Source organism: Betta splendens, chromosome 9 (genome assembly GCF_900634795.4).
Source record: "Betta splendens chromosome 9, fBetSpl5.4, whole genome shotgun sequence".
Classification (NCBI taxonomy): Eukaryota; Metazoa; Chordata; class Actinopteri; order Anabantiformes; family Osphronemidae; genus Betta; species Betta splendens.
Window position 1 is genome coordinate 14295402 of NC_040889.2, and position 119619 is coordinate 14415020.

General features: G+C 42.5%; 10 protein-coding genes and 1 long non-coding RNA gene across 28 annotated transcripts; 3 read left to right on the forward strand and 8 right to left on the reverse strand.

Annotated features, from left to right (window-relative positions):
- The first annotated feature begins 6403 nt into the window (after positions 1-6403).
- erlin2 (ER lipid raft associated 2) lies at positions 6404-18259 on the forward strand. Of its 2 annotated transcripts, XM_029164088.3 has the most exons (13): positions 6405-6560; positions 7595-7702; positions 8220-8301; positions 8770-8816; positions 9003-9064; positions 9705-9830; positions 10922-10995; positions 11457-11515; positions 12906-12997; positions 13100-13189; positions 13494-13573; positions 13650-13803; positions 18046-18259. In XM_029164088.3, the coding sequence occupies exons 2-13, from the start codon at positions 7596-7598 to the stop codon at positions 18108-18110; spliced, it is 1038 nt and encodes a 345-aa protein (XP_029019921.3). In that variant the 5' UTR covers positions 6405-6560; position 7595; the 3' UTR covers positions 18111-18259. The 2 variants fall into 2 exon arrangements, with proteins under 2 accessions (XP_029019922.1, XP_029019921.3); XM_029164089.2 differs by lacking the exons at positions 12906-12997; positions 13100-13189; positions 13494-13573; positions 13650-13803; positions 18046-18259 and adding an exon at positions 11605-11934 and having other exon boundaries at positions 6404-6560.
- A 2927-nt stretch (positions 18260-21186) lies between these two features.
- On the reverse strand, positions 21187-24873 carry bmp10 (bone morphogenetic protein 10). Its single transcript, XM_029164086.3, has 2 exons — positions 23757-24873; positions 21187-23405 (listed from the first exon to the last, which is right to left on the reverse strand). The coding sequence occupies exons 1-2, from the start codon at positions 24160-24162 to the stop codon at positions 22336-22338; spliced, it is 1476 nt and encodes a 491-aa protein (XP_029019919.1). The 5' UTR covers positions 24163-24873; the 3' UTR covers positions 21187-22335.
- Positions 24874-26357: 1484 nt separating this feature from the next.
- arhgap25 (Rho GTPase activating protein 25) lies at positions 26358-33905 on the reverse strand. 2 transcript variants are annotated; one of them, XM_029164084.3, is made up of 11 exons: positions 33540-33905; positions 31242-31444; positions 30282-30369; positions 29995-30108; positions 29155-29359; positions 28548-28680; positions 28374-28447; positions 28146-28267; positions 27767-27921; positions 27052-27581; positions 26358-26980 (listed from the first exon to the last, which is right to left on the reverse strand). In XM_029164084.3, the coding sequence occupies exons 1-11, from the start codon at positions 33601-33603 to the stop codon at positions 26779-26781; spliced, it is 1890 nt and encodes a 629-aa protein (XP_029019917.1). In that variant the 5' UTR covers positions 33604-33905; the 3' UTR covers positions 26358-26778. The 2 variants fall into 2 exon arrangements, with proteins under 2 accessions (XP_029019917.1, XP_029019916.1); XM_029164083.3 differs by lacking the exon at positions 33540-33905 and having other exon boundaries at positions 31242-33504.
- Positions 30179-31816, forward strand: LOC129604544 (uncharacterized). The gene is made up of 2 exons (XR_008695531.1): positions 30179-30411; positions 30514-31816. It is a non-coding gene; the product is annotated as an uncharacterized LOC129604544 (long non-coding RNA).
- A 275-nt stretch (positions 33906-34180) lies between the features above and the next one.
- Positions 34181-45174, reverse strand: cds2 (CDP-diacylglycerol synthase (phosphatidate cytidylyltransferase) 2). Of its 2 annotated transcripts, none has more exons than XM_029164087.3 (13): positions 44889-45174; positions 42583-42725; positions 42157-42253; positions 41706-41803; positions 40642-40781; positions 39862-39920; positions 39467-39549; positions 39178-39265; positions 39020-39088; positions 38606-38758; positions 37899-38018; positions 37539-37642; positions 34181-37387 (listed from the first exon to the last, which is right to left on the reverse strand). In XM_029164087.3, the coding sequence occupies exons 1-13, from the start codon at positions 44958-44960 to the stop codon at positions 37252-37254; spliced, it is 1362 nt and encodes a 453-aa protein (XP_029019920.1). In that variant the 5' UTR covers positions 44961-45174; the 3' UTR covers positions 34181-37251. The 2 variants fall into 2 exon arrangements, with proteins under 2 accessions (XP_029019920.1, XP_040928471.1); XM_041072537.2 differs by having other exon boundaries at positions 44808-44931.
- A 5362-nt stretch (positions 45175-50536) lies between these two features.
- Positions 50537-56066, reverse strand: zgc:65851 (uncharacterized protein LOC321113 homolog). The gene is made up of 4 exons (XM_029164085.3): positions 55134-56066; positions 53506-53823; positions 52847-52971; positions 50537-52464 (listed from the first exon to the last, which is right to left on the reverse strand). Exons 1-4 carry the CDS (start codon positions 55875-55877, stop codon positions 52065-52067), a joined length of 1587 nt encoding a protein of 528 aa, XP_029019918.1. The 5' UTR covers positions 55878-56066; the 3' UTR covers positions 50537-52064.
- A 5785-nt stretch (positions 56067-61851) lies between these two features.
- On the reverse strand, positions 61852-77092 carry mxd1 (MAX dimerization protein 1). Its single transcript, XM_029160965.3, has 6 exons — positions 76072-77092; positions 75327-75426; positions 70541-70570; positions 65917-66031; positions 65544-65703; positions 61852-65368 (listed from the first exon to the last, which is right to left on the reverse strand). Exons 1-6 carry the CDS (start codon positions 76136-76138, stop codon positions 65172-65174), a joined length of 669 nt encoding a protein of 222 aa, XP_029016798.1. The 5' UTR covers positions 76139-77092; the 3' UTR covers positions 61852-65171.
- A 750-nt stretch (positions 77093-77842) lies between these two features.
- On the reverse strand, positions 77843-80918 carry snrnp27 (small nuclear ribonucleoprotein 27 (U4/U6.U5)). Its single transcript, XM_029160966.3, has 6 exons — positions 80694-80918; positions 79900-80032; positions 79230-79345; positions 79008-79087; positions 78521-78585; positions 77843-78149 (listed from the first exon to the last, which is right to left on the reverse strand). The coding sequence occupies exons 1-6, from the start codon at positions 80728-80730 to the stop codon at positions 78095-78097; spliced, it is 486 nt and encodes a 161-aa protein (XP_029016799.1). The 5' UTR covers positions 80731-80918; the 3' UTR covers positions 77843-78094.
- A 605-nt stretch (positions 80919-81523) lies between these two features.
- On the reverse strand, positions 81524-92897 carry add2 (adducin 2 (beta)). Of its 10 annotated transcripts, none has more exons than XM_055511452.1 (17): positions 92539-92897; positions 89849-89902; positions 89680-89753; positions 88802-88986; positions 88279-88420; positions 87636-87787; positions 86787-86867; positions 86531-86680; positions 86217-86360; positions 85935-86033; positions 85053-85229; positions 84548-84796; positions 83726-83842; positions 83555-83641; positions 83341-83467; positions 82836-82907; positions 81524-82112 (listed from the first exon to the last, which is right to left on the reverse strand). In XM_055511452.1, exons 4-17 carry the CDS (start codon positions 88946-88948, stop codon positions 81856-81858), a joined length of 2001 nt encoding a protein of 666 aa, XP_055367427.1. In that variant the 5' UTR covers positions 88949-88986; positions 89680-89753; positions 89849-89902; positions 92539-92897; the 3' UTR covers positions 81524-81855. The 10 variants fall into 10 exon arrangements, with proteins under 10 accessions (XP_055367427.1, XP_055367431.1, XP_055367426.1 ...); XM_055511456.1 differs by lacking the exon at positions 92539-92897 and adding an exon at positions 90015-92521; XM_055511451.1 differs by lacking the exon at positions 89680-89753.
- Positions 92898-93517: 620 nt separating this feature from the next.
- figla (folliculogenesis specific bHLH transcription factor) lies at positions 93518-97644 on the reverse strand. 3 transcript variants are annotated; one of them, XM_055511459.1, is made up of 6 exons: positions 97243-97644; positions 96498-96644; positions 96290-96376; positions 95534-95698; positions 94092-94236; positions 93518-93699 (listed from the first exon to the last, which is right to left on the reverse strand). In XM_055511459.1, exons 1-6 carry the CDS (start codon positions 97441-97443, stop codon positions 93623-93625), a joined length of 822 nt encoding a protein of 273 aa, XP_055367434.1. In that variant the 5' UTR covers positions 97444-97644; the 3' UTR covers positions 93518-93622. The 3 variants fall into 3 exon arrangements, with proteins under 3 accessions (XP_055367434.1, XP_029019980.1, XP_029019981.1); XM_029164147.3 differs by having other exon boundaries at positions 94092-94156; positions 95525-95698; positions 97243-97632; XM_029164148.3 differs by having other exon boundaries at positions 94092-94156; positions 97243-97627.
- A 5533-nt stretch (positions 97645-103177) lies between these two features.
- Positions 103178-118230, forward strand: hk2 (hexokinase 2). Of its 4 annotated transcripts, none has more exons than XM_029163088.3 (20): positions 103178-103269; positions 103356-103493; positions 103851-103901; positions 105685-105847; positions 106300-106448; positions 106854-106973; positions 107349-107444; positions 107581-107680; positions 108834-109017; positions 109857-110018; positions 110233-110466; positions 111506-111810; positions 112688-112836; positions 113914-114033; positions 114151-114246; positions 114823-114922; positions 115078-115261; positions 116372-116527; positions 117198-117434; positions 117539-118230. In XM_029163088.3, the coding sequence occupies exons 2-20, from the start codon at positions 103431-103433 to the stop codon at positions 117681-117683; spliced, it is 2814 nt and encodes a 937-aa protein (XP_029018921.1). In that variant the 5' UTR covers positions 103178-103269; positions 103356-103430; the 3' UTR covers positions 117684-118230. The 4 variants fall into 4 exon arrangements, with proteins under 4 accessions (XP_029018921.1, XP_040928307.1, XP_029018923.1 ...); XM_029163089.3 differs by having other exon boundaries at positions 103250-103265; XM_041072373.2 differs by having other exon boundaries at positions 103226-103493.
- Positions 118231-119619: the final 1389 nt, after the last annotated feature.

Sequence of the window (119619 nt, forward strand, 5' to 3'; positions counted from 1 at the left end):
GTGTGAACCCGTGTGCACGTGAGCCGCGGTGTGGAGTCAGAAAGTGGAGCGTTTGTACGCATGACCAGAGGAACCGAGCAGGGATCGCATCACAGCGGAGAGCGCTGAGTAAACTCTCCTCGTCGCCTTTCACCCACCGCTCTGACAAATCAGCAGAACGAGCCGGAGGAGGTTGGCGAGGCCCTTTTTTAGCTTCACGGCTCCGCGGTCGCACATCAACAGCGCGATCGATGCTGCTCCCATAGTGAATCACACAGCTGTCCAGATGTGCTCAGGCTTTCATCTGTCACTCGCCACTATCCCTCGTCACAGATGAAATTGGAGCCCAATGGCTGATATTTCTCTCATTGCTTATCTGGCCGCGTCGTAGATAACTTTGTCCAACGACACCTCTCGGCAGTACACGAGATTTAATGAACAGCGCTGTGTCATGACATGTTTTTAAATGAAGGTGATGTCCTAAAGCAAAAACATGACCTTTTAGTTTGTGACGCTGCTGAGAGGTAGATTAGAGCACACGAGTGCGGCTATTACTGTGTCAAAGCGCTGCCTGTTTGAAATAAAGGTGCAGGAATGAACAAGAATGGAGGTTATTGAGATTTATACAACAAATTCTGTCTGATGTGAAGAAGATGACTTCAGCTTAGCATGAAAACAGGAAACTGGGAAATAGCTATATTTTGTTTTCAGTTATTAAGTATTGTATGTGTAGAGTCACTGCTCTGGTTGTATGTGAATTTGTATAAATTAAACTGAGATGTGCCATTTACCCTGTTAGTTTGACTGTGTTAATAGGTGGATTTTCTTCTGCTTAGCTTTAGATTCCAAAGCTTGGGAGTCTATTCCTGTGACAGTGACGTCTGTTTGTCGGTGGGTTGTGTTTCCACTTATCTTAAGCCTAACACATGCACAGACCCCAGCCGGTGTTCAAGCACCTGCACTTTTGATCTTGTTCTTGTTGCAGGAGCAGCTTTTATCAATTATTTATCCAGTTTTTATATTGTCTCATGCGCATAAACGAAACTAAACTAAAAGAATGTTAACCTGATTGTCTATCAACAAAGAAAAGCTGTAGCTATTACCTCAGACCTTCAGAATCTGACTCGCTCACTATAGTGACCACATGGAGCAACAGGCCCAACCACAAACCAGCACGTAGCAGGAAGGCTTGTTTTGTAGTTCTGTGAAGGATCAGGATCAGGTCACAGTACTTCCCACTCACTTCACTATGGCACTTTGGTACCGGTACCTGGCTACAGGCTGTATGCAGACACAGAGAACTCAGTTACACAGAACAAGACAGAAAATATGTCAAACTCAGAAACGCCTCGTTGAGTAAGTGTCAATCAGACCAAGTCCCTCCCCCGGCTGTACATGTCAGCCTCAGTTCCCGCGCTTTGACAGCGTTCGGTCCGCTGATTCCTCCAATGCTGGGGTTTCCGCACATTGGAGGTTGAAGGTGGGGTTAATTCCAACTAACATGTGGTTTACTCCTCAAGCTGTGAGCGTCATTGTTGAACCTCGTGTTTACTGAGATAATTTGATATTTCATCATCATTTTATTCTGGAAAATATGAACATGACTGCCCTCCAACCATTGTATTGTGAGTGTCGTCTTACTGAAGATTCATTTTATTAGCCCAGAATAAATTCGTCCTTCAAGTGTTTTTAAAACAAGGCCCATTTATTTCATGTAAATACTTACTGACCCTGCTGTGATGGGAAGACTCCCCCTCCGGTGGTTGAAGCATCGCTGCAGAGTGGTCCAGTCCAGCTCTGCAGGCTGGTTCAAATAGATGGCTAGCAGCTGGTGGCCCTGCAACCTCTTCGCTCAGCACAACCATTAGGTCTATCTGTCTGCAATTTCCTCGTTCTTCCTCAGTTTCCTCTCAAGACCGCTGCGATCGCTTTCCCACACCCCCACAGCTCACAGCTCAGCGCAGCGCGTATTACGCTACGGCATCGTTTGGCCTGAGAAGACCCAAGCGCAGCACCGATTATGCTGTACACCCACGCACGCACGCGCGCACACACACACACACACACCCACGCACACACACACACACACACACACACACACACACACGCACGCACGCACGCACACCATCATTTAATCCTCCAAGAAATTTCATCCTAAGGGGAAATCAGGCAGACACCCACGAGGAAGATGTTAAAGGGATCCCGTGGAAGATAAATGTCCCTCTGCTTAGAGCCCAGTTGTGTAACTTTGTGTTGGGACGTCCTCTGGGACTGTGCAGCACCGTGAAGGGCAGGACATCTTAAACTTTGGAACAGTAATAACAACAGTCGATGCAGAGAAGGAAGAAAATATTAGATATTCACCTCAATTTTATTTATATATTTAAAATATTATTATATAATACAACATACTTATCTCAAGGGACTTTATAGGCTAAGGGTTAAAAGTTTACACAACTAAGCCCAAGAAAGCAAGCCTTTAATTGTAGTCAATCAGTAAAAATATGTATAGCCCATACACTTAAACACTTTTGTATATATGTCCACAATTTTGCCTCTTTGCGCCTGTTCATTTTCACAACTCTCATTAGCATCAGCCACAGTCCACAGCAGCTCTAGAAGCCAGCTGTTTACTACCTGTCCAACACTAAACAGCCCCCGTAGAGTCTGGCCTCCGAACACGATGGAGTCATTAGCAGCCTAAAGCGCTAAGGACTGAAAGACAGCTTAAACGAAGTGGTGGTCAAAACCCAAAACTGCCCAAACAGATCCTTTAAACAGCTAATAACAGCACTGATGGTGTATTTTGAATAACCCATTTCTGCTTGTCACTATAGAGCATAGAAGGAATCCATCGTGAGCCGACCCAGCTGAGTCCTGCTGGTTCTGGATACGAGGACGCCGCTCTGGAGCGGAGCAGCGGTGTGGGAACGTGGTAGGATCTGAAGCGCCGGCTCTCGGCTGTGAGCTCACTCTCTGCATGTGAGTGTGTGCGTTGTGCCACTTTTTCACTTAATATGTGTCTACATGTTCTGTTGGGTTCACTCCAGCTGCAAGCTCAGCACCGGCGCCCTCCAAGCCTCATAACGATGTGTGTGGAGTCCTATAAATACGCGCCGCGCGCTCGTGTGTCAGCGAACAATGATTAATGACCCACAGCCCGGCTTTCTTTAACTTCCTTCCTCCCCAGTCGTGTTACACACAGCGTCACGCGTCAGTGTAATGGACACAGGCAGGCGGCTGCAGCAGCTCCTGCTCCGTCTCACGGCTGCACTGATACGAACGGGCTCAACACCCTCCACATGCTGTCACATGTTTACGATTCAAGTTTGTCTGTAAACTGTTGTCTCAGTGGGATGTCAGTGAAGCAGTCTACTGTTCAGGGTATAAATATATATATACATACTGTATATACACACACAGTACATCTATATATAAGGAACATTAGAACTGAGTAACCAATAGGAAGGAAAAGGAAACACCTAATTTGTTTTTTTGTATTTTCTAGTATTGATGACTGGTTGGTTTATTCTTTTATGTCAGATTTGCTTTGCTGGTGTGATCATTGTTTTCTTTTATCTTCCTGTTGCCGTATCAAATTATACTTTCAAACCATTCGTCTACTGACTATGTACAATTGAAGAGCCAGCGCTTGTAGAGGTGATGCATTTGTTAAAAGTGGAAAAGTTACTTTATTTGCTTATTATCTGACACTTACTCACTCATGGCAACAGTAGTCTTTTCAGTCTTCAGTCTAATTTGCCACAAATGAATATTAGTTATTGTCTTATGTCCTGTGTGCTTGAAAAAGGTCAGAGTGACCCAGGGAGCGCGTTTGATTCAAAGAACCCCGGACTTCACCAAAACCATCCTGTCAAACACACTCGCAGACGAGACGCCAAAAACAGCAAGCGTGTGCGTGTGTGAGCGCATGTGTTCTGGGCTGTCTGCTGACACGCTGCAGTGGGCTGTGAGTGCGCGTGAGAGACGTGGACGGAGAGAAAGGGAGACACCGAGAAAAGACAGGCACGGGGCAGAAACGGAGATAGAAGAAAGAGGCGATGAAAGGGAGGAGAGCGGGGAGAGCGAAGCGGATCAGCAGAGGCAGAAAGCAGGCGAGCCTCGCATGTGTGCCGGTTCCCAGCCTTGTCAGGGCCCTGTCAGCCTGTGATTTATGGCACTGAGACTGGGAGCAGTCTTCGCTGCCAGCTCAGTATTGTTACAACTGACAGCTAATGAGGCCGGACGGGCTTTCAAGCACGGCACTTAACAGAGGCCTCCATCTTCACGAGTCACGAGCTCCCCTTTCTTTCCTCCCCTCGCTTTCTCGCCGCCATTTATTCCTGCTTCCAGGGTGGCGGCAGCGTGGCCGGCCTCCGCCGGGGGTGCGAGGGGAAAATGAGGCAGGTCCACAGAGATATATGGGCCGCGCTGTTGCCGCCGCACTTCCACTCTTTTCACCCTGCGTGCTAAAGCTAGAGGCCCGGCTCGTATAAATGAGGGAGCGAGGTTGGAGTGAACAAAGGGAGAGACCCCGTCCGGCCGTACGCGCTTCGCCGTAGCTGCGCCGCCATGAATTACTCATTCGAGTCTTCCTGCAGCAAGTTTTTAAAGCCTGGAGCTTCGCGCTCCCTCTGTCCGTCCGCGACCGCGTCCGACGGCACCTGAACTCACCATCCTTGGCTGCGGCGCCGTTTACCTTCAGCACCGCTGGCCCGGGCTGCTTGGACCCCATTCTATAATCACTACCAGAGTCTCTGGCAGATCCCTCCTCCCTTTGCCTCCCCTCCCTCCACCTTCTCCCCCGGCCCCTGGTTTCTTGTCAGTCGTGATTAATGGCACTAGGGCCCCGGCGCGGCTTACGCTGCCAGTTCCAGCAATGTTCCCTTGATACTTAATGAACTCTGACAAACTTCTTTTCCCTTGCTCTGTTGTTCCCGTTCCCCTCCATCACCCCACCCTTCCCTGTTTAAAATGCATGGCACAGCGCTGCCAAGGCAGCACCTAGGGGTTGTGCTCTGGACCACAGGAGGCCAGCAGCTAAATGTGAAGATCCACGGCCATTACAGTGTCAAGCCTCTGATGGTATTTGATTTTTGATGCTGACTGAAGATGATAAGATTACCATTTTTAATTCTTCTTCTTCACCATTTTATTACGCATTTGTATCTAATTGCTTTTAACAAAAGTCAGAACTATCAGATGATGATTTAGTTAATCCTATAATAATAAGATTATTGTAAGCCTGTTAAAAGTCATGGCAGAGTGAAGCCTTTGCTTTCTGCAGCCTTCTGGTCCCACTGAGAACAAGCGGCCCGTGTCACCTGGTCTGTGTCTCCATCTGTTGTTTGCTTTTGGAAATTGAGTACAATCGCATTTGCCCTCGTTTCTAAAGTAGAAGAAATGAATGGAGTTTCAATTAGTTACATCTCTGATATATGTGTATATACCTACAGTATAAACGGTTTTAAGGTTTAAGTTAAACTGAAAACAGGGCGTCTGCATGTATATTACCTGAAGTAAAGGTAAAGGTAAAACTGGAAATATCACCTCATTATCTGCATAATATTAACCACATTAACCCGTAGCCTGTTATTGAGCAACATATATGCAATTTCCTTATCATTATGAAACATTCCATTAAATTGTAACATCACTTCAGTTATCACAGCTGTCTTTAGTTTTTATACACCTTCTACTTTGTACCTGCATTGTTCATGGCTGCAGTGTAGCTTTACTAGTCATTTTTAGGTTTCTAGTCCAGTCGTTGTAAGCATCTGCAGCTGACACTGCAAAGTGTCCCAATCCAGATTGCCTTCACTAAATTTAGTGTTTCCACACAATATTTTTGTTTATTCCCACACACAAATATTATTAGTTATAATTGTAGGAATTGTGATGGATCATGATCTAAAAGATTAAAATTGTATGGGGTTTATTGCTCCCATCTGTCCTCTATTATCCCAAGCAGGGTCAAGTGGTACTAAAGCCAGTCCAAACGAGGGTATTTCTCAAGAGGCGAGGTCCAGGTCACAGTCGATCACAGGGCCACAAATAGAGACACACAACCATTAAACACTTTTAGAATCACAATTAAAGAGCAGTTTAAAGTCACAGAGTAACATAACTGCATGTTTTACAGACTGTGGGAACCCACACATACACAGGGAGAACATGCAAACTCTGGCTGAACCCAGGTCTCATCCTCGGGTACAGTACTACTGGACTGATGCTCCCGATTACGTTTACAAATATGACTGAAAAAACACAGACAAGCCAAGGTTCTCCAGGTTCCCGCAGGAAACCTGGTGTCAGGTAGAGCGCAGGTGAAGCGCTGTTCACAAGCATCCCTCTAGGGGGCGCTAAAGCAACATTCGGGCTACGGAGCGGTAAGAAAGAAGACAAGAGCGTTCAGCTGATTGTTAACCACTAGAGGGCGATAACACGCCAGCTCGCATTTACACTGCCGCAAACCACCAACGAAGAAGAAGAAGGGCCGAGCGGTGGAGGGGGAGGGAGCACAGAAGGAAGCGGTTCCTGCTTCTTAGCTGTTGTTGGTGTCATCTTAGTCGAAATTACAGGTAAGACCTGGCGAGCCGGAGACGCCTGTCCAACGTATTATTTAAACGTTTTGTGCGAATTCCCAAGTATAGTTTAATGAGACAGTAGCATTTTATAGGAAGAACAAGCGTACGACGTGTGGCCTCGAGTTGTGTTTTGACGCTAACCGTAACGTCTGTTACATGGACGTAACTAATATTACGCGTGTAAAAAGGGCCGTGGCTGTAGGTCTTGTTAATGCTGACAGCTCCAAGCAGAGATAGGTTGAAAAGTTTTGACACTTTTGCTCTAACATTATCACAGACCACCAGTGATATTCACGTCTTTCTTTCAGACCGTGTCCACCACCACTTGACCACACACTTTGTGTTCTGTCTGCCGTTTGAATGAATCTGTATTTGTGCTGAACACACCCTTAAGTGTCTATTTCTCTCTGGCCACGCAGGACGCCTTTTACAACGTGTGTCTTTGTTCTCTCCCACTGATAGACGTGCTGTTGACCTAAAGATGAATGAAAACCTACCAACTCATTCAAACATAAAAGTTGGAGGACAGCATTTATTATGGCAACAGTATCGCTGGGCACACAAGAACAACAGAACAGAGATTTATACAGTCACGTTCAGAACTGAAATGAAGAGTGTGGCTTGGTGACAAATAGGATGTTGAGCCAACAGGGTCACCAGATTGTATCCCTGCAAATCCTTACAACCTAAGACACGTGCTTATCCGGCTCTTAAACCCCCTAAGTCAAAATAAACGTATGTCTATTGAGGAATATAAAATATAGTGTTTCAAGATTGTACCTGAGTTATTTATGAAGGGCATGCTTTCACACTTTACAGTCAATCCTTTTTAAGTGTGACAAGGTCAGTGTGTCCCAGCTGATGCCTGGTTAAGCCTGAGCTGAGTAGCAGATAAAGCAGTGAGTAAGACGCCAGCGCCCACTTACTACTGCTGCGCTACACAAGCAGCTGCCGGCGCAGGCCACTCGGCACAAACTCGCCTATAAGCTGTTCATTTCAACTTCCTGTCTCCTGTGTGTCTTTGTCAGGATGGCACAGTGGGGGGCCATATTCTCAATAATTGCTGCGCTTGGAGGAGCGGCACTCTTAACCTCTGTGCACAAGATTGAAGAAGGACACACCGGAGTTTACTATAGGTGAGTACACAGCACACAGGTATTTTATTTTATTTATTTATTTATTCATTTCATGCACTGAAGTGTTAGTGATTAAACTTCTCAGCTGGAAATATGAGAATATAAAGACACTGCAGACACCTGGATATTAAAAAAATTCCTGTTGTGGTTTTGGGATATTTCGTCTTCTTATGTGCAGGGTATTTACATTCTAATCACTTGAGGTGACATGCAGTAGATGGGTGTTGTAAGAGATTACAAGAGATTTTGTAAGAGTTTGAGCCATAAATTGTCTCATAGTGTGTCATTACTTTGTAATGTTGATCTGATGCCTTTGAAGTCCTAATCATGAGAATGTTCTCACGTTTTCAGGATCCCAAGTAAGTGGATCTTTTCAGGCGGAATATCTAATCTAACATCTTCAAAAAGAAAACAATTGTTTTACATTATTACAAGTTAAATTCTCAGTTCCACTTCAAAGCTCTGTCTTGGACACTATCAACTGTGTGTCTTTTGTCTGTTTGATTGTGTAACACAGAGGAGGGGCTCTCCTGACTACCACCAGTGGCCCTGGCTTCCATCTCATGCTTCCGTTCATTACCACATACAAGTCTGTTCAGGTGCGTCTGATAAACCCTTTACAGCAAAAAGCCACAGCTTCCCTACAGCAGCCAAAACAGCCCATAACAGGTAAAGTCTGCTCCAGGCTGAGGATTAGAGTCTTCCAGTTCATGGAGCTGTTCACGCCTGATGATTATTGCTATTACATGCAACTCCAATCTGCCTTTGGGTGAGCAATCGGGGGTCGCATTAAAAATGCAGGATCAGAATTCTCTTGTAAATGGGTAATAAGATAATTTGCGGATCAATTGTGTTGAACCATAATGATCTATCGTGACATGTATTGCATAATGCTCACCTTTTTTTTCCTTTTTTATGATTAACGTACTGAATGATCAGTTTTTTTTTACAGTGTTGGTCGACATACCTTTAATCCATGTGGCTGTTGATCCTTGTGTAGTATCAGAAAGGTAAATATAATATAATAAGTGTCTTAATTTGTGTAATTATTTTTTTCACTCTTGTAGACGACGCTGCAGACAGACGAAGTAAAGAATGTACCGTGTGGCACAAGGTGGGTTTGGTTAACCTAAATGTTATTACTTGTTTGTCTTGTATCAACACTCCCACATGATACATTACGTAGAGTATCACATCACGTCTGAGCCAAGACCATCATTACAAACTAAAAATACAACTTGTTTTCATCCTGTATTAAAGTGGATAAAAGTCGCATTCTTACAGTGTATTTCTCTTACAGCGGGGGAGTTATGATTTACTTCGACCGCATAGAGGTGGTAAACTATCTCATTCCATCAGCAGGTAAGTTCACCAGACCAAAACACTAAGTACTGTTTTCATCACATTCTTATTTTTTGTTAGATTCTGTGACTGAGGGTCATTCTAACATTAGTAGAAACCCCCCCCCCAAAAGTACTGGAACAGTAAGACCAAAATCCTATATTTAGTGACTAAAAACATTTGCTATTGACATCAAAAGGTGTATATGAGCCAAGACCAAACTGCCAAACTGCAGCAGTTAAGCTCCGAAGAGCTCCAAACATCCTAAATCAACTGTGACATCAGCAAGAAGTTGGACTTCATGAACAAAAGTACAGCGGTTGCACCAGAATATTCAAACCCTGTTATAGAAAAGTACAGAGATGAGCTTTAAAACCTTTGGGACAAACTTCAATGGGTTGGTAAAAGAACAATATAACTAAGTAAGTAGGTAAAATTTGGAGAAAGGAAGAGTCTGGTCATGAGCACAACCCTACAAGCTCATCTTAGAAAAACAGTAGTGGCTACATCTGTACTACTTCTGTATCTACTAAAAGATGATATGATGAAAGTCTAAATAAGTGTCATATGCATTATATATATGCATTAAGGGAGAACAATTTACAGCATAGCCAACTATATTGTTCTCTGCATTTCACTGACACTTGTTTTTTCTCTTTAGTCTACGACATAGTGAGGAACTTCACAGCCGACTACGACAAAGCGTTGATATTCAACAAGGTTCACCACGAACTCAACCAGTTCTGCAGCGTTCACTCACTGCAGGAGGTCTACATTGGCTTGTTTGGTGAGGATTGTTGTTGGGTGTAAAACATGTGTTCACTCTGCCTTTAATGAGTTATTCACATACTCAGTGTGTAGTCAGCCTACAGCTGTCGAACATGCGATGCTGGCTGTAATTTTAGCCTTGTGTTTGTTACAACATAACCACAATCCACAGAATGTACATAAAACATGGTGTAAGTATATATTTTCTACATGGAAGATACAAAGGACTAACCATTTGTGATTTTGCTTGAACTTCATAAAGTACACAGTTGTTTTCCTTACGCTCTCTGTTATTAAACCATATGAACTGCAAATTTCTGATCTAAAATACTCTTTTTAAGCTTACAGAGCATTCTCTCCTGATGTTTAACACACTGTTAAAAGGTTCAGAGGTTCCTGGGAAATCTGTGTGTGTGTGTGTGTGTGTGTGTGTGTGTGTGTGTGTGTGTGTGTGTGTGTGTGTGTGTGTGTGTGTGTGTGTGTGTGTGTGTGTGTGTGTGTGTGTGTGTGTGTGTGTGTGTGTGTGTGTGTGTGTGTGTGTGTGTGTGTGTGTAAAGATTAGGGTGCAAATCATTGTTGAATGTCTGCGAGCGTTGCATAATTCTGGTAGAAACAGAGGTGATTTGTCTGGGCCAGTATCAGATGGACTAAAGGATCGAGCAAACATGTTCTGTGTGTTTAGGAGACGTCAAGTCAAGATAGTTTTATTCGTACACTTTTCACACATGGCGCCGACTCAAAGTTCAAGTGACAAGGTGTTAGATTGCAGTGAAGAGCTGTATGGGTTAGGATACTATACTGAATAAAATAACCTAACTGCCTCACATGTTCCCACAATCTATGAGTGTCTTTAGTTTGTGGGTCAGTGTTGGTCACAGGGGAAGAGAAATCCTTTATCTATACTCTATTTATTAGCTGCATGAAATAATAATTGCATCTTCAGCACAGTGCTTTACATATAGCATTAGGGCTTAGCAGGCTTCTATGACAGAAGCATTCCCCACATAAGAAGGTATCACTTCACTATCGGTTTTGAGGGTTACTTTATGTTTATAGGTGATCCATGACTGGAGCAAAGATATTATCCTCCCTTCTGTTTTCTCCCCACAGACCAAATTGATGAAAACCTGAAGTTGACGCTACAAGAGGATCTGACATCCATGGCACCCGGACTCATCATTCAGGTACTAGATGTCAAGATTAGGACTCTTTGCTGAGGAATGTTGGGAAATGTAGTTCTTCACACACCGAACAAGGAGTCAACTGCAGGCAGCAAATAAAACATGACCTTGGCAAAACAAATCCGAGCCCCCCTACCAGAAAAGATCTCCTCGAACCCACAACACCATAAGCTGATACACAAGCATTTTCACGTCATGATGTTGCACTGAAATGAGAGATGGTGCACACTGGTTTTCAGTGTTCTTCACTGAGCTTACGTTTCCTCCACCAGTACCATCTGAAGGAATGTGTTTTATGAGTGATAAACCATTGCAGTCCAGAGGGTCTGTGGCAGCGCCCTTTTGTCCCAGGAATTTCCTCCAGCTTTTAGCATCGTGTTTCTTGTTACACTCCTGCTGTCTTTGTTTTTCAGCTGAGTTAAATGTTTTTTCCCTGTCTTCTGTTTATTCTCTTTGCTCCACAGGCTGTCCGTGTCACAAAACCAAACATCCCAGAGAGCATTCGCAGGAACTATGAGCTCATGTGAGTTTTCTTTTTTGGTAGCAACACCAAGTAAAGCTCCCTGAGCCCCTGAAGCCTGTCTTTATAAATAATTTGTTTCTCATAAACAGTGGGGATCTTCATTCAGATCCTTCTGCTGAGTCGTATAGGGGAAGAAGAACATGTCAGCATCTTGACCATGCTGTCTTCACAGATGCAGTCAGGCAGTGCACTGCAGTTTATGCTGATAATGGACATAGTTCAGAATGATAGATGCAAGTGCCAACTGGTCTATTTTGACACCACGAGATTTGTATTAATTGAACTCGTTCCATGCTTCATTGTGTTTTACATGAACAAGTTCTGTCTTGCATTAATCTTCAAAGTCTAAAGAGAAACGCTGTGCACATTTACCATCTAAATTCTCAGTAACATTCCAAACTGTTGGTACTTGTTCTTGTGCGTATTTCCAAACTATGTTCTCATGAACTATGACTAGTGAAAAGAATGAACAATGAGGGTTTTGGAGAAAAAAAAAACACTGTCCCAAAGTTATGTAGCGTACAGCCTTCACTAACACTCCACAGCGTCCAGGACTGGCTCCCATTGAGTGAGGTAACACTAAACAGATGCACAACACTTTGGTTTGTTCTTTAATGAAGCCTGTGAACCTATAAAGTTACTGTAGTTGGTCAGTTGAATGTGTTTGCAGTAAAGTGAACCTGCCTCTCAAAGCCTGAAACCACTGAGGTTTCTCTGTATTCTACTTGTGATGTCAGATTCCCAGAAAGGCTGTTCAGGATGTAGAGGATTTTGATATTCATTATTTTTTCCCATAAAATAAAGTTTATAAATGTGCTCCGCTGGGCTAGTTTGTCTTGGGATTACTTTTTGGAACTCAACCCTCAACTGGTTTGTGTTCCTGTGGTGTTACTCATCAGTGTAACTCTTCAGTTATGTGAACTGTGGGAAGTTGCTTACTGGAAGCGGAGTCCAGTAAGGCATCACAAATTAGTCCCAGTGTGACACATGCTGTTAACAAATTTACATTTGGGATTTTACAGGATGATCTAAAATTACAATGATTGTAAGAGTTTTAGTCACTTTTAGTTTCACTTGGTTTAAAATTTAGGTTTTGTTACTACAGCCTGTCTGGCAGACTGGGCACTGGCATTGCTGACACTGAAACCCACGGATAGAAATTGGACAAAGCATACGAGAAAATATGATTCACTCGATGGAAAAATACCAGTAGCGGTTTTGGCTCATTGCTCTTGGCGCACAACGTCTACCAAGGTGGCAACATTACAGTCCAGGTTCTTACATAATGCTCACTTTGTTTCCTGGGCTCAGGTCAGACTCTGAAACCTTTGGCAATTTGTTTTCAGCAAATGCTCACCTGTTGGACAAACATGGGTTTTTTTGTTTGCAGGGAGAGTGAGAAGACAAAGCTGCTGATCTCTCAACAGACACAGAAGGTCGTGGAGAAGGAGGCAGAGACAGAAAGGATCAAAGCTGTGATAGGTAAGAGAGAAAACCACAGCAATTAGTCACAGTTCCAGCTGCATGGAGCACATTAAGGTTTTATGGTTTTGTTATGATCTATGATAATTCCTCGGTTTATAGAGGCAGAGAAAGTGGCACAAGTGGCAGAGATCAAGTTTGGACAGAAGGTCATGGAGAAGGAAACTGAAAAGAAGATCTCCGAGATAGAAGGTTTGTATCAAAGTCTGTTTACATGCATTGCTGTACCTTAATGTGGGAGGAGTTCTGTAGAGAATTTGGCTTTTCACATGAGTCTTTACGACATCATATGTCTGGCTTGTCTTAGCTCAAACACTAGAACAACAGTGATGACCACACAATAATAAGGTGTGCTGGTTCCATGCTTGTTGACTTGAGCAGGGGAATCAATAGGTGTCAAATGATCATTCTGACTTGCTGTGACAAGTAAAATTGTGTAATCACGTGGAACCAGACGCAGTCATAACATGTTGACTGTGATGCTTGTAATTCGCAGACAGCGCTTTCCTGGCCCGGCAGAAAGCCAAAGCAGATGCAGAGTTCTACACAGCGCTGAGAACAGCCGAGGCCAATAAGGTGAAGAGGTGAACCCACGTGGGTGCTTAATGTTTCCTAGTGCTGTTTTGTGCTCTGAACTCTCTCCTCTTTGCAGCTAAAGTTAACACCAGAGTACCTGCAGCTAATGAAATACAAGGCCATCGCCGCGAACAGTAAAATCTACTTCGGCAACGACATACCTCAGATGTTTGTTGACTCTGGCTCTGCGGACAGCCCCATCAAGGCCTCTGTAGCCATGGACATTGTTGGTGAGCAAATTCTGGACGTGAACTAGTAACAAGACCCGTTGTGGGCCACACGGGACCACTCAGGCCTGGAGGACTGTCAGCAGGAGGACAGGAGGCAGGCAGGCTCACCAGTTCTCCTTTAGCTCCGGAGAAGCTCTGTGGACCAGGGCCCGTATTTCTCAAACAACTCACAATCACTGCTAGAAATCACAGACACTTTGACTAGAAGAGCTTTTGCGAAGTGTTATTGCTGCTGTGCTCCAATAGAAAATGACCAGATGTAGATTGAGTACTGTGGAATTAGGAGGAGCACAAACTAAGTAGATGTGAGTTTGTGATAAACATCTTTTTCAGACTGACATTATCTTGATGGAACTAGACCTGCTTTTTATGATTTGTGCCTCAACTGCATCCAGTCACAAGAATGAGGATTACAGCTCTTTATATCCATATCCCTTTCCACAACTTGTCTCTAACAGACTGACACTTTAATCAGAGTGGAAAGCTGCATCACTAAACCATTGTTTCTGCAGCGACTGAGCTTTTTTGTCCAAACAGCTGGATTGGTTTTGCAAAAAAAGCTACTATATCTACGGTTATACTATCTGTAGTACTATCTGTTGCTATACTTTTATAAGTAAGGTTAAAGAAAAATACCACTGCTTGTTCCAGCAAACTGCCACTGTAATTATTTATTTGAAAGGCATGATTATCCAATGATTAATTGGAATGACTTGCTATGAAGAGGTAATTTTATCTTATTTATGATAAGATAATTAATGAATTAACAGTAGTCAATAAGATGGAAGATGGAAGTTAGTTGGACAAATTAAAATACAAAATCAATCAAAGCTTATATTACAAAAAGCAAAAAATGTGAATTATAATGAATACACAATTATTATAAAATAAACAAATAAAAAATAATTGTACTCACACTTTAAAAACAGGCAATTTAGTGAAAGGAACAGTAGCTGTCTGATCTGTGCACAGCTTGAAAAATGCGGGTCCAGTCCAGGCGTGTCGCTGTAGATGTTGAGCTGGGATGAAGAATGTGCCGTTTGGTAGCCTTTGGTGCCACTCCGTCACTCCGCTTGTTTGCCCGCTGGTCTTACCTTAAATTTTCTTTTGCGCACAGGGAACCTGTTGAATATTGATATGAAGTTGTACCACATTTTGCTGTGTCTTTGTAGCACTTTGTTTGTCACAGTTTGTTTGTTGCACTGTAAATGTAGGTTTTCATTCATTCCGGTGTCATTTGTTGTCTGGTTTTAAACCAAATTAGAGACTTGCTGCATCCCGATAGTTTTTGCAGGAGTGTGTCTGCAGTACTTGCAGCAGTGAATTGCCTTTGAATCTTTGGCAACGTGATTCACTGACTGGAAGAAGGTTTACAGAAGAAACTGTATTACAAAAGTACATCAAGCCACAGAATGCAGTTACTCGCTGGACACCTCAAAGCATTTCTAGCACTTGACATGACTTCTACCAGGACCAAAAGGCGGTTGCTAAAATGTTTGAGTGTTGTGATACAGAATCCGTATGAGTTAGTGACCATATCACATATGTCATATGGTCATAAGAACCACTTCTGAAGCAGACTTATTATCTGGAATGCTTACAATACCGGATTTGTTGAGACACTGACTCAGTCAATAACAGCACAGCAGAAAAAATATTTAGCTGACCTTCAATGTGTCTTACATTCGACTTCCATTCTTGTCAAGTCATACACTACGTTGCTGTTGTCTGAATTTGGTCCAATTAGTTTTTGGTTGTTAATTTAAGTCAGATTTTCATTGAGATTTGTGACAACATGGACGTTTTGCACTGATTTCATTAATGAATGTGAAAAGACAATATTTGTCATTTGACAATAAAGTACTGTGAGTTTTCCTTTGAGAAGTCATGAGTTTCATTAGGATAATTTATAATGCTGTCCAATGTGATAATAAATAGCATGCTGTTAACTGTTGGACGTGGGTCTGTACAAAAATGTAGTTTGATGTAATAGACGTTCTATAGACGCTTCAGTTACAACACAGGAGCAAAACTTAAACAAACTCTCCAATCATCACATTTCCGTGATGATTCAATCCACGTCTAATTACATTTTTTTGTGTTGCAAGATAATTCCAAGAAAACCCAGTGAGAGTTAAGTCACTTCTTTCAGTTATCTCTATTTCGCCACGACTACACAAACGTCATTGTTCACTGTGTGAAACCAGCCTGCCATTGAAAGCCATTAATGCAACCGTGTCCCAGAAATCCCCTGCGTTTCCAGGGACGGATGGTCTGTAGGTCTCTCTGTTACCGGAAGCTGTAGGATGTCATTGGGGGCTTTACTCAGTTATTGACGCTCACTAAGGCAACAGACGAGGACACTTTTACACCAGGGTCCGGGCTCCTCCTACCACCCAGTGGAGACAGACGGTCTTTCTTTTCCACTGCTAGAAGAACCATAAAGTGTGAGCACCGAGCGCTTTAGTTTGTGCAAAGTGGAGACCGGACTCCCATCAGACGAACCGCTGCACTTCACCAGCGGCTGACGCCGAGCGACGGCTCCACACGCGCGACACCATGTGCGGTAGCGCGAGGAGTGCGCGATGAAAGCGTCCTCCACGGAAGATGGAGACGCGCGTGCGCTCGCGCTCCAGCAGCTGTGGGACGTGGTGAGAGCCGGGCAGGAGCAGGTCCTGCGCTCGCGCTGCCTGCCCGCGCTCTGCGCCTTCCTGACGCACGTCGTGCTGTGCGCGCCGTTCCTCGCGCTGGACGCGCTGGGCAGCGTGTGTCACCGGGTGCGCTCGTGGAGGGTCGACGCGGGCTCGGGCCCGCCGCCGCCGCTCGGCCGATGGTGCGAGTGCTTGTGGAGGGTGCTGCGCCGGTACCTGACCGCCGTCCTGCCCGCCACGGCGCTGCTGCAGAGCGTGCGCGAGCCCGCGTTACCGGAGCAGGCTCCGACCTGTTGGCGGCTGTTTGTGGAGGTCTTCGCGTGTTTTCTCCTTTTTGACACGTTCTTCTTTCTGTGGCATTTGTCCATGCACAGGTGAGGAGGGCCGCATCCGCCCACTGGTGCTGGGTGTTTTCTTTCTACTAAATTCTACTAAAGTTTTATTCTCATATAGGATCCCTAAATATACGTAGGGGATGGAAAGTAAACGGGTAGTCTATATCTTCTGTACTGTACTGAATGAATAGAGCAACCTCCGTTAACGTTTATATAACGTCTATTTAATTAACGGCCAGTAATAAAATAGCATATTGCTGAATAAATTACACACTAAAATTTGATATTTCTTTAATCTGAGGCCTGGTAGCTCAGTAGAAGGTCGCCAGCTCAATCCCCACCTTTGGCACCAGGTGTGTCCTTGAGCAAGACACTCCCCAGGCTGCTACTAATGACCTTGTTCCACAAAATGAAGATTATCCTGATATTTTAATTTAGTAAATGCAAAGTATTCCATGACTTTTACAGCAAGTATTTATTATTGTTAAGACTTATAACAGTGATTTAAATATCACTTTAAGACCTTAGTTTTAAATTTATTAAAGCTAAGTGTAATGGTTCAAATTGTAAAATGAAATGTGAATAAAAGCAGCAGAAAGAGTTCAACACAAAAAAACAAGACTAGAACAAATAAAAAAATGTAACCATTAAAGTAGTAAATATGTTTAACAATAAGGATGATTGTGTAATCCAGCAGTATTCTTCATACTGAAACATCTGTGGTTTATGAGGAACAGATGAAACAGCTTCATAAACTGTGTGGTCCAATAACATATATAACATTGTTGTAATTAGCTTGGCACAGATTTTGACAGTGAATAGAATCTTCAGTACGATGACAAACAGGCAGCTCCTCCCTCAGTAGAGATCAACGTGGTCTAAAATTAGATCCAAACTTATGCTTTGCTCACGCTGAATCAAACTCCGGAAGTTCTGAAACTGTTCCTATAAATTAAGTTCCTGACAACTCGGTGGTTGATGTCTGAAGGTGAACATATAAATAACCCGCTGACCGAATAAATGCAAATGGCAGTTTATTGACTGGCTACAGTTGAAAGCTCTATTCATGTGGGTGTTAGTTGTGAAGGTCTTAAAGTGCCTCGAGACAATGAACTCCCTGTGAGGAAAATTGAACTTTTTTTTTTTTTTCTGGCGGTGCCACATTCTACCATGTTACCATTCCACAACTATTTCCACAATTTCCCATCACAGGAAGAGTGTAACCAGACAGCTGCTTTTCTTCTGTTCCTCGTCAGGGTTCCCAGCCTGTACCGCAGCATCCACCAGCAGCACCACCAGCACCACATCCCCTTCGCCCTGACAGCCCAGGATGCCAGCTGTGCCGAGCTGCTGTCTCTGCTGCTGCTGGCCCTGAGCAGCTCCTGGCTCGTGGGCGCCCACCCCCTGAGCGAGGTCGTCTTCCACCTCCTCAACAGCTGGCTGGCGGTGGAGGACCACTGTGGCTACAACCTGCCCTGGGCGCTGCACAGACTGCTGCCCTGCCTGGGAGGCGCGCCCCACCACCAGGCCCACCACAGCCTGCACAGCGGGAACTACGCCCCTTACTTCACCCACTGGGATCACATCTTTGGAACGTATCGCTCCTGAGCGCTGCAGTCGCATGCACAGACACCTGTGACGGCTGGTTGGGATTGTTCCCGAATCATTTTTTGCATCAGGCTGTTTTTATGGAATGAAGGCTATTCTCTGCGAAAGACATCAAGATAATGAAGGAACCTGTGCCTGATCTAATGTGAGATTTGTGACATTAGTGTGTGATTTATTTTCTTCTTGTAGACATAAAGCAGCTAATATGTTACATGTGTGTTTTTTATTATTTGTTTGAAATTTGACTTGCTGCCTACACTCTGTCAGCTCTGGTGCCATCTGTTCAATGAGCCTGGGTCATAGCACAATCCTATGAATGGAGAAAAGGTACAGATTGTATGTTTGAACACAATGTGAGACAAGTAGCACCGTCATCATTGTTTGTATTGTAAACATCAAATCATGGATGCAATGTAAGAACTGGATACCTGATCAAACATGGCACAGAGTCCTTTAACAGCTGCTCAGGCCCGTATAACTACAACTACAACTACAACTACTACTACTACTACAACTATCAACAACTACAACAACAACTTCATCCAGTATCACCTTAGCGACCTTTGCACATGAATGGGCACAATATGAAAATATTACTTAACTAACGGAATTTAATTTTACAAACTCTCCCCATATTAATGTGTTTTGGGTGATAAAAATTTTAATTTTCTTACAGAGTTAGCAAAGTTTGTGAAAAGATGTTTATGGTTTTATACTGTAGGTGCTTCTCTTGCAGTGATGTTCTTCATGTAAAATGCCTGAACAATCTTTGGCCAGTGAGCCTCAAATTATGTAGAAATAGCATTTTCTTGCTGAATAATATAATACATAAAAGCAGGACATTGGTGTTTTATTGTTCACCTCAGCTTCAAGTTTCTCTTGTTCTGCTGTGGTTTGTGGCTGCCGAGACGGTCGCCCCGAGCACTTTTACCCCCCCGAGTTCCCCTTTCCCGGCAAATCAAAACCACATGTGTGGTTTGTCATCGTTTGGTCATCGTGTTGCAGTGAAACACGCCTTTTTTATGCGTAATCCTTCAGGTTATTTATTTTTAGGATTCAGGGTTGAGCTCTTTTGGGTCCTATTACAAAAAGGCAATGATGATGTAAAGATTCCCTCCTGTGCTCAAAAGTGATGTACTGTATAGTATGTGCATGTAAATGTTCAGGGGCAGTAAGTTCATACGTGATCAATGTTATGTTTTTACTGCATTTATAATACGAGAGGAAAGCGAGGTTCACAGGAAGTAGCTTATGAAATAGTGTGTTTTCCCACGTTCTCTAGAGATTTAAAAGCACCACAAACTAATAAAGAATGAAAGTTGGGTTTTAATCACTTCGACCTGGACTAGAAGAGACAGGACTCGTTTTCTGAGAAATCGCTCTGATGATAATATTACTCTGCCTCAACATCTGCTTCTCATCACTCTCTCTAAATGATTTTTTTTTTTTAAGATTTCGCAAGCGACTTCAACGTAAATTGTTCCAAGGTGCTCGCGCAGTTGTCTGTACCTCTGCATGTGAACACGCCCAGTAACGCTTGCGTTTTCCTGGGAAAATGAAGCGTCTCGAGGAGGAGCGCACGAGCCGAGTGCAGCGAGGCGATGGAGCGATACGCGCCCCCCAAAAACGGAAACAATCAGGCCTTATTACGGGCCCCCGCGTCACAGCCGCGCACGTGAGGACGGCGCACACCAAAGCGAGAGGCACGCCCGCGTCGCGCCGCTGACGTCACGGTGTCAGTGAGGCGTTCAGGGCCTTTGACGCGCGCGCGCTGAGGTGCTGCCGAGCTAATCACGTAGGCCGAGTCCTCCCGCGATCTGCAGCCGTGAGATTAAAATGCTTTCGACAGACGGAGCCGTGTCAAAACAAGAGAGGGAAGAATGGGAAAAACACGCAGATCACGCTGCAGCGGCCGTTATCACTGGAGCCACTACTCAATACTTCCCATTTCACCAGCTTTCCTGGACGCTCGCCATCCCGCGACAAAGGCCAGATTCATATTTCTTTCCCACTATTCTGTAAATATGCAATTAGTGAGCTTTACATAGCAGAGGCTGCCTGTTGCAGTAACTGGCCGAGGCTCTTGACCCCTGTTCTGCAGCCATTTTTAGAAACTCTGTTCTTGTTGTACATGAAAGGTCAGTTTGTTTCCCAAAACATCTCTGCACTCGTCATTAGTGGGCTGTGGCCAAAATTTTTCTTTTTCTTTCATTTAGGAATACATCTATGCATTCTAAATACATCTGTAGTCAATTTGAATGCTCCTGAAAGGTCACACACAAAGTAAAATAACAGATTGACGTAGACGATAACTTCCATAACTGGTGCTGACATGTGATACTTAGGAAAGCAAATTAGCGAAGGTTCCAGAATGTACTTGTCTGGCCTGAATTTGGCTTACAGTAGCTCACTGCTGTTTGTATGTCCAACAAACAGACTGTCATTATGTGTTATTCTAGTGTGATTTCATATATGTGCTGCAGTGTCAGTGCAACTTACCCAGTTAGAGAACCTACAGCTGTCACATCTGGAAAAACAAACGATGTTCAGGTTGATCCGAGTCGTTCTTGCAGGGAGTCTGGAGGCTGGTTCCTCTCTGCAGACCTTTGTGTGTCTTTTCTTCCCGCTGTCTCTCCACAGGCAGGTTTTTTCCGTCCGCTCGTGGGTCACATGTCCCATGGTTCCTTGTTTGTGTGTCCTGTTTGAACTATGACCCGGGAGCTGCTACCGTCACGCTGCACGGCATGAGCGTCACTAATATGGAACGCATGACATCACCGTTCTACCGTTCTAGCAGCGTTTTCTGCTCCGGCCTTTGATTGACAAGCGTAAAAGACCATGTGTCCTATGAAAACAATTTCATCTTCATGCTTATTTTTATGTGAGACGACCAGAAACTAGAGGGATCAGTTAACAAAGACTTTGTCAAATAATTCTTTATTGTTTCAGAAATTATTCACATATTCTTCCCAACAAAATTCGTTTTGTGCTGCAAATGCATTGTCATGGTTATAAAACACTATTTAGGCACTTAACAATAAGCATCTTACACATTTACATACAGTATATATTTATCTATCTGTTGTAGAAATTAATAAATTAAAACAATAAATAGCAGCAGAGGTATCAAAAGGCCGATAACAACAGAAAATAACTAGGTTATAAATATGAACAGTCCATAAAGCCTTTTTTAACCATAAAAGTGATACACAACTCAACTTAAGATTGTTGGGACCCCGAGGTCGACGGGCTGAGACAGTTAGGATTCTTTCTTTCCTAGGAATGCGTGGAACTCCTTACACTTTGCCCAGTCTCACTCCCCCATCCATTCGCCCCTAAGGTCCCCGAGCTCCAGTGGCGGCCGAGCTCCAGTGGCGGCGTACATGTTTCTCAACCCCCGACACCTTACTTATCGCTGCAGCTTGGGGGGAGTGGGAGAGAGGCATCTGAAGTGGGGGGAACAGGGCTGCGGGGAGATAACCCTGCCACTGGAACCCCTGCGCAGCGCCTACGTATCAGGAGGCCGCGGGAGGCAGGAGGTGGGCCTGCAGAGTTCATGTCTTGTCAGGTTGCTTCAGGGAGGTCATTCCACTGTGCACATAAAGTGCTGATTAGTGTTTGCACCGAGCGGGGAGGCCAGAGATAAGCAGAGAGGAAGACAGATGTCAGGGGGGAAGGACGGGGAGGGGGGACGACTGACCCGCTGGTTCCCACCATGCAGCACACACTGTAGGATGTGTTTGCTTTGGTCCTCTGGGAATTCTTGTATCTTCTTGGTTTTGTAGGAAACTGTGTTAACTGTAGATCTGCATTAAACGATGTCCCTCCATTAAATGATGACATCATGAAAAGTCTGACCCTTACAGGGATTCCAGCAGTCGTCCACTTGTTTCGGTCCGTTCTCCATTTCCAGCTGTACGCTCTCGAAAAAGCACGGGCTATCTGCAGCCGCACTCGCCCACCACCATGCCCTCAAACTTGTACTTGTAGGTGACCACACCTGTGTCGTCCAGGTAGAGCAGGGAGATGGGCTCCAGCTTGGTGGGAACGCAACAGGCCCGCGACGCCTTCTGCGGACTGTTGATGCTGACCAGCGTCTGGACGATGGCGTGCTTGGTGGGTGTGACGTGCTTCGTCAGTGGGAAGGAGCAAATCCCAGTGCACTCAAAGGCGTCGTAGCCGGTGGGAGCCAGGATCCAGCTGTCCCAGCCAATGTCCTTGAACTCCACGTACAGAGACTGCTTCTTGCAGTGGTTGCTTTTGGCGTTGCGGCGGATGCGGGAGGCCGTGTCGTAGATCAGGTTCGTGCGCATTTGCATGAGGTCCTCTTCGCCTGGCTCACCCTCCTCGTCCCCCCCGTCCCCGTCTCCCCACAGCCCGTTCTGTCCCCACCCCAAGGTGTTCGTCAGAACCATGTTGGAGGTTTCGTGGTCGATCATCTCATCCAGCTCGCGCTTGTCATCGCGGTGGTCGCTGCTCTGGTCGTCTGAGTAGACGATCAGCAGCGGTTTGTGTTTCTCCTCAGGGCTGGTGTCAATCTCCATGTCCCCATCGGGCCCCTTCCTGCCGTCGCTGTTCTCCTTCGTCCCTTGAGCATTGTCTTCGTTAGCTATGCTGACGATATGCACTTCTAAGCGGTGCGTGGTGCCCTGGTCGGATTTTGACCAGCGGTGCACGGCGGTGGTGATGTCAAAGACCTCCCACCCGTTATCGGTGCTGTAGACCTGACGCGAAGCCAACGCTATGAGATCCAACCGCTCGCCCGCGTCTCTGAGGCTGTCTCCCCTTGCGGCGCCCTCCTCGGTCACGTTGTTGTCGCCGTCTTGGGACGCCAGCTCGTAGACGGTGACCTTGCGGTCGACGCCAGCGTAGAGGTGGCGGTCGGTCTGGACGAGGGTGTAGAGGCGAAGCTCGGCGGCCGTGATGCATTCATGGTGAGGGACTGACACGTTGAAGAGCAGCGGGTGACGCCTCACTCCTCCAGCACCCACAGCACTGGGAGATGAATCTGGGCAGGAAGCATAAATGGTCAAAGTTCAGCGTCTTTTCTTTTTAATATTGACTTCAGGCAAGATTTCTTAAAGTAAGATGGTCTAAACCTGACAAGAACGACGTCAATACTTCCTAAATATTTAACCTATATTTTTATATTCATATTTTTATAAATATAACTATTAATCATGATGGATCAATCTGGTGTTTTGTAAGTTACTCTAATAAAAACCTTAACATATATGACCGTTACTAATTACATTCTAGAGCAAAATGTATCTAAATACACGATTTTCCTCAAGTTAAACATAGCTGCCAATAGAAGAGAGAAAATACATCCACATCAAAAAAACCAGAGGATCTTTACCTTCATTTTTGAAGCTGCGGATGATGTTTGCGTTGGGCATGGTGGTGCGGTCGTTTGCAAAGCGGTTGTAGAGCTCCATCATGTACTCGGGCGGCTCCGCTCGGGCGCTTCCCGGGGGCAGGGGCGGAGGACCTGAGCCGGACAGGTTGAACGCCTGCAGGAACTGCGCCTTCAGGCTCTCCAGGGCGACCTGCACGTCCACGCTGCTGTCCTGCTGCAGCCCCGACAGATCCACCACGCCTCCCAGTCCGTCTCCTAGCCCTGGGTCGGGACGGTGCCTTTGATGAGCATTGGAGATGGGGCTGCTCTCCCCACAGAGAGGCCCCTGGAGCAGCAGCATGGAAAAGAGCAAGAACAAAGTCTTGGAGCTGCAGATGGTTCCCAGTTCCCAGCAAATGCTCGCCATGGGAAAAACAGTCTGCAGCGCTTGGTTTTATGCCTCACCTTTTATAAGTTAACCGGATGTAACACTAAGACAGAGTGATTGTGATTTCTAGAGCCCTTCATCCAAAGGCTCAGTAAAAAGAGTCGGCTGAGTTCATCTGCAGCCCTGGAAGGTTGCGGCTGCCTGCAGGAGTCAGTGGTGGCTGCCTGCTGACCCCCGCGCTGACCGGTGGGAGCTTCTCTGCAGGAGTGTGTGCGCCCTCTGCTCTCCTCCAGAGTCTCACAGCATTTATTCCTATGCACACCTTTTGATGTCCTTTGCGACAAGGGTGCAGTTCCGGTGAAAGGGCGGCCTAGGCTGGTCCTGGTCCGTCCGACTCATCTCTGTTATGTCCTCTCCCCCGTTGGTCTCTCTGGGCTCTGCTCTCCTCGTCCCAGCGCTTTCTCTCTGTGCCTTATCTATGCTATGGTGGGCTCCGCATTGCTCAGTGCTTATGGTCTCCTTGCTGTGTGCGTGTGTGCGTGTGTGTGTGTGTGTGTGTGTGTGTGTGTGTGTGTGTGTGTGTGTGTGTGTGTGTGTGCGGACGTGCGTGCCTTCAACTTTGTGTGATGCACATGAGCGTGTGTTATCTCACAACTTCCTTAATGAGGATTTTGTAAACACTGTCCTGCAGTCTCTTCCTTGTGGAAGTGCTATTTTGTTTGGGTGGATGCTCCAGCGTTGATATTCCTCATTTGTTTATTTGCTTTGTAAATGGTGGAGTTCTGCGGGCTACTGTCTGGGCTTTATTGAGCATTTCTGTTTTGATAAAATACGCCGAGGGTTCGGGGCAGGCTGCGCTCGTCCAGATGAAATTGAAACGCAATGGGGTGTGAGGCCTCGGTGCGGCGGAATGAAAGGCGCTTTCTCACAGCGAGGCTGAGAAGCTTTTCCAGCAGCTCTCGAGGACAAGAATATAGAATCAAAGTGACTCATGTTCACTAAACAAAGCGGCCTTTTATGAAGCTGTCCAAAATGTTCCGTGTGTACTTCCTCTTCTCGGGATAGTGTCCAAAATGGCTTATCTGCACACAAGAGGCTCTGAGAAAAATGCGCGAGCGGGCCGAGCTACAAGATTGGAGCCGGTACAAAGGGCTCCACACAGAGAGGAACTGCAGCGACGGCTACATGGCAGAAGGGGTGACTCACGGTGAAACACTTCCACCATTCATGCGTGCGGTTCTCTCTGCATGGTGAAGCGGGCTGGCACTGGGAGGTCGAGGGGCCGCTCCCTGGTGAGAACATGGATGACGCACACCCACTTCGTCACCTGAGCTGCCGACCGGCTACACAACTGTCCATTCCTGAGCTTCTTTGCGTGACCTGCAGATACACTCCTGATTGTGGTGCGTCACAGAGATGGGAAGGAATGAGCCTTTTCCTGCCCCTGCCACTCGTCTGCCAGGCTGATATTTGACAGACGTGCTGTTATCTGTGACTCTGTCCAACTGCTTTTGCAACACACTGTCACGTCTTCCTGGTGGCTGCAGGAAGGTTTGATAGCGGAGATGTCCTGTGCGCACGCACACACACACACCTCCATATGGTCTCTATTATGGGGCCTCGGGGTGTTGCACATGTGGATTGGTGCAGACCAGACCTGCTATTTTTGGACTGAAACTTGCAGGAGGCGATATTTTGTGTTGACATCTGATAGTTGAATTTTATGGTTTTCATCTGCGCCTGCTTTGCAAAGTTGTGGTTTTTCTACATGGGAAAATGGATTGAATGACTGGGCTCAAAACATGAAAACATGACTGCACTGCTACAACACTGATACATCTGCACAGTAAAAGTCTTCACAGTCCATCAGTCACGGTTCCGTCCAAGTACTAAAGAGGCTAATAAATAAACCAACTCCATAAGTAGCAGTGTTTTGCTGCAACGTTTTAAAATGTTATTACCAAATGCGTGTTTAATGTGTAGAACTGAAGGTCCCTGTAATTGTTCTCTATTAGTATCACATGCACATAATTTGACCCTAAAAAGTTTGATTGATACAAATTGACACTCATAAAGCATTCACAGTGAATATTTATAAACTGTTCCCCCCGGTTAACATTAATATCAAGCACAATACTTGATATTAATTGTGTAAATATGTAATTGCGTGGGTCATTTTAATGACTCTTCTTCTCGTAACAGTAATTATATGTATAAAAAACATGACTCTGAAGTAACGTATGACATTTTTTCTTTTTAATCGATGGGACCCAGCGCATTTTGTTCTGTGCACACACGATGCGCTCTAGTTGTTTCATGAGTTGAGGATGAGATCACATTCAAATGTGGAATCATAAATATTATTCTAAACGTGGAGCTTCCTTTTCCGACATTCGTGCCAGTGACAGCACTTCTCCAGTAGTGAGGAATGATGTTGTTTTTGCAAAAGTCTTTAATTTCAGTTCAAAGCCTACTCGCATCTCTGGTTAACACACTTTCCCCAGAGACAAATGAAAAATAATTTATCTTCATGACTAAACAGGGCGCGAACGGAAACCTGTTGGATTTCACCGGAGGACGGTCGTACAGTATCATTCATACGTAACCATCTCCTGTGGGATCATAACAGCCACATGCTAGTGAGTCTGATGCCTGTTAAGTGGGAGCTTGTGCTCCGGGGGCCAGAAACTGCTGAGCGTCTCTTTTCAGCGCCTCGTTATGTCTCAGAGCCTCGTCCCGGCTGCGCTCTGCATTCCTCAGGCAGGTCTCCAGAGCGGCCACACGGCGGCGCTCTGCCTCCAGAGCAGACTGGACCTCTGCCAGAGTGGCCTTCAGCTGCTGGTTCTCCTGCTGCAGGCTGAAAGGAGCAGACAGGGCGGGTTCAGACTGAGTCAGCAGACTGTGTGGCCGTGCGTGGCTCTCTCTTACCTGTCCAGCTGCTGGGTCTTCTGTTCGGGCCTGCTGTTGACCTGCTGCGCTGCAGGGCTTGGCGTCGGGGCCGGTCTGCTCTGTGCAGGAGACAGCACCAGGGCAGGCCTGGGGCTGCCGTCAGGCTTTTCACTGCCGGCTGCTGAAACGGCCGTGTTGTCGCTCCCTCGGCGAGCGGTGCACCTATCCTCACCCTCCTTCTTATTTGTGTGAGAGCCCCCGGAAAACGAACCCGAGGTGCGAAGGTCCAGGATCCTAAAAATGTCCTCGGACAATGTCCCGCTCTTCTCCTCCGTCTCCTGGATGCGACTCCAGCGGTTGATGGCGTCGGCCTTGGCTGCCATGCCGGTGAGGGGGCAGTTGAAGGTGGGCAGGGTCTGCGTGCGCTTGCGGGGACTTTCGAGCCAGTCGTCGACGGAGGGTGAGAACGGCTCTGAGAGGACTGCGGGGCTACAGTTTCCTCTCAGTGGACCTGGACTGTCAATGTCTTCTTCTTCTTCTGGAGATTCGGACAAAGATGTATCAGCCATCTGAAATAAAGGAACAATGCCACTAAGTATTAAAGCTGAAACATAATGGAATAACTAAGAAAATGATCTGACTTAAATTTCTATTCTGTTACAGTTGCGCTGTGTGCTGATCTGTTGCTGACTTTCTAGTGTTTAATGAACGACACAGAACACACGGGTCAGAACACGAGCGGCGCTGCTCGCACCTCTGCGGACTCCCAGCCCACGAAGCTCCGGGGAGCGTTCTTCTGGCTCTCAGCCTTGTTTGGCGGCGGCGAGGGAAGCACGTCTTTGGAGAGAGGGAACAGAGCCTCGTGCTGTCTGATCATCACGGTCATCAGCTTCTGGATCTGAGGAGTCGCTGCAAAGAAAAGATAAACGCGAGAAGATCAAATCTCACATCTAAGTTTTTAAGTAAAAAAATTCACTGAACTGAGTTAAAGTGAGATTTTTTTTGATCACATTTTAGTTTTTCTGCTGTTTTCCAGACAGTGTTCAATATACTTTTCACAGCTGAAAAAGCCAGATACTTTTGCATCAACCAATCTGATGCTTGAGGATATTATGGGAGAAACGTGCTGTCACCTTTCATCACAGTGATGGGATCTTCAATCTGAGGTTTGAACAGGTTGATCCCCATCACTGTCGCCAGGTTCTCCACATTCATCTTATTCACACTAGAGTGTTGCTGCACCTCAAACAAAAACCTGCAGCACAAAGACAAGCAGTCATGACCGGACCGTGACCTCTCAACGCGCTCGTCTAGAAAATGTCACGTAAATAAGGATCAGAATCATTCTAGTTTCGACTCACCGGCAGACGTAGCTAAGAAGGTTGTAGTTAAATCTGGGGAGAAGAGCGATTTGTTTCTCCAACTTTCCCCAACCCTAAAGCAACACAAGCGAAATATGAAAGGACTAGCACTCAAAATGTGGCCCGACTTGTACTCTCAGATGAAGACCTATGCTTCGGCCATTGAACGCTGACCTCAGAGCTGTTGCTGTCTAACAGGGTGGTGCAGTCCAGGAAGTCTTGGTACTGGGTCCAGGGCACCACGGGCTCCGGCAGTTCTCGCAGGTAGAGCTTGAGCAGCGACGCCACAGTGTGGACATCGGTGTCACTGCAGGCACATTAAGTTGTTATTATTGACATGATACATAAATATACCAAAATAGGCCTCGCCACGGTGAGTCATGACATCTGTATGTCAGGGTCGAGAAGGCAGAAGCTCAGACGTCGTGACTCAACATCTACCGAAGCGTTCCACCGCTTCTACAAATATTGTTTTTTCATTTATAGACTGAAATACGACACAAAAAGTCTCTGGGCGGGTTGAGGTTCGCATCAAATCCCATATGAACATGTTCTGTTGAATAGACGTTTAAATGAAGCGTGCTCTGTCACATGTTGAGTAGCAGAGGCTGACAGAACAGGATGTGGTGTCGCCTTCAGCTCTGAGCAGACAGAAATCGCTCATCTCTCCTTTCCTTCTCAGAAAGCAGCTGATGCTGGTGATTAATGGCGAGGGCATTCTTTCCTTATATAGCAATCAAGTCACCACCATTAACAGTATAAAGCACTATCAGAGCGTCACCTGGGGAAGGAGGGTCTTTCTCCTGCGTCGAAGGCATCTCTGAACTGTTTGACGGCATTGTCCTGTCCGGGCAGGCGGAAGATGCCCTCCTCGTCCAGCCCGTGCTCTTTAATGAACTCCACGCACTTCTGCACCAGGATCGGCACCATGTGAGGCCCGAAACGTTGCTCGTACGTTATTGTGTCAATGAGACTCTTCCCAAACACTGAAGAAACACAGAGGGTCAGTTTAGAAAACATGTCCTTTTGCTTTGTTGCAGGACTTTACTGGACGGTGAATCTGAGGCAGTATCCGGTTGGTGGAGTTCAGCTGGAGTCCAGCTGCTTCTCAGTCCTGCCACCAGGTGCAGAGTCACTGCACCACTGCTCTGAACACATTCATGAGCCTCACAGACGCTGGTTGGTACGTTTCTCTACCAACACACAGGCTGGCTAATTGGGCTATACTAAGCTAGACGTTTCATTGCTATAGCATCATATCTAAAAGAGCAATGTGAGAATTGATAGACGAGCTTTGCAAAATGTTAAACTAAAGTCATTCTTGTTCATTCTTTCATTCTTACTCAACATGGCTCACACATAATGTGAGCACTGACCTTTATGACGCAGCATCAAACCTTCCACATCTGATTTTTGTTACAAAGTCCCATTAATAACTTTGCTTGATGTATGAATACTTTTGTATTCACTGAACTTATAACGTCAAATATATCAAATATAATAGTCACAGTTTCTAACTTCAGTTTCAGTAACAAACACAGGAACATGTAGTTTGCCACAAGAGGAAGAACATGAGAAATGCTAGAAGTCACATTGAGAGCATTTGATGCGTTTACTGAACCTCCACTCGCTGGCACTCCGATGACTCTGCGCAGAGTGCGGACCCACTCCTCCATGTCACTCTGGGAGTTGGCCATGAACACGTACGGATATCGTTCTCTGTCGCCAGTTGAACCTGCGAGTTTGTGAGGGTTATTGAAAAAGGGCTACATAATCAAACATAATGTGGTGTTGAAATGCCAGAAAGCAACATACAGGCTGGCAACAGACCTTAGTCTCTGCTTTTATTATGTATTAAGTATGAGAACATGCTAAAATATGTTTGCATAAAGTCAGATTTGCGCTTACGTGGTATGATCTCAAACAGGTATTTCCCAGGGTCATCTGAAGACAGAGGGAGTTCGTTAACTTTGCTGAATCGCAGCTGGATGACCCCCTGGCGTCAAGAGAAACGCGGACACACAAAGAACAAACACGAGTTAGGAATCAGACGTTCGTTGAAATGGCACCGCCCGATGTCTTTATTTTGACTGACGGTGTTTCTTTTCTTGTGGTTTCACAGATGTACAACCAACTGAAGAAGCAGAGAGTGCTGCTGGTCCAGTGCCTGTGCTCCAGTGCTTCCAGTTTACTTCCCAGTTCACTGTGCAGTATGTGCAGCCCACATCTTCTGACTGTCGCTCTCCATACACTGCGTCTACTGCTTTTTTTAGGTGTTGGTGGTCAGGTCAGGAATTGGCTTTATTACTAAAACCACATTCGCATTCTATTTTCCTGTTTCACTATGAGATAATTTCTTAAGAGCGACAACATGCGCATATTAGTTACACCAAACCTCACTTTTCTGTCCCTTATTGAAGTTACCACCTGCACATGAGGAGATGGTTATTATGGGTTTATCCCACATCAGCGTGATACCATGGTACGATCTTGACTGACTGATTAGCTGTCAGTGTAAGCAAAGTGCATTAGAGCAGGCTGCAGAAGTTTGATTTGCATACAGGAAGTGTGCTGGGCTGAACTGCCGACAGAATGAAGTGAAATATGAAATAATACATTGCTTAATAACTTATGATGACATGAATGCAGCACGATGTGACATCGCTTAATGTTGTGGTTACATTGCAGTTGGTGTTCATTACTAAACGCTACAACTGTGCCAGGAATAATGAGCATCAGAATGAAATGAAGGTTATTCTAATAATGACGATGAATGGCTTGACCATTAAATGAGTTGGTCAGTAATCAGTCTGCACCAGTGAAAGCCAGACATGGTATAACAGAAGGAATCAGGCCCCGGGGTCTCACCTGGACGGTGGTCTCCTTGTCATCCTTGTGGTAGGTCAGTGTGCTGCCTCTCAGCACAAAGTAACGTTGCTGCCAGTTCTTCACTAGGGACCTCTGTTGCTTCTTGAGCCAGCCGGCCTTCAGTGGCCGCTCCATGGACCTGGTGGAGTGCGGCGAGCCCTGGCCGGGGCCTCGTTCTCCTGGCACCACACTTCTGGATCGCGCTGCCCAACACAAGGCGGGTGAGTGGAACCTTAGAGAACACCAGCCGCCAGCGCGCCGTGTCACAGCCGGAGCTGCGAGACGCGACCAAAACATCGGCGCTGCTCAACTGCAGCAGAGCACTTCCTCTTTTTGATATGGATGTGCATCAACCTATCGAGGCTCAGAGACCCGTTCAACCTATTTCTGCTCCCCACCTATGCACATCTAGGCCAAAAGGAAACTTCTGGTCTGGGCTGACCGGCTTCCTGTGGAAGGTGCATGAAAGCAGCTGTGATTACCGTTCGTAAGTAACAGAATGGGCTCGGAGATGAAGTCGTGTGTGGTTGTAAGTTAAAATGAAAGTAGCGCAAATAAATCTTCATACAACTGTCTCCCCTGATTGAGACTCATCACCGCCCTCCCCAGTTTTGCGGGGTCGCTGGGAGAGGTTGAGAGGTAGAGATGTTGTGATGAAAGAACGGAGGCAGAGGTGTACGTGGTGCAGAGATGGCGCTGGCAGCAGTAAAACGCAGGGTGGTGTCGGTTCAGAGATAGTCGGGCTGAGATTGAGCCCTTTGGCTTTGTTGTTCCTAAATTCACTGTTTCTTTTAAGGAAGATGACAGAAGAGGAGAGAAGAAGAAGAAGGGCCGCACTGGGGTAAACAGGAAGCTGCTCCATAATTGCCACGGGGACACTTTGAAGGTCTCCACCTTCAGCCCTTTGGTCTGATTTTAATAGCGTCACCCTCCTCTGATCAGTGGGAAGTTAAAGTGCTTTTGAGGAACCCCAGGCCCACACACACACAGGCTGATGTCACACCACACCCTCAGCTGACCAACGCCTTTAAACTGGACTCAAACAGGACCAGCTTCAGCCCAACAGCTCCTCAGTAATGAGCTCAGGAATTAACGAGCTTTGACTGTTGTATCTACACAAAAAAAAATCACGATCGTGTGATGAGCAGCAAAGAAAACAAAATAGCTAATTATATACAATACTAAAACAAAATAAACAAATGTCCACTTTTTTACTTTTTTGCAGAGACTGGGATGAGAAAATTGGCAAAATACACAATAGGTTGTATATGTATAACCTACTGTATGATGGTTATTACCCTTTAAAAGCATTTAACTGGATAATAACCAGCCAACATACAGTTATATTTGGGAGGTTTAAAGCTTCATACTGATCTGACAAATATGACACCTCATATACTTGCTAATGAACACATCACAGCGATGGTCAGTACAAGTGTATGTAAACACTGGTGGATGTCCTGTCAAGTCATTAGCAGAGGAAACATGGCCATTACATGTCAAACACGTCAAACACACCTCCACAGACTGGAACCTGCACTGAGCTGCAGAAGCTGAGCTCTCGCATCCGTTTCCTGTTAAAAAGCTGCTTCATAGCAGTTCCGGGGTACGAAATGTGTCACCTGTCATTGTCCACATCACATCTAAAGGCAAAAGAATAATGGGGGGGGGGGCATTTTTCAGGAACTCGTAGTGTCTCACTGAAGCAAGGACACACAATGTGCAGCAGACAGTCGACACTGCAGACCTCCACTTCCTTCCACAGTGCTCATCAACCTGCACCACTGATTCCAGCAATGATTAGAGCTGGACCCGACACGGCGCACGATGTCAGGGATGCTGCAGCTCCACAGCACTGAGAGGAAGCTCCACGTCCTATTGATCTGATTTGACCCTGTGCAGGTTCACAGGGAGCAGCATTAGTACACCGCATGTAGACTCCTCGAGACCTGTTTGCCCGGTGCGTCTGGATATTTACGACAGCGTTATACCACAGCTACGGTAGTTATTTGTGCATTGAGACCAGTACAAACTAGGTCACTGTGAGATGCACTGTTCTAAACAAGGGGACCGTGATTTGCTGTAGAAACGTCTGGTTTAACCACGCAGCAAACAACCACCGGTCTGAGCAGAAACAGAACACACGGTGCAGCTGAATGACTCTCCTCAGTATTGTATGCGAATGTATATGTATGTTTAAAAGGTGGATACAGAGGCAGCATGTGAGGAAGTGCTCCGAATGACAACGCGTGCTGAACATCCAGGCTGTAGCGAGATGCGGGCTGGCCGCCGGCTTACCTATGCGAGATGTCTCAGCCTTGAAGGTGCTGAAGTCCCAGTTGCGAGGCAGCTTCAGAGACATTGTCCTTGGCTCGCAGCACGGGTCAGCGGTTCATCTCACACGTACACACGCAGACGCACACACACGCACACGCACGCACTCATACAAACACGCATGCACATTGGAGATATCGCAGATCACACTTCCTACTTCCTGTGTGTTAATGTTTCTTCTTCTTTTTTTGGTTTTCAGCCCTTACAAACACGTTGCCTCATGTTGCGTTTGCTTCCATGCTCGTACTTGTTCTGATAGAGTTCTGTGAGAGAGTCTCCTGCCCTGATTCACTGCAATGTCTCCAGATCCTCAGTGCAGCGGGGAGTTTTCAAATGACTAATGCTCACTAGTGTCATGCAAAAAAAAAAAGGCTGGGGGTGTCTTAAAGGAAATGGTCTTAACCTCTTTAGTTTGCCTCCTTGCGTAACGACGTTGCTTCACATGACAGGAGGCTACAGACAGTCACAGCCTGGTGAAATGTATGTTCCGCTAATCGTAAAACACTGCAGCCGCTTCTCTTCATCACTTGTTCCGAACCCATCTTTAATCTACATCAAAATGGGGAAGACAAAACAAGAAGGAAGAAACCAGTCGCACTCAAAACCACATGATATTTCCATCTTTAATTTGAAGCACGTCATAGCATCAAGGAACACAACTTGTTGCTTAACAGATTCAGCACAAACCATTGCACAGCTTAAGAAGAATATAAAGAAATCTTTTTTTTTTTAAATGAGAGAATCCAGAAAAACAAAATCAAAGGGGAGTCTACACACTGTGGCACAGTCACAGCTCCCATACATTCCTTTCAGAGGGGCAGTAAAGTGTCACTCTCTCTCTAAAAATGACACAAAGTGTGTCATCAAACAGAGAACTTAACTACTCTTAACTAACTCTTTAAGCAAGTGGTAACTTCAGGTTCAGTGGAATGTATCAGACAGCAGTAACAAAGGCTCAAGCCCTTCTGCCTTGGATGCAGAATCAACCACAGGAGCTGCAGCTCTCTCTAGCGGCCGTCTGTAACACTAGTCAGGAAAAAGATGGCAGTGCACAGCTGCAGGGCTACGACCTCAAGCATCAACCCACCACGGGCTGGCGAACGCGCGGCGGCTCAGACGTTATTCATTGCGGTACTTTCTGGAAACTTCCTGTCTGCTAGACAACACAGCGTGTTGCCTCAACTCGCTCTGCCACACGACGACTAGCAGGGGAAAAAAGCTCCGAAAACACACGACGGCACTGAAGTCACAGCAAGAACAGAAAGAGAAAATACTCCTCTCCTACCATACCACAATAGGCTTTCCCATATGGCAATAATACTTTTAAATATTCATCTAACAAAAATACTAAACACCTGACATGTGTCTAAACATCTTAAATGTACAATATAGTCATTTGCTTACAGTAAATAAAATAAATACTTTAGGAAAGATTAAGTTAAGACAGCTTGGATATGACACGATGTGAACTGAGTAACATTCAAATGCAACAGAAAGAAACTATAGCCGCGCTTGGTTTTCACATGGGAAAATATGAAATGAAGCAAAAGCTAATTACTGTGTTACATAAACTGAGTCCATAAACGTTGATAAACATCTCTGATCCTGAATAAGTGAAGATGAAGAACTAACAGCCTGTTTTCTACCACCACCAGACATAAACACGTAGAGACCGACCTTCACACGTCCCTGCTACACTGATGACTGAGTGTGTGTTTATATTGCTTTGTCCTCCTAATACAGAGACAGTTCTACCTGGCTAACGTTATCGCCTGCACATCACATCAGCTCATTTGGCTTCACAGAGACAATCAGTCCTGAATGGACAGAGGGGTGCAAAGGGAGCAATGTGCCGAGACATGATGAGGAGTTTGGTTCATTTTTGAGTGTGACAGAATGATTAGCGTCAAATCCTTCATATCGAACTAAACCTAAAGAATGAGTTGGTCTCACGTACAGAGATTACATGTTTGGTCAATACCTATGTCTGTCATTAACCCCATCATTTATCAGGGCTAAGAACCAGTGTTAATAATTTGGCCATTTCAGAACATACCATTTTATTCCAAACTAAATCCACGTTTGCTACTTCTAACTGCTAATGTGATATCTCAATTTGAATCCAAGACATTTTCAGTAAAACACAAATTCAACTCAATCTAGGACTGTGAACCTTGATAAATGGGGAAAAACCTAGAAGACACAGATAAACATTAATGCAGTGGGATCCAATGTATCATGTTGTAGTAGATACTGCATGTCCCATAATTCACTGCACCTTTCATCTGACTGAAATGTTCCTGGATCTAACTCTTAGACCATCACTGTGACATCATCAGAAATGAGAAAACTTCAAATAGCTACAAAATGCAGTGTGCAAGTATTTTCACAGGTTGAGTAATACCTGTAAAACAATCTAACAGACTAAGTGAAAGATCAGACTAATTCCCCTTCACCAGCTCTCACCATTGTTAATTTAGTCTATTGATGGAATTCACCTACATACAGTAGGAGAAAAAAAATTAACCCAGCGGTAAAGAAGCTTCAGCTTTTATATCTCAGCATAAAAACAAACCCTCAAACACTTATTGTACAGTAAGATCACTGGTGTCAGTGCAGTAGCTGACTGTCCCGGAAAAGTCCATCTTGAATATTAGATAAATTGCCAAATTATAGCAAGCATTTCAGTTAAGACAGTGTTAGTCACATCATTGGTATGTGACATATTCTGCTTTGAAACTGAACATTCAAGGAGATACTACACTATCTACTACTACCTAAGCCATGATGAACCAATCTTAACACCTCAACAGCCCCCAATTAGTAACACTACATATAGAATGTATATAACATATAGAACACAACAAAATAAAAACTAAAGTTTAACTGTGATACAACATTTCTCCTCCTGCCATGAAATATCAACCAGGTACAATGCAGAACACCACAAAAGACCATCTAACAGATAGAGTTTAATCTTATATCCACCTTAAATGTCTGCAGGATAAACAGACAATATGGTGTGATTTGGCCAAGCATTGGAGGGTCTGAAATGATAAACAACAGGGAACATGAATAAGACACACAAACAAACACATGTGGCAGGTGACTCTGAATGACACGGATACGGACACAACATTAACATATGATAGAACCTATCAAATATAAAACCATTGATGTATAAATAGAAACAATCACAGTTTTGAAAATTAAAACTTAAATCTGGGAAGGGTGTAGCTGAAGTAACAATTCAGTGAGTAACAGAGTGGAGCAGTGCATTAAAAAAACAATAAAATATTAACACGCATTAATAGATATATAGAGGAAATCCTGTGTACAGCTGAATAATATTTTGTTCAACAGTGTGAATAGGTACAATGTGGCTATAATGGAAATGTGTACAGTACAGTAATTCACTAACGCAACCTGTAAACACTGGTGTCACAGACTGTATGAACACAACATGCACAACTCTCAAATCCAAATGAAATGGAATGACCCAAGGCTGTAGTTTTTGTGGTTTTCTTTTTTTTGTTGTTGTTTTTCTCTGATGTGTTCTCGCTCACACTAAGCACTGCGGGGTCTCCTGGGGCTCCAGGGCCTGCGCAGAGCCACACCCTGGTGCCGCCCTCCTCTCTGGTCTCCCCCTCGGGGTGAGGTTTCGGTGCGGGTGGCTCTAGGCCGCGGCCTCCTCCAGCGCTGGCAGCAGGCCTTTCTCCGTCAGGTGAGCCTTGAGGGAGTTGAAGATGTGGAGCTGCTGATCGGCACGGAGGGCCAGGAGCTGCTGGATCACTTTGCTGGGGTTGGGGCCCCTAAGAGTGACATTTAAAAGGGTCACGTATTAGCTCCAATGTTTCAGTCACCTTTGTAGCTAGTCCTATAAATAACTGATTTCAATTTCTCATAATAAACAAAAGGTCAAAAGCAATAAATTGTTTCTATAGGTAATTTTTGTGTGTTTACCTTATGAAGCTGGCAATGTATACATTAACAAATGTGGCCATGAGGTACTGGCAGTCGAATCTGTCCATGATGCCACCATGGCCTGGAATAGTGTTGGCAAAATCCTGGATAAAAAACACACAATGAGATATATATATAAGAAATACATAAAGACAGATGTGTATGTGAAAACACATTATAATACACATTATAATACACGTAAAATACAAGAAAATTACACTATTATTGTCACCTTGCAAACAGACTATGCAAATTTAAACAGGAAACGATTGAGACAGGCAGCGGCAGCAGACTGACAGCTGGATCACTCTGATGTGCACAAGCAAGTAACTGAGGGAGATTATTGTCTTTAGCTCCCACCTTGATCTTGAAGGCTCTTTTGAAGCCACTGGCAAAGAAACCACCGAAGGGTCCCACAATTGAGGCGAATGAGGACAGAGCTATGCTGTGGATCTGGAATGGATAGAGACGCACGGTGGTCTGTGTAGACAGGAAAAGACGTGTGATCAGCAGGAGAGCTTTAAAGGTCACATCTTACTTCTTAAAAAAGAAATAAATACACATGCACACACTTCCAAAAGTAAGGTCTCTTATTTTTTAGAGATACAACGGTTTATTATGTATACACATAATTTTAAAGGTTAAATTATCATTATTTTTTTCTACATAATCAATTATTATTATTATTATTTCGGGTTATGCATATTTGTAGATGCTGTAGTAGTTTTACAATGCCCATATAATACCAGCTACCACACACACACGCACGTGAACACCTCCTACACAGAGCTCCCTAGTCCTCAGTCTGTGTGATGTGTGGAGATTTCTTCAGAGCATTTACCAGTGTGTGGGTGTGTTGATGATGTTTATTATATTATATAATTGCAAGACAGGGAGACACAGCATGCATATTGTTAATTTAATCAAATTGATTAGCTTAGGATGCTGTCAAAAGAATAATGGTCATTTGAGCCCTGCTTGTGTGGCTTTACAGCTTGGTGTTACATCTGGATACAATCTGACATAGTAGGGAGTGCATGTGTGAAAGAGGCTTAAGCAAATCATACCCATCCAGTGACAGACTCCAGGATGGAGGGCAGGGAGTACTCCTGCAGCTGGAAAAGGTCAGATGGCTCACAGTCCACCTGGAAACTGTTGGAGTCGTTGTTGAACTCCACCGGACACACAAAATAACGATAGCCAGCCATCACATAGGAGAGCTACAGGAAGAGCCAAGAGCAGTCATCAAAGTCTTTTCATGGTTTAATTTTATTGTATATTGTCCTAAAATGGTTCTTTAAGAGCTGGTAATTTGAGTAAAATCAATGAAGATTGTTAATAAGTTGTCTATTCATTCAGATTTTCACAATATAAGACATAATAACAATTTCAGTGTCTATATACTAAAGAACTGTTTTCATCTTTATGGAATGTGTACAGGAGCAAAGGCAAAGTAGAACATTTAAAACGATATAGTATACCATGATGCCAAACACAATAGTGGCAAATAATCCACCAATGAATCCCTCCCATGTCTTTTTAGGGGACAGCTGTAAAGAACAAATTAAAGATGTATTTAAGTAATTCATTTAAAAAAAATGATCAAACAATACTACCAGTGTCTGTTTGAGCAACTAACCTTGATGAGAGGGGTCCGACCAAAGAAGAATCCAAACATGTAGGCCATGATGTCATTACAGATCACACATGAAATTGGCACAATAAACCTATTAAGACAAACAACTACATCAGAGTAATAGGAGACCAATTTCAAATGTCTGATGTCCTAATAGACAGAACCAGAAGAAATATAGTTTACATGATAGGTGTGTACCTGGTCCTATAAGTGTTCTGAATCTTACATCCTTAAGAAAAGAGGCTCCTCGAGTTCAGGTGAGTAGATGAACAGGATAAAGGCATTTACTTACCAAATCATCCCCTCAAACAGGTTGTGGATAATAAGGTGGGACTGAGTCACGACAATGAGTAGAGTCACATGGGTCCAGCCAAACTGTACAAACAATAAAATGATATTAATACAGATACATTCAACTCAAAAAACGAAATATGATAATGCTAGAATACCTAAAACGGGTCTGGTCAGTGACAACTTTAAACAACATCTTTTCACAGTGGGGAAAGAAATTAAAGTAAAGTTGATACAAGTGGACAATATACAGCGACTGCATGACAGGTATGTGTCAAATTATTATTTAAATACATTTTATGAAATTTAAATGCTGTGCCTTTAATGATGTAAGTGGATCATTAATGGCTCAGTAGCTTTCAGGCTAATGACTGGAGGAGGCAGGCTTCTTCTTACCATGTAGAACTGAAGACGGTAGTGTTTCTTCACCAAACTCAGCACAAACATACAGAAACCTGCAATGACAATGCAAGACAAAGCTGTCTGGAATGCCTTATAAGGTAAGAATCTGAGGTTTAGCACCGGTAAGAAGAAGGGGGTGAATTCACTCACAATCCAGGCCATCTAAATTTAGAGTGACCTATTTTAGACAAACCCCAATATTAATGTGCCGAGAGGAGCTCAAGATGTATTGATACTGTATATATCTAACAAAAGATAGAAGGGGAGATGAATTTTAAGAGCAAACGTGGGGGTAATAATTTAAAGCAAACACATAAAAAAGGTGGCCATTTCCCTTTTAAGTTATACTCGATACAGTATGCAGACCATCCAACTGCAGATGTGAGTGAAGAAGGCCAGGCCATTGGGCTAATCCTAACACTAGCAGGCAAAAGGCAGACACAGTGCCTCCTACGTCAACACATCCTGTTTGGTCTCGCTGAAGTACTGAGAGAAAACCTGCTGTACAGGAAGTGGGAGTCCTCTTGTTAGAAGACAGCTAAAATTACTGAGCATCTCACAACAACAAACCATGAGGGTAATGACTCATTTGCATATGTCACAGTACAAATTTTGTTAGTCCCATTGTGTTAAAATATTATATTTCCACATGTTTTACAGTCACATGCCATCGGCTCTACAGTTTGCATTTAATCAAACCAGGTGTCTGTGGAATACTGTATATATACATACTAAATAATTAAGATGGCTTTGGATGAGTGTCAGTGTTTATACCTGTGAGGTAGAGTGCAAAAGAAATAAAGCGATGGTATTTGCTGAGAATACGCAGCGGTTCCTCCCTTTGCACTAGTGTGAAGAAGTAATCTGTCACAGTTTCACCATAAAAGAAGTAGTTCACACACAACAGGAAGTACCTGTTAAAGGATAAAGAACAGGAGTAAACATACACATCACAGCATTAATGACAGCGGCTAATCACATGTTGAATTCATTACCACTGCAGCTGCATGTGAGGTAAAGATGCAGAACATAGTATTTTCCTTCTCAGGGAAAAGATTGGGGAAAAACATTTTTTTTAAAATCACCCTAAAGTGCTGCTCACAGACTACATGTTCCCTAAATACTTACTTATCATCAAACAGCACATACTGTAGTGCTCTAATAGATCAGGATAATGACACGGGAAATTAGGGTACTGCTTCATCACATTCTACCACAATATGTGTGAAGTTTTCAGACTGCGACACTCGCTGCACACTCTCCAAAAATTCTGAGATGGATGTGGAAATGTGAACGTAGATATTGAGTTAGGGGTAGGCCCAATCTAAGCCCAGTTTACAAACATGGTCCCCAGCTGGAGCTTCTTTTATTCATACAAGCGCAGAAAGGAAGTACAGATGTAGATATATACATGCTAATGTAATCACATGTCTCCAAGGTCAATCTTCTAGCCCATAAAAGTGTAAAGTGTAAACCTGTTGTTAGACTGTGACATGGCTTAAAAGAGGTACCGGCACTGTAAGGGTAACTCAGGAGACAAGGGGGGCAATAAGGCAATTTGTCTGTAGAGTTGCCCCTAGTGTCACAATCTGAAAAGCCCTGCACTACAAGATGCATTGCTAAGATCAGTCATTTTTTCTAATTAGCTTAAACTATCATGTACTCCAGATTATAACGGATAAGAACACAAACCTTGAGAAACCTGCAACAAAATAAAACAGGAGATAAAACAGGAGACAATAGAATAAGAAAGAATTGCAGATGCTGCCCTTGTCTTTATCTTTATCTTTAAAACTCTCTAAAATGTGCATCTGTGTGCTTTATGGGTAGATCCTCACCAGCTCAATGTCCTGAACCAGGGCAGGTGGTATGAGTGGTACACGCTGTAGCCAATTGTGATGATTTCCTGGAAGCATTTGATCTGAACACAGAGGACCTGTACAGAGAAACACCGCATCACCAGGGATTAAAGTACTGCAAAATGAGGACAGTGTGTAAGTATGCGCTGCTGCCTGCTGTCCTACTGACACAAAATGGATGACAGGCCTATTTAAAGGGAACTCCCACATGATGAAACCAGTAACTGTGCATATTATTAGAGAGCCTGGGTCCTAATTATACAGAACCAAACTTAAGCTGTAGAGCATGCACCAAAATAACTATAAAATATCAATGCACTGCACAAATCTCCGCTTAGTCACTTTACTGTTACTGAAGGTACAGAACAAATCAATATAGTTTTACAAACTCTCATCTGGACAAAATCTTTAATGTGTTGTTTATACTCACAATCATCATAAGCACCATGGGACCCAGGTAGATAATGAAGAAAAAGAAGGAGATCATGGCTAGTGTGAGGATGCCTCGGACCCACCAGTTCTTCCATCTGAAGATAACACATGTTTCTGTTCAATCAATAATCTACTTATTGTATTAAGTTGTGCTAGTGTAACAGGGAATTAAAAAAAAAAACACACACACAGACACACACACAGACACACACAGACACACACACAGGCTACTCATTTGGGTTTGTAACTCCGTAGAGAACTTGCAGTGTCTCACCTTGTCACCTTTGTCATTTACCACCATTGTTTTTCTGTTTTATGCTGGCTATGCTTTAATCAGGGAGATTATATCATAGTGTAAACAGACAGTTTACAACACTGGACACACAACCCTGCACTAAAACCGTCACTTTAGCAGTAATCAAACCTTGAGGAGAGTCCTGAAAGGGCTTTGTTTAGAACCTCAGGGGTGTCATCAGGAGGAACTGGCACATCTGGGACTCCAGAATCCGCTTTGGACTCACTGTCTGACAAGCCATCTTTTTCCACCTTCAGCTCACTGTCTGATCCCTGATAAACAAAAGGAGACATATGACAGTCAACTTCATCCTTGAGCTAAAACGTGTGGAAAAATAAATGGAAAGAACACCTTTGATAAACACTGTGTGTGCCAGTTCTAAACACACACAGATACAGTAACTCTTGTCTTCTTAACTGATGTGTATTCAACCAAATATTAAACAAACAGCCTCAGTGTTTGAGAAAACTGTATACTGTGTTAGGCAGTCAACAGCACGACTGCCAGATCAGGCTTGTGTGTGGGCGGCTAAATGCTGCTCCAAATAATCTCCGTTCATATTGTTGATTTCTCAAAAGCATCTGTTCAGGAACTGAGGCCTTTTAAAACACACTGTCACCATGGAGAAGCAGACAGCAATCACACAAGAGTGGATGCTTCTCTGGTGAAAACAGAAATGTTTTTTCTGGTCAGTTTGTCCTTTTGCTCTTCACCACTCACTGACCTCTGCTCTGCTGGTGATCAAATTAGGCTGGCAGCTCTCAGCTCCCATTTACACAGCAGATGGTTGTCTTGCTGTTTTCAGACACATGCCCATTCTCACACTAGGCTACAGCAACTATTGCACTACCACAGTAAATTACTGCAGCTGCAAGTTTTGTCTACTTACAATAGAAATTTACTTTTCAAGCTCAGGTTCAAAATAACACTGATGAGGCAGCGTCACAGTTAAATTGTTTAACCTACATAATCTGGAAAGCACAACATCATATCATCATTCATCAAATTCAATTTCACCCCTATTACCATCTAACCATCTACCTCTCTGAACCAGGTCAACAACTAGTTAGTAACCAACAGTACATTTTCAAAAATTGGGAGAATTTCATGAAATGTTATTACAATCACACAAAAACTCTTACAAGCTAGCATGCTAACAGTATCAACACCACATGAAACAGCATCCACAAGAACACGCAATAGCAAGACCCATTCTCCACCGGTTACTATGGCGACAATATCCGTCATTCAGGATGTTAGAGTTAAAAATAGGTGCCTGTTTCACTCACACACACAAAGCACACCTCCTCTGCCGTGCTCTCTGGGTGAAAAGTAGTAAGAATAAGTACTTGTGTTTTATTTATTTTCCAAATATTAGAAAAAGCAAAATCAGGCTGTGAAACAACACATCGTTTGAGCTTTTAGAAGACATGAAGTGTTCCACAAATAAGTTATACATTCAAACTTTGTTGATCTGACAAAGTGTGCAACTGTTTTGAATTGTGTTAAACCCGCGTATTTCTGCAAAAGGACAACAAGCAACAAATTTAAAACACTATCCAATGCTTTTGTGAGGCAGAAGAATGAAATAAAAAACTGCACATTGAATCGAAGCACGTGTGTTATCCAAATTGTAAAGCCTCAACTTCCTCCCCATCTCCTTTTTGCCTCTTTCAATCGTCAGGAATCGGATCGTTTCCTACTGGAAAGATCCTCACAATCGTCACACCACCACGCCCCTTTACTGGCTCTGACTATTCACTGGAAAGCAAGTTTGTCACCCATGTTGACACCACTTCATTCGCACCAAGTCTGAAAACAACCCAAAATAGATGATAACATAAGGCAAGACGGCGAATCACACACTGTTACGCAGACAAGGATCATGTCTGTAGATCCGGACATTCGTACACTGAAATAAACCTCCCGTTAAAATACACAATTCGCTCACGGTCTAAATGCTGGGTTGACAAGAAGTGTGTCTGTGACTGGAATCAGTCAAATATTTCAGAATTAAACGTTGTTTCAAACCAAAAGCACATATTAACATTGCTTAAGGTTACCTAGTGCGCAAGGTGAATTATGCTATTTGTCGGCATGTGTCATATTATGACAGCACTGCTACTTTATTCAAGACGTTAACTGGCGTTTGCGTCGCCTGTTACTCCCAGGAAGACAGCGAGCACCGCGAGCCAATCAAGTCTAAAATGTGAGTAGTTTGGCGGATGATCGTGCAGCTCGTATTAGTGCCTCGAAACACACCCTAAGTTATGGGGGTGACACTCTCAAATGAGACACTGCGTCCAAAGAAACACTTGTTAAAGCGTGATGTGTGTACGGTTATTATCGCATACCGTTATTCTTTAGCAGACGTTACACGAGCCGTCATCACGAGCGGTAGCTAGCGGACTAGCTAGCAGGCTAGCGAGCGTTACCTTGTCCTCTGACGGCTGCTGTTGTAACGTCGGGTCGGTGTCTCTGGCTGCGCGCTTCCTTAACTCTGCCATCCTATCAGACGATGCGAAGGCCAAACCCGATGTTTTAGTTAAATAATGTCGTTCTTGGGTATTGCCTCAGATGTTGCACAGCAGCACTTCAGTAGAAAAAAATCCAGTCGCCGTTAAGTGAGCGGAAATAAAAAACCAAATGGCACTTCTGGTTTTCAGAATAAAACTGAAGCTGTTTCCGTTACGCGCCATCACAGAAGGTAAGGTCAGTTTTTCATTTAGAAGTTGATCTGTCCTGCGCAGCCTGGATTCTCATATTGGTTCCTACCAGATTAATAAATCCCTCCTTCTGTCTTTTCTTGCCTGTCATGTTAAACATGCTGGTATAAATGGCATCTATCAAACATTAACTCCTTAACAATTATTGGCGAATGTGTACTTTATTTTTTTAGGTTTAGTGGCCGGATGTATTTATACTTTGGGTAACTTAATGTTGTTCCCCGAGTCGTGTGACGTCATGGAGATATAAGCCGTTCAGGACAAATACATTTTTTGTGTGTTTGAGTGTGTTGCTAGGGTATAGAGTCAAGAAACAGTTTAACATTATTATACATTTTATATAATAACTTTGTGGACTGTATCCGTTATCTTATGGAATATAACATATATATTTTCAAAGGACAATGAATCATTCCTCATATGAAAGCACTGAATGTTATTTTTTTAAGCATTTATTTGCATGTGTCCATGTAAATGTGCATCTCCTCATCGTTTGCACGGGTCTACTTTGCAAATCTCTGACCTCAAAGCTCAGTGCAGAACAAGATGCAGTTTCAGCGTCACTGACTAAATAGAGCATAAAACAAAGACAAACTATTGCACATTTTTTATAAAATATAAATAAAAAAAAATCACATGAAAAAATGTTAGAATGTTAAAACGCCAACACTGGGCCAGTCTTGCTACACAACTCAATGAACAAAGCAAAACAAAAACAAGACATATGAAGCTTTTTCTTATCCTTGTTTTGACTATTTGAACACTCAATTTAAAAACTACCAACACCGCTAATTACCATAACCCCCTGTCTTAAACGTAATAATGTTTTTTGTGTGAACTTATAGTTTCTTAGGAATCTTTTGTTTGTTGATAATCATCCGCAACTGTGCACTATTGTCAGTCTCAAAAAAAAACAATAATTCATTAACCCTTTGGATTATTATTGTTATGGATGTTTTAACAATAAAAATTTGCATATAATATGGAAATGTCCTTGATGACTGTGATACCTGTTGGTGGTCGTAGCTACTATATATGCTGCAAAAACTGTAATTTGCACCTTCAACAGCAAGTGGCAGCAGAAACTCACTGAAATGTGTGTGTGCCCCTGTTTTAATACTTAATATCCTTCTGATGTTGAAGTAGAATTAAAAGAGCAAGAGTGAAAACTGGAACCAATATACAACAGTTCAGCGTCTAGGATCAAAGTTTGTCACTTTCTCTTTTCTCAGTGATGATTGGCATAAACATTTACTGACATGTCTGACATCGGGTCAGACATGCTAAGCACAGCTTTGGAATTCTGTAGTTTTGTTGCTTGGTTCATTTAAATCAGTTAATTCTGTTGTCTAAGACATTGTTACATATGAAACCAATAATTATATGATTTATTGTATGTAATAACATTTGTTATTATAGGCATAGAACCCCATATATATTAGATCTTTGCCATCAACCGAACATTTAAATATTTAATTACAATAATTTATACCAAAAAAATTGATCTTAAAACATCCAGAATCATTAATGTAGCTCTGAAATGTTATTATTTATTATCAGGTTTACAACATTAATGATTTAAAGTGAGAACAACTAACCAACAGGAAGTGTTGCAGAAACCTCACAAAAAGAAAAGCCTTCTACTCACTCACACCCACATAAAGATTATGACTGCAGTGGTTGTGACTCTGTTCTGTTGGCACTTCCTCCTGCTGCAGTGTGATGCTGCACCACAGGCTCTGCATGTACTGCCACTGTACAGCACTGCGCCACACTTACTGTCCCGTACTGTGATGCACAGTCTGCCTGCTGCCTCCGCTTGCCTGGGCTCTGTGTGTGACTCTGGCAGATGAAATTTTGGATAGGACTCCTCAGCTCCTCCAAAGCTGCAGGGCTCTGGGACATCTGCAATGCAGAACTCTATATATAGCAGTGGAGTTCATGGAGACAGAGAGAGAGAGAGAGAGAGAGAGAGAGAGAGAGAAAGGCAGCATGAGGGGAGGCAGAGAGGAAGGACAGGACACAAAGAGTAAATGAATGAAAAGACTGGTCTTTGAACTGAAAAGAAAAGACTTGTTTTCTGTTTTCCTCTGCTAACAGTGAACGAACCTTCACCGCATGGTTAGGTGTTAACAGAAGTTAACAGAAGCACTAGCAGGGACACTTATGTGTGTGTTGGTCAGCATTGCTGTCTTTAACTCACTTACGGTATAAAAGGAAATAGACTTACATGCTTGTAGACTCTGGCAGGAGGAGGCTTATCTGTTTGGTAAATGCTGAAGTTGAAAATTTACTGCCTGTGGAAGAGCCTCAGGGGGACAATGGAGGAGGAGGAGAGCAAATCAATTATGTATGCACCTCCACAACAACAGAATGTGCTGACAGCAGAGTCCAAGACACACACACACACACTGAGGCAGCGCGGCCAATTCAAGGACACCTCCACAGAGCGACCAGTCGCAGGCCACACGTGTGGACAGAGGTGTTGGCCAAACTCTTTCGTTTCAATAACTCTTCTCTCTAAATTGATTCCTATCTGTCGCCAGCACGGAGGTCTTAAGCGTTCCTGTTTCACAGAGAAGACACAGCAATATTCATGGCTAATCCAACATTCAGATAGACCAGACAGATGGATTGGTACTTAACTTGTTTGTAACCTAACAATGCAGTGAAGGCAGTTTATTTAAAGCTTGGTACAGCTCAGTGTTTAGTTCCTAAGTAGAATTACTTCTTTCAATTCTTCTGTTGAAGTGTTGTGTAAAAGTTGCTGTTTAACAGCTACGTTTGAATTTGAAAACAGATCTTTTAGTGAGTGTCAATAAAAGAAGGCTTTGTTTACATAAACATACTTAAAGGAACTTTACAGGAGCAATATGTCAAACTCATATTTAAACATACTATTTTATAAGTGCTACCTTTTAATTCAAAATATTTTTTATTGTATTGATGTACAGGAAGGTCAACAAAACCTGAAGAGGCTGCACTGAAAGCTTTCAGTCAAAGTATAAACTGTGTGCTGGACGTGAACAGGATCTTTCCCTTCTGGCAGTTTTCATGCTAAGCTAATCTCACTAGCTTTGACTTACAGAGAAGTGAATATCCATAATGATAATGAATATCTTCAGCTTTGACGCTGTGGTTCCTCATAACAAAGCAAACCACTGGCTCAGATTATAATAATATTAATTCATGCTGAAACTAGTTTAGTGGTGTAGATGCGCAGACTGTTGAGTCACAACCAGGTTGGTGCCTTTTACTGTTTGTCAAAATGAAAATTAAAGATCATGCAAATGTGAAATTTGATACATAACCTATAATCTTATCTTTGCTGCTAGAAATATACTTGACTGTCTGAAACATTATTGATTGTCCGGGTCACATTTAGAAGATTTTGCAACTCTGTGCTGTATCCTCTTGCAGCTTGTTTTCCTGAAACTCGTGCAGCAAAAAAAAAAAGGAAAAAACGAGTCCCTGCTGCTCTTCCCTGGCTTTTCTAGCATGCATATTGATCGCCTGTTAGTGCTGATAATGTGTTTGCCGCTGTGCTTATTCCCCCTCCCACCCACACGCCATCAGTGTGTGAGCAGGGAAATGAACAGTCTCGGGCAGCGATAAACATGCAGTGGGTGACAGCTGTGCTCGCGAGCCATTGTGGGCAACTCTCATCCATCTACGCTCCAGCACCTTCTTTGCCTCTGGGTTGGGACAAGCAGAAGCTCTGCCCATTAATAACATTGTTTAGACTGCAGATAGAAGGAGGCAGGCGTTCATGGTGTTTCTTATGTAAAGAGAAAAAAAAACATCTCAAATACCAAATGCTGCCAAGGTGCCAGAGTCATCAACTGTTGAGTGGTGATGAATACATCTGCAGGTTGTTCTTCAGAGAAACACATCGCACAATAAAATCAATCATGCCTGAATTCTGTTTTTCAGGTCCAGTGTCCTTATGTCACTTAGTCATTATATACAGGTAACACTGACCCACGTTCTAAAGCCTACAACTAGTTACAACTAATGTGCCTATGAGCTAGAATGATCAGATCATGCTGGTAATTTCCAAAGAGCTGCATAATTCGTATAACTACACGTCCTGGTGCTGCTCATTGATCCTCATTAAGCCAAACCAATTCCCAGAAGTGTCGTAGTGTTACTAGTAGTACAGTAGTTTATACAGTTTTGTTCCATGCCAGCATACTGTAGCACTTCTTTCATTTAGTTAGTTAGTTAGTCCTGTTTTTCCATAGTGGCCTTAGTAACTGTACTCAACCCTTATTCTTATTCTTATTGTGGCTCCCAGGACAGCATGTATGTATTTTAGTAAATTCTAATGAGCAATGTTAATGACAGTTACCTGCTCTCGTTAAACACCCACAAACCCTCTTGTGTTATGTCCTGTAGCCTCTGGCCACCTCATGTAAGTCTCCATTTCTTGCAGACTTTAGTCTTAGTGCACCTTAGGGGGCGTTATTGCAGCTGCTCCTCTTCTCACGGCTCTGCTTAATGCTGCTGACTGCCCATTGGGACACATTAGGCCCAGAAGCAGTAACTGACACCTCATACAAAAGCCAGACTTCATTACCAATGCTTCGATTCCAACCACAAGCAGGAGTGTGGCCTAAGTGTTTGTTGGTGGAAACTAACATGGAAAATGGTTTAACCACAGCACTGCATGAAGGTAACAGTTTTACTCTTCTGTTTCAAACACTTCTTCTTTACTTTTAGACCTATTATTTGCATAAGTAATAATTAACTGCAGTTAAAGTAATATATAGTATTTCCTAAATGAAGCCTCAGTCTCACCCTATAGGGGTCTCTATATCAAATCTCTATCCCTGAAGAGCACCTCTGGGAGAATAATGATCTGGATGCCCGTGAATGTTTAGAGGCGTCAGTTCCCAGTATAGTGTATATATATATATATATATATATATATATATATATATATATATATATATATATATATATATATATATATATATATATATATATATATATATATATATATGTATAGAGCCTCAGGAGGACCAGGTATATATATATATATATATATATAGCTTATGCTATATATATATATATATATATATATATATATATATATATATATATATATATATATATATATATGGCATAAGCTATAAGAAGTAGCATTCTAAGTCAGACATATTCTATGTAAACGATACATTTTAATTGGATTTGGCTCAGCAGTCTATGAGCAATTATTATATTTGTAAATTGAAGTATCGCATCCTGAATCCTGTCTCCTGTGTAACGGTCGCAACATGGAACCAATAGTATTTTGTTTTTTTTTATTATCAGCTGAGTGTCATGATATTATAAAAACACAGTTCTAGTGAAAGTTTGGTTAATAAATGTCTTTATTTGGCTTTGAGAGAAATATCACTGCATGAGCAGCACGTATACAGTCACAGTTGTATAGCAGAACGGTCTGGAAAGTGTCAGCGCTCCTCAGCCTCCCCAGCAATTAATGAGATGCAGGTGAAAATACGTTTCATTTTCAGTCATGGTTAAGGCAAGTTTTAAATTGAACACACAACAAGCAAAAGTCGATCCCATCCAGCAGATATTCAAGCTCCAAGATTCAGGCCATGCATTCTTTCCCTGTCTTGATTCATTTGTCAAAAAAAGAAATCAATAGGAAATGTAAAATAATAAACAATGATACCAACATTATAGGATGAAGGGGTTTTGGTCAAAATAGCCCTTATATGAGTCTCTGTAACCATGGCTCCAGTAGCATTTGCCCCATCTGTCACTTGCAGTCTGAACTGAGGGCTCTAGGTGTCACCATGAGCTGTCTCACAATGACACCCAGCAAAATTAAACAAAAGCATCATTGAGCTGACATAGTGAGAATAAAGAAGTACACAACTTAAAGTTTACAATAAACTCTGAAAGCATTGACGGCTGATAAGATCCTTGACAAATGAATCAATCTAAGGGGGGACAAATTATAATCCCCTAAAAATATTTATAGCAGCAATTGAATCACAACATTTTTCATTCCAAAAGATGCACTCCTCTATGGAGAAGCTGCAGCACTCCTCCTTTCCAGCTTCTGAAAATAATCACCCGGTCTCCAAGCACATCTGTATTTACAGTATTCCTCAGCTCCACGTTGCCATTATTGCTCTGCAGCGAATGAAAGACAATGGAAAATAAAAGTGAAGGTGTGGTGGTACATTTCATTTGGTCTTGGCGGCACGGGATGCGGGGCTACTGTAGGTGAAGCGTGATGGAAAGCAGCGCAGGAACGAGCACGGGGTGTGAACCTGCTCAGTGACGTGTGGGGCGCGACTTGAAGTCTGTTGCTATGACGTCTGTGTGCCCAGCTGACGTTCAGGAATGAGCTGCGAGAGTTTTGTTCTGTGAGAAAGTCTTCACTTACAGGACTCCCCCAACTTTTATATGTAAAAATCAAGTAGCACCGTAAAAGTTGGACTCGGCTGTTTCTCATTCTCCAAGATTTGTGCGTTAATCTTAAAGTCTGTGTGCTGAAAATATTGTTACTTTCAAGGTACTGATTGCTCTTACAGTGTGTATTGATCACTGATGGCACATTTACTGTGGCTCATATGGGGACAAAGGAGCCCCTTAATTAAAGTAGTGTGTGAACATTGTGGCATCATGCTATCTGTCTGCACCTACAGTATACGATGTGATCTCTGCAGAGGATGTGAATGAGTATAAGGAAACTGTTACCGTCTAAAGCTCCTTCTGCCTCCAATACAATCAGTACTAGTCAGTTTGAAGTTACAGAGCAAACAGTGAAGGTATGAGGCATCGAGATTGTGCAGAGTCTGGTGTGAGTTGTTGATATGGAATGTGTTATTGGTGATGATGATGAAGATGATGAACACAAGCAGTTTAGCTCTTGATGTTCTTGTTGGAGGTCTCCTTCTTCTTCTCTTTCTCCACCTCTTTAGGCTTCTCCTCCTCCTGCTCCTCTTCCTCCTCACCTTCACCCTCACCCTCCTCCTGGTCATCTCCTTCCTCTCCCTCCTGCTCATCCCCTTCTTCCCCCTCCTCTTCCTCTTCTCCCTCCTCTCCCTGCTCTCCGTCTTCGCCCTCTTCGCCCTCCTCCTCCTCTTTCTGCTCGTCTGCTGCCTCTTCCTCCTCCTCCTCCTCCTCGGACTTTGCACCAGACTTCCTGTAGGCACCAAGGCTGTAGGCTCGAGCTGACATGTAAGAGAATCCCGGGTAGCCGGACTGGACCACTGCTCCACCAATGGAACTGAGGCGGCACTCCTCACCTTCCAGCAGTTTCCTGTACAGATATGGGACAAGAGATGATGTGACCTCCAGTCTGGTGTTACTGCTGTTATTATCTGAGAGTGTTTCTTCTAAGGGATCCAATGTCACTGGCAACATCGCTGCTGTCTGTTTTGATATATATATACCAGAACATTATCATCATCATTATCAAGTTTTCACTCTCAATTACTTTACTTGATCTATCATGTTACTGTGGGAGAGTCTTCTGTTCTGTTCGGTTGTAGGCAGGCATCTGATAGTATTCATGGATATCCAGAATTAAACAGTTTCATTCTGAATACATTTGTAAGTTTCTGTCAACCAAATATATAAAAGCCATAATAAATACCTTATGCAATTAAGTTAAAGTGACTACTGCAGTACTGTTTGCCAACCTGTAGGCTGCGATCTCAATGTCTAAAGCCATCTTGACATTGAGCAGGTCCTGGTATTCACGCAGGTGACGAGACATTTCTCCCTTGGTGCTGCGCAGGGCAGCCTCCAGCTGCTGAATGGTGTCCTAAACACAAAAATCATCCAATCAATAGCTAATATTTACTATGTGCTCTGACTCCAAAAGACTGAAAATGTACTTCTTTATTTTCAGTGTTTAGTGCTTAACAACAAATGTGTTGATTCAGAATATGAAAGTGATTTATAAAGGCTATACTCTAGTAAGTCTGCATTTTAAACTGTGTCCTGTCAGCGTCCTTCTGATGTTTTCTCATCAGTCTAATAAAAATACAATACAATTTGTTATTTTTGTTACAAAAAAGTTGTCCTGTGCGTCCTCTGTCAAGTGCAGCCCAGTGTGTCTAGTGTGTCTTCCTCAAGGGTACCTGGTGGGACCAAACAACTTTCTGCTTCCCAGGATGAAGCTACCTGGCCTCCTGTCTGACTGAGTTCAATTTTATTTCAAATATTCATGTTTTGCAAGATTTAAACTGCTTCTGTTCTCGCTTTTCAATGACAATGGGATTTACCATAGATAGATAGATAGAGTAGATATATAAAGAGCGAGAAAGAGAGATTTCAGATAATTTTCTTTGCATACCTGCATTTCTCCGATTTCATTGCCATGACGATCCTCCATCTCTGCAATCTGCCTCTCCAAAGCTTCATTGTGGCCTCGAAGGGCCTCAATCTCCAGAGTGCGAGCCTGCATCTGCCTGCGGTACTCGCTCAGCTCCTCCTTCGAGTGCTTGACGGCGTCCTGGTTGCGGGCCGCGGCCTCGGTTACGCTTGCAAACTTGGAGCGATACCACTCCTCTGCCTGGACCTGGTTCCTGGAGGACAGGTTCTCATACTGAGACCTGATTTCCTTCAGGGCAGCAGCCAGGTCTGGTTTGCTCACATCCATCTCCACTGACACCTGGATGTAGGGGAGGGGGAAATATATGGATATGGGTGCTTGATAGCATACCATCATACTAAAGGAACCTAGAAAGTCATTAATTTGAATAAGTCATTTAACTGAATCACCCATGACTTCAATTTCTGACTTTGTTAGTAATTGCTTGACTCTATTATCTGATAGTGAAAGTTATGTCCTAAGCAGAGAAAGCATACATGCATATATAGCAGTAACTGAGTTGGGTTTAAGGCCAGTGAGCTGGACTACTGCAGCACCGATGAATCAAGTGCTGACTCAGAGGAAGCTGTGCGGTCAACAGCTTACATAGCAGTAGGATTCCCTGCAGGGAAGCACTGGAGAAATCTACCCAGCAACCGCCCCGCTCCTCCATCACCCTGCTGCACATTAACGAACTGACTTCTGCTCTGCTCTGATTTCTGCATTGTACTGACAGTTGACTGGAGCTTTCTGTTACTCAGCTTCCAACACCACAAACTTCAATGCACATATAGCTTCTTATTTAACTGAAAGCAAAACTTGTGTCACTGTTGATCTCTTTGATGGCAGAGTTTGGCGCCTGCTGCCCCACGGGACGACCACGCCCTTAACCCCCCCCCCCCCCCCCCCCACATCAGAACCTAACCGGTACCCTACAGTTAGCTACATAATGACTTAATACATACAAAAAAATGATTAGAGACCTAATAAACACAAACTTGTAATTGATACACAATATACAATATAATTTTCTTATATTGATAATATCCATCAGTCTCTGCACCATACTTTACCAAAGTAGTATGGATAGAAGACACACGTTTTGTCTAAATAGTGAATAAACTCTGTCTTGAAGTTAGCAAGGGGGGCGTGACGCACCGCGCGAGACGCTGCAGAGACGCTTGAGACACCCTGTTAATGTTGGGGAGGGACAGCGCCTGGTGCTGAAACGGAACTGCAGTGCCATCAATTATCCAGAGCGCAGTGTTCGGTTCAGAGGCCGCAGCATGTCGCAGCAAAGGCAAACGGCTCGTGCCTACAACATTTAAAGACAAACCTGCCGTTTGAGCGCTTTAGTGAGTTTCTGTTACACTGCAGGAAACCCTCTAACACCGTAAAACGGCAGTCTGTCTATAAACTACTGTAGTGGGGCTGTAGAGTCAATATTGGCTAGTTGTAACAAAACTTTATCGAGTGACACTAGGTTCATATTGGTGTTATTTATATGTTTACGGCGTTGCTCGCGTGGATCACTGATGATAATAGACGTAACGAGTAGATGGAAGTTGCACCCGCAGAAATCAACAGGTACATGCTGCTGGCAGGCTTACCTGGGTGGCCTGCAGAGACGCCTGCAGCTCCTGCAGCTCCTCCTCGTGCACTTTCCTCAGGAAGGCGATCTCGTCCAGCAGAGACTCCACTTTCTTCTCCAGCTCCATGCGCGCCAGAGTGGCGTCGTCCACGTCCTTCCGGTAGCCTTTCAGGATGTTCTCCGCCTCCTCGCGCAGCCTGGTCTCCTCGTCCAACTTCTCCCGCACGCGCTCCAGCGTCTCGTTCATCTGCACGCAGTCCAGGTGCATCTGGCTCTTCTCGTGCGTCAGCTCCTCGACGCGCGCCCGCAGCTCGCGGATCTCCTGCTCGTACAGCTCGTGCAGGCGCGACGGCTCGTTGTTGCGCTGGCGCAGCAGCGTGACCTCTGCCTCCAGGACTTTGTTCTGCTGCTCCAGGTTGTGCACTTTTTCGATGAAGGACACGAAGCGGTCGTTGAGGCCCTGCAGCTGCTCCTTTTCGTTGGTGCGGATGATCTTGAGCTCGTTGGTGACCGCGGTAGACTGGGTCAGATCCATCACGGAGTCCGGCATGGAGGAGAAGACGCGGCCGGGGGCGGCAGACCGGCGGTAAGCGGCGGGGGGCATCCCGGCGGGGGAACCGTAAGTGCGGTGGCTGCTGCGGTATCCCGCAGAGGGCACGCGGGACGGGCTGCTGCCACCCAGACCCACGCGGCCAGAGCGGGGCGCATCTCCGAAAATCTTCCGGTACGAGCTGCTAGTGTAAATGTCGCTGGAGTAACTCATGATCGCTGCACCCTGGTAGAGTCTGCCACTGCTTTGTAGCGGAGATAGTGTATGCGTGGAGTTCAGGAGAGTGTGAAGGTGAGCGTGTGCGTGAGAGAGAGAAAGTGAGATGCGAGTGATGTGTGGCCAGGACAGGTGCTCTTATAGCAAAGGCGCTGGCGCATCATTTGACGCAGGGACAACAGAAGACGAAGGGAAACCTGCAAGCTTTTGCAGAAAGCCTCCACCCTCTGGGGAGACACGCATCCACTCATGCAGCTCCTGCCGTCTGCGTTATAGCTCGAGAATCAGTGTTGCTCTAAATGAATCTAACGGGCCTGGTTACAATAAACTTCTCAGTAAGTTATTAACTCCCTGTTAGTTTGGACATGGCAGCAAATAAAGTCGCATGTGAGATTTGAGTTTTATTTCTATTTATTAACTAGCTGGATTGTCTCAATCTTTACTGTCCACTGTCATTGCAGTTTTTTCTTTGCTGTTACAGCAAAAAGACACATGAAATCGATGTTGCTACGAGACGTGCGCCAGAGTGTGTTTTGGTGCAGTCTGCATCCACCAGCCCCCCCACCGACCTCCGCAATATCGGAATACGGGATGATTCTTGCGCTCATGTCCTCCCAGCCTCATCTAGACTTTTTTTTTAATCGGCGAAGGTGTTTTATATTGGCAAAGTGTGACCAATAGAGGAATAAATTAAATTAAAAGCGTGAAGTCTGATGTCTGTTCTACAAAGGAAGAAACACTAAACGTCTGTATTTATGACTCAAAATGTTACACACTTCTGTTGTGTGTATACACAGTTAGCAAAAAACTGACAAGATGAATGTGTTGCTGTTATATTTGCTGAGTTAATAAATCTTGATGTTTGTATAAAGTCTGCCTTTCGAATGTGAAAATCTTTCTTGGAGCTGTCGCTGGCCATGGTCCTGATCCAGACAGGAGAAGGACCACGCCCCTGATCTGCAGCCCCACCACCTCCTAGCAGCGTGCGAGGCGCCTTCTGGACGTCGCTTGTCTGGAAAACAGCCCGAACAGTGAAAACGGGCACCAGGCCCAACACAAAGTCATCCAAAATGTCCTAAGTCAGATCCTTGTTGTTATACGGTGGGATTGACTCGTCTTTGTGCCTTTTTTCAAACTCCCCATCATTTGTAAAGGTAAAACATTGAAGTCATTAATAACCTTAGTACTGATTGTTGATGACTAAATGTTTACACTTTGCCAATAAGGTTATTGGTGTTTATAATATTAATGACGTCTGTGTAAGACTGATTCACTGTAGCCCATAGTGTTACTTACCTTAGTCGGACACAAGGAGGCGCTGCATCTCTAGCGTTGCTTCACAAGTTCATTAACCTGAGCTGATGCTGAGCACATAAACACAACAACGTCATCCTCATTGGTATTACTTTGACATTTTACATGGTCTAATCGCTCCACTTACATATTTAAACATAATACATAAACATTTGTGTATGTGAATGTAGAGCTGTGTAAATCTTGCATTTGTGGTCTAGCTGTGTGTGAATCTAAAGTCATTAATAAGTGCAGTAGAATCACCTGATCAAACAGTCACACACTTCAACATTGCAGTGCATTTATTCAACGACGAGAAATGCTGTGCACCACTGTGTGAGGAGACGTAACAGCACTGCACCTAAGCAGCAGAGTTATGTTGACCATGTTACAAAAAAGGGCCTTTTAAAGAGAGAGAATGCCAGTGACTCAGCAGAAAACAGCAGGTGGCCAGAACTGTCTGTCTTCTTACACTGCAGTCACCAGACAGCACAGCAACAGGACAGATGTCACCACTATTTAATTATTTCAGCTGAAGAAATCATGTCACTCTATGAACCCATACAGAACATGTAATTTAAACAAATCACCTAAAGTTTCTATAGCTGTATCACAAAACTGCTAGTACCGGCTGGTAATGACTAGGAACATGCAGGAGTACAGTGGAGAGGCTGGAGCAGTCCCTCCTTTGTCCATAACGTGGGTCCTGCCACTGGTTGAATTTTACAGGAACTTCTCTTCAGTGTTGTACCATGTAAAGCAAAAAGGGGGCGCTGTTCCTCAAGGAGAAACAGAAAGGAGGATTTCAGGGTTTGGGACAATTGCAAATGGTGGAATGCATGCAAAGCACATGGAAATATGAGTCAAACATACTGCATGTATGAGGCTCACTATTATTTACCTATAAAAACAAAAGCAAACAAGCAATGCCACGATATAAACTATTTCCATAGACATTTTCACATGCCATGGTAGTTAAAATCACACAGCGATAATGGCTGTGGTGCATTTATATGAGCCAGATACCATAATAGGTTCACACACGGGCAGTAGATGAAATGTACAGTTACTGATGGTAATACTACTACTACTAATACTACTACACTAGGGATTTTACAGTGCTGCAATCCATTAGTTTGGACACACATCAGTAAATCAGTAGCACCATTCTAGGCAGTCTGCATTGGTGTCACTGATCTTTGCTGCTATTTCAAGTCCGTATGTCATGTCAACTTGAGAAAACCTACATACTGTACAACCTCATTACCATTAAACTCAGTACTGGCCTGTTGGGTCAATAAACAGGGGTCAGCCACTGTTTATATGTGTCCTTGATGATATACATGCTTGTATGTACAAGTACTATAAGCATGAAAGGCTGTGACATCACATCACAAGACCGTGGTGCAGAGGGGAGCAAAGTTACATCACTAATTCACCCTGTCTCCCCTGGTGGGACACCAACATAATATATGACCTTCCCTTCGTTAGCCGCTACTCTAACCTTTCTCATTTCTCCTTGGGTCCAAACCACAACTGCATCGTGCACTGCGCTATGCAGCTAATACATCTGTGACCACTGCCAATGCACATCAGCTGTTTAAGAGGAGGGCTGAAATAACATCTAAATGTCAGTAAATAATAGTCAAGGCTCACTCATTGTGCTTCTCTGTTCACGTGTGATGGATGAATCATTTATAACATTCAGCACGGCACACAAAATCAGCAGCGTTTCAGCGATCACTGATGCTGCATAGCACATGAGCATTTTCTATATATAAATATATAAATATTAATGTCACAGAAGAACCTGGAACCTGTCAGAGCTTTAGAGAGGGCCCGACACAAACCACTCCCCAGCAACTCGCACTCCTTTGAAACGTGTCTCCTCGTGGAGCTTTGATATGCCAGGTGTGACTCACACATGCTAAGCGAGGGTTCCTGTGAAGAGCTTCACCACGTGTCACATACAGGCCACTCAGCTCTCCTGCCTTTGTTCAGCCTCGAATGCACAGATCTTGTCTGATGTGCACTCTTCACTCCAGTCCCCCCTGAGATCCAGTTCTCCCACATGCCAACGATCTCGTCCATCTGTTTACACACACACGCACGCACACACACACACACACACACACACACACACACACACACACACACACACACACACACACACACACACACACACACACACACACACACACAAAGCCCACGTATGAACGTGCTCAGTTCCCTTTATCCCCTGATATAAGCTGTCAGCTGTGATGGAGGATGCTCATGTGTAGATGTTGCTATTCTGCTACTTCCTGCACTGACGTGCCGATATGGAAGATATGGAGCCGTACTGTATGCGGCTACTGCAGGATTTTTATTCAGGTTGTAAAATCTCCAGTGGGCATTACCAGTTTTACCCACATTTCCAGTGGGCGAATCAACTTAATGAATTCTCTATAGTTTTTAGTTTGGGCGTATGTTTAAATAAATAAATATAACTGTCAACTGTCCCTCTGCACTCCCTGCAATAACAGTTCCCTGCTGAAACTCCTCTGAATGTCTGACGCGCAGGTCGACCAAGACCAATACTTTCATGTTATGTCATTCACATTACTGCATTCATGTACATGTGCTTCATGTGCTTCAACATCATGTTTCATGTGTCTGTCATGACTTTGAAGCTGACCTTTGTTTCCTCACCTTTTCTCATTTTTCATTTTTGCCTCTAATTCCTATTCTGATGTTTAGTTTTTTGTTTCATTATATAATTATTAAAGGGGGTATAATTCTTTGGTCACATGGGGGCAGCAGAACAAATAAACACAATGCTAACACCCAGAAGCCAGCAGGTACATATATTTACTCCATTAGACTCTTTATTGTTCAGGCTGACTCGTCAACGTGAAGCTGTAAACCTGGTGGAACTACAGCAGTGACAGTGGCTCATTGGCTGGAGGGCAGAGCAGAGAGCAAAGCTCTTCTGAGGAAGAACACATTGATTGTTATGACCAGCGTGCATTCACCTGAAAAGCAGTTAATCCATGGCATCCGCTGCAGGAAGCGTTTTACCGGCATAAGGCAAAGATCCAGCACAAAACCACAACACTGCCCTGGTTTATCTAAATCAAATAGAGCCAACATTACAACCCGAGGTTTTACTTCTATTACTGATCAAAATATTTATTAAAATAATAGATATATAGTATGTACACAATTTAATCCTCCTTTACCACTGCCAGTAAATACCACCCCATTTTAACCATGATTAATCATCATGCAGTGTCATGATGGGGAGGGTCAGGGTGGAGGGAGTCGTCGTGTGTTCACCACTGATGACTTGATGCTTGTGTAAGTGATTAACTGGTTACGTTCTCACTCAATTTGTCCCAAGGGCCCAGTGGTGACCTGTGTTTCCATGGCACTCATCACTGGTTTGACTGTGATGCTTTGCTGCGCGTCCTTAGCTGTCTGCATGTTTGTGTGTGTGTGTGTGTGTGTGTGTGTGTGTGTGTGTGTGTGTGTGTGTGTGTGTGTGTGGAGGTGGTGCATATCTGTACGTCTGTGACCCCATGACACAAACCCCCAAGCAACACGCTTACTTACACAACTCTGTCAATAAAGTTTCTAGACACACACCAGCAGGTACAGTAGGTTATGTCAATACACTCGGCCGGACTGCGTTGTGTGTTGTGCTCGGGTCAGGCTGAGCTGCATTGCAGTGTCTGTCTCTTGTTTCACGACTGCAGAGGGTTCACGGTAGGATGATGGATAGAAGCGACGGCTACTGATGGCTCTGATGGACTGATTGCTGACTTGAATGCGCAGCAACAAAGATGCATCTTTATGACCAAATTTGTGTATTACTGTACGACACAAAGACAATAGAATGGCTTTAATGGAACTAGCTCAGTATGTCATTGACTAACTCAGCCTGTGGCTGCAGGACAACTACTGGTGCCACCTTCTCTTTTAGTGGTCTGATTATATAATACATAATCATAAGTATAAGCCTTATATTTGCACATTTTTACTTAATTACTCACAATATTAATGACTAATGCCCTGAAGGTTGTCCAGTGATTCAAGTCTCTACTACCAAATATTGTGATGCTGATCAAATGCACAAACAGTTCTGTTCCATCAAAGCGGGGATGCTTGCTTACAGTGGGTTCTGCTACAGTAGGTGACAATGGTAAAGATATGCTCCTCATCCAAACTGAACTCAGGTTTTCAACTCAGCAGCAACGTCAGACAGGGCTGATCCCAGATTAGCATTAAACTGGAGCAGGGTTGGCGCAGATGAGGAAATTCTTTGTCCATGTCTCCACAGCCACACAGCTCCAGAAGGAATGTGGGATGCGCTTCCAAGACGCCCATCCCCCTCTTAGCTTTGTGTGCGTTGATTACAGAGCAGCAGTCAGATGGCAGCGATCATACAAACCTGGGATTTGGCCAGCAGATTACTTTGAAACGCACTAGATGGCTGATGGGGATTAAGGTCTGGAGGAGGCGTTCTTTCATCTGCTGTTAAAAAACCTCCTCATTACTGTCCATTCAAACTTCTACGTGCAGATTGTGCATTGTGTGAGAAAGCAGTGGGTTGGCTTCCTCCATGAAAGCATCCATTTGTTCTTCGAATATAATTACTAGGCTTTAGTGTGAAACCAAAAATAAAGACCATGACACATTTCTAGGTAGGTAAACAAGGGTTTCAAATGTTTTATTCCTTTAATATCACTGGCAAATATAAACTGCTGTTTCACATTTCATGTCAAAGGGTTTTTTCTCCCACATTTGCCATTTCTTTAGAAGACAGTGTCCAAATTCTCCAAATCTTAAAAAGTAAGTGCACAAAACGTCCACCTGTAAGTTACTGTTCAACAAATATTAAAGAGACGAGTGGAGAAAGGCGGCAGGTGATGACGATGTTTGGTAGAGCTACGACGCGGTGCGTCCGTGATGTGTTTGTGTGTACCATGTAATGCGTGAAAGCACCACGCCGTCACCACACGAAGGAATGACCCTCATGACACATGCTGTACCGCGCATTTATGTTTGTGTTAGGTCTTACATTTGTGTCTGTTTTAAGGCATTAGCAGCCACTTTGTTTGCAGGGACAAACGATGAAACAAACAAAATCCAAAACAAGTATATATTTTGATATATATGTATATATATATATAGATCTCTATATATGAACTGGAGTTTTCCCTGTAGCTTAAATAACTGGTCAGACTGTAGTCTTGTTCTTTGAGAGATTCCTCCACACCTGCTTCTTAAGGCAGATGCTGAGAGCACCAGGGTCTTTGTAGGCGAAGAGGGAGTGGGGGGGGGTGGTCAAGGAGCAATGCTGACACATTCACTGATCCATCACACACACACACATGCACACACACACACACACACACACACGCACACACACGCACACTCCACGAACCACCAAAAGCCACCCACCCGCCCACGTCGCCTGTATGATGGATGCCAACGCAGCATGTGGAAGAAGGAGTCATGCACATAGACAAATGCACACATGTGCACCCGGATTAGACGGACGACAGGACGCGGACAGAGGGGAAAAAAAGAAAGTGGAAACAAGACTCTCTATAGACAGACGTTAATGCTTCGGTTAATACATGAAGTCGAGGGGCTTTTTTTTGCATTTTTGTAGTAAACAAAAACACCGAGCTTAATGTGTTCCTTTTCTAAACCACCCACCCTATTATTTCTCTCTGAAGACAGTGACGAGGTAAAAACACACATTCACGTATTCTAACACACATGCACGCACCGGCAGATGGCTTTGCAGGGAACACATCTGCCCACTCACACCTGCTTTAATACATTTCCCCTGTAAGTGTAAGCCCCCCTTATAAGCATCACTACACAGTTCCTCTCCACTGGATAAAAAAAAAGTACCAGCATTCCACAATCAAAAGACTAAACAATCCTACCGTATATCTATTTTTCTGCTTTTCTCCCTTTATTCGTATTTTTTTGGGGCATACCGTGTTCATGCTTTAACCGAGGGGCTGGCGCAGCAGCGGGACAAGTTTCCTCAGCGCTGTCTACATTCAAGAAGCTGTGATCATCCCTGCCTGTGGGGACGGTGGACCAAACAACGTGCTGAACTCTCCCAGCGAGAGCAGCCATTTTGTGAGGTTCTGAAGCGCAGCGTTGCCAGAGGAATCACTAAAACCTCAACGCAGCCACCAGCTCCTCTCATTTTTATACTTTTTAATTAAAACATTTTCAATATAACGTGTGTATTTTTTTGTTATATCTATTTCTTAAAGGGCTTTGAAAATTGCTTAAAATTTGACCAATCACTAAAAGACAAAAGTTGCCAGGAGAACTGTGCCGAACACAGAAGCCCTGAGGCACAAGAGACATTTCTAAATATTGTATGGACTGACTAGGCTGTGCAAACAAACTACACATAGGAAACTCTGAATAAACCTCACAAGAAGAACATAAGCTAAAACTAATTAAATAGATTTATTTATATTCATCTATATATTTATATCTAATAAATACATTTGTTGATAGACATAGAATCTTTCTTGAACTATTTACATTAGAAGTTTGAGTGTTTTTTGCAGGAACAATATTGATGAAGTCAAGGCAAAGGAGAGAAAACCTGTGATTTTCAAAGTGGTGTGTTTTAGACGTGAACACACCAGCTCGCAGCGAGGCCTCCTGTTTTACGGTGACTCGGCTCATCTCAAACTAAACTCTCGCGTCATAAATAATTGGCAGGAACATCCACTTGCCCAAAAACTATCTAAGATAATGCTCTCCGTCTCACCTGCCTGCCTGTGGAATGTGCTCCAGTCGCTCCACCATTTTCAGCAGATACACTTGACTCTTCCCTGTTAGTACCATGTGAATGGGGCAGTGATGAAGTAGTGTACTAGTGCCTTAACATACCAGCGTTTCCTAACCTGATATTTGACCTCCACCTTCGCCAGGTTCAGACGTGACGCACACACACGCACACACACGCACACAGACACGCAACAATTAAAGGATGCTGTAAAAACACCACAGTCATCAGAGAGAGGAAGAAAACAACTAACCCACCCCAGAACCCTCAACCTGTTCACAATCTCATGCTGCACACATTTTTTGTACCATTTTCTGTGTCTGTGTTGCTTCTGAATGGCAGGCGAGGAGATAAAATTACAGGATATTTACGAGTCTACTCGCCAAAGCCTAAGGGACGTATTGCTGTCGGCCCCATCGGTTTCACACCGCCCACACCGTCGAGTTTAATGTCCACATTCTGGTGCGGCGTACAGTGCAGACAGACGACTGACATGTTTTCCCAAACATCACTGCAGCAGCTGCAGTGGGAGCCTTAAGTTATTACGAGACAGCGTTTGAAAGAGATGACAATTTTTGTTTACAAAAGCAATTTTAAGTGCAAAGTACTATGCACAGATGGTCGACCAGTGAGCAGGGCTGGGAAAAATAAGCCCCACATCACCTTTGGGAGGACTCTGGGATGGAAGGGTGTGTGTGTGTGTGTGTGTGTGTGTGTGTGTGGTAATTAAGAGCGAAATCTCATAAGTGCTTCCCATAGCTCTTGAGGCATAGAAAAAGAGGCAGTGGGACATTGTGTGGTAACATTCTCTGGCTGAAAGTTGTGATTGAGATAGACAGACGGACGGACGGATGGAAGAATTTAGGGACGGATGGGTGGAGCGTCTTTAAAATCCCACTCAATTGATTGGTGCAGAACAGAGCAGGTGATACCTTAAAGACTGAGTGCTGATGATGAGCTGTGTATGAGCATTTCTGAGGTGTCGCAGTCTGAATGGAAGTCACTGTGGGGACAGGAAGTCCATAGAGGCCTGGCTGGAGAAGGGGCCTCAGACTTGGTCAGTCCTTGTAGGGAGGGGGGAGGGAGATTTGTTTGTGAGTGGGAGAACAGACGGGTGAGGCAATTTTGGGACGGGACAGACTGACTGACGGAGGTGGGGGTGCTGGGTCAGTGAGCAGTGCTGTTTATAGGCTGCAGCCCAGCTGCTTGGCCCTATCCTGAGTGTCCTGCAGACGCTGCAGGCTGGCGCTGGAGTAGCCCTCGTCGCTGTAGCTGCTGCGCAGGCTGCCTCGCTCGTCTCCTGAGTCACTCACGCTGCTGGTGCTCCACTCCAGGTCACCCAGCAGGTAGTCCGTCCCCTCCACATCCACATCCAGGTCCTCTGTTGCCACATAAGGGACACAGCAATGCAGCGGTTAGAATTCGGATGCCTCCAAAGACATGCACTAACGAGCTTATGGATGACGAGCGTTTTACTCTAGACTTGGCATAGGCAGGTACTCAAATGAAAGAACTCTATGAATGGTATTGGGACAACCCTAAGGTTGGAGGCTCACCTTGGTCGGAATCGGACTTGTCAGAGGATACAGTGGAGCCAGTGCTGTCCATGCGGGTCCGCTCCACCCCCAGCTGCTCCAGACGCCTCCTCAGGTGTCTCTGCTCCCGCTGTAGCTGCTCCAAAGTGTGCTGAGCTCTCCTGTCGCTCTCCTCCAACCTCTGCAGAGTGGAGGGAGAAATAGGTTAGATGGAAACCATGCAACGCCTGTGTGTGTGTGTGTGTGTGTGTGTGTGTGTGTGTGTGTGTGTGACTTCAGTGGCTTCTCTAAGACATTTGAGTCACTCCAGCACATGACGCTAATGCACTTATCCACCGCAGCAGTCAACAAATCATCCTGCTCATTAAGTGAGCACTGCTCACACATGCAGCACCTTGATGTGATCTTTGGCCTTCATCAGCAGGCTGAGGGTGGTGTGCCTGTTAGCATCTGGTCCCAAGGGAACGAGGGATTTCAGTCGCTCTAAACACAGTCGTAGATGTGCCCGTCTGAGGAAAGAGCCAGAAAACACAACGGTGTGAGAAATCAAAAGATTCAAACTAAACACTTTCCTGGAGATTTCTAATGGCCCTTATTAAGCAACTCAATAATGTTCAAACAGGACATAATGTTGCACAAAGCTGCATGAATAAACAATCATTCCAATTATTCAAATTGTCCCTCACTATTTGATTCTTTCTTCTTTTCTTTGCTTTTTTTGTATTTTATAAATGTCATTTTTCTAGAGCTAGCTTTTATTGAAGATTTTTCCACAGTGACTTATGAAACAACATATTGCAAATTTTCAGCAGAATAACTTTCCTGTCAATCAGTGGCAGTGGATTGGACCTGCTCATCAATAGGCTGTTCCATTAGGATAGATTAGATTCTCTGCATACCTGCTCCTGAACTGCTGATACATCAACACGTTAGGTTTAAAGCAATGGGAGGGGGGTGGGGGAGCTGGACGATCTTTGGTCAGTTCTGGTTGAATCAGCAGGTGAATTAGAGCAAAGAAATTTACCAACAGATGATGTTCTGTGTTGTTTGGATGATGTTTTGCTTGGGCTGGTCACTCATTCATGAATTTGAGCACCATGTCTGTCACTAAGCTGATTAAAAAGCCTGAAGTATGCATTTCACCTAAAGTCCTGAAGTCGATACCTTATGTGTCGTTTGCCTTGAATAACAGAGCAAGCAATCACATTACTGACTTCACCCTGTATGTTTTAATGAATAGATGAAGTTGCATTATGAAATAAATTGGCATTTTTCCTGAGAGCTGAAATTGGAAAATTAAACTTCACTTAAAAAGTTTTAAAATAAAAATAGCTGGAAATGTTTTAAAATAATAATGGGAAAATAAATGGGAGTGTAATGGGAAAATAATCACCATGAAATAATAAAATAATACTGTGCAGAAAAGTCCAATTATTTTCATTTTATATATTTTGGAATCAGGCAGCCCTGGTGCCTTTCTGTGTGGAGTTTGCACGTTCTCCCCGTGTTTGCGTGGGTTCTCTCCGGGTTCTCCGGCTTCCTCCCACAGTCCAAAGACGTGCATTAGGTTGATTGGACTCTCTCCATTGCCCGTAGGTGTGAGTGTGTGTGTGAATGGTTGTCTGTCTATGTGTTGCCCTGCGATGGACTGCCTCTCGCCCATAGCCAGCTGGGTTAGGCTCCAGCACCCCCATGACCCCGCATTAGGGAATAAGCGGCTTGGAAAATGGATGGATCGATGGATATTTTGGAATCAGTTATTATAAGTTTTTTCTACAACATGCACTACTGAAGATAGTTATATTAGTATTAGATAGTTAAAAAGCTTTGGATACAAAATTGATTGAGTAATCAAGCTTAGTGTCAGAAATGATACTAAAGACACATACAACACATAGAAAAGCAAGCACACAAACTGGCTGTTGCTGTGTAAGGGACAATGACAAGTCAGATTCGTTATTTGTTTTGTATTTTTGTTCTCTAGTTCTTAGAGGCTGTGAATCACAGGTTTGCTCATGCTACGCGTATACTTCTTCTTAGGGCGTCAGTCATTAGAACATTGTTACATAATGATGCTACACAGGATATTACAGCGAGGAAACCATGTCCAAATCCTCCCATAGGCGGAAGAAGCACGAAACGTGGGGACACGTGAAGCTCATCTGTGACATATGCTGAGATCTGGTCTGTTGGTTAATGTCACCTGTCCTGTAACGCACCCCCCCCCACGTTTCGCGTTTGCACTTCGCGTCGCTCTGAGCTGGCAGCCTTGGCGGCTGCTGAGGTCTGGTGGGTGTTTGTAACTGCTTGACCCCGCTGTTACACAACACACACCTCCAGCTCCGGCCTCGGCGGAGTGCGTACGTGTCCGACTGCTGGTGTGTGGCCGCGCGAGCGCGAGCGTGGGCGCGTGTACGTCACGCTCTCACGGAGCTCTCAGAAAGTGTTATTTCGGCAGCTGAGGGCTGCGAGGATGAGCTGCTCGTTTATCGACCGCCGCAGGTGATTCTGGTGCCAGCGTCACCGGCGGAAATACTTTACAGGACGCCAGGAGGGGAGAGACGGACGATTTGAACGTGGGAGGAGAACACGCAAATACGATCACAGCACGAGTGAAGCCCACGCACACACACAAACGCACACAATGCAGTATTCAGCAGCTGAAACTAAATGGCTGCTTCTGAGCTGACTCAGTCCAAAGGGCAGGCACACTTCCATTACATAACATGGAAATGCCCTCTGCTGTGTTGTTCTGACATAATAAAGGATCAGCAGGGCGAGATAATGTTTGTTAAACAGCAACGAGCAGCAGACCTCTGCTCAGGTCACATGCTTGTCTGAGCAACACGTAGCACTATAGGCTCAGCTGTGACACACTGCTGCTTCAGCAACTAGTTATTCTGGTTCACTGTGGCGTTAGTGCAGTGTGTCAATAGGTGAGTACGTACAGCAGGTCCAGCTACAGAACCTACACTTTCACACGTACTTGTTAAATGACACCTGGCCTGAAATGAAGTGAATGTGCCAGATTCTTGCAGCCCACGCTGATTACGCTTACAGCAAATGCTGCAAGGACCAAATAACCTTCTGCCCTCATCTGTGCCCTCTGACCCCACAACTGTAAGTGGTCACGAGTCGTTGGCAGGAATGTGCATGTACAAAAAAGGCGACTAGGCCATCAGGGGTCATGTTATGTGTACCTAAACATGCATGCACGCAAAATAGAACCTCCAGCGGCCACAATTCACTGAGCAAATATTGCTGGACGTGGGGACTGGGGGTGGTTGTAGTTCACTGCCTGTGACGGCTTACCGTCTTTAAGCTAGTGGCAGAGGAACCTGGCTAAAAGCTAACTGCGTTACATCGCAGGCTGGGATCGTAATTTTAACTTACTGCTGGGTGCGAGGTGTCTATGCACACGCAGCCCAGGTAGGGCTATATAAGAGGAACAGGCCCCAGTGACATATATTATTCAAGCTGTCCACTGAGCTGCTGGTTTGGATCATCTAGCACAGGCACGGAAGGAAACAGAGTGACGAGAAGCAAATCTCAATAGTAGCAATTTGATTTTTGTTTAGCTTGAGCATTTGTAAAAAAAAAAAAAATGTGCCCAAAGCCTAATGTGAGCCTACTCATTATATAATTATTATAGTATATACTAGTGTATCGCACAACATTTCAGTGTTTTATGTTGCACATAATTTACAGTAATGTATAAATCCAATACTATAATAATATCCTACCTGTGCATGTCTAAGTGGACATCAAGGACAACTAACTTTCTTTATTATCAGCTGATCCGCTGCAGTGCCGTAACAGGTTTTCTAGAAGTTGAGAAATATGTTGTAGCCAAGCAGGTGCGTGTGCCTGAAGCAATGGCGCAAAGCTAAAAAATATTTGGCTTCATTTTGCAAAAAAAAAAAAAAAAAAAGCTACAACCTGCGAAACCAGCCAAAAACTACCTTAGTGTTGCTGGACTCGCGGCTCCTATTTGTTTCTGATGTGGTGTTCTTATATATGCTTATCTGTGAACCACTACCATTTCACTGAGCACTTGACCTCGAAGCTACAAAATGTAGCTCTATAAAATGTTGTTAATGTTGTACGTTATAGTAACTAGATCAGCTGCTCTGAGTTGGCAAAGTACAGAGTCAGATGATACAACCACAATGCTGCAGTTCTTATCGGTTACAAAAGGAACTGAAGACCCAGTGAACATTTCAAAAACTAAACCAGGGCGATTAGTCAACTTCTGAGCCGTAACAGAGCATTCTTGTCCTAAATGACAGTGTTTTCTGGAAACAACTCTCCATGCTCATTGTATCCATTGTGATACCACCTGTGATTCTGAGGTGCTGTCTCATTTACGACTCCCTCTCCACATCAGCAAAGGAGCAGTGTGGCTTAAACTGGACCTAATTCTCTTATTATATTATCAGCATGTCATTGCCTTGATACAGTGATAACACTCACCCAGAGCAACCGGTGCACCTGTGTATCAGGTTACATCCAGTTCCATTTAGTTACCTGCGGCCAAGGTGACGTCTTGCATAACCCAAATGAATGCATGCACACACATTCATTGATAATGCAAAGCAATATCTAAGTGACAAGGATCATTTTGCAGCCGTAGGATAAAAACAATGTTTGGAATTATAAATGTGTTTAATTTGGGTTTGTTTGCTAATTCTACCTATAATACAGAAAACAAGAAATCGAGATCCACGGGAAGTCAGAGAATGTTTTGATGCTTCGTTGCTGGTCGTCGCTGCTGGTGGGTAATCAGATTCTGTTTGTAGCAATAGCTGAGATGGTTTTAAACCATTTTCAGACTTACAGCTCTGTCCTCTGCTCGAAGGTTCTTTTGTTTAGAAATGAAGATCCTCTAAATGAATGACATTCCTACAGTAGAATCTGCTAAACGCCGATATTTTTGACACTCCCTAACTGACAGAAGAGCAGGGCTCTCATCGTCCCCTTACTCATGGGTGAGGCATGATCGAGACGGTTAAACATACCTGTTCTTTTCCATTTCATTGTGCGTAGACCTGCGGGGATAAAACAAAGCACATATGAGACTTTGACACAAAGCTTATTAACAGAGCCACTGACTGAATAGGGTCGGGTTCCCCCTCTTCATCTGCCTTCACATCACCAAGGCTTTTATTGCAGGGGACAGACAGAGCGTGAGGAGGCTGTGTAGGAGTTTATGAGCTGTCAGAAAGCCTGACGAAATGAGATTCCAGGGAAAAAAAAAACTGAGGAGAAAAAAAATTTCATTCTGATGCCAGAGGCTTATTCTGCACAGGAAACTGGTGCTTTTTTAGGAACCAAACTCACGCACGGACACACGATGAGGAGGTTGTGGGTAAACATAGTAACAGTAACCAGAAACAGTGGACAAGAGCGGGACTATGTCTGGTTATCCACTATGCGGAACTGAAGGGGTTGGGGGTGGGGGAAGTCACAGTGAAGGTAAACTGAGAGACGGAGGGGCGCGAATGGACAGAATGACTTCTGCATTGCAGTGTTAAAGGACCGCGTGAGTGGAAACACACACACACAGGGAGAACTGACAAGTTCAGACGGATTTTCTGAATTAAAACACGCTTGTCTCACTTGCATGAAAGGGAGGCGCGTGGGTGGTGGGGTGGAGGAGGAGGAGAAGCCAGAGAGGACGTATCTGCATTACAGATTTGCCTTCTACATCCATCTATCCTCCAGGTTCCCCACCCAGGGGGCCAAAAATAGCACCTGCACCTTCAGCGATGTTGGATGCTGTCATCATGTCGCGGCCATGATCCTCACAGGACTCCGGTTCCCCCGCTTCCATTCATCTCCGTGTTTTGACACACACTTTCAGGAGCGAGCTTAGAAATAGGGTCTTCTCCGACCCTCTAACAACCTATGAGCAGCACGGGTGTCACGCCTGCGTGGGTGTCACTGTGGGGGTAGTGTGCTGTTGCAGTTCACCTCACTGGGTGCCCTCTCGCTCCCTCTCCCCTCTAACCAGTGCGCATTTCTGTGCAGGGCAGACAGCCGCTACTGACATAACAGCGCTAGCTGATCCCACTCACTCAGGCTAGATTTCAGCCTGTGGGACACCTCCCACCTCCTGCCCTAGTCTGAACACAACCTTGTACCCTTCTGCTACTCAACACAACCATGACGCAACAAGCTCGTGTTAATACTGAGTAATGAAGGGATTTCGTTTTTCGGAGAAGAGTAAAATAATATGTAAGGTGCCCCTTGGCCCCACATGAGAACATTACACTCAATCCCAATGCTACTATAATATTACATAACCGCTATTATGTGAAGATCTAACTAACACTCACACGGAATCCATTCTGATCTCTGTTTCATGATGATATTCTAATTAACCTGGGAGCCCTTGTTTTGATCGCCACAACTGAGTGAGAGTCCGGATCACAATTACATAGAAGTGCTGTAGAAAGGTGTGTAAACAGGCAGGTCATGTGAGGAAGATAGACTTCATCACATCTGATGCTATTCTGTAAGAAAAGAGACCAGGAAATTATTTTGGACAGATCATTTTTTAGAAATGCATCATATTTGTATTTTTTCAGTAACGTTTATTGAGTTTTAGGACTTCTTCCACTCATACAAGCCTAAACTGGATTTCAAGGATTTAAAAAGCAGCATTGTACATTAAACACTGCTATTGTGCCATCAATAGCAAAAGGCACAGCGGCCTTCAAGAAAACAAACCGTTCACTAGCTCCACTACATTGTGTTGCAGAACAGACAGTGACTGCTGGTGATGATAAAGGTACAAGGATTATAGTTGGAAACTGATGCTGGATCAGACAGTGTGAAGGACGCTGAACTAAGTCACTATTTACAGATGACATCCAGGAAGGAATTCCTTTGTGACAAAACATCGCAAAATATTATGATTGTATGAAACAAAGCATGTGTAATATTGGTAGCACATTTTTGATCAAATGAAACTAAAACTACTTTGCTGAGATCAGATGAGGGGTCGAATGTTGTTTGTGCTTTGCTGCAGGACTGAAGAATACACCACAAATAGACATTTGTAAACCCAAATAATGGATGAAAATTTTTGTCAGGAGAGAAATATTCCAACATGACCCTATTAAAACGGAAAAATATGTCACAAGGGCTTTTCAGAAAGACAGTGTAAACCTGTCCAAGCGCCACCTTTTGAAACGCTGCTGAATGAAATCATCAGTTACAATGGCCGTACATCTGTGGTGTGGAGGACGGAACAGAACTGATCATCTGCACAAACTACATCTTCCAAAACAATAATGCGTAAGTCGCTGATCTACTATTAACCTTGCTAGTCAATGGGAAAACTCCATTTGCTTGCTTAACATGGATGGGCAAGCTCCCTGTACGATTTCCACAGTGCACTGTAGTTGCACACTGTGTACGCGTGTGGGGGAGGACTCGCTTCATCTATGTAATGGAGGAGATGGTGTTCTCCACTCTGGCTGCCAAGAGGGAGAATACAGCAAGAAAGACATGGCAGGGTGGAGGAGGTGAGGTGTGAGAGAGAAAAGCAAAAAGAACGCAAGAGATAGAGAGAGGGTGAGAGGAAGAGAGACGAGGGAGAGAAGGGGGAGTTACTATTGCACACATGCACACGTACACACCACCAACGTGGTGACTCCCTTCCCCCACTACTCGAACATTCATGCTATAGGAAGCAACAGGAAATGCAGGGGCTTGTACATACTGGGATGACTGGCTTCAACTGCATACTGGGTTGAATGGCTGCCTGTCCTATATCTGTCCGACTCTCAATAGCAACAATGAAGAAACTGATCAATTAATGGGCTGCTCCTTTTTGACAGAAACCAACCCTCCCCCTCAAATTCATTTTGTCATAGTGCCGTTTGCCTACTGACGATCAATAGCCAACAACACACCAGACCAAATCATACATAGGGTGCAGAGACCCTGATTAATAGGGAGGAGGAGGAGGATGGAGGGGGGCTGCAGCCTAATGCAACCCAGTAGTTAAACAACAATACATCTACATGTAGATGCTGTTCAGCCAGGATTTATGACTGGAAACAAGGACAAACCCAAGAGCAGATAGCAGCAGCAGTTAACGTGACATCCAAAGCTAGTGCCACGGATTCCTCGCTACGCATGCGTGGAAATGTGGGGCCATCTAGGCATATTAGGAAAGGAGTCATTCTTGCAGCACTGCACATCCTGTGTCTCCCAGAGCATGGTGGAAATGGAAGAACACTACAGATGTGTCAGTGGCAATGACAGCGCTGTCATGCCCAATGGAGGCGTAGAGGCAAAACCACAGATATTCACATTTCTTAGGCAAGATTTGTCTAATAAATACATAAATTAATTAATGAATACAGCTTTTTTATAGACCAAATAAACTGATTAACTAATAAAAGTAGTTACTGTAGTTGTAGTTAAAAACTAGTTGCTAAGTGCAGTGTGAGGCACTCAGCAATGTTTCACATGTAACTTTAGCTCCACAGACACATCCATAGCCTAGACAGATATGCATTAGATTATGTCGAGTAACAAGCCTAGACATCAACCTGCATATGTGCTGTAAACGCCAGATGGTATTTAGCCATGTAGTGGACACTTCAGGCCATTCTTAAAGCAAGTCAGTGTTTATCTGAGCCAGATTCAAAGCTGGGACGCAAATACTGGCAAGGTCGATCAATTCATGCACCTCACGCCTACTTTGCACAAGTAGGTGTGTTCGGCAGAATAAAAAGTTTGAATATACCGGTGAGGCTTCACAATCCATCAAATGCAGGGAGGTGTTAGATGCTCAAGTAAGTATTTTCCACAAATGTATACAAACATTAATCAGATTGCTGCTCAATGATGTCATGACAGGTTAATATGAAGTTCTAAATTTGTCTTATTGTAGCCCCCCCCAAAAAAGAGCCAAGTATGTAATAAGCATGTATATACAACATAAAGCATATTCTAACACAATCAACAATGGATCTAAGGATCTTTATGTTCAAAAGGGAAGGATTTCACCACAGAAGTGCCCGCTACAGTACATTGTCCTCTACACGATCATGAAAAAAAAACACAATCTAGTCACCTGGGTGCATCTTTATCTCAATGAAGCACAAACCTTTACTGCTGTATCTGTTTAATAAAATGCTCCTCACAGAATCTCAATGCACCTTCCATGTGTGTGATACTGTCCACTAACGTGACCAGAGCCGCCCCCTAACTTGAATGGCTTCTGCAGTCACCTTGACCGACCCAGTTAGCCTTACAGAGTGGCTGTAACAGATCTTTGCTACCGTCAATCACAGGCCTTAAAAACGAAAGGTGGGAAGTCTAAAAATGACTTAAGCCTAACAAGTACCCACATGCTGGTGAATCAACGCTTACGTGTTTTGGTCACAAACATATAAATATGAGTATTCTTTTTAATGAATTCCACTAAATGAGAGTGTTACTCAGATGGCTCATTTTGCTGGGAGGAAACAAATCTGAATATTTTAGGTATGACACGCGTGAATGAAGATGTAATAAGCAGCTATGGCAATGGCTGCCATCTTAAAACGCACAGTGCCAAAACAAAAAGTCTGATAATGTTTAACACAGGCAAAAGGGAGTCTCTCAACATGAACAGCAGATTATAATTGAGATATGAAAATCAAACACCAATCTGGGAACAATGGGTTGATCCTTCTGAATTTAGAGGGGGGCACTTGAAGTAAGGCTCTGAGACGTGGCGTGTTGTTGATTTGACAAACAATCAAGTGTGTTTGCTGCCAAAAAGAGCTGTACAGCATTTACCTGCTACTTGTGTTTTTCTTGCTTTTGCTTTTCCTTTTCAAGCTCTCCTTCTCCCGAGTGCTGATGAAGGGTGGCATGGAGGCGTAGCCATGTTCAGCTTCTGCATGCAAATAAACAACATAGTGGTCACATGTCTAAAATGCAAAGTACAGGAGAAGCCAAACTGGAAACAGCACGAGTGCTTTACAGTATATGACACGGGTAAAAAAAAGGACATCCTTTTGGAATTCAGCAGGAATCTCATGGGCTGCATGCAATCAATGGCTTTCACACACTGTCTTTTACAGTATTTTCTGGCCTCAGCCTGGACAATGATGTCATCTTGAACTAGAATAGACCCCACTAGCAAACCACAACAGAAGGAAAGGAGGGGCCTCCGTAAAAACAATGTGTCCCTGCACATCAGACTGCTTCTGCCACACATGCATTCATTCTTTCATTGTCAAAAATGCAAATGCGCCTGCAATAGATCTAAAAATGGCCTGAACATCAATAAGCATACGTTAAATGTGAGATCATTTGTGCTTCATTGTATAATGATCAAAACGGTTAAGGCGTGCTCCCATCACATGATACTAAATAATAAAAAACAATAATAATATTAAAGACAGGAAACGTTACAGTGTTTGAGAAAGCTTCAAATGAAAGATGCCTGAACGACTGTGACTTGTCGAGGGGGGATGGTTGCCTATGTCATTTTTCATAAATAAAATGGACTGTGGTAAACAACACAATTATACTTCACCTCGTTCCCTGCGATCAAGGTATTCGGCTGCTTCGATCAACATCTGCACCATTCCGATCGCCGCCATTTTCAGCAATAACACTGATAATGTAACAATCCGATGAGGGATTCCGTGACCGTACACAACCTGATTCAGGTCGTATCACTGGCTCTTGCTCTGACGCGCAGGTAGCTCGCTGTGCTGTTGTTGTCTGATTGTTTTCAAAGGCGACAGATAGGCGACCGATGGGATAAAAGGGTAACTCCAGCAGTGTGCCAACGGGCTATTTAAAAGTTAAAGGTCATGAATCCAGCACCGATTAGTGGTAAAAGCCAACAGTTTTCTTCCTCGGCGGTTCAGGTAAATGTTTGCTGTTGGGCTAGTCGAGGCTGACGCTAACACGTTTGCTTTGCCCTTAAAAATGCAAATTTGTACACAAATATCAGGAATTGTTTAGATACAACTCTGCTGGTTGTTGACAAAATCAAAAAAAATTTTGACTGACGAATAAATGAGTCCAGCGTTGTTCCGTTTGGCAAAAAAAAACAAGTTGGCTAACGTTAGCGATAGTGACAAGTGAAACGTTAAACAGCCTCAACGATGAAAAGTTTTACAAGCCTGGTCGTCAAAATTCAGCCAATCAATAATCAGGATCGACGGCTTGTTCAGTTGTCACCCACTTGCCTGCTATGGAATGATTAGAAAAGCGAGCTAGCTGTTCTAAACTTCATCCGACGATGTTATCCGAGCGTTTCGGTGATCTCTTATGTGGCTGGCTAAGTCTGTGCTGGTTTGTCGGTGATCACGCGTGATTTGTCTCGCTAGAAACGCAAATAACGACTGACATCAACTGGAACAGTGAGTGTTTATCAAACTGCTTCCAAAATAGCGGCTTGTTGATCTGGACTACGGCTAACTACTGTAACGTTACTTCCCCACAAAGCTGCTGCGTGCGACGTGGTTGGATACTGGACATAGTAAATCAAGCTTCCATTGGCTGTTTAAGACGTCAGTCTGTGGGAGTGGTCGTCTTTCAGCGTCACTACAGGCCCTTCTTTAGCCATTTTGGCTCAAAACCACATAGAAAGGTGTGTACTACGCGGGACCATAATGAAGACAGTTTCTACGTTCTGTGCACGCGCAACTTGATTGGACATGTCCTAATGACTCGTTGACTATTGGCCACACTGGCCACGAGCTAAAGCGACAACGCCCGCTTCTGACAGGATACACGCCCATTTGCCATGCTGGTTCGCGGTGTATACTGGTGATTGGCTTTCTCGGGCTTGTTTGTCTGAATTCCTGGTCAGAGATTGGCCAGATTCACATGCTCGCCTACCATTGGCTACTTGGGTGCCGTATCAAGCAAAACCGATGTGCGCATGCGAATTTCAGAACCACGACAGGAGCCATACCTGTATGAGCTGGATGTACATTTTGAAGCAAGGTGAACCATATTGATGTAAACAAACGAGATAAAAGCTAAAATCAATTGTATGGGACCCAACATGTTGTTGTAAATTATTATTTTTTAAAATTTATTATTTTATTATCTATAGTTTACCTGTACATGTACCAATAAAAGCTTTAATATTACACAAAACATGTTAAAAATAATGTTTATATGCATATATGACATATTTAAAATCCTCAATGCTTTCAAATGTCATCAGGGTAAATAAAAACCAAATTCCCGCTCATTATGGCAGAAAATACACACTTTTTTTCCTTCAGGGAAATAATGCAGAAGCCAGTGTTTGCCTCTCCCCTAAAAAAAACAACAATCAGGACTGATTTTGCACTCTTTGTTTAATGAAAGAACAAGGAAACAATGAATTATAACTACACTGGGTCTCAACAGTGCATTGTTGTGGCTAAGAGAAAACACTCCTATTTACATCAATGCGTTCAAAAAGTATGTACATAATTGTTGCATCAAACAAGCAATCAAAACAAGTTAAAAATAAAATGGGAAAACAGCACAATACCAGCCACAAGAGAGGACAGAGGTTAAATCTCAGTCACAATAAGCTGTTGACACTTTTAGGCAATGAAGTCCAATGGTCTGTTGAATCCCCCCTTTCTGTTCATGTACTGCCTAAAAAACATATAAGAAAACATTACATCACTGTTACCCTCGCAACACTTGCAGATTACATCATCGAGCACCAATGGGAAAGCTGGGATCTCTGCATAGAAACACCTGCAGAGGTGATTGGCTACAAAAACAGTGGATGATGCAGAGAGCGCACATTGTGAGAGGACTGAAAAGTTGACGTCTTTAGTACAGCAATGTGAGCAACAATTAGGTTTCTGGCAATACCTTCAGGAAGCCATTGATATAACAGACTAAGGGGTTTAAGGAACATCTTCTGACAATATCTGTAGCTACTAGAGCACTGATATGATAAAGCATAACCTGAATCGATGTAGATGTAGAATATCACAAATAGCCTGTTGTTGACATACCTGTACTTTCTCTTCATGGTCACATTGACGGCATATGCATTTACTGATCCAGTGGTTTTCTTCCCCTATTTGAAACATAACATTATAAAGACTATAAACACTGCAGTTCAGTTTATAAGGTGAAAATAATTCTGCTCAATTTCAATTTATGATTTTAATTCATAAAATGGCCCTGCTCAGATTAATTCAAGCATCGTAAGCAAAAACCTAAACTATAAACTACTTCTTTGTGGTTTACAATTATTTCATTTTTGCCATTTAACTAAATACAACTAAATAATTAAAAAAAACTCACTTAAACAATGACATTGACGCGTTTTCAAATTACAACAAAGTGTCTGTTAAATGTGACAAATTCTTATGTAACTAAACAGTAGTAAATACACTGTTTTGGATCTGTAAAAGTCATGAATGTTGGTTATGATTTTGTTGTCAATTATCCTAAATGAAATAACTGCTCCACCTTGTGACCAGACTGTGTACTCACCTTGGTGGTATCAAAGGAACCAAATCCCATCAGCTTCATCATCTCAATTTCCTCTTCTGTTTTGCCCTGCATGTCCTCAGCTGTTTAACACATTAGCATACAGTAACATTGAGTGTTAAGGATAAAAAACAAAACGAAATGCAAGCTGCATTGGACCTAAAAGTACTTAGTATTGAACTTATACTGATATCCAACTGAATGTCTAAATTGTTTATCTCATACCAGAAATCTGAATGGGCTTTGATGTCTTTTCCTTAACGTCTTTGCGATCATCATCACGTCTGTCTTTTTGTCTCGCAGGAGAAAGTGAAGAGGAGCGATGACGTCTAGGAGGAGACCTACACAACACAACAACAACAACAGAGTTAGCTGCAAGAGGGGTTATCTGACAAAGGTTTTATTTACAAAAGACGGTATCATAAATGTACAGCACCAGTACAACGCCTTGTGTAATTTTGTTATACAGCCAGTGTTCACAGGGTTGTGGACTTTTAAACACAATTAAACAATGTTTCTTCTTTACCAAAATATATACACTATATTTGGTAATAAATGGTCCGTTATATTTGTAAAATTGCAACAGCAAGAGGACAAATGAAGATGAAAGACCTACAATTTGTACACTTTTATTAGTGTAAGTAGACATCTTGTATGAAATAAACATGAAAGGGGGGGTGGTAGGGTGGTACACTGTGTGTGTGTGTGTGTGTGTGTGTGTGTGTGTGTGTGTGTGTGTGTGGTCATTCTTTTAAATGTTCTTCAAAAAATGAGCCAAGGCCCCAGAGTCTGAATTTGAAAAAAATAAAACCTACCTTTCAACCCTTCAAAAAAAAACACCGATGATGAACCAATCAGTAATGTTTAAAGTGAAAAAATGGGCTTTAGCACTCACCTGGACCGTCTCCTGTGAGGAGACCGTGACCGACTTCTGCGTCTGTCTCTGTCCCGATCTCGAGAACGAGAGCGATCCCTCTCCCTTCGCCTTCGCTCACGCTCCCGTGAAGTTGAGCGGGAGCGTCTTCTCTCTGCAGCATTATAAAAAAAATGAATCAAAATCAATCTCAAAAATAACCTCGGATAGACACACACTATACAATACCTCTGTATTTAAACGCGCATAGAACTGATATTGATACAATCCGTATACATGACAAAGACATTGTCAGTCATGTTTTTGTTGCAGTACAATTGTGAACTGTTTTATAAACACAAATGCAAGATACACCATAAAGTTAGTGTAACATCTAAACGTGTTTTGAAACTGACAATAAGATAACCGATGTACACCAATATAAAAAAGGAGCCAATACTTTTTACGTTGATTACAGACAACAAAAACGTTCAAACGTTCAAAGATGTAAACGAATTCAAATAATTAAACCAGTTGAACTATTTTACCTGGTAACTTTAATTACATTAAATGTCTACGGTAACATTTTTTTCTGGTATGCACTCATGAACGTGTAGTTTTGAAGCTAACGTAGCTTAGAGGCTACACAATGATGAGTAGAGGCTACACAAATCACGTTATCGGCTGTGAAGTCGGTTTATGAGAAAACAAATAAATACCTAAACATATTGTTGTGTATAACGTCGTTATCTGGGCTAAAACTACCCAGCGAGCATACGAAGTGGTAACGCCGCCTAGCTAGCCACTTAGCTAGCTAGTTTCCAGAGGTGTCTTACCTCGTCTTGGGGGAGATCGACTCCTGCTCCTACCCATTCTCCAAATACTTCAGGGATTAAGCAATTCGTAAACTAGTTTGGTAGATAGCAATGTATTTTAGACTTAAAAAATGCTAAAATGGTTGTTTTCTCAACGTTAAGATTGGCTACTCGAAGCCGTACTCTGTTGTCTCTTTTGGACAGGTTAGTCAGTGAACTTCCGGTGAGCTCTGTGATCACGGGCGCCCCCTGTCGTCACGGAAGTGAGTCTAGAAGAGGCTGTTATACAACTTTACGGTGCAGCTTCCTGCTCTCCATGGACAAATTGCGGATGCATGACATAAAAACCCGAAGATATGTAATTGTTCCTGTTGCTCATATTGAGTGCATCTTTACATTAAATCGAGCAAATCAGAAAGCAGACATCAACTGAATGTCCAATGGATTTAAAGCAAACTTGATCTTTAATGACATGATACATGGTAACCTTGCAACACTCACATACACATTCTAATATAAAATAAATTAAAACCATAAATAACGTACATTAGCATTTTAATTTTTAACAGCTACTGGCTCAAACAGAAAATAATTACAACTGTTAGAGGTATGTTGCACACAAACGTTTAAAAAGAAAATGAGAGAAGTGGAATGTTTTAGTACCTTCAGTATCTTTCATAGGTGGGTTTCAAACTGCATTGTTAAATAGCAAATCAGTTATATGCTCTTGTATTTTGGTAATAGTGAAATTTATAGCAACTTACGATTTGTGGGGGGCCCATTACATTTTTTCCCCACTCGTAGTTTTCTCTTTTGACCCTGCTGTTATGTCAGTAGGCTAATAAATTTGTGCGTGTGCGTGTGCGTGTGTGTGTGTGTGTGTGTGTGTAGGCGTAGCGTGTCAGATTGTTGAGTTGAATCTGATCTGGGTCAAAAAGCAAGTAATAATTCTCAGTGTTTTTAACCAGCATCAGATGATTCTCCACACACATCAAATCAGTGACTAGCACTGTTACAGTAAAGCACTGAAAAGTCAATAGGACAAACTGTGTATGTGAATGACATCCTAAGTGACAAAAGTTTGAACAGATCTGATGTGGTTAACTCCATCCGCTACTTCATTATACACCAAATAAAAAGATTCACAGCAGCATTTCACCGAGGCCGGGTTTGTCTGAATGCCTCAGGTCTCTGCTTTCTCCTTCTGCTTCTTGCTCTTTTTCAGAAACGATGGCGGCTTGAACTTCTTCTTCTTCTTTGATGGGGACTTGGATGGCGAACCCTCAGGGGTGCCGCCTTGTAGTTTGGCAGGCAGAGATGTGGGAGCAGAAGAGGTGTCATTGGTTGAAAGTGCCTTCATGCCTTTCTCCAGTTCTTCTGTCGTCTGCTTCTCCTCCTCGCCTCCGTTCTGTATGGCTGGAGAGTCGGTCTTTGTCTCTTCTGGTCCAGGTTCCATGAAAAGGAAAAAAAAATGGTGTTCAGACAGAATTAATCCCACTGAGTGGACTGGAGCTGCAAAGTTACATGCTGAGCGCGTTTATATATGGACATGCTTGCTTAATAAAAATGGCTTATTGGACTGTTTCTCTGTACTTACTAGTGTGACAAGACCAAAGCACCTGATGTGTGCCCTATGAATCAGTGTGGAGTAACACACAAAGGGAAAGACAGACACAGAGGGAGAGAATACAACAGAGACAGTGACAAGACAGATGAAATGTGGCAAATGGAAATCAAACAACTAAAATAAGAGACTGTACCAAACATCATAACACAGGTGTAACTCAACAATAACCTGGCTGTCATACATAGTTTCGGCAGCACAGCCTTTTACATGTAATGGTTACTCTTGTGTTTTGCTGTTTGTCAATTATGAGAAAGCTGACATCCCCTGTTACTCCTAATCATATTTAATATAAAAGGCAAGGACCAACACCGTGCCCAGATGCTTAAATTCAATTTAGTTTATTTGCCTTTATTTATGATGTCACATTATTCACTCAGAAGCAGGTTAGTTGTTGTTTTGTGGGAGTAACATGGTTGTCGGTGAGTATTTGAAGCAAGATGGATGGAAGCAGCACTAAGCCACACATGGGTCCACGTAGGACTTGGAGCACGCTGCTGGACAAGCAGGGAGGCGGTCAGTGCCCAGCCAGGCCTCAGCTGTGAGGGGAGGGCCCTTTGTGGGGGAGGTAGCAGGGGGAGACTCCTTGTCATTTGCCACCTCCTCCCCTACTTTCACAGACACACACAATGAGGGACAGTGAGGGATCAACCAGTTGTGCAGTAGGTTAGAATTAGTGAGGTCAACAGAAGTGTACCCGTCACCCGTGAAATCGCTTTGGTTACTGTGTGTAGCATTTCACTCAGGAATATTGACATTTTAGAAGCCTGTTAGTGAGGATACTTTAGTGAAGATACATGCAACAACCTTGTCATACAAACCAAAGGCCAGAATTAGTCAATGCTGGTATAATTGCTTTCATATGTCACACAACAGCAATTTTTACTTGATTGAATGAATTAAATGATATTAGTGAACAGATAGTTATCAGCATGCAGGACTGGATAGTGATCCTCTAGATAACCACCATTTAAAAAGTCTATTACACAATGTGCTGCATGGTTAGTTACAGTAACACATGATCTAAAGACTAATGAATATTACCGTTGGTCCCGCCGTCCTGTTTCCTCTGCACCTCCTTACGGTACTCCTCCAGCTCCTGGTCTGTCAGCTGGTTGAAGGGGTTGGGAGGTTCTGGCTCTGGTGGGACTTTGGGTGGGCTTACTGGAGACTACGACACACAGAACCACTGCTTACAGCTCTACACACCAAGAGTTGCATTAAAAGAACAGACATCTTTGCATGGGCTGCAGTTTACCGGAGGGCTGTTCTCTGTTATGACACTGGCGAGAACCTGAGACTGCGGTCCAGCTGTCTTCATGTCCTGACGATTCTGCTGTCGGATCTGGGTGGACAGTTTGGATTGTTGCAACGGTATAACAAAGGCAAAGTTAGATAAAAACACAAGGGTCAATTTGAGCAAAGGGACCTTGTTTCGGGTTTCAATCACTTCTTGCGGGTTGGTGAATAGAGGCACGAACTGGTTGGGGTTCTCTATCTTGATGGAAGTGCTGCCAGCTTGTGTCATCTCCTCTGTCTTCAACCACTAAGCAAGAGAAAAGCAGAATCAAAATGTTTTTTTTAATCTACTTCACCCAACTATTAGCAGTTTGTATATCATATTAGGGGTTGTCTCATTTGACAAGACATGGACTTTTGTTTCTCATGTAGGACAAGGAACGGTATGGATTTAATAATTGCCACCAGGTGGCAGCAGGCACTGAAACAGTGGTCTCTAAGCAGCAGGCTTTCCCCTGCAATGCAGAGATGAGAAGAGCTAGATGGTGGGAGGGACAGAGAGAGAGGGAAAAGAAAGAGGAAGGAGCCAAGCTCCTCCCACTGATGTAAGGAAACCAGCTTCATAGCGTTTTTGTCTCTGTAGGCCTCATCACTGCAGCTCTGCTCTCTCATCCCTGTGGTATACTGAAATAAAAACACATGCTCCACAGTGTCCAACAATCTCCACATGAATCAGAGAAAACTGTTGATTTTGACTAAAGAAATACCCACAATGCAATGTACATCAACTCTAACCAGCTTCTTGTAGAACAGTAAAGAAATGGCGAGTCCAGCAGGCCCTCCTTTGTATAATGAGGCTTTATAGCGCAGCAAGATTTAAGTCTGATCTTCTTTCGCTCCTCAGCACTGATCCCTCTGCTCTTCTTCATTATTCAAACATATCTGCAACTTTCCTTTTACAATTTCCTTCTGGGGACTTTACAGAGAATTGAATGTGATTGCTGGGGCTCACGGTGGTGCGCTGGTGTCCGGGGCTGGCTTGCTCCTGGCTCACTTTTTGGTAAGTGTTGGGGGTGTTGAGCCATCGGGTCCTCTCCTGTTGCTGCCGTTGGGCAAAAGGGTGCTGCCTCAGGGCCGGGTGGACTCCGTCGTCGTCGAACTGGTGGAAGGCCGTGACCGTCGCAGGCACTTCCACCTCCCTTCGTGTCCGTGATCGTTCCAGCAGCACGGGGAAACGGTAGGCGTAGCCGGTACGGTAGCCCTAGAGAAGGAGCACACACTGTATAAGAACAACTGCTAAGTGCTACTAAAGCATTGGTGCTAAACTAATAAGTGGGAGTCTGCATGGATAGGACATGTCAAAGAACTGTCAAACAACACTTTAGTATTGAGTTATTGCTGATGCAAACACCAGCATTTAACATTAAAAGTTCCATTAGCAAACCACAGGGAAGCATTCGCTGCATACTTTTATTGTGAAGCATTTTCAGGAAGTGCATGTTCATCATCTTGCCTACCAGGTTATCCAGAGTTCTCATCAGGGCCTCAAACTCATGCTCCCCGACGCGACTCTTGTGCAGGGGCCCAAACGTGGAGCCGGCCCAACCCACAGTGCCGGCAGGGTTGGGTTTGTGAGTGGTCCGGTCCAGTAGAATCAGGTTCTGTTCTCCACCTGCACAGCACAAAGCTGAAACCTGGAAGCGACACAATTGGAAGATGAAACTAATTTTGTAAGACAAATAGAAAGGAAGTACTCATCCCTCTTTCAATCCTACTTTTATTCAATTCACAGCACGCCAGGAAACATGACGAGCCACTTTCTCGCCAGTAGCAACCACCACAGCATCCTAACCCACTGCTGGCACCTCTCACACGACTCCCTAGGCTCATAAGTCAGAGCCAGAACAGAAGCAGTTCATTTTGCATTTGTCTTACTTCATTGGTTGGTTTAGAGTCAGCACCTACTATGCTACTCATAGTCAAACTCATTTGCTGTTTGGGTTTTTTTGTTTGGTTGCTGACTTTCCCTCAGTTGTGTGAACTGCTCGTTTGTGCATGCAGTCCTGCAGACCTGCCTATTTATCAGCGCTTGCACAGCATTTGCCCTTGCAAAATATGAAAAACTGCTTAGGAAGACACGCATTCATTGAGATCAAGGACAAATTTAGACAGATTAGCAGAACGGGCCTGAATATTCCAGCAGTCATGTATGTGCTCTTTTGGCAGATGACATTCCTGTGGTACATTATGCTGCAGTGCAGATGTGCTGGCTAATTCAAAAGGAATCAAAAGGTTCAAATGCCTAACTGCAACACTGCTGTATCTATTTTTTTTCACAGGCTCACTCTCCCACACACCCACATACAGCACATGCCATAAGGAGAGTTTGCGCACGTCACCTGGATCTGGCAGGCAGCTTGGATGTGATAGATGGAGTAAAAGGCCTCCTCCACAGATTCTCCCAGAGCTACAATGCCATGATTCCTCAGAACAAGAACCTGGAATACACATGGGACAAAATCAATCTAAGAGCAACAGATTCAGTAATTAATGCAGCATAAGGTCATTACACCTCAAGTCCTCTCACTGAGCTCAAACCAACCAAGTGGGAACAGTGACTGCAGAGATATGCAGGCATTGTATTACACGTATTACAGCTCGGTCTGCTTAGGTCTGCTCACCTTGCAGGTGGGTCCCAAGCTCTTCTGGAGCTCCACTCTGTCTTCCTCCTCCTCCATAACTCCATTGTAGTCATAGTATGCAACGTCTCCAACCAGCAGAGCCTCATGAGACAAAGGCAGGAGGCCGCGCTTCATAGCTGAAACCTGGAGACAAGTGGCTGTCAGCTGTGGCAGCAAGAGTCCTAAGAGGCTCATGATTACAGCGCCTGAGGTTTTTTGTATGTTATGAGATGGCTGCAGAACAGAACTATGTCTTTATTTAGCTCGATTACCAAAACTCTAGAACCCTCCTCTGTCAGCTGAGTCTGACTCACCGCAGCAGACGCCGGCGTGTGTAGGTGAAGCAGGCAGCGGACATCGGGTCGGGCCGAGTAGATGGCCGAGTGGAGGCTGAACTTCTCTTTGTCCACGCCCAGGCTGGTGCTGCCCTTCTCCACCACCTCACCCAGGATATTCACCTTCACCTGTGTGAAGAGCCAACACACAGAGCCAACAGTAAGTTTGCAACAGAAGAAGTGCAGTATGTCATTATTTGAGAGCCAGGTTATATGTAACCTTGATCTTACTCACCAGACTGGATCCAGTCACCTCACTGTAGGCCAGACCGTCTGGAAGCACCAGGAAATGCTCTTGTTCTTTACTGACACGCAGCTGTCAGCGAGGAACAGAAAGAATTAAAGACAAACACTTACAGGGATGCTAAATCATCTTTGGTCTTCCACTGGGTACGGCAGAAATCAGGTTTAAGAATCTTAAATAAATCCTGAGTGGTTAATCACAGTGCCTGTGAAGCTTAAATTAAGAGTTTATAAATTGAAATGTAAGAATTACCCTAAGACATATTATGGCAATCGGCGAATAGCGTTCAGAAGCTGACTTGCTTTTTAGAAGCTTGCTTTTTTCAGACATTGTCAGTAAATGACGGTTAATTACATTTCTGGCTCATCATTCTAGAACTGTTCACTGAAAACATGTTTAAAACAATCCACACAGCAATTGAAACGCTGTTAAGGCACATAATAGATATGTGATGCATGTACTTACAATATTTTCTATGAGCTGCACTACAATGAATCAGACATGGCACAATCTTTACGTTCTGTCAATGCCAACGTCAATTATCAGAGCACTGTGTTCTGCTATAACTGAGTCTGGAAAAACTCTTTCAACTTAAGGTTAGGAAACGTTTTAGAGCATCCATTTGTTTTTGTGCTTTAAATTTGCTTAGCAAAGAAAAAGATAAAGAACAGAAACCTGAGAATGACAGTCAGAATGACAGAACAGACAGTACGAACAGTGTCCTTCTAATCTTGTTCCAGGAGCCCTTTTTCCTTCTCTTTGTGTAAATCTATTCTGCATCATAGCAAGAGGAAAACACACAAAGGCTGGATGCATAATGTTAAAAAAAGTGAAGCTAACAGTGAGGCAGGCGCGGCTGATTTGGGCCCAACCGTAGAGGTCGAACAGGCGATGGGTGCTGGCCAGCTTGCAGCGCATCAGCCTCTCTCCCTTCACCAGGCTGCCGGGCTCCCAGCCATGCAGGTCGTTGATGGGTGTCACCATCATCATATCTGTGCGGTGTGAGAAAATGGGAAATGTCGACATCTAGAACTGTGGAAAATGGCCTTTATGGAAGCCCACCAGAGCCAGAACCTCCCTTATGATTTATAGAATTTTCTTTTAGAAATGGTATTACTTTAAACACAACATAGGTGAATAAAAATATTAATCATAATAATTGCATCTTTTGATATATTTCTTCAAAATGTTATCATAAACAATCTCCTGTCAATGTAAATATAAACTAATTTCATCAGTGTGAGTTTCATCAGTGATAAGCAAAGCACAGTTTGTAAGAATTATATTTTATGTTACTTTATTATTTATATAATTATACATGGCAGACAATGTGGTATTAGCCATTTCAGTGTTATTTGGAGTATTGGTTAATGGTAGTACACTTTTTCTGCTTGAAGCTAGACCAGCTACAGCGTAGAGACCACATCTTTTAATAATGACTTACAGACACATACGGCTGGGTTCATGTGTACATGATACTTACTGGAAGGGGAGACCGGCAACGAGGCTGGAGAGCCATGTGAAGCCATGAAATCAGCAAGCTGCCTCAGTGCCCACAGGTTGGAGGAGCTGCCCCCCTTCTTCATCTGTTCCTGGATCAGCACATCCAACTCCTCTCTGAATGACTGCACACACACAAACATCACATAATAAATACAAAAGAGTCTTCCTTAGAAAACTAAGATTAACATTTCTGGTTTTGACAAACCTTGGATTATCTCCAACATTTACGTCATCAGAATCATTTGAAAGATTCTCTAATCCCATAAAATTTATGGGGGCTTAAAACGCACACACGCACTGATTATCAAATCCTAAATGACAGAAGTGAGGGTGCCTCAACATTTTAATGTTTAAACACACACACATTCCAAGCAGCATACAGCAGAGAACAGATTGTTTCTAATGTGGAGCAGTGATCACATGACAAGAAGAAAACGAAAATATTAGAAAATGACTAGGATGATAATTTTCAGAATAAAAATGCTGATAAACATTCAACTCACTGGGCTCTGGAGAAGGCTGGAGATGCGTTTTGATTGCTGGGTGCCGGAGCCGGGTGTGGAATGCTGAGGAGACTGGAGACCCTCAGGGAGCCCATCACTGGGGCTGCGCTGCACCGGGGTGCCCTTGGGAGTGGGAGACTTGCTCATCTTCTGCTGTTGTGCCTTGCAACCAAGTGTGGGTGAAACTATAAAAGGAAGAGTGTCAGTAGAATTACACATGTGGGCTAAATTACATCTCAAGAGTTTAAAAGAAGGCATTCCAAACAAAACACTCACACGCTTTAAAGCAGATATAGCTGTGCTGATGTTATTTACTTATTCAATTGTGAATTACAGCAGCGAATCTACCATGTTGGAGAGTCATTGAGATGCTTGATTAAAAAGTCCATAGCTTCACTTAGAGTTACATCGATCTTTCCTTCCTCTCACTTGTTCCAAGAGGTTCAATACTACTCCCATATCAGCCCATTAAATATTAAGCCAGTTAGCTTCACTCAACAGAAAGACTTGGACTGAGGGAAATAGATAGTCCGGTTCTGTCTAAATGTAAAGAAATCCACATGTCAGCAACTCCAAACTGCTTACTCTACCTAACGACCTGACAAATGACATGCAGCATTATGAGGATCAGGTCCAGGTGTACACTTTAGGTGAACTAGACTAACTCCACGGCTAATACTAACATTTCATATTTTTTAATTGATTTATTAGTTTTAGGCAATAAAGTTCAGATAAAGCATTCTATTACATTAGCCATAGGCCCCAGTCCAAGATGTCATTATCATTTGTGTATCAAGCCATGGTACAGTAGTAAACAAATGTGAAAAGGGGGAATATACAATGAGAATACCTTATTCTAATAATCAAGAGCTGCTCACCATGATGGGTGAGAGATACTTCAATTGTACAACTGAATCTTTCTGTATCTTGTATTAACCTGAAAGCCAATTCCCTGTTGGCAGGAATACCATTAACAATGCATTAGACAACACATTAAACACCACACTCCTTGCATTTTGAAGAACAGCATTAGAATAAAACACCTACCCTCACAATAAGGATGATGTATTCCTCAGGGCACCGAGCAGTGAAAGTGCAGAGCTATAGGAAATGCAGTATTAGCAGTTAGAGCTCACGTGCAGCAGCATCACAACCACCACAGGAAGTCGGCTTGTGATACGTCTCAGTAATTGGAGAAAGGCTAAAGCATTACCATAAGGATTTTCAGAGAAGAACCAGCCACTCCCTGAAAAAAACATACTTAACCCTGACACACAGACACACAAACACTAGGCTGCATGGAGAAGATAAGTCCCACATAAACCACACCCTCCTCTCCTTTTGCGCTTCTGACTCAGTCATTTCTAAGCTGGTTAACTGTAGAAAACCATTTACAGAAAAAGCATTTAAAAAAAAAGACAGAAAGTTACATCACATCCACAGAATTAGTAAATCTCACAGACAGATGACTAAACCGTTAATGGAGTTTCTAGTCTAACACTGCACTTGTGTCAGTGGGCCTGCGCAACAGTGATGAAGCTGCCAAAACATGCACAAGCATCGCAACAGTTTATGGTGCGTTTATTGTCAAATAGATGCCGGTCTTTGCATATAGTTGTTGATGAAGTTCATGTTACGTTTGCAGCTCCATGCAAATACTGTAAGTCTGAATGTCAACAAGTCGCTTATTTAAAGCAGCAGTCTGTCTGTTCACACAATAGATGATGGTTGACAGTGTGTATTATTGTCTCTGGGGTGGAGGGGCCTCAGCTGCTGGCAGTCGGCAGACAGAAAGACTCTCTCCAGGGAGGGTCCTAATGACTAGGGGAGACGAGACGCTGCTGCTGGCTTGCCATCAGGTGCACTAGCTCTGCAGCATAATCACATAACATCATAAAAGCTCAGGAGGCAAATGGGGACGCTCTTCTGAGTTTCACTCCTCTGCTGCAGTTGTACAAGTTTAAGATTTCAGAGCCATGTTAAGTAGTGTTTAATACCAGTCTTAAATAGCTTAACACATTAATAATGATTTATTAGAAATGTACAAAATAGGAACACTACAACAGAATAGAAATTGATGTAAATATACGTCATGTTTACAATGAAAGTGTTATATCTACAAAATATTTTAATATAAAATATTTATAATGCACAGCAGTACATGCCTGCATTGACTGGTGTAAATCTAATCACATTCAGTATTTTTAGGAGAACTGAGCACTGACCTGTAACAGCAGCAAGGCAGACGGGGCTACAATTATCTAAGTAGGTCTGCATTGATTTTCTTTGGCTCCACTTGTATGTCACGATTAACTTTATAAAACATTTTAAACGTTTGGCAAATACTTATAATGTCCAACTACAGCACATACATTTTATTTTTAAATCACTGCAGCTTATAATGTCTTTGTTGTTAAAGTAAACAGCCTAACCAGTCGGTTAGCTGGTGCTGTCCTGCCATGATTACTATTGATAGCCGTGTCAACATCATTGCCTACAGTAAGTCAATGCAAAAAAAGAAGTTCCCAACACCGGATGGAATTAAAGTAGATTTATGTGCTCTAACTTTTTACCACCAAATGGGCTTAAAACATTACATAGTGTTGCAGAAATGTGAACTACATGAAAATGTTTCAGTGCATGATTGATCATGAGGTGAAATACGTTTTGCTCACAGTGCAGCACAAAATTTCCGTGGCATATTTACTTCACTAAAAAGCTATATTATAAAGATGCAGAACAAATGGCAAAGCAGTTGGAGTGATGGAGTTCATTACAGTCAAGAGGGAGTTTTCCTTTTTATTAGCTACTTCATTTTAGTGGATTTATTAGTAGAACTGTAAAGAGTTATAGCGTGAACAACCAGGGAAAATATAAAATACTTATTTTTACTCTATTTTTTTCCTTTGCTTTGCTTTTTATTTGCTAAAAACTTAAGCTGTTTCCTCTCTCCTTAAACTTAACCCCACCTCATAGCAGACTCTACTTTCTAATAATATTCTTATTATCATCATCAACATCATTCTGTGGCTGAGAGCTCTCAAATCTGCCATCCAACTCCCACAAACGCTAGGGTGCCAAATGGGGCAGGAAGAGGAGACGAGGCCCGTGAGATGTGCAGCCCTATCAACCCGAACGCACAACATGGTTTTATAGCTTTTAGCGCCATCCGTTCTTCCTTTCAATTAAACGCTGCCTAGCAACACTCGCACCCGCTGCAGCATCAGCACCAGCGCCAGCAGAGCATCCGCTAATGGCCACCCACAGAATGCAGAGGCCAGCGGCGACGGCACGAAGCACGCGAGTCTCCAAACGCACATCCCAAACCACACTGGAACAAACTAGCGCATCCCGTCTTCACACGGCGAGAAAGCGCTCGGAGGTGTAAACACCCACAATGCGGACGCTAATGAGCGACTTTGTGGCTAAAAAAAACTCAGGATGCAGTTCCATCACAACACAAACGGCACATTAAGACGTTGCCCTGACCACGGGCCTCGATCGGCAGGACGCCGTGACCAGCACGCTTCTCGCTGACCGCAGAGTAAGCGAGCGACGCGCCGATCCCGACGTCGAGCTGCAAACGCAGCTTCGTGACAGCGCGAGGCATCCTTTGTGAAATGCGCACGGGGGGATCATGCTTGCGTCGGGGCGGACCCTCCTCTGCGCCCATCGTTTGCCCATTGTTGCCTTGCTCGACATTGCTAAAGAGAAAAATGACGAGAACGTGTACTCACCTCAGCGCATCATCGGCACCGTCTCCTCTGCGTGGGTGCGGCACACCCACAGCCCGGAGCCGTCCTCAGGGTGGGCAGATGCGCTCAGCTACCAGCCTGTGTGGGCTGCGACAGGGCTCCTTTGTCAGACCGTTTCAGGGCCTCAGCTGATACCAAGCCAGCGGACCCTGATGTTTTCAAAGACCAGCCCACTGCCACGCCTGCCCTCGGTTTGACACCCGAAGACTCCCACACACACGGCGACAGTGAGAATCACTGTATGTGTGCAAGTCGTCTTGTCATTGTGTTGGTAAAGCCTAAATACAGCACAAGGGTTGTTGGTTTATGCTGTCTGGTAAAATGTTGTCTGGTGAGCGAGGCCCAGTTAAATTTGGCCAACATACGTCCCATCAAACAGGCGCCACCTGCTGTTTAAAGTGGTTTAATCAGGCGCGATACAGGACACGAACTTTAGCGTTAAGTGCTCCTTCAGAATGATACGTTTCTCATTAAAGTGATCAACACACAGGTCTACGGCTTCATCCAGTAGATATCAGTCATTAGTTTTTCTTTTGCCCCCCACTACAATCTAGGTTTGCGGGGTTTTTTTTTTGCAATTTGAAATGAAAACAGTTACAAGCTTGGTTTCATCAAAAAAAAAAAAAAAAGACTGTCGCAGATGCAACTGCCATCAAAAAAACCTTATAATTACTGTAGCTCAATGTCTCCCAGCTACTATATTCTGCTTATATTTTATTAAAGTTCACGCTATCTTAATGCTAAGTAGAATTAATAACACTCACTGAAAAGGGTGAAATTGTCAAATAAACTGTTTGAATCTTCTTAGTTTTGTACAGTTAATTGTAATGTTCTGTAATTTTCATTCACTGATGATAATGAATCAGAAAATTAGAAGACAACCAGGCAAAAATACCTAAACAAATCATATTTCAGCATACTACACACCAGCAGTAAAAACGTACAATGAATCGGACAGAAATGATGCTGTCTCAGTTTATTTTAGGAGATATCAAGTACACTGTAGCGAAAAAAAATAAAATCACATTCATATGTTGACAAAAAAACAAAATAGATTGTTCAATTGTCAATGAAATTTGAAAGTAAAATAAAATGGACAAATAAAAAAACTCTTCAAGAATATTCCTTCCTTCAAACAGGCCCCTAAAAACACAAGGTTTAGATTAGAGATACTGAACAACACTATTTCTCCATAAAATCATCTTGATACATGTTGTACCCTGATCATAGCATTGCTGGGTGCAACATACAGTACCAGATGAAGGCAGTGTAACGAAATAAAAGCCCAGAGTTTATACTTGTTAAAAAGTCAGTCAGTGATCATTTACACCACATGGGGGCAACAACTGTACATGTATGCTAAGATTTCAATTTGGTATCACTGTTAATTTTAAATCAACTTCAGCATTTATAAGCAAGAAAAAAGCATTATTACATTTAAACCCTGTAGTTTTTCAAAAACGTTACTATCTAGATTTGTTTGCAGTCATTAGATTTCTAGATAAAAATGCATAATAAACAACAGAACATCTAACCTGGCTCGTTTCCAATGCTTGTGAAAGACATGGACACTGAACGCTTTTCAGCAGGGTTGAGACATCTGGTAAAAAAAAAAAAAAAGGCCACAATAACTGTGTTGATGTTTTGGCTGACTGTAAAAGAAACAGGGCAAATTGCTTCCTGTGAAGAAAACATTTTTCTGTTAGGATTTGAGAACAGTCATAAGAAGCGGTTGATGCACACATTTTAAAACAAGTTCTGTACTCTTTTGACACCTCGCGGCGCTCTGGGGGGATCGTAAAGCGTTCCCAGGCCAGCTGAGAGACACGGTCCCTCCAGCATGAGCTTTCTGTGGCCCTTCCTCTTGGGACATACTGTAACACCGCCCAAGGGAGGTGTCCAGGAGGCATCTAGACAGATGCCGCAGCCACCTCTGCAGACTCCTCTCAGTGTGGAGGAACATGGCTCTAATGAGAGATGCTGGCAAGTGACCATGGTGCCCCCTGCCACTCCTTTCAGCCGCCTGTATCTGGGGCGTTGTCCTTTCGATCGTGACCCAAAGCTCATGACCATGACCTTCACAATATGTTGGAATTTAACTTGCAAATATAGAAACCCACACTGTGAAATGAGTGTAAATCTAATATTTAGTATTCAGTATGTGCAAAAGAATAGAAGGAATAAGTTTGGATAAAAACTCAAAACAACATTTCACACTAAGACTGAATGGCACAACAGCATGAGTGTGGAAGGTATGAAAAGGCAGTCGCATCTTGATCCAAACCTCTTCACCTTGAATTATCCAATCAGATGATGAGCTACTTGTGAAGACAGTTTGAATGTTTTGGGCGTTAAGGCCACACTAAGCATAATCAAATGTGTTGATTGCCAGCTGTAATTGTAGTGTATTCCTGCCAGATCGTTTCAGGAATTAAACATGTGTCTGATTGCCTATTGTCTGAAAGGTCTGTTTTTCTAGAATTACGTTTGAAGCCTGCTCGTCTCGTGTTTGAAAGGTTACACCAATTGTCACAACTGCGTTCCCTCAGTTCTAATAACACAGTTACATAATATGTTGAGCTCTACGCAAAGTTTAAAATGATAGGGAACAGCATTTTTTTTTTATTTTAATGTGTTAAAGGTCTAATTTGTACACCGATGCACAAGCTTTTGCAGTTTCATAAATTAGACATTAGAATGTATTTTAACTATTTCCTTCTATTAATTTAAAGAGTGATGAAATTACACACAACCAATATAATGACAACATGGAATTAATATCTTACCACCACAGATGACCAGTGTAGCATGTTCATTTAATTGTCCATTTATGCAATTAAATATAAATCATTTGTTAAATTTGAATTTCATTTCGAACTTGAACCTACCAAACCTGAAATCTAATAATACACTATATGTATGTTTGTTGTTTGTGTGTCTTTGATGAGAATTGAGGCAGGTTACTTGCAGGATTTACTTGAGTTACTGAAGTCTGATCCGGTCCTACTTGGATGATGAACTGGTACGCAGGCATCACACAATGCTGCAACATCACTCTGGTCATATCTCCTCCATCGTCCGTCACTGGTTCTGAGGGCAGGGGGAACCCACCTTCTACATGCTCCCCGGACATGTTCAGCAACTGTCAGGAAAAAACAAAGATGCAGGTGGATACATTTGTGAACTATAGCTATATAGATGTGTGACAGGAATTTTGCACACTGTCTTTTACTCAAACAACCCTGAGTTGACTGACTGACTTGCCCATAGACTTCATATGCCTTCACAACATTGTCACTGAAAACATATCTTCACCTACCTTTTAGTGACATTCTGCACAAAACAGCTGTATATTAAGTTAAATAATCAAGCGACTTTATTTTTAGTTTTATTCTATTCAATTATTATAGGACAATGCTTCCTTCTTTTGTCGGCTCAATACCCTTTCACACGTACTTTCCAGGGCATCACTAAACCTTATCAGTAGCCTTGTCCACTTGCGCTTGTGTGTACAATTAGGGATTTTAACAGCTTCTGACTGAGTCATTAAGCACCCTTCAAAGTACCTTCAAAGTTCCAAAGTCCCTTTAAAGCCTGTTAAAAGCCTTTATTTATTTTTAATCTAGTTAGTACAGTCGGTAGTTTATGTATCATGGTACTTTTATGTTTGTAGCTCACATTAACTGCCTCCAACTACCATCACCAACTGCACGGTCAAAAAGACAACACTCACATCGTCCACTCTCCACATCTTGTCCAAGCCCTCAGTCTGACCATAAGTGATTGCATTCTTTAGGAAATCAGTGCCACTGCCATTATCCTGAAACATGGGAAATGACAATAATCAACATGTATGAACAATATGTCTGGGAGCAGAGTCTGGAAAACAACAATAGACACTTGTCATTTGATAAAATGCTAATTATTAAAAACGTACTTACACGGTCAGTGTCCTGCAAAACTGCAACAAGCAACCTAATATATTCAGCTGCAGCCTTAAGCGTGTCCACTTTACTGGGTTTGCGGTCTGGACGCATGAGTGGCACCATGGCCTTCAAACGGGAGAACATGGTGTTCAAGTTCCTAATCTGCACAAAAGATATGGAATTTATGATATGACAGAAGGCATGTGGCAGATTAGTAAATCTGAAATTCGTTTTGATGAACCAATCGTCACATTACATATGAAGGATTCCGATATCAAGAAAGCTTTTTTTTCAATTTCTGAATCAACTTGCTGCCAAATTCACCAAAACGTATGTTATTAACCGCGTCTGCAGGCCCATGAAGCTTGTGGTAACATATTACAACTGAGTACTTTGACAAAACAAGCATTTAGAAAGTTAAAGGGGGAAAAGACAGGTGACACCGCGGCTGCGCTGGAGCCATGCTTTTACAGTACGGTTTACAGAACCACTGCCCATTTCTTCTTATCAAAACATAGAAACGAACACACAATAGGAAAAATAGATAATGATAATTTTAAGTCACCAGAAATAAGGAAAAAAGTCAATAACAAAAATGCTTCCGGATAAAAGTATGAATGAAAATAAATGATTATTAAACGTATTGTGCTCATCAGAGCGCTGAAGTTAGCTTAGGCTAACTGCTGCTTAAAGTTGGCCTCTCAGTCTAACATTTCGCAGCGCCGTACTGTATATAATTAGCCCTTAAACCAACACTCACTCTCAGTCTTTCCTTGGCATTGACCAGTTCTCTTTTTTTCACAGTTTCGCTGAAGTCTTCGGCGACAAAGTAAAAGCCGTCCTTCGTCCGTTTGAACTTCTCTACGTTGCTGTAAACGGGCAGCGCGGACTCGCCGGTCAAACGCTTGAGGATGTCGCCCATGAGTTCCTCCTGTGGCACTTTCATCTTCACGAGGAACATGTGTGGAGCGCGCGGGCCTCGTCGAAACGTCTCCTCTGGCGAACTGCGGCGACGGAGGAGCAGCTCCAGGATGACGGACAGCCACACCTGCGCTCAGCGGCTCAATTAGGCTGCTGCCAACGGCCGCGAGCTCCAGCTGCTGCGGCGTGCCGGTGGACGACGTGCTGTTGGAAATGAGAAAAAATAAAATTAAAGAGGAAAAAAAGGCTAGGTCCATGGCGCTGAACTTTCAGAATGGCTTTATCCTCGTCAAGTGCTCTAATTGAGTAATTATGACTATTGTCAACTCAATCCGGGGTCTAATAAAAGGTGCTCTTTCCTTTTCTTTGAAGAGAAGGAAAAGTAAACTCTGATTGGGTTTTTTTCATTTGGTTTACCTCAAAGAGCTTAAAAGGACGTTCAGTGGGTGTTTTTTTTTTAAAGATACAGAGAACCTCATTTCTAAATTCTGAAGTTTTGGCAGAAGAATAAGCCAATGTATTAGAGCAATGGGAAAAAAATGCATCTGCAAATCAGGGGATACTTTTTAAAGCCGCTGGTGAATGTAGTTCATACACAACAGGAACATAAACCTCACACAAACAAACTCTGCATTATGCACTCACTACAGTTAGGTCACTGTAGCTGTAACTATTTGTTACGAACTAGCACAACTAAAGTGCTATGCAGGTAAAAGGGGGTAACTTGGTGACACACGCTGCAGCAGCTTCTGTAAAAAAGCTGCATCATCACAGAGCCACTTATACTGTGCTACTGGACATCTACGCTGCATGACTTCCTCCAGGAAGTTAACGACAGCACTCAACGCTACTCGTGCCAAGGACACCTGCTTTAATGCCCACTCTCCAAAAGATAATTGTCCCAGTTGTGCTCTCACTCTGGTTTGGTTCTTCTATTTTCTTGTAGGAAGCAGTAACGGCACACACACCCCTCCTTTGTCTTTGGAATGTATTGCTGTTTTTTAGTTTGCTCATATAGTATATATGGAGTGTGGATGAATAGACCTAAACCTTTTCTGTTACTTTACCTGTATGCACTGTACCATTGTGTCATTTATAAACTTGGGGAATTAGCAGATTAAATTAAATTAAATGATAAACAAATACACAAAACTACATATAATGTAGCATATTGACACATTTTTACTGTAGTATTGTATAAGAGATCAGAAAAAATAGTTTATCACTAGTCTCACCTCTCTGTTTTGTCATTGTTACTCTTACATGTTCATAAAAGCTCTGTTTAAATTACAATCTCTGTTGTGCCATTAAGCAGAAGACCAGATAAATTCACTTTACACTTACTGTGGCAGATAATTAATTTATCAAATGTATGACACACTGTGTTTTTTATCAGATTCATGTCAGTGAACCCCCTTGAATCATTGGTTAACAAGGTGAGTGAAATGTCACTGTTATTGATCTTTGCTATGTTGTTAGACTATTGAAGAGCCCTAGTAATAGTACCAGTAGCATGCACAGCCACTTCTCTCCAGATGATGATAAGTGCAGCAAAATGTCTCATTGTTAATTAGCCGGAAAGGTCAAACCATTGTTCATATGACTGGCCTGGTTTCTGGTGGCTGCCTGCATCAGATTCAACTAAAAATCTTAATAGAAAATGATTACACACATTCACAATTGGTGATAATTGCTAGGGTCATCAAGCATGTATGCTACAGAACTCTACAGTATGTACAGTAGGAATGGTAAGCCCGTAAATATTGATAACTAAGGACTAAAGGATTGATCAGCTTGTCAGTGCTCTATGGTGTTGATGTTTACTGCAACAGTCTGGGAGGGAAAATGAAAGCCAACTAACCACCACTATTAGCAGCTTGACATTTAATGTGACCTCACTTGCTTTATACCATGCACACTGCAATCATTGCGCAAATATTACTCGTGGGCCAGTGGTATGTTTGTCATGATGACAGAATGCTATTCAAAATGCTATGCCTAAACAGTAGGTTCCAGCAGGTTCTAGCCACTGCATGAGGAGTAGTTGGACTAGATTGTTACACTAAAACAGGAAAGTTTAGCTTCATTGCTGAGAAAATAAACTATGCTCTGTGAAGACTATCGAAACTATTGGTTCACTCATAGGATCCCATTTGCTGTACTCTTAGTTTGAGTCAGTAGGGGAAGGCTAATGTTTCCAAAGCCACTTGCACAATCATTACACACCAGATGGTGTAATGCTAGAAACTCCAGTCTGTAGTGCTAGTGCATACGTTACATTTTTCTTCATTCAACCGCTATTTTACTGGAAGGTCATACTGTAAGGTTGGACATGCTAAACAGGACCGATACAGAGCCTTGAGTTTATAAGTTATTAACCTACTAAATACTTTACAGACCTGACTGTGACTGTGGTAAAATCTGTGATCAAAATGAAAAGTTCAGTCCAAAAAATAGCAACTTTTAAGGGGAACCACAGAGAGGCATTGCTTAGTTTTGCTCTATATTGATTATAATGTCTATTTATTATTCATTAAAAATAAATTGAAATGGAATGATTTCTATTTTATATCTGTCTCAGACATTACTAACATACTTCCCATAAATTCTAAATTCAGTTTATTTGCAAGCTCATTATAGTGTGTTTCAAAACTGATAAAGACAACATATTCTGAAGGATTTAATTCAGAGGCAATATTTTATTCATCATTCTTGTATAGTGCATTTGCCCCATTAGGGAGTCTAGCTGTCAATGAGCTGCAGAGTGCCCTGTGGATAGATTGCACAATGACATAGTGTCTGGTTTGAATGTAATGAAAAGTGAAACATTTGAAAGCTCTCAGTAACAAAAAAGTCCAGATGTCAAAATAAATGGACTAGTATCTAAGACATACTACATACAGTACTTGTGGTGAAGACTTCAGGTAAGCCTTTCAGTGGGAACCTTACATTAGTACATCCTTTAAAGCTACAACTTGTTGCTTCGATTACATGTGTCTATGTTGTGATTTTTTCGTGTTGATTTCTACCGAAAGAGAAACATGCTGAGCTTTCACTACAGGCAAAAATACTTCTGTGTACTTTGTGTAGTTTGCTACACTCATGCTGTTGGGGAGCTGAGGTCAGGAGAATGTAAAGGAGGGTCCATTACAGCCATCGCTTCTTGAACTTGATTAGTCTTCAAGTAGTTCGGCAAAGCTTTGAGGTTTGTCTGGGGGTCATTATGCTGCAGGAACATGAGTCCTTTTTTCAGAGGAATGAAGTGCTACTTCTCCTTTATAGGGGTGTAGCCCTTTCAGTGCAGGTGTCCAACCCTGAAGCAAACACGCCTAAATCATTTCTGCCATCATGTTTGTTAGATCATGGTTTATTGCGCTATTCTCTCTCCAGTTAACCTATTACTTATCATAAAGTATGTATGCAAACCTACTTGGTGTCTATAAAAACAGCATTCCTTTTAAATCATACACTGTCTTGTTCTTGGTGTTCAGTCAAGTCAATATCTGTGATAAATTTTGTACTGTACTCATTCTGGCATATTGAGATATTTCACCTAACTAACCTTGATTTATTGATTTTCTGGTGGTTTGGTGACTTTTGATCTGCCTGATCTTGCTTTGAATGCATGTGTCTTAGTTTCCACAAGCATCTTGGGGGAAAAATCCTAAAAGCCTTTTTCTGTGGGTCAGAAACCATTTTCTCAACATCATCCAGTGATGCTTTGCAGTGGAATATTATGATTATTACTTGATTTGCACTGACATCTCCAACAGAGAGTGTTGTTTTCAGTTTCAAAGTATTGTAAACCTGTCAATTGTCAGAATTGTACACCAACAGTAATGAGCAATGGTTTACAGTAAATGTTATTATTAGACCACTGAAATATTTGCTCCATCTCCTGCAAAACAGATACATGTAACTGACTTGACACTTTGTCTGATCTGTGCTCTTGATTGTCCAATATGTTCAATAACTCACTGTGTTTCACAATAAAGGCGTTTCCCTGAACACATTTCATTAATTTATATTATACATTGTCACATGATGAGACCGCAAAGGTAACAAACAGAGACCATTATATCAGCAAATGACAGCCCATAACGTCAAGAGGCACAATCACTACAGTGATTCACTGAGTATAGTTAAGTAAGAGACAACATCCCAGATTCTGTAACATTGCATCTCCAGTTCTAAGCAGTTACAGTAAAACATTATGTCCCTGATGATGAAGGTTCACAATCAAGGCGTACCTGAGAATGACAGAAAACTCTTGCCCTGCTGTTTCTACCTGAAGAGTAGACATTGTTTTTACATTAATTTGTCAAAAATCATTTGACATGCTAATAGCTACTCGTCATCCTGACCTGCATTCACATATCTTAAATAAATAAATAGAACACACAGTTTCTAGGATATACTGTAGAATGGCATGTTTTTGCTTCTGCTTATTTGATTCCACTGCAGGTAGACTGTTAATTACGAGGATAGATGCCTTTGCGATATTGGTTTTTTTTTATGTCTTCATTCTACGTGATACCTAGATAGATTGGGCCATTTGAACCTGATGACCAGGTAAAGTCACAGACAGGAGGCTGGAGTGGGAGACAAAGCATCAGAGGCAGGCAGGAATTCAAATAAAAAGGTAAAAGTAGAGTAGAAGCCACTCATAATTAAAACATTGCTATCATAAGTGAAATGTCATAATGAGTTATTTTGTACCATAACATACCTCACACTGATTGATTAGGGAAGACTTGGGCGCTTCCTGGGTTCGAGTCCCAGAGGCGGACCAGGTGCTTTTCTGTGTGGAGTTTGCATGTTCTCCTTGTGTTTGCGTGGGTTCTCCGGCTTCCTCCCACGGTCCAAAAACATGCGTTAGGTTAATTGGTCACTCTAAATTGCCCGTAGGTGTGAGTGTGGGTGTGAATGGTTGTTTGTATATGTGTGGCCCTGTGATGGACTGGCGACCTGTCCAGGGTGTATCTCGCCCCTCGCCCATAGCCAGCTGGGAGAGGCCCCCATCCAGCCCCCCTGCGACCCCATGTATGGGATTAAGCGATATAGAAGATGGATGGATGGATGGACTTGGGTGCTGTAGCCTCCTAATCTTTTCTTCATAATATAAAAAACAGTTTAGTGTAGCTTCATCAGAGAAAAATATAAAATACAAATTTCTGTTTGATGCATTTCAGCCTGACAAGAGCAAACCATTTTCCTACTTCTTTCATGCACCCTGTGACCGTACCCAACTTTAAAGCTCAGGCTATAAATATTCATTCATGTGATACGTGGCTCACTGGTTATTACACCACAAGGGGCCTTCTTGGCATGCTTTCAGCTGATTCAAGATGAAAGTGACAGGCATACAGATATGCTAGAATAAGGAATTCCTGCTTGACCTGTTATTTTGTAGTAGAAGCTTTAGTCACACGCTGCTCCAGGCAGCACAAGAACATCTGCAGAATATAATATAATATAATAACAATAGTGTTAATGTAGTAGAATGTGGCTACACAAAAATACACTGTATTTAGAGATATTTGCATTAATGTCACAAATACTACATTAAGAATAGAGGTCCTAATTTTGAGAAATAAAAATAGAAACTTATCAGTAGTAGTAGTTAGAGTCAGTATGACTTTGCTATTTGTTTTTACAGACATCTTAGTGAAGGTGAAATATCTCGATCTCTACCAATATGTAAACATAATCATAATCACTAGGCCTGTTGTGTATATACTCGCCAACATCCACTGAAGATACCACAGGGAAAAAGAGGGGTCACGCCCCACCTTCTCTCCAGCCAATCACCGCCACCAACTCGGTTGACGTCATCGAGCAACTCAGTCAAGGAAGCTGGAAGTTGGTTAGACTCCATTGTAACGACACTTTTAAACTATAAGTTTGAGACGGGAAAACAAACGGCTGTTTTTTCGTTGTATTTTTTTACAGACGGGGATCTTAGAGAAACACTTTGTGCAAGTCTAAAGCAGTGCAGAGTTAGCCGCCACACATCACTAAGTGACGATGTTAGCCTCAAGTCTTCTGGCTAACTACTGCACGGAACTCCATGATGACCAAGCACATAAAGTGAGTAATGGTGTAAATACACGACTGAGTTTGTTTCAATGACGTCTGGCGTGTTATCCTCAAAGCAGTCGAATTTGCTGTCCTTTGTGTAAAAGTATAAACAAGGGTCAGAGTCGGCGGCCCGGTACTAGCTTTTATGAACCCTGTCGTTTCCGTCTCCTCACTGACACCGAATTCCTCACCTGTGTGTTCACCTGTATTGCTAAGTTAAAGTAATTAAACTGCACGGCGATTCTTTAGTAACTCTTTTATACACAATGTTGTAATATTAAACCTGAGATTTTTATAAAGTTTGAACGTATGCTATCCGTGACGTATGAAACCTAGCAAAGGAGGCACTGTTGTTTTCTTTCATAGGATATTTTGACTTGTATCAGTTGGTCCCCGTTCGTCTACTGTAGCCTTCATGTGAGTCACAACGATTGTCTATAGACCACCAAATATCAAAAGATCCTGATTGTCTGCATAAAAAAATATATATAGGACCTAAAGCTGCTCTTCTCATTTCTGTGTGTAAACGATATCCGAGTTCCTTTTCAGTCTTCAGATGCTTTGATTAAGGTGATTATACGAAATAAGATTTCTTACATCATCAGCCACAAAACACATTAACAATGGCTTCATTCCATTTACACAACCCAGTTACCTGGTACTAAGCATGCATACAACAAGGATTTGGAGAAGCATAAATCATATGCAGTATTGTAAAGATGTCTATTATTTGTGCAATTTCAGTGCTATATCATAAGAAGCTGAAACATGTATTATTAATTGTCTTGAAGGACAATTAGCTCTCTAACATAATTGGCAGTATACCAGTAGTTTCATCTTCACAGTAAAATTGTCACTTTGTATTATATATGCATTAATTGCTGATCCTGCAAATATAATTATATAGTGCATTATGCTTTATTATTATAGAATATAATTTGCAGTTTGAAAAAATTCACAACAACAACCAAGTCTAAAGGTGAGCACTAATTCCACAGTGCGCTGGCTTTCAGTTGTATTCTTCAACTGAAGTAATTTAACTCCCTAGATATTATAGTGAGGTTTGCGTAATCACGTATTTTGGGTATCGCTGATTAGTGGTTTTTTGTTTTGTTTGGGACCAACAAGGCAGGCAAATGAGAATATGCTTAGCTATAGATACACTTAGCTGATCGTAGTTGGCTCACATGGATTAGAATATATAGCATTTGTTGAACAGGAAGGGAAAGAAAAATGTGCCTTCATAAAAATGAGGCAATTTGATGCAGTCCATTGCTCTAAATCATATTTTTAAATAAATAAATAAATTGAACTGTATATTTCTTTTATAACACTCTCTCTTAGCGAGACAGACAGAGAGAGACATATTAATAATAAGATCATTCTCTTTTTTTGTAGTATCTTTGTGACTCCTACCTTCCACTGCATTATCTGCAGTTTGAGTTCTTACAGTACATGTTACATTACAGTCTTCATTAATGTACCCGAATTAAAAAAACTCATGTGTTCTAAAGTCAATACATTTCTTTTCTTGCTTCCACTGTACTGTAATCATACAGTTTGACAAACAGATTCTGGAGCTGCAGAAAACGTCAGTACAATATCTTGTAGTGCCACATTTTGCACTTTCTGGAGTTTACTTTTATATACTTTGCTCAAACTGCATGACTAATGTGCTTTTAATAATTTCATCTGAGGGGTTAGGGCTCCGTGAGGCTTCATATTTTTTCATTCCTAATCTTCTAACCAGAAAACTGACACATTTAACCCTAAAATTACCATATGTTAAAATATGCTATTATTTTTTTACTTAATAATAATAGCCTTTCAACATTTTGCAAGCCTAAATTTTATGAAGCAACAACTGCACATTAGAGTATATTGTTCTTTTTTGACATGTACTGTAAGAACAGGATAAAAATAAGGGAACAAAGCTTTTTTTATGTATCCTGTGTTGAACAACACTGCAGCATTAAATTCTATTTAATGTTATGTTAAAAAGATCAATATCCACATTTCAGGTTTACGTCAACCTCAGGTTCACAATGTCTTTAATGATATTTTTGTGTCATCACTGTCATTGTAGCTTTGTCATTATGTAGCACATTAAGACATTGTTTCAAAGTTTTAACATATAAAATCAGTAGCAAGGGTTTGTCACTTTAATATAAATGTTTTTTTCTTCCCAAAAATTGTTCAGGTGGACAAGTTCCTGCATCATTTTCAGCTGTCAGATCAAACTTTGATGGACGTGTCAATACAATTTCGGCGGGAGATGGACAAAGGCCTGTGCAGAGATACCAACCCTGCAGCTGTTGTCAAAATGTTGCCCACATTTGTGCGCTCCACCCCTGACGGGACAGGTAAAACTCTCGTTTTAACCCATTAAAGAACTAACCCATTTCTGCTTAAAGGGTTTATTTTTTTGTTCATATTGCAAAAATTTACCATGTGTAACAATACAGTACAACTCTTAACATATTTGTTGTACATGTGACAATGGCTCTTATCAGTTAATTTATGAAACCTGTTACTAATAAGCTTAAGAAATACTATTTTTAATGTCATAAAGACTTGAATTCAGCTTGCGACATGTCTTGAACAAGTAAGAGCCACAAATTAAACTAAATAGCTTAAAAATAAAATTAAAAGAAGACCTACTGATTTAATAAATTTACATATTTGAAGAATGTGAAAAGATGAGGGTCACAGTTGCATAGTGCTTGATGTGGGACATCACGTCAGTTGCAGGACAATGGCTGTGTAGTTTGTGGTACCCTATGTATTCACGTTTTGTTTTTGTTTTTGTTCAAAGAACAAGGTGAATTCCTGGCTCTTGACCTTGGTGGATCTAACTTCAGAGTGCTCCTGGTCAAAGTTAAGGGCAATGGCGAGCAAAAGGTGGAAATGGAAAATCAGATTTATGACATTCCTGAAACCATGATGAAAGGCAGCGGTACTGAGGTAAGAAACATAGGAAGGTCATAAGGCCTGATAGGTATATTGAAGTTGTATTATTCAAACGCTGGATTTTGTGCTTTGTTTGAGATGTAAAGAGTCAAAATCTTTGTGTGTGCGCGCGTGTATCAAAGCGATATAGTCTGTGTGAAGAACAGGCACACGCTACTGACATCAGGGCTGGAGAGCATTTGCCTTATATACCATTTCAGTTTCAGCAAGAACTATCCATCCTAAATTAAAAAAAAAAATCTTAAAACTCTTGTTTTGCAATCTTATCCTTCATCACCAGTGACTTGCCTTGTTTGGCTCCATACCCCCGTTAACTTTCTCTCTTTTGAACACACACTCTTTTGCACACTACACTGAAATTACTGGTTAATAAGAAATGACCTTTCTCTTTCCTTTTAGTTGTTTGACCACATAGTTGATTGTCTGGCTAATTTCATGGAGAAGATGGACATAAAGGATAAAAAGCTTCCTCTGGGTTTCACCTTTTCTTTTCCTTGTCAGCAGACCAAGTTGGATGAGGTGAGTAATGCAGAGGGTCAGGTAATATCTGAACTATACCAAAAAAATAGTTGTAATTTTCTATATATTTGATGTCTGCAAATAATACAGATGATGTTTATTAATATTAATTTATGACATCATAACCTTCTAAAAATGCAATAAATTGATCTTTAAAAAGCTGTCATGTGATGTAATGTGGGTCTTGTGCATGTCACTTAAGAGTAAACCTTAATTACCATTGCAAATTTTCATATTTCATATTGGCCAGATTTTTAATAAGTGAGATACTATATGTCTACAGGTACATAATCAGAATGGTGTGTTGGTAATGTTTATTATGACATTGTATGACAATCTCAGTTCTTCTTCTTCTTTTTACTTTTTTGTTTGCAGAGTGTTTTGATATCTTGGACCAAGAGATTTAGGTCAAGTGGAGTAGAGGGAAGGGATGTGGTCAGCCTTCTGAGAAAATCCATTAAAAATAGAGGGGTATGTGTTTAAATGCTGTCATGGTCCACCTATGCTCTGTGTGTGTGTGTGTGTGTGTGTGTGCGTGAGTGCGTGTGTGTGTATCTATATATATATACATCTATATATATCCTCCTTATCTTAAATGAAATTGCAGGACTTTGACATTGACGTTGTGGCAGTTATCAATGACACAGTTGGAACCATGATGACCTGTGGGTATGATGATCAGCACTGTGAAATTGGCCTAATTGTAGGTAAGTCCCATCTAACAGAGAATGTAAATAAAATGATAAGAACATCAGCAAGTGTTTTAGTGGTTTAATTCCCCAAACTGAGTGATAGCCAAAGAATGTATTTATTTTTGAATTCAAAACTTTTGCCTTAAAAAGATACATGTAGTCAACTGAGATTAAAGAATAATCAAGAAAAGAAAAAGACTCCAGATGGACGTCAATACATTTTGAAACATCCACCAAGTTCTCCATCTCTATATTGACTACTGTATTGAACAGCATGCATGACAAACAGGAGCCCCACAATTTTACTGATGCTGGAATCTGGAAATGATACTAAACCATTGTACTTTTTAACATGGTGCCAAATTGGCACTCTGAGTTGCACTTTACCAACTACCATTGAAAACTGAAATTGTACCTGCACTGTTCTAAATTGGTACAAATTATAGTACAGATGAATTGTGTGACTGCTTGATTGCCTGAAAAGTAGTGTTGAGTTTGGTTTCTTTTGTGAGTTAAGGTTTTGTGTGTTTTTGGTCTGTATTTTTGATTATCTTTTTCAGTTGTTGTAGAAACTCTAGCCTTTCATACTGTACAACATAATAACACTAATATTCCATTTTTGAGAGTCTCAGCCAGACATTGTATTCTGACTGGCAGTGAATGATATTGGTCAGACCTGCTTTTGCCTAAGTAATGACACAGGACAAAGCGTCAAGGACATGCCATTGTCCTATTTCCCAGCATAGACACTAATGCAGCATTGATTCACTTGATTGAAATAGGGAAGCTACCGTGCCTTCAGTAGTTCTTGCATATCTTTTTCTGTGGTTTTCTGGTAGTTACCTCAAAACTCTTATATTTGAGTTGTTCTGGACAGCTGTAAAGTGATGTTCACAAACTATAGCCTGGCAAGCAGCAGCAGGTATCACTGAACATTACTTGTTTCATAGAAAATTTAGGCCAAAGATTAGCTAAAGTGGGTTCATAATTTCTTGGCTCAGGGTACAGCCACAGTTGGAGGGTCTGAATGCTTTCAAAGACTGGTGACAAATGATTCATAGGATTGGAACATGAATGGAAGACACAGTGGGTATTTTTTGTTATACTGTGTATAACGCTTGAATGGTAACTGACTGACTATTTATTGTGGTAATTACCTTCCCTTAAGGAACGGGGACCAATGCCTGCTACATGGAACAGATGAGGAACATTGAACTGCTGGATGGCGACGAGGGCCGGATGTGCGTTAACACAGAGTGGGGTGCCTTTGGAGACGATGGTGCCTTGGATTCCCTGCGTACTGACATTGACCGGGAAATAGATGCTGGCTCTCTAAACCCTGGGAAACAACTGTAAGTGTCTGGCTTTGCTTGCTTTGCTCAGCTGCTGACGTGCATGTGTGAAACTTGGACCTTTTTATTTATCATTTCTAATTCTCCTGTAGATATAATCATAATTTTCTATGCAGTCGCCAGATGTCATCTTCCTATAACTGTGTTACTGTTGTCTTAGTTTATTGGGACACCTATATAGTTTAAGAAACTGAGGGCGTTTTCACATTTTCATGTTTCCTCTGCTTTGAATGATTTTGTAAAATCTTTTCCAAAGCATTTTTGTAGATTTTTTTCCCCTTAAAATGTGTCACTTTAACAATGCAGGATCATCCTCAAAATTTATTGAGAGGATATTATGTTGTGTTACAAATCTACGTTAGCACCGCATTTAGGTTGCCGTGCACCTGATTACTTCATTTTCACCATAGAAAATTAACTTTGGCAAGACTTGAATTTGATTTACATGCAAACAAACTAATGTAGATGTTAAAGCAACCCAAATTTACATAGATTATAAAGAATCTGTAAAGGTTGTCCGAAAACCAAAATAAAACCACTTACCCACCATTCAACTACCACAACTACCTTTATTGTGTACAGAGGTTCTGAGAAGCTCCTGGGCAAGGAAAATACACAGTTGATTGAAATGTGGATGCAGTTGAGAAACTTCATAAACACCAGGTGGACTCTGTGCTCTCACTTAGCAGCATATTTCCTACTGTAAATCAAATTATTAGGTGTCCCCTCACACCTAGACAACATAGGACTATCTACTTAGTAGATGATGAACCTGTTAGTAGTAATTAGTTGTTTGCCCTGCTGAGCTGGATGTTTTGTAAACATGTATGTTTTTTAAGGTTTGAAAAGATGATCAGTGGCATGTACATGGGGGAACTGGTCCGTCTCATCCTGGTGAGGATGGCCAAAGAGCAGCTGGTGTTCCATGGCAAGACTACAGCAGAGCTTTTAACCACTGGAAGCTTCAACACTGCGTACATCTACGAAATAGAGAATGACAAGTTAGTTTGTGTGTGTATATTTAACCAACTGAGCAACTGAGGACGTAATGTTAAAATGTTATGTTCTAAGCAGCAGTCAAATGCCCTCTACTTACTATAGAACTGGAATGCTGTAAAACAGTCACAAAAAGCCCAATGGATAGTTTACATTTGTTCCTGAACATATAATGTTTAGAAGCACACCTAATGATATAATTTTCTACTTTACCCGCAGAGACAAGGAAGGTCTGGTTAGTGCTGAGAAGGTGCTACGAGGCCTGGGTCTGGAGCCATCTGTTGAAGACTGTATATGCACTCAGAGAGTCTGTCAGATAATATCTACACGTGCTGCACACTTGTGTGCTGCCTCTCTAGTAGCCATCCTCCGACAGATCCGGGATAACAAGGCAGCCGAGAAGTTGCGCAGCACTATTGGAGTGGATGGTTCTGTTTACAAGAATCACCCAGAGTAAGTCCTCTTGAAAACGGCTGTATCTGTATTTCATAAATGCACACTTGTATAAATCAGATCTGTTGAGCTTAGTTGAACAGTCTCTTAGTTTCGGGGAAATTGTTTGTTAGCTAAAGTACATGAATCAAGTAATTTACTATCTATTAAGTCAGGTGTTCTCATTTGTTGTTGACATTCTGCTATCTTCTCAGTCCTGTTTATCCAATGAAAGGTGGCCTTTTGATTTATTCAATAGATAAACAACATTTCAAATTAGTTTGATTTTCTCATGCACTAAGAAAAGGCCAATTTTATTTTAATTTTCAGACATTATTCAACAGATTAAAGCACTCTATTTATTAGTAAAAATATGTTAAAAGTAATCCAAGACAAAAAATAATGTATTGCATTAATAACACATTTGACTTACTTACTTGCCTAAATCACTAGCAAGAGTTTTAACCAAAATACAAATCACAACAATTTAAATGGTGATCACCTGACTAAAGGTATAAATAGACCTATATGCAAGTCTAAATACCTGTGAATCAGTATCGGCAGGCACAAAAAACTAAATCTGTAAAAATGTTATTTGAAGACTGCTCAAATTCATGCATGTGCTTCAAAACCAAAATGGCCTGGCAAGTGAGGGACCTAAGAGAGAGTGTCAACACAACAAGCTATCCTTTACCACACAAAATGTATGATAGAAACCTGATGCACGGTGTAGTCTAAAGAATCCTTTGTCTCAAGTTGCAGTTCTCTTTTAGAGTCAAATTTACACATAAAGACACACACAGATACTTTGAAATAATGAGCAATGAGAATAGTGCTTACAAGTACACTAGTTTGTTGACATTGACTCTGAATATAAAAAAAAGAGTATTCCATGGTAGGTTTGGGGATCAGATGTGTAAAGCTTAATGAAAAAGCTATCAACAGTTTTGAAATACTTTGTTTAATATTTAGTCTTGTACTATACTAATAGGCAAATTATGTGGCATTAATCAGCATTAAGGGATAATAACTCCTAAAAAAATATGTCTTCTTTCCCAAGGTTTTCCAGAAGGCTCCACAAGATGGTACGGCGACTTGTGCCAGACTGTGATGTGCGTTTTTTGCAGTCGCAGGTTGGCAGTGGGAAAGGTGCAGCCATGGTAACAGCAGTAGCATATCGCCTTGCCGCTCAACATGCTGAGCGCCAGAGCATCCTCAACACCTTGCGTCTGAGCCGTGCGCAGCTGCTAAATCTGAAAAGTCGAATGAGTGAGGAGATGGACCGAGGCCTGTCCAAAAACGCCCATGAGCAGGCAAGCGTCAAAATGCTTCCCACCTATGTCAGATCTACACCAGATGGAACAGGTAGGTGGACACGCAAGGACAAAATTGGTTGGTACCCCTCTGTTAATGAAAGAAAAACCCCAGGATGTTCATGGAAATAACTTGAAACTGACGAAAGTTTTAAAAAATAACTAATTAAAATCAAGCATTCCTTCTAAATTGTGGTTAAACTGAATAGTTTTAAAAAACAAACTAATAAAACAGGCTTGGGCAATGATGGTAGCCCTAGAAAAACAGTTTGACCACAGAGACAAGACAAAAAAAGGTCTGTCCTCTAATTAGCATCACAGGTGTCTTCACACGCCAGTCTGCCTCTTTTAAAAGGGTGAGTAGAGTAGTGAGGAGAGTAAGTGTTGTTTGTTGACATGGTGTGTACCACAGTGAACACAGAGCACAGAAATCAAAGGAGAATTGTAGAAAGATTATCATTGGTAGCATATGCACTTAGTATTAAGAAGTTTAAGGTCCAGGGGTCTGTAGCCAACTTCCCTGGACGTGACCGCAAGAGGAAAATTGAGACAAACTGCAATCAAAGAGCCCTAAACAACCTCCAAGAAATTAAAGGTGAGTGTCAGATCGCATTGTCCATTGTTGCTTGAGCCAAAGTGGACCATGTGAGATGTCAAAGGAGGACACCACTGTTCAAAACAAATCATAAAAAAGTTAGACTGTAACTCACCACAATGCATGTTAAGAAGCTACTGAAATTCATGACAAAAGTTATTTGGACAGACGATGTTTTCAAGTTATTTCCATAACCATTGTTGCTGTTTTTTTTCTTTAACAAATAGGAAAACTATTTCAATTTTATTTACCAACAATTTTGTCCATCTGGGTAAAAAAATGTAATCTTTTCCTGTCTGTCTTTCTATATACTTATTTTCCTTCTCCTTATCAGAGCATGGCGACTTCTTGGCATTGGACCTTGGGGGATCCAGCTTTCGGGTGTTGCTGGTGCGAGTTCGAAGTGGTACGCGACGTAATGTAGACATGCACCACAAGATATACAGTATTCCTCAGGAGACCATGCAGGGCACAGGGGAAGAGGTAAAACAGCACACAATATTCATGCAATAAGTGATTAAAGGAACTGAAAAGATTAGCTTGCTATGTGAGCTTGCTAGGGTAGTTATCAGTTTTCTTTATGTTTGACGCAAATCTAACAAAAACGTGGAGCTTATTTTAACTGAAACCAAAATTTTGCCTGATGTATTGAATAACAATAGAACTAAATTCATTAGAGTGATTGTTTGTAGTTAGTGGCAAAAAGGATTGTTTTCTTCTGACTTTGATGTAGCCATATGGAAATTGATGTAAATAAAATTAAATATTTGGTTGCCTAAGCTTATGGTATACAGGTTCAGACAGCAGTGGAACAGCCATTGAATTACATATCCTCCATACTCCTCCCACTAGTAATTAATAATGAAAATCACCCTGGTGTTAATTAAAATAAATATCTAAATCTTCTTCTAAAAGCAGCCTACCAGCATGATACCGTTACATACTTATTTCCTTCTTGAAGGACAACTTTAACAACAGGGTCCCTTAGGATGAACCTCGTGCTTCTGAGGCTGCAGTGAAATTTTCTATTTTAATTGGATTCTTTATCCTTCTGGGTTTAAGTTTGACCACCTTTCTGTGTAGAGTTTGCATCTTGCGTGTGGGTTCCCTCTGGGTGCTCCACAGACCAAAGACCCAGAATAAGGCTAATTGAAGACCTTTAAGTTTCATACAAGTGTGAATGTAGTGTTTCAATGCGAGAGCCCCTATGGTAGATTGATGATTTGTCCATAGAGTAGCATGCCTTGTGCCTAATGACAGCTGAGATAGGTTCCAGCACCTCTGCATCACTTAAGATGATAAGCAGTTTTACATGGTGGATGGATGTTAATTTTGATTACGAGCTTAACTGTTGCACTTATGCTCATGCACAATGTCTCTAGTCTCTAGTTGCCTATACTGTATGCAGTACTTCAAGAGCCTGATTCAAGGACAAGAAGGAACATGGATTTCTCTACATTTGTGAAATTGTTGATCAGTATTTCTGCAGTGAAAGTGTTATGTGTTATGAAAAACACTGGAAACTGTTAATTTTTCTGCTCTGCCTGTCTTTTGTGCCAGCTTTTCAACCATATTGTGGATTGTATTGCTGCCTTCCTGGAGTACATGGGCATGAAAGGCGCTTCCTTACCTCTTGGCTTCACATTTTCCTTCCCCTGTCATCAAAATAGACTTGATCAGGTAAGCCTGATGTAACAGTCTTTGAAAGTATATAAAGGGAGTGTTCCCACCACGTCTGCATAGGGTAGGTTGATTTGGAGATTCTAAATTCACAAATTGCTGTTTTTATTTCACCAGGGAATTCTTCTCAAGTGGACAAAGGGATTCAAAGCCAGTGGCTGTGAAGGCCACGATGTTGTTACATTGCTTAAAGATGCCGTCCGTCGCAGACAGGTGAGGGTGCACATTAAGAATACATTCTCTAAAATAAGTACCTGTGTAAACGGTTGGGTGAGGTTTACATTTGTGACAAAAACATTTTACAGAAATATACAATTGCCTTAAAGACAAATAGATTTTTTCTATTTAGTTGCAAAAATGTTTTCAAATCTTTAATCGAGACATTGGATTTTGAACACCTGAATTCTGCCCAGGGTTAAAATGGGTTGTGGAAGTGTCCTCCTCTGTTAACTAATATAATATAATTTGTGAAAACAGAGGCAGTGTTTACCTACACCTTAGACACCTTTTAGAAATGATTGCAAACTAAACAGTAGTTTTTGTATAATATAATAACCTTAGATCTGAAACTTCAATGATCTAATATGTAAAACAAATATTTATAACTATATTAATTTGTTACCTGGAATTCTTGATTTGTGATTTTTTACTAGGATACTACAGTATAATATAAACATATAAAAATGGATTAATATGTAATGACTGCCTTTGTCCATTGTTTGATGTTTTTTAATAAGGTCAGTATCAATTTAAAAAAATACTCATTGAGGTTTCTGCTACTGCCTCCAGGAATTTGATCTAAACTTTGTGGCAGTGGTTAACGATACAGTTGGAACCATGATGACTTGTGGCTATGAGGACCCCAAATGTGAGGTGGGACTTATTGTAGGTAAGCCTGTCTAAGCCCCAGCTTTGCATTCTGGAAGCCCGCCTGTTTCTGCGTAGATAAATTGTGATGAGATAAAGGTAGTGTTTGTGGTTTTTGTTATTTAAATGTGTTTGAAGCTTGTTTCTGCTGTTGTTAAACCTCTTTACTGACCTCAGGCACAGGAACCAATGTCTGCTACATGGAGGAAATGAAAAACATTGAACTAGTGGAGGGAGATCGTGGTCGAATGTGTGTCAACATTGAGTGGGGAGCATTTGGAGAGAACGGTGAACTGAATGACTACTGCACAGAGTTTGATCGCATTGTTGATGAGTGCTCTAACTACCCTGGGAAGCAAAGGTAGAGGATACATTTTTTTACAGCAAAGCCAATGACATTAAATGGATATTTTGACTTTTCTTAAACTATGATAAGCTACACTAGATCATGACGTTTACTGCAGAGAAAGAAACATGTTGTTTGTCTTTTCACATATTTTTCAGGCAGTTACATTTAAAACATTTCAGATTTTTGATACTCAAACATGCCCTGCCTGTAACCATAAGAAAGAAGATTTTCTAAAATACAATATTATAAGAATAAGGGCCCATATTTGCTTAACACATTACAATATGTTGACAAAGTTTTGTCACTAGTGTCAATAAAATAGTTTAGTTATAATGGTATTGAAGCTGCTGTAAAGAGAACAAAAAGCTGGAGGAGATCAAAGAGAACACTGCAACAATGGTACCAACAAAAGTAGTGTGTGCAGCAAATGAGAATAGACTACAAAAGAAATGAGTCCATATCTAAACTGACTCCAACCTACTGCTGTTTTTCTGACGACCACTGAAACAATGAACCACCAACACCTCCCACTCTTGGCCAGCTGTGGACTAATTAGTTTGCTTCCAGTTCAAATGTTTACCAGAGATACAGATTCTACCTGGGGTGTATTTGAGAACGGAGGTTTAGGGAAAACTAAATGTGGTAACTGTGAATTTCACTTGCAGCAACAGAAAACACTAGCTCTCAGTTTTTATTGGACCATTTTTACGTACTGTAAGTTCAGAGATTGTTTAATCTGTTGCCTGAAAGAGATCATCGTTCAGCCTAAGCTTTTTGTGAGAAAACACATTGAACACTCAATATTTAGGCCCATGTGTTGTGTTCAAAAGCCTCATTGTCCATGCCATCTAATTCTTCACACACTTTGCTCAATAATATAGAAAATTACAATTGTCATTAAGGGAAGCATGTTATGGAGCCACTTCAACTCCCCTTTTTTGTTGCATATTTCAGTGCAATGCAATATTTGCCTGGTTCTTGTGAGACCTTTTATAATAATTACAAATAGAATAGAAATAGTTAGAATAGTTTCTTTGTTTAAAGCCATAATCATTTTGAGCTACACCTGCTTGAATGATGATTGATAGAATTTTATCATTAATACAAACTTTTTTTATATAGGTATGAAAAGATGATAAGTGGAATGTACCTGGGCGAGATAGTGAGGAACGTGCTCATAGACTTCACCACTAAGGGCCTGCTGTTCAGAGGCAAAATGTCTGAGCGCCTAAAAACCCGGGGTATCTTTGAGACGAAATTCCTTGCACAGATCGAAAGGTGAGTGTTGTACACTATTGTGCATTCTGTCATTAGCTCACCCTTATTCACTATGGCAACTGTGTGGTAAAAATAGAGACCATGAGATTTTACAATCACAAAGCTGCGAAAGTGAAACAGAGTCGTTAAGAGCCATTGCAAACCTACACAATTGCGTAGCGAGGTTTAACATCACATATTGTTAATTCTGACATAAAAATAGATAAGGTGGATGTGATGATGGTGTTGATGCTAATGGGTTACCTAACAATGCTGCAAATGCCTCAAAACAGTGTACTGAAATAAAATTAGCCATGCATTTACACGGTACAAAGACAAAATAATTTCCATTCTGTCAAGCAGAAGTGAAGTTGAAAAATTGTAGAGTTCTGGCGGTGTCAAAGGTGGGATGTCTCAGTGCATGCATTTCAAGGCCTAACCAATAGTTTGTGATCACGTAAATCAAAGGGACAATTCACACATACAGTAGGCTGAAGTCAAGCATGCAGCAGCTAATTTGAAAAAAGCATTTGGGCTTTCATAAAAGACTAGGCTCATTTTGTGTGGGTTTCATAAAACTGCGGCCAGGGACACTGCTTTTGTATAACACTTACTCCGTTAGGTTAATATAATTCCTGTTTCATCACCGATACAGCAGTTTCTGATTGTTCAGTTACTCTGTTTCCCAAAGGGATCGCCTGGCCATGCGACAGGTCCGCTCAATTCTGCAGCACCTGGGCCTCACCAGTTCCACTTGTGATGACAGCGTGCTGGTAAAGGAAGTGTGCAGTGTGGTTGCTCGCCGTGCAGCTCAGCTCTGTGGCGCTGGTTTGGCTGCTGTGGTTGACAGGATGCGACAAAACCGCAACCTTAATCAGATGTCCGTCACTGTGGGAGTGGATGGAACCCTTTATAAGACGCACCCTCAGTAAGATGCATTTGTGTCATTTTACTTCACTTATTGTATAATACGCCCTGTTTTAGCTGCTTAAAACAAATTATTTTTTGGATTCTCTCTTTCTTACTGTGTAGTTTTGCCAGCATCATGCAAGAAACACTGCAGGATTTGGCACCACAATGTCAGGTGACCTTCCACAAGTCAGAGGATGGAAGCGGGAAGGGAGCAGCACTGATCACGGCTGTGGCCTGCAGGGTCAAGAGTGAAGGGCAACACTGAATGGGTGCCCTATACAAATGTTTTTACTAGGTCAATAATCTATTATGTCCACCTGTACCTGAGACGAGAGCTTAAAGTGTGTAATAGGGCTGATTTTGTGCTTGAGTTGTTTTAATAGGCATATTTATGGTGAGCAGACAAGACAAAACAATTGTTTTGTTAAATGCTGTTACAGTTTTTCCCATTTCTGTAAATTGCAGCAAAATACTTAGAAAGCACTTGCATTTATGTTGCTAAACCATTCTATCATTTTTTTTGTTATAAAATATATTTCAGCACCTCTGATTCAAAATGTACTGAAACTAATTAGAATACTGTTTTGGTATTTAAGATAATGAATGAAGCCTTCATGTTGGAGTGTTTAAAACTTCCATTAAAATAATTGTTGCACTCTTTTACAATACTTGCCTAAGTACAGAACAGCAGGACAGACTAGAAGTGAAGGAGGGAACTAAAGCTTTTCATTTAAATGCATTCACAGCTCACTGTATGAAGCCATCTTTTAATCCTATTCCTAATAAATAAATAAATATTTTTGATGATACAATATCATAAAACAGATTTATTTTACTAATTCCATTCAAAAAGTTAAACTTGTATATAAGATTCATCACACACAGACTGATTTCTTAAAACTTTTAAATGCCTCTAAATGGTCTCTGTCTAGCTCTGTATGCTACACAATCATGGGGAAGACTGCTGACTGGACAGTTGTCCAAAAGACGACCTTCGACACCTTGCACAAGGAGGCAAGACACCGAAGGTCATTGCAGAAGAGGTTGGCTGTTCAGAGCTCTGTGTCCAAGCACATCAAGAGAGAGGCAAAGGGAAAGACGTGGTGGAAAGAAGTGGACAAGCAATAGGGATAACTGCACCCTGGAGAGGATTGGGAAACAAATCCATTCAAAAATGTGGGGGAGATTCACAAAGAGTGGACTGCAGCTGCAATCAGTGCTTCAAGAACGACTATGCACAGACGTATGAAGACATGGGTTTGAGCTGTGGCATTCCTTGTGTCAACAACAGTGTCACAACCATTCAGCAATGGTTTGGGGCACAGTGTCATCTGCTGGGGTTGGGCCACTGTCGTTTCTGAGGTCAAAGGTCAACGCAGCCATATACCAGGAAGTTTTAGAGCCCCTAATGCATCGTGCTGCAGACCAACTTTATGCAGATTTGAGTTTCCACCTGCGCTCAGTGCCAAAGCTACCAGTGTCAGGTTTAGGGACCACGGGATCCCTGTTCTTAATGGGCCAGCAAACTCGCCTGACCTTAACCCCATAGAAAACCTACCAGACTGATAACCCCATGCCATGCAGCTTTGCTGCAGCAATTCAGGCAAAAGGAGCCCAACTAAGTACTGAGTGCTGTACATGCTCATACTTTTCATGTTCAAGCTTTTCAGTTGGTCAAGATTTCTAAAAAATACTTTCTCTGTATTGGTAATGTTCTACATTTCTAAACTATAGAATTTGGGTTTTTCATTAGTTGTCAGTTATAACCATCACAATCAAAATAATTAACATTTGAAATATATCTATCTGTGTGTAATGAATATAATGTTTCACTTTTTAAATGGAATGGATAAATCAGCTTTTTGATGACATTCTAATTATATATGACCAACACCTCTAATGCTAGACTCTAATTCAGTTATCTTTTTAAAGCACCAAATGATAATAATCATCTTAAAGAGCAACCCAGCATTCCCCACTGAGGAAGCACTGGGTGACGGTGTTCAGACAAAAAATAAACTCCAGCAGAACCAGGCTCAGGGTGAGCGGTCGTCTGCCTTAATCCTTTGGGGGAATGGGGAGAGAAAACAAACTATATGAAACAAGCAGCAACAATGTGATCAAGGAGAATGGGCAGCCACTTGGCTGTACCTCCAGATGGCAGGAACCAAACTGCACAACATTCACACAATCGAATTCTC

Coding starts and splice junctions, on each gene's coding strand:
- erlin2 (XM_029164088.3), top strand. CDS start 7,596: ATGGCACAGTGGGGGGCCATATTCTCAATAATTGCTGCGCTTGGAGGA. Junction 11,516..12,905: donor CGCAGGAACTATGAGCTCAT/GTGAGTTTTCTT, acceptor TTTTGTTTGCAG/GGAGAGTGAGAAGACAAAGC. Junction 13,190..13,493: donor GAAGATCTCCGAGATAGAAG/GTTTGTATCAAA, acceptor TGTAATTCGCAG/ACAGCGCTTTCCTGGCCCGG.
- bmp10 (XM_029164086.3), bottom strand. CDS start 24,162: ATGGCGAGCATTTGCTGGGAACTGGGAACCATCTGCAGCTCCAAGACT. Junction 23,406..23,756: donor CCGCAGCTTCAAAAATGAAG/GTAAAGATCCTC, acceptor CTTCCTGCCCAG/ATTCATCTCCCAGTGCTGTG.
- arhgap25 (XM_029164083.3), bottom strand. CDS start 31,538: ATGTTTTGGTCGCGTCTCGCAGCTCCGGCTGTGACACGGCGCGCTGGC. Junction 30,109..30,281: donor CCTGTTTGAGATCATACCAC/GTAAGCGCAAAT, acceptor ACAAACTCGCAG/GTTCAACTGGCGACAGAGAA. Junction 26,981..27,051: donor AAGACCCAGCAGCTGGACAG/GTAAGAGAGAGC, acceptor TGCTCCTTTCAG/CCTGCAGCAGGAGAACCAGC.
- cds2 (XM_029164087.3), bottom strand. CDS start 44,960: ATGGCAGAGTTAAGGAAGCGCGCAGCCAGAGACACCGACCCGACGTTA. Junction 39,266..39,466: donor CTGTTTGAGGGGATGATTTG/GTAAGTAAATGC, acceptor TTGTCTTAATAG/GTTTATTGTGCCAATTTCAT. Junction 37,643..37,898: donor AAAGAGCCTTCAAGATCAAG/GTGGGAGCTAAA, acceptor TTTTTTATCCAG/GATTTTGCCAACACTATTCC.
- zgc:65851 (XM_029164085.3), bottom strand. CDS start 55,877: ATGAGTTACTCCAGCGACATTTACACTAGCAGCTCGTACCGGAAGATT. Junction 52,972..53,505: donor ATGAAATCGGAGAAATGCAG/GTATGCAAAGAA, acceptor TTTTGTGTTTAG/GACACCATTCAGCAGCTGGA. Junction 52,465..52,846: donor ATTGAGATCGCAGCCTACAG/GTTGGCAAACAG, acceptor ATATCTGTACAG/GAAACTGCTGGAAGGTGAGG.
- mxd1 (XM_029160965.3), bottom strand. CDS start 76,138: ATGGCGGCGATCGGAATGGTGCAGATGTTGATCGAAGCAGCCGAATAC. Junction 70,571..75,326: donor AAGAAAAACACAAGTAGCAG/GTAAATGCTGTA, acceptor TTATCCCCGCAG/GTCTACGCACAATGAAATGG. Junction 65,369..65,543: donor CAAGTCCGATTCCGACCAAG/GTGAGCCTCCAA, acceptor ATGTGGCAACAG/AGGACCTGGATGTGGATGTG.
- snrnp27 (XM_029160966.3), bottom strand. CDS start 80,730: ATGGGTAGGAGCAGGAGTCGATCTCCCCCAAGACGAG. Junction 80,033..80,693: donor TCGATCTCCCCCAAGACGAG/GTAAGACACCTC, acceptor ATAATGCTGCAG/AGAGAAGACGCTCCCGCTCA. Junction 79,088..79,229: donor AAAGCCCATTCAGATTTCTG/GTATGAGATAAA, acceptor TGTGTTAAACAG/CTGAGGACATGCAGGGCAAA.
- add2 (XM_055511453.1), bottom strand. CDS start 88,948: ATGAGCAAGTCTCCCACTCCCAAGGGCACCCCGGTGCAGCGCAGCCCC. Junction 84,797..85,052: donor TGAGAACTCTGGATAACCTG/GTAGGCAAGATG, acceptor CTCCTTCTCTAG/GGCTACCGTACCGGCTACGC. Junction 83,468..83,554: donor TAACAGAGAACAGCCCTCCG/GTAAACTGCAGC, acceptor TGTGTGTCGTAG/TCTCCAGTAAGCCCACCCAA.
- figla (XM_055511459.1), bottom strand. CDS start 97,443: ATGTTCCTCGTGAAGATGAAAGTGCCACAGGAGGAACTCATGGGCGAC. Junction 96,645..97,242: donor ATGCCAAGGAAAGACTGAGA/GTGAGTGTTGGT, acceptor TCTTTTGTGCAG/ATTAGGAACTTGAACACCAT. Junction 94,237..95,533: donor ATCAGACTTCAGTAACTCAA/GTAAATCCTGCA, acceptor TTTTCTTCACAG/GAAGCAATTTGCCCTGTTTC.
- hk2 (XM_029163088.3), top strand. CDS start 103,431: ATGTTAGCCTCAAGTCTTCTGGCTAACTACTGCACGGAACTCCATGAT. Junction 103,902..105,684: donor TCGTCTACTGTAGCCTTCAT/GTGAGTCACAAC, acceptor AAAATTGTTCAG/GTGGACAAGTTCCTGCATCA. Junction 106,974..107,348: donor AGCAGACCAAGTTGGATGAG/GTGAGTAATGCA, acceptor TTTTGTTTGCAG/AGTGTTTTGATATCTTGGAC.